At 41.6% G+C, this 144,179-nt stretch overlaps 5 protein-coding genes across 12 annotated transcripts in view; 3 read left to right on the forward strand and 2 right to left on the reverse strand.

Annotated features, from left to right (window-relative positions):
• DRGX (dorsal root ganglia homeobox) overlaps nucleotides 1-10,033 on the forward strand; it is a 16,339-nt gene extending 6,306 nt beyond the window's left edge. Inside the window, exons 5-6 of the mRNA XM_066190610.1 lie at nucleotides 1-101; nucleotides 9,768-10,033. The exon at nucleotides 1-101 is cut by the window's left edge and continues 12 nt beyond it. Coding sequence (XP_066046707.1) covers nucleotides 1-101; nucleotides 9,768-10,033 — 367 coding nt within the window. The remainder of the gene's footprint in view (nucleotides 102-9,767) is intronic.
• Nucleotides 10,034-22,154: 12,121 nt separating this feature from the next.
• Nucleotides 22,155-67,123, reverse strand: CUNH10orf71 (chromosome unknown C10orf71 homolog). Of its 7 annotated transcripts, none has more exons than XM_066191260.1 (4): nucleotides 66,995-67,018; nucleotides 37,749-37,944; nucleotides 33,026-33,197; nucleotides 22,155-31,300 (listed from the first exon to the last, which is right to left on the reverse strand). In XM_066191260.1, exon 4 carries the CDS (start codon nucleotides 31,122-31,124, stop codon nucleotides 26,508-26,510), a length of 4,617 nt encoding a protein of 1,538 aa, XP_066047357.1. In that variant the 5' UTR covers nucleotides 31,125-31,300; nucleotides 33,026-33,197; nucleotides 37,749-37,944; nucleotides 66,995-67,018; the 3' UTR covers nucleotides 22,155-26,507. The 7 variants fall into 7 exon arrangements, with proteins under 7 accessions (XP_066047357.1, XP_066047356.1, XP_066047360.1 ...); XM_066191259.1 differs by lacking the exon at nucleotides 66,995-67,018 and adding an exon at nucleotides 43,552-43,809; XM_066191263.1 differs by lacking the exons at nucleotides 37,749-37,944; nucleotides 66,995-67,018 and adding an exon at nucleotides 67,023-67,123.
• On the forward strand, nucleotides 65,261-83,207 carry TMEM273 (transmembrane protein 273). Its single transcript, XM_066191267.1, has 6 exons — nucleotides 65,261-65,363; nucleotides 69,764-69,814; nucleotides 70,542-70,652; nucleotides 71,167-71,191; nucleotides 80,076-80,102; nucleotides 80,874-83,207. Exons 1-6 carry the CDS (start codon nucleotides 65,270-65,272, stop codon nucleotides 80,875-80,877), a joined length of 312 nt encoding a protein of 103 aa, XP_066047364.1. The 5' UTR covers nucleotides 65,261-65,269; the 3' UTR covers nucleotides 80,878-83,207.
• A 17,599-nt stretch (nucleotides 83,208-100,806) lies between these two features.
• On the forward strand, nucleotides 100,807-132,800 carry VSTM4 (V-set and transmembrane domain containing 4). 2 transcript variants are annotated; one of them, XM_066191268.1, is made up of 8 exons: nucleotides 100,807-100,886; nucleotides 106,025-106,423; nucleotides 110,038-110,106; nucleotides 110,905-111,012; nucleotides 113,352-113,385; nucleotides 118,373-118,485; nucleotides 119,316-119,377; nucleotides 130,211-132,800. In XM_066191268.1, the coding sequence occupies exons 1-8, from the start codon at nucleotides 100,832-100,834 to the stop codon at nucleotides 130,334-130,336; spliced, it is 966 nt and encodes a 321-aa protein (XP_066047365.1). In that variant the 5' UTR covers nucleotides 100,807-100,831; the 3' UTR covers nucleotides 130,337-132,800. The 2 variants fall into 2 exon arrangements, with proteins under 2 accessions (XP_066047365.1, XP_066047366.1); XM_066191269.1 differs by lacking the exon at nucleotides 106,025-106,423 and having other exon boundaries at nucleotides 100,811-100,886.
• Nucleotides 132,801-140,624: 7,824 nt separating this feature from the next.
• The window catches only part of WDFY4 (WDFY family member 4), a 113,438-nt gene continuing 109,883 nt past the window's right edge, over nucleotides 140,625-144,179 (reverse strand). Inside the window, exons 60-61 of the mRNA XM_066191271.1 lie at nucleotides 142,032-142,143; nucleotides 140,625-141,041 (exon numbers count right to left, since the gene is read on the reverse strand). Coding sequence (XP_066047368.1) covers nucleotides 140,975-141,041; nucleotides 142,032-142,143 — 179 coding nt within the window. The 3' untranslated portion in view covers nucleotides 140,625-140,974. The remainder of the gene's footprint in view (nucleotides 141,042-142,031; nucleotides 142,144-144,179) is intronic.

Genomic DNA, 144,179 nt, shown 5'->3' on the forward strand with positions numbered 1-144,179 from the left:
AGTGGGTCCTACAGGACCTTTCTTCCCTTCCTGCCTGCCGGGGACTCTTCTCAACACAGCCACCTATGCACAAGCTTTATCCCATGTCGCCTCTCTAAAAGGTAAATTACTTTACTTAACTTGGAGGTAAGGTCAAAGAGCATCCCTTTCCAGTTAAGTGACATGGTCCCACTGCCCTCTGTGGGGGAAGCCTTTGGGAAATGGTAGATCCCTCTTTCTATTTAGATTGGCAGTAATTGCACTGACCAATGCTGCATGTACCAAAGTGAGTCTCCTGTTGTATTTCATGGCAAAACTCCTTCATTTTACTCTGACAGCTACTTTTTGTGAGGTCAGGTTTTCTCTCAAGGAGTAAGACATTGTAGGGTTTGCTCCTTTAGAGTTTTTGTTGCATATGCTTTTTTTAAGAGTTAAATTTATTCTAATAAATTAGTTATATACATCCTTTTGCATTATGTAGTACCTGGCACCATTACTGATGCCTCATCCGCTCTTTGCATGTGGTTTCCTTTGCAGTGCATCTCTGCACAATCCAGACCTTTCTCTTCTTGGACAGTAGGTCCCCTCTGAGAACTTGAATAAAGCATGTTCCTGGGGACAGGGGAGGATACAAAGTAGTTCCTCATTACCTGAGACCTAGGCTTCAGGAAGGGTACATCTCGTGTCTATATACTTTCAGTTTCCAAAAAGCAGCAGTATGCATCTTTTAAAAATAAATCACTAACTCATCCATTAGCTGTTCTTAGTCTAACAATTTATAAGACTAAGGGTGTAAGCAGGATGAATTCAATTTATAGATTTATAGGATGCAAAGCCTCATAGCACTGCCAAGCACAAAGAGGCACATACATTTACTCCGTGTCCCGATGTGCTGTAATAACTTGTGAGGAAAATTTCTCAGTTAAAGACCTCCCACTATAAAGAAAAATGTCCTCTAATACAGCTCACTGTATTCTCTGGCATATCTCATGCTCCTTGTATTTCCAGTTAAATCAGTGCTGCCAAGGTATATTCCTGCAGCAAATGTTTGGAACCCCTGAGCTGTGTGTGAAGTCCAGTGTGCTGCCCCCTGTACCCTCTCCCCTCTGGTCCTTTGAGAAAAGCTCAAGCCAGACACACCACACGGTTCCTGCTCTTTTGGTAGGTGTGGAACCTGGAATTCTGAACCAAGAAAGGACACAGAGGTGTGACCTGAACCCTAAAACTGAAAGGTTTATTGTTGCCTGTAAGTGGGCAGCAGCTGTTTGGAGTTTCTGAGTCTTCTTGATCTCCACCCTGTGTAGTCTTGGGGTCATGAATTTCCATTAGGCAGGAACAGCCTTTCTGGAGTAGATGCAGCAGAAATCTTTCAGGAAAAAAAAAAAAATTGTTCATTGATAAATGTAGTCCCAGACAGGTTGAAAAGCGTGGGAAAAGGGTTGTGTTCAGTGAATAATTTAGATGAAAGTAAAGGGTTTATTTTCTTAAAGTTTAGGTTTGAACATTTTCAAAATTAAATGCATCAATATGTGTTTTCACTTGTTTCATGTTTACATGTAGCTAAATTTTAAGAAAAAATTACCCAAATAAACAAAGCCAAGCAAAATGAAATAAAAAAGATTAAAAAATTGTTGTGAGGGGTTGGTATTTTTAGCTGATAGGGTTTTTTGTTTGTTTGGGGTTGGACATTTGTTATTGCCATTGTTTTTGTTTGTTTGTTTTGAGTTTTATTTATTTGGAAAACTTCCTGATACTCTTTTCTTTGTTTTTAAACTTATCCACTAAAGTGAGAAACTAATAATTTGGTCTTTTTTTCTTGATTGAAGTTTTACAATGTAGGGGCAGAAAAAGTTTTATTCCTGAATCTTTGGTATATATTAAATAGTCAGTTGCACAGACTAAGAGAGAGTGTCCTTGAAAATCTGGTCCCAAATGTAAATAGAGATTTTTTATTTATGCAATTTGTAAAGGAAAGGTCAGTTTTCCGATGCCTGCATATTGTCTTGGTGAATGTTGTCAGTTATACATGCAGTTCATTCCTGAAATGTCTGTTTTATGTTTCCTGCCTGGCACTAGAAATCTCCAGGTGCATGCAAGGGGACTGGGATAAAGTAGTATATTTTGATTTTATGAGATCCAGATTTGTGCATATGTGTATCCACCTACCAGGAGCTGCCTGTGCCTGTCAGTGTATTGTTATCCTTGCAAGGAGCTGGTAGTCTGAGCTGCTGCTTTGAGGGAACCTATTTTTTTTTCTGCTGCCAGCTCTGCTGCTAAGTCTGAGTAATGTCAAATTCTGACTTTGGGGTGAAGGGGGAAGAACTTACTGTTATCTGAGGGACCAAATCTGATATATACAAGGAGAGAATAATTGTAACATCTTTCTTGTGGTATTAATAAATGGAGTATTGTGTCTTCCTTCCTTGGCTCATCTCCACAAGTTCCTCTTTCCCCACTTCTCCAAGAGTAATTCATTTGGGCTTGGGTAGGGATATGCACAGCAATCACTGAGCTCTTGTCCTTTTAACTGGTGACCAGGACAATCTCTAGAGCTTTTGAGTGGACCAAAGATATCACAGGCTTAATGCACAGTTTGTTTTCCCTCGGTATGGAAACTCCAGGTGAATGATGGTTCATTTAAACCAGTGTATTTGAGAGCACAACCAAGCTCATGTGTCAGTCTGGAGGAAACGATAATGGTTGTGGGAAGGAAGGAAAGGATAGAGACACAGTGTTCACAAAACCTTAATATGACTGTCTTTGTCATAAGGGAAAATCCAGCAAGTAGAAAGGTTTCCATAATTTTGCAAGTTTTATTGAAGAGTGAAATGATTGAGAAGTCTTCTCAGAATTTGTCTTGTGCCAGCCATGCTTTGAAACTACCAGGAATTCTCTGTGCTTTTGAAAGCAAAATAGTTGCTCCAGAATCAAAGCATTATTTCACTGTGAAAGGATGCATGACCCTGCTTTCTTCTATGCAAGTGTCAAACCAAATGCAGCTCCTCTATGAGGATCTTGTAAATAGATATGTATTTCCATCATTGGGAGAATGATCCTGGCCAGAAAAAGGAATCATATTCTTCAGTACAGCCACAAGACCTGCCTGCAAAAAAAATGAGCACTCTCAGCACACCAGGTTCTACTAGGAAGGGTAGGTTGTTTTCTTATTCTTTTGAGGAGACAAGATGTGCTTTGTTGGACTTGTGAGCCAACACTTCGCTGGTGTTGGTGAATAATACTTGACTGATGCTTTAAAAGGAGACAAAATCAATACAGTGAATAACAACTGATGATGGTGATGTAAGCAATTAATAATTATTTTATGCTCTCAGGGACCATTTTTATTCCATCATCTGAGAGTTCTCCATCTTTAGTAAAAAACCTAATACCTCTTTTTCTCTTTCTCTGACTTTGCTTGGCTCCAGACCCAGGTCTCCAAAGCTACATAAATTGCTTAGGTCACATGGTTCTGGGATCTAATTTGTAGTATAAGGATGTAGTAGTTGAGGGTGAAGTTGGTCTACGAGAGGCAGGAAATCTCAAGACAGCCTAGTCTGGGGCAGGGACTAAGCCTGCATCTTTGCTTTTGGAAAGTCTGTGAAGTGCTCGTTAGGCTTGCCTCGTGGCTCTGGACTCCGCATGTGCCACTTCTAGGATATGGGGATATTATTGGAGTGTGAGACCAGGTCTGCTCTGATGAATGAGAAGAAAGCTATTTTCCCTAAGCACTATGCCCCATGAACTCTGCTGTCTCTAAAACTGAGATTTTTCTTTTCCATCACGACACTACAGGATGTTCTGTTAATAAGATGGGCTGGCTATACTATGCAAAGAAAACTGTTATTCAGAATACAGACTTTTCAGGAGAAGAGTATTATCACTGGACAGTTTTTCTCTATTTTTATCAAATATTCTCTGTTCAGTAATATAACAGCCCTTTTCCTGTCTCCTCTCTGAAGTTTAGCACATTGGAGTCTGTACTCAGTAGCGAGCATCTGTTAACTACTGTATCATCTCCCTGAGTACTATTCTGTGAGGAAATACAATTCCTCATTTGAAAAATTAGCAAGGTCATAATTTCTGGGGTATACAATGTTTCCTACTTCAGGGGTTTAGTACTTCACCACTGGCCATACTTAGGAAAAAGGTTGACTCACAGAGATGAAATTTCTGTGAGATTTTTCTCTGAAATTGCCCTGATTTGACAACTATGCTACTTCATTGTGGTAACTTCAACAGTTCCATGATCCTCCAAGATGAAACACTTACTGTAAGCCAGGCATCTGCAGTCCATTTAGTAGATTTAATTGCAGACCTCAAAGATGAAGGGAAAATACTTGTTTTATTTATGGGCTGTAAAACTATAGAGTCATCTGGAGAAGCTAGTGTTCTGTGCAGAGAGAGACCTCAAAGTACCTTCTTAATGGATGACAGCATGAATGCAATTCATTAATGCAGAAGATGTTATTAATGGGTGTAAACAAGAATCTCCGTTTTTGAGCGGATGTGTTCTACCATTCTGGTGGCTGAGGCCAAGAGTGTGTCTGTTACGTTCCGCTGAAATTTCCCCAGACCCCATGATGAGTGAAGTGTATGAGGAGAGAAATAATTACACTTGCCAGGGAATTACTTTCATAATTCACCCACAGCTCTGCTCTGTACAAGTTATAGCTCAGTTGGTTTTCACGGCACCTCCACGCCACTGATAGAGAAGCACGACTGCATTATGCACATCCAAATGGGCATTGCAGGGCACTGTTGATTAGGGTCTTTTATGGTTTGCTGCTGCTGTGGTTGCTGTTCATATTAGGGAGGCTTAATTGCAGTATCCAAGAAAAAACCTTAGAACATAACTAGAACTGCCCATCCATTACATTTCAATTTCTATTATGGAAAGATGAAGGGAATTTTCCCAATTCCATTGGGCAATTCCCGTTGCCAGCACTATGAAAGAAGTGTTCAAGGACCTAACTCACCCTTGAACTGGTGTTTACTGAATTGAAGCTCCAGTGTTTACTGTAAGACTGGGGAATGGGAATAAAACTCTCAGGGTTCTTTATTTTCAGTGTCACTCTTGATTATGGAGTTACTGACTTTTCTCATGTAGCATAGTCAATATATTAAGTGGGTTTGTTTGGCATTTTTCCACTCTGACTTCAGAGAATCTAAAACATTTCTTTAGCTTGTTGCAGATGCACACACCTTGGGAAAATTATTTCGATTCCCATCACAGGTCCCCAGCTCTAGCACTGCCTTACTTCACAGCTAGAGAATTTTGGTCTTTTTCACAAATACTAGGAAATAGACAGGTACTTGGAGCCCTAAGAGTCATGGGTAGGAAATGAATGCTGTCTTTATTGTTCCTCCAGGACAAATCTTGGTTAGGTTAGTGGACCTTGGCTGGGCAGGGGTTCCTGTTGATGAGGTTGCTGAGCTGACAGTATTCAAAGCACTGGTTCTGTTCTCCCAGCTTTTTTGTGGGCTGTGCTGCCAGCTTTCCTGCCCTAACAGGCAAGTCCTGGCTCCTGATTTTGGTTTTTTTTTCTTTGGAGAGTACTATTGACACAAATAAAGGAGGATGAAATCCTCCAGTTCCAGTGTTGAGTTATTTAGACAAAAAGGGACCTGATGATAGAGCAACTGAGCCAGATCATCAGCTCTTTGTTGTTTCCACTAGACATATAGGGGTCACAGCAAAGAGATGAAATTATAACATTTGGACTCTGCTGTCACCTCTGAAGTGCTCTTCCAGCCTCTGGGCAGCACAGAGTATCTTCCACATTTAACCAGTTTCTCAGTAGATGAAGAAACCCTCTAGTGTAATTCCAGCAGCCTTGAGGCTAACCCAAATTAAACTGGGACCATCTGATGCTTCTCCATTTCAGGACTGAGTTCATGCCTTTCTTGTTCTGAACTTCCTGATTCAGAGCTCAAGAAGATTTGGATAAAGCCACTTTTGTGTTTCCTGCTTTCAACTCAGACTTTAATAGACAGTGTTGGTGTCGTCTGTGAAGTGCAAGAGGGAGCTCCCTTTGAATCAGCTCCCACTGGTAATCAACACTATGAACTTGAGGTTGTTGTTGACCTTCCAGTCCTCATGAAAGGGATTAGAGCTGAAGAAAACCAACATGATGACTGTGAGAAGATAACAACAATTAGATCAAACATGATATTTTATCTGAAAACTAAACAGCATGCATTGATATATGAGGATGTTAAATGGGATTTTTTCTCACCTTCCCTCCATGTCAGGTTGTCATTCAGCTGTCCATATCAAATGCTGATATGCACAAATAATGAAAGAGAAAATGAATGTGGGGTTATCCTTTTGAAAAGACTACCTATTAAGTTCTTTAAGCACTTGACTTGAAACACAAAATACATATTTAAAAAATTATATTGATATTTATGTATCAGCATGTGTCCCACTCCTATCCCTCTCTTCCCACCTGAAACTGAAGAACTTCCCACCTGATACGATGGAACTGCACAAAAGAGTCCACAATGAAAAATGTAGATCAAATATTGTTACAATTTAAATGTGATGTTGGCAGAGACAAGACAAAACTAATTTAATTTTTCCTGTCAGTCTCTGTAGTAGATCAATTAAACTGCCAAGTGGATCAAATATTTCAGACTGTATTTATTACATTAAGTATTTATGTTCAGGCTGGGCATTTAAAGTATGATCTCATATAGGAATAGAAGGAGGTTCAGATCAATCCAGCAGAATTTGCTGTAAGTTAATGGAAACCTAATTGTGTATTTTAATTTTGTGTACAGGAGGCAGTAAGTTCCTGAAAGAAAGCAAACAATACCCTGTCTGTATTGCAGCAACTTGATACAAATCCTTTTAAACTAATCTCAGATTATCACAGATGTTGGTGGGAGCTGGACCAAGACCTAGGGCTGACGGCTGAACCCTCACTGATTTTGATGGGAGCTGGATGCCTGAAGTCCTCTGAAAATTCAAAATAAGTAGGAAAATTCCTTCCTTTCCCACTGTGGGCTTAGGGCTACTGCAATAAGATGTTAAAAACCACTGCTACCTGCTATTTATGAGTGTCTCTTTCTTGGTCAGTGTCACTTTGCTGGAGATTGTGGGCTGACTGACAGGCAGGTGGAGACCTTGGACTCCTGAGTGTCCCATTGTTGGTCTTGACTTTGTGCTGGCAAAGTCCAGTATATTTCACTGGACTTATTATCTGCAGATTCAGGTGATTGTAAGGTAGAGTCAACCTTCTTTACAACATACATTAAAAAGGAACAGGGCTAAATCTTATTCTCCTCTATTCTAGCTAGACCCTGGACAAAATGATGCTTTTTACTTTACTTTTTTTCTCACGTGTGAGCTGTTTGCCAGTATGTTAACCTCAGTGAAAATGAAAGGAATGGTTTATGGGTGAATTATTGCTAGAGATAGCTTAGTTTCCACCACAGGTAACTGCACCCTCCGTGCAGAGCCACTAGGTAATATCAGGGCTAATTATTAAGCAAAGAGCTTAGGCTGGTACTGAATACTGATAAATATTTTATTCCTCTAACAGCAGAATGAAAATTGTTCTTAGGGGATGGGACTGATTCCTGCTTTTTTGAAAAGGGGAAGACTGCTTTCCACTTCTCCCCACCTCTCACTAAGCAATGTCTGTGCCCAGCCCTGCATTAGGCACCACAGGCCAGCCCTCCCCTCAGCCTGGGAGCTGAGGAGCTGTGCTAGAAAGCCTCATTTAGTTTGTGTTAGAAAGCAGCAGTGTAAAGGCAGTTGATGCTCCTGCAGGCCTCCCGGCTCCCCCATCTCTGAGCAGAACCTGAAGATAGTGGGACTTGGTGCAAAAGACCTGCTGCAAACTGCAGAGACTCTGAAGGGCCTCTCCTCCCTCCTGTTAAAACAGCGGCTGTGATTCAACAGGGCAAAAAATTACTTTATGAGCATGGCTGGTGGTGGCAAAAACTGTAAGTTGTGCAACTGAGTAGATTTTATTATAAACCCTCCTTCTGACCTGATCAAAACAGCCACAGAATTCAAGATTGAGCTTCCTAGAGCTAAAAGCAAAAGAAGCAGATGATTTTAGTCAAGTGCTGTAACTTGCTTGTGCTTAAATGCCTGGACCCATGGAAATGTTGGTCTGCTGATCATATGCTTTATCAGAGAAGTATTACAAGAGAAAAGGGATCTTTCAATTTATAATAATAAGCTGACCTTTGTAGATGCTGTTTTTTGAAATACAAAGAATACTTTTTCCTGAATGTTACTGGCAACCACAAATCTCTGACAATTGCTGTGGCAAAGTCTTGCCAGCATCTTAAAAACAAACAACTGGCTGCTTTTATTCCTAGCAGATGGGTGCTGACCCGTTGCTACCAAGAACAGAAGTGTAAAACTCTGTAGGTTATTAGTTCCATCACTTAGTCATGAGCCATTTAACTCAAATATTAACTGCAGAAATTAAAGCAAGTCCTTGGCTTGGAAAGATCAGGGGAAGATACTGCATCGTGTCAGGATGTGTGTGGTTGGGCTGTTTCTTGTTGAAAGATAGTATATCAGCAAAAGACAGGCTTTTGCCGGGGGTGCATATGAGGATGTTGAGTTGGTGTGGCCTCTAAGACTCCTGGAAAAATGGTGACTAATGGTGTTTGTTTTTCTAACCAGAGAGTAAATTCAAGTAGTAGCTCAGCCATCCCACCCTGTGTCCCCATCCAACTCCTCTGACACATTCTCCATCATTCAACTGAAGCCTGTAAGCTGGGTACCAGTGTGGCTTTTTGGATGGACTGCATATACTGCCCAGTGATCAACCTACACTTTCAGGTGTGCTTGTTTGGGAACTGGCCCAAGCTCCAGCATTATCAGAGAGAAACCAGAGGAAGAGCCTGCAGGGTTGCATCTCAGGAAGGCAGCTGGTGGAGTGAGGACTGCCTCTGTCAGTGGGTTGCAGGGAAGATTTTGGCTTCAAGAGAGAGGAATCACTTCATCCACTCTCCACTGTTTCCTTGCCTGCTTGGACCAGCCATGTGTCCCAAATGGCAGGATATAGAGATGCTCTGGCCCATCTCTCCTCAAGGGACTCTTAAGCTGTATCACAGCAGCAACTTTAGGTAGCCTTGGCTCACTTCTGAGGCTGTTCTCTTCGAGCTGTCACCCTTAAGCAGCACAGATATTGAATGGATAAAGGTAGAACAGACTCTTGCAGGTAGACATGGTGCCAGTAGTTGACAGGTGCCTGGCCAAGGAAAAGTATCTCATTTTACAGTGAGGTAGGAGAAGGTCATCATAACAAGTAGAATATTTTCAGCTTTCTCTCTGCTCTAATCTTACAGGCAAAGATAAGTGACAGAACCCCTACACTCACTCACCAAATGCTGCTGCCCACATTGATCAAGCACGGTGTGCAGGTGGAGGGCAGGGGACATCTCCAGCATGGGGCTGATGGCAGCCACAGAACAGCAGCTTGATATGAGAGGAGGGAATGAGCTGAGCCTTGCTTATGAGGAAATCTCATGTGTGAGCTGAGCTTCACTGCTCCCTTCTGTCTGTATTTCCCTTTTGCACTCTGTTTGTCACCCTGGATGACTCACAGTGTAAGATCCTTCTTACAGAAGGATCAGCAGGACAGGATATGGGTTTTCTAGTCCTAGTGATCCAGAGGACACCTGAGTACTCACTAAAGGTCAATGTACCCACTAAAGGTGAACCCCATCTCTGTCCTCTTCAGACTGACCATGGAGGGAAGAGATGGTCTCCATGCTCTTCCCCAGCAGTCACGGTGCCTTCTCTCCTTCCTCCCCAGGGAGCCCGCTGTGCTCATGCTGCGTTCCCGACCCCATGGGCCTCTCCTTCCTGCCCACCTATGGCTGCCAAAGCAACCGCACCGCCAGCGTGGCCGCGCTGCGCATGAAGGCGCGCGAACACTCGGAGGCTGTGCTCCAGTCTGCCAACCTCCTGCCTGCTGCCAGCAGCAGCCCCACTCCTCCTGCCAAACCCGGCCCCGAGGGCAGCCAGGACAAGCAGCCCTCTCCAGCCAAGGAGCACATGGAAGGGGAGAAGAGTGTATGAGACCAGAGCGGTGCTGGCCCCGCGTCTCAGGGCAGTGACGTGCCACCAGCGCTCTGCCATGGGGTGAACTGCAGTGGGGCCATGCCCAGTGGGACATCACGGGGCCACTGGGACCTCACACAGCTGAGTGGCCTCTTTGGCTGCCTTTCCTGCACCCTTGCTTTTCTTGTGTCGCTGTAGGTTCATTTCCCTATTTTATCAGCACTATCTGTGTTTGGAAATGTTCGTGAAGCTGTTTTTATTCCCCCCCTGCCCCATACATCCCAGGGACACTGAAAGGCCCAAGATCCTGGCTTCCTCCTGCACGTCTTGACTTCCCATCCTGCCTGAAATGGATGGCTGGAAGCAGCACATCACTTCCAGATGTGAGTTCTGGGGCAAGAGATGCACCCAGGCACCAGTTACTCCCCTGCATACAACAGAGGGGAAGGATTATCCAGGTATATCCCAGTTTGGCCTGCTGTTTTCTGAAGGCATTTGACTTCAACCAAACCTATCCCAGGCAATCCAGGTGTAAGAGAAGCAGAAAATAGAACAAAAACTCTTCATATTTTTTTCTTTTTTTTTTTCTTTTCTCTGAAAGTGAAACTTCCTATGAAGTAGATTATTGGGAAATTGCTGAGATCAGTTTACTTGTGACTATAATCCTCTCACTAGCCTCTCTGTGAACATTAGTGTATTACTCTTGCCATTCCCTGGGCTAGACATGAAAGACACATGACTTCAGAGTGGCATTCACAGCTTCAAACAGTAATGCTGGTATTTAATGGAGAGTGAATTGTCTCTAGATCTGCACAAAGCTGGGGGTATTTTGACATCACTGTCTTGGAAAAAGAGACCGAAAGACAAAAATAATCCTTCATTGCAGGACTGCAAATATGTTTTTCCATGTTTTATGTTTAACAAAGAGGAAATAAAGCTTGGAAAGATATTCCTTTATGCCATCCAAATTCAGACTATTCCATTTACTGAAAGCTTGTTGTAATGAATCTAGACATGAAAATATATTAATTATTATAGATTGGGAACAGTGTAAAGGAGAAATTGATTCCTTAGTAAATTTAGTCTTATCTCTCACCCAAACCTCCCCAAAGCAAAGCAGACTGATCTGAAGAGCAGTCATTTTAATCTGGGGTGCCTCATTTTTTATCATGGGAACTACACATGTGAATTTAAATTTAGTGACAAGGACTTGAATTTTCCAGGTGCCATTTGCAGATTCCTTAGGTGTGTCCACTGGTGTCCCTGGAGAACAGGCTGAAACCACTTATCTGAGATTTTGATCAAGTAACATGGAGGCTAGTGGAAGGATTCCTGTCACCTCTGGTCCTGCACATTGTGCTGCAGACATCCGGACATGTGCTGACTACATGCCTTTACACAGGGTTTTGTTGAGCTGTTCACAGGATCCAGGTTTGGGGATGTGCTTGAAAAGGCAGTCCTGAGTAAGGTTGGCAGCAAAAAATTTGTCTTCTCCATGTAAGTGATTTCAGTCCATGAATTTCACAGATCCTGGGACTTCTGTGGGGCCCACGGGGCCCTTTTATACCCCTTGGTGCACAGCTTCCTTTCCATGAGGTATGGTTTGATGGCGGCACACACTCAAAGGGGGGTAGTCCTGGTGTTTGTGGGGTCACTTGGCAGCACCCAGCACCATCACTGTGGAGAAGCCAAGGGCACCAGGCACCCCCAGAGTGGAGTTTGTGTCTTTTGGGCACAAGCCAGCAGAGAGGGCGTTGCCAGGTCTGTCCTTTGGTCAGAGTACAAAGAAAAGTCAGACAGGACCCACAGTAATCAAATTGAGTAATTTTGCTTTACTTCTGCCACACAGTGTGTTTCTTTTGGGGATCCTTAACTGTCCTAATGCAGGGAGGGAGACATACAGCAGTCTGTGATCTATTTTTGTGCAGCAGCTTCAGGAGTTGCTCTGCTGAACTGTGGGTGGAGGTGACTTTCTGGCTGCAGGTTATGGCTTAGTTTAACAACAACAACAACCCTTTTCTTCCACCAAAATAAAAGAGATCGTCATGTGCTTTGTTGTGGGGAGTGGCTGGAGGAGAGAGAATCACTGTTTTCTCAGTGATATTCCCAATCATAATATTTTTTCTTCCTCCTAAAAAAAGACTAAAAAAAAAATTCCAGTCCAAAGAAGCAGGCCCAACTTTATTTCAACATAATTACCTTGCATTCAGTTGAACTTCAGCCCTTCTGTACACTAACTCTTCAATCTAATTGTTTGATTAAACTCGTATTTCCTCCAGAAAGGTACATAAATAAGTGAATTGTTGAGCAAATTAAGAATACTTAACAGCATTGCATCTGAAAAGTAGTTACGCTGATTAAATTTTCTGTCCTTGAGGATTTTCAGGAAATTACTTTTGATCGTCAATAACACAATTAAGTAAACTACACGCACATTAGCATGAATAATTGATAAGAAATTATGTATTACCACGAAGCACTGATTTAATAATTCATGATGCGACACTCTAGTGACTGTGCAAAACTGGATAACATCGACAAGTCTGCCTGATGTTGCTGGAAATGCTGCAAATACAAACAAGTCCACAGTTTTGTTGTACAATAAAGGAAAGTATCTGATGCATGCTGTAGTTTCTGTTTGTTTAATACTTGAATAAATTTAGAAAGAAGACCCTGAAAAGCTCCTGTACTGTTTTCATTGGGATCAATTCCTCTGTGCTTTCACGTTGATGACTGCCCAGTTCTGCTTGGACCACAGCAATGTTGCAGAGTGAGGGAGGCTCTTCCATGCACAGCTGGAACCTGCTGAGTGTCTCAGAACTTGCAAAATTAGGGGACTCAAAGCTTTACAAAACCTCCTGGAAAGAAGCAAAGCAGAATTAATCCCCCTTAAGCCTGAGCTCTTCAGTGTCTGATGTGTCTGTGATTATAATTATTCAGTAAGATTTTCTGGGTGATTGCTCCAAGTCAGCCAAAAATGAGGCTGATTTGTGTGGTTTGAGTGTACACAATGCCATGTTAAACCTTAGGCCAATTCTCTTACAATTCTTGCAGTTTGCTGAGGGGAGGCAGATAAATATTCATGTTCTTGTCAGCATATTGGAGCAACCAGGGTGAGCCACCTCTTGCTCTAAGCCTTTGATCTGAGACCTGGCTGCTCAGGGCAGTGCATCCCAAGAGAGCTTGCTTGAAGTCACTCAGCAGTAGCACAAGGGCAAGAGGAAAACTCCAGAGATCTGTGTCTCAGTCATGCTTGTTTCTAGCCACCAGACCCTGCTCCCTTCCAGATGGACTGCCCACTGCAGATGAGCCACCTGCCTACTTTCTGTGCTGTCATATATCAGGGCTATGCCACTTAAACCACTCTAATGGCCATTTCAGTAGCTCTGATTAAGTCTGGCATTTAAAAGTTTATAACTCAGCTATAAAAAGTCACTCAGGCTGAACCCCAGCTTGAGAGGCCCAAGCCCAAGGGGATGATTTACATGAGATCTATTCCAAAATTAGCCTGAACGGTATTTTTTTGGTTATGTGAAGGAAAACTGGAAGCCCAAGGTTTAAGGGATGGATGTAAGACAAACACATTTTGTTTGACAGCTCACTGCATTGTCACTGGATCCTGTGGAGTAATATTCTCTGAATTTCTCTACTGGCATAAGCCATGTATAGAAGAGACAGTCACTGTGCGAATGTTGCTTGCTTAGGTTTGGCAAAGTGTCTCCAGTCCTGTGCTCCTTTCTCAAGAAATCACAGACACCCACGATGCCCAGGCTCTCCCTCATCCCCCACCTTCCCTGCACCCTTATTCATGGCTCTCTGGGAAGCCCATGGTCCTGCCTCCAGCCCTGGTGCTGAGGCACCACCGTGCTGCAGTTCCTGCTGCCCCCTGGCCTTGGGGAGGCTCCTGCACGGCCATCCAGGAGCCTGTGCCTCAAACATGTGTGGGGTGACACAGCGAGTGGGGCTGGATTTGTTAATGGGGGTTGCTGCAAAGTGCCACGCCGTGGGCCTTCTTTATAAGGTTGTGTGCCGTTCTCTCAGCTCTCAGTGCTTGTTACATCTCACACATCTGTTTAAGTCTCCTTATGCCTACGCACATTATAACAGGAAATGTGGAGCTGTGTTTTCACTTTTGCTCAGTTATGCTTCAGGCTAGTCCTTCCTACACTGCATGCTGGATTGTAATGAGATTGTTGGTCTAATTGGCTCTTTATTAGGAGTATTATTTACAACAATGCTGAAGGCCATGTGCATGCAGATCTTGGTTTACCATTAAACTCTTCCCTCTTATAGTCAGTTCCCTCCCCTCTGTTCCCCACAGATTTTTGCCCTTGGCGAATTTGGGATGACCTCTCCACTTCCCAGAGGAGTCCCCCATCCCAGGTCATGGCCAGGGCTAAAAGCCTGCTGGCAGGGCTGTGTCTCTGGGAAGCCTGCACTTCTGCTGTGCACTCAAGCTTCCTGCTTCCCTGCAGCTGAAAGAAGCCAGCACAGTGTGGGAGGAAGTCATTTGCTGCCGGGTGGACCACAAGGGACCAGGGGATGGAGATGAAATGCTTGTGGTGTGCTGCTGTGGCACATTCTCCCTCTAAAAGAGCTCTGCTTAATAAAGATGCTGTTGTGCTTGGCTGGCGGTGCGGTGGGAGCAGCGTGTGAAGCAGGGGAAGTGAGATGCCCTGAACTGATACCCGAGCCCAGAGTACATAATTCAGACCTCTCCACTGAAGAGTCTGACACCCCTCTCTGAGATCACAGTGCGGCCTGAGGGCGGGGGGGTTGCACCACCACAATGCCATAAATAAAAGAGTAATAGAGTACAATAAACAACACTTTATTCTTTCCAGTTAAAAACTTCCTTTGCAGTGTAGTAAAATATTGACTTTAGGTGGCCATATTACCACAAAATAAGATCTTTTCCTGATAACTACCAAAGAAGTGTTTATACAGACCTGGCTTGTGAAAATGTGAATTTCATTGGTCTATAGCACATCCAGCCTTAGTTAAAAGTGAGGTGTTGACAATATTTTAATAATCCAATCACAATGTCCTTGTTGTCTGCCCTAAGATGTCTGCCACAGGCAGGTGCTGGTCTGCTGTTCCAGATGTCTGAGCATCACATTTTGGGGTTGTGACACATTTCTTCTGGTAAACCAGTAATAGTTAAATCTCACCGGGATTCAAAATATTGGCTTGTCTAACTGTTCTAGTATTTAATTTCAATGGCTTCTTCTGTAGTCAGTGTTTTTTCAATATAACATCCATAATATGAAAGAGAGAAGGCAAAAAACACCACCACTTGTGTCATTTTACCAAGAAGAGTTTTCACATGCAGAGCAACAAAAAGCAGCTTCCAGGACACTGTTCTGATGGGCCTGGAAGTCACTGAAGTTGCTTCTGGTCTCAGACAGTGCAGCTAAATCACTCCACAGTGTCCTGGAGCCTCTGAGATTGCGACAGCTATTTGTACAGAGAAAATACTCACTCCTCTGGGCTGGTCTAATGGCAGGGTGGCTGTTAGTAAACTGCTTTTCAAGGCCCAGCACAAGCCAGAGTACTGTTACATTAATGCTGTACACACGTGGACACCTGGAATATGTCATCCTTCATGACTTACTTACCATCTTCTGCCCTAACAATGGCCTGAGAAGTGCCTTCAGCCCAGTCTGGGAGAGCTCTGATAGTGTGCTAGGAAAATGAACCCTGAGAGCAGCCATCAGGCCAGACACAGCCAGCCTGAGATACCTCTCCTTGGGACTGGTCAAGGCCAGGAGAAAACTTTTCATTTTTAATTAAACTATGTTTGCTTTGTCAGCCAAACTGGTTTACCTTTCAGTTCTTCTGTTTCAGAATTCTTTTTTATTAAACTCCAGCATTCACTGTTGACCCTAGAGACTAACACTTGCTATAGTGGCAAATTTATTAGGGCTCCCCTAGGTACAAATAGGGCAAGTTTTTTATTATGTGCACACAGCTTCTTTACACCCACACTGTACATGAGGCAATGTGTTAAATAAGATCCAAAGCCCATTAAATGAAGAAGCCCATCTCTGCAAAGAAGACTCCCCAGGAACCTAAACTCTGCCTGTTTTATCACAGCTGGCTCACCCTCACTCCGTCGTGCTGGCTGAAGCCATCAGGTTTTGGCAGATGCTTGAGAACCAAGATGCTGATGTGATCACCAGCCTTGGCACAGCAAGGGATAGAAGCATCCCTGGGAGTTGTTACTTTTTATTAGAAATATTTCTGTAGCAGTGCACAAGAAATTGGCTGCTGGCAGGGAAGGAAGATGTACAGGAGAAAAGAGCTGATCCTATTTCTCCTCTGAACCATTACTTTAGAGATAAACTCAGCTGGGACTGAGCCAGAGCTTCTCTGGGGAGGATTTGACAATCACCATCCAACAAGGGTCAGAAAGGAAGTTTCAAAATCACTCTCAGAAAGCCAAATACTTGAATACTTCTCCTGTGGGTCTGAACCTGGGAGCAATCCAGATTGATGCTGCTGCTTGTTCAGATAAATAACACAGACAACAAGCAGCCAGACACTGTGTGTGTGTGTGTGTGTGTGTGTGTGTGTGTGTGTGAGCATGCACATTTAAACCACAGCTTCCTCTCTCTTCTGGTGGAGTTCCCCTCCACCGGGCTCAGGAGCAGAATTTAGAAGAGTCAGTTTCATGCACCCCACAGAGCCCTTTCTCTGTTTGTGAAGCCCAGGACTCACTGCACAAGGAGGACAAAACCTCCTCACACTATGAGGCTGTGGGTGGAGCTCACAACCTGGGTCCAAGCTGGAAGGAAGGAGGAGAGTTTCTTGCTCAGTAGTTTTTTACTAGGGATCCCTTTGCACCGTGACAAGCCAACCTGAGCCCTATGTTACTCTGGTTTTTTCAGTGCAGACATTCTGAAGGGAGATATTTCTTGCTAAGGGGTCCACTCTTTTAGTATTTGAATGAGTCTCCATAGCCTGAGACTTGTCTTTTCACTGACAGCCCAGAAGACATCTGGGACCCCTCAGAGTCACCCTGCTTCTCAATGCCACACTGATTGTCTGCATCACGTCATCACAGAGATGAGTAGCAGTACAGCTGAAGATACAAGTGGTACTATTTGTCCCACACAAAGGGGTCACTAGATCTTGGCTGAAATTCTCTTTTGAAGTAGCTGGTTGGTTGGATTAAATTATTTATTTATTTATTTATTTATTTATTTATTTATTTATTTTAAAATAATATTTGTCTGCTGCTCTGTACAAATATCAAGTGTCTACAGAGCTGTTGAGGCGGGGAAGCCTCTTGTCTACAGGAAACTCTGAAAATCTTCAAATTCCTTGCCAGTTCAGATGTAATTAAACTTTTAAGAAAATAATCCACTGAGTTAAGAGCTATGCTTTTTCACCAGCTTGGTGAGTCACATACATATTAAAATTTAGTGACACTGGTACTCTTCTGTTCTTGAATACACAGTTTGCCAGACACTGTGAAAGCAGGAGAGAACGGAATAAATGACAGTCTTTTTTATTAATTAGGTTTAAGAACTACATTAATGAGCCAGAAAAGTAGGAGCCAAGGTAGTGAAAACACCTTAATCCTGCTGCCACTCCATGGGAAGGCAATTTAACCTTGATAACATACTTTCTGTCTCTGGGACTTACATTTGCCCAACTAAAATAGCTCCTGCCTGTAAAGGTGGTTATATCTAGCCCACAATTTAACAAAGCCCTCAGCACCTGCCACAAGGGAGAACTGCATTGACCAAGTGCTACTTTTGTAAATGGTGACACCTTTTAAGCACATTGTTTTCATTTCATCCTTTCCCCCCTGCCCTCTGTCAGGGACCCTCTCTCTTCCTGAGTTCAGCTCCTCACATTTCTATCAGCAGGAGGGAATATTTTGGGCTTGCTACAGGCAGATTGGGAAATACTTGTGCTGGCAGAGTTGGCAATAAGCAGCAAGGAGCAAAAAGTCTTCTAAACAGCCCAGCGTGTTATGGAGGATGATGTCTGCTGTGTGCTCTGTTAGCTAACAGCATGTACACAGCAAAGTGAGCATTAATTTGGGGGAATTAGGAATGAATGAGGGTTTAGTTTGTTTCAGGTTTGATTTAGGATTAGCCATAATAAAAACCACACAAACTGGAATCATGTGGTTTTATCCGTGGCCTCTGAGCATCACACTCTTCCTTCTGCTCAGCCCAATTGGCTGTATGCAATCATGGCTGACAATGCTGTTCCAGCAAATGCCCACAGCACAGATGCAGTCACACGTATAAAACCTTTGTTTTACCCCCAGCTCAGCTTTATTTAAAGGATGAAGGGTATTTACCTGCTGAAGGAGAGCTTCAACTGCAGCGTGGATGTACAATTGCCCTTATATTAGTGCCGCTCTCACAGCCACTGGAAGCTTTCCAAGGACCAGGCTGTTGTTTGGGCTTTTCAGACGAGAAGCGTAAAAATTGGCAAGTGTAAACCACGTGGTTGGTGTCCTGCTGAGCCTGATCAGATAAGCTCTCAGAATACCCCAGGGAGGCAGATATTGCACACCATTAAACATGTCTCGGATGCCCAGAAGGATATAAATCTACAACCAGGTTCCTCTACCACTGGAAAACACAGTCAGGCAGCAGCGGGAACAGCCCCCCTGCAGAGTTAATAGAGGATTGCCAGCGTGGGGCTGGTCACATGGCAGCTGCATCCAGAGCCACGGACAGTCCAGCACAAGAGGGAGCTCCACTGTGGCGCATCCTGACAGCCGCTGCTGGGAGCACTTGTCTGTGACTGCATCAGAAACTGTTCCCCTCGCACAGCAGATTTGGTGACGGCAACATCTCTTCTTCATTCCAAAATAGACAAAAAACCCCTAAGCCACCACCACCAACAGCAAAACAAACCCCCCTAACACCGGGGAAAAAAAAGTCAAAACAATATTCAGCTCAACAAACTACAAAGAGATAAACAAAAAACTCTTGGAGATATTTGAAACCCATTTCTTTATCTTCAAATTCACATACAGGTTTTTAAATTAATGATTTCTTTAAAAGGTACCTTCAGTCCAAAAGAAAAGGTCCAGGACTGTTTACTTAGACATCCATGTAGGCAAATGAGGACTTCTCAATAATTTTTGAGAAAATTTCCCATCAGAGAAGACAGCAGATGAAAAAAAAATTAATGCTCCAAATATGTAGGTTTTTTTTACCAGCAATTTCAGTGTTGTCAAAGCAGTGTCTTTTTCAGCAAAGAAGCTGTTTTATTGGAAAATTCCTTCTGAGGTGCAGTCATGTGACTTGGCTGTGTCAGTAGGTTTTTGGTCCAGTACCCCAGCTGGTATTTGATCCTGCTTGGTTTATGTTAGGGCTCATCTGGTTGCTAAGGAAAGGAGTTTATGACAGCAGGATCAGTGCTAGGGCCAGTTCTGCTGCTGGGTTGAATTGTTGGGGTTGATCCCGTTGCCAGGAGGAGTGTTTGTGTCTCGGGCTGATAATGCAGGGAGTTCAGGAAGGGGACATGGGAAACAAAACGGCATCTCCATCCCCCTTTCCAGTTCCACCTGGCCCTGGACTCACCAACTGCACCACCTTTAGCAAGAGGGGACAATGTGAGGGTGATCACCCCTCCAGCAGAGAGATGGAGGTGCGGGGGCATCCCAGGTACAGCCCTAGTCCTGGAAAGAATGTGGAAAGAAGCAAACATTCATCTCCCTGGGGTAGTGGAACATGGGAATCCCAGGGGGAAATGGAGCTCCCCTGTGGGAGCTACAAGTAATAGGGCATGTGCACAGACAAGTGGGAGCTGGAAAGGACATTGAGGGCACTGTTTAGACCATGTCCAGACACTTCAGAAGAACATGAACTAAGTTTATATAGACATGTAGGCATACCTAGATACATCTCTACACAGGTATGGGTGCACTATGGACAATAACATTGTCTTAGTATGAAGTGATAGGAGATCCTGTTTTCATTCTTTTTCTAACTTTTCTTTCTAGAAATTTCAAATAGCACAGGTGGTTTTGGCATGGAATAATGCTTGCATGTTTTCACCCACATTCCTTGGGAAGGGACGCAGTCTCAGGGCACCTGTTCCATGCAGTCAGTACTCACCAGCAGAAACTGATTCTGCCAACAGACTTTCAGGAATCTCAGGGCAATCAAAGAGAGTTTCTCTTGGACCTGACCCAGTTCTCATCCCCTGCAGCTTATCAGTGCTAGGAATAGAAAGAAGGATCAATGTTTATCTTGGAGTCTGTCATCTCTGCCCTGTTGATGTAAGTATGGTGCTGAAGAAGGCCACCTTAGCGCAACTGAAATGCTTTATGTTGGTGACAACACTGACAATGCTGGCACAGCAATAATTCTATTTTGGTGTGCTCTGAATGCTGCCATTCCCTGTGCCAGCTTTAAGCAAGCAAAAGGACAGTTGTGGTAAGATGAGGCTCTGAATGCCAGTGGGCAGGAGGGTGAACACACGAGGAAGCTCCATGACAAGGGAGTCCAAGTCAGCACAGGGAAGAGTCAGCCTGTCAGGCAGCTTGCCTTTGACAAGCCCTGGCTTTTCGAAGTGCAGCTCCAGCTTTGAACATTTTTTACTTTTTGCTGGAGTCCCACTTTTTTCCATTGCTAGAAGGATATCAAAGATTGTCCCTGCTTCTCACAGAGTCTTCCCTCTCTCCTTCTTTAAAAGTACCCCAGGCCTCAATTTATTCAATATGGACTTGGACACAGGAAATTGCTTATCTTTTACCACTGCAAGCTGCTTCCCCCAAGGCTTGAGTTAAATCTGCTTTAATAAAAGCACAGAGCTTTAGTCAATTGGGACATAAATGATTTCTCTTCTGCACTACTGGAATACGGCTTTCTAAGTATGTCCAATAGCATATTAGAAGCAAGTCTCTAATTGGCCATATAGTACCAAAGATCTGACTATCTAATGTGAGAAATCAACATCATGAAAACTTTGAGAATATCAAAAAGAAGCAAGGGAAGACCACAGGTCATTTCCAGCCATTCCCTTCCCATTCAACCCCCGTAATTACAATATTATATTTAGTATCTGGGGACAGTGTTAAATGTGAGATCATCGTAAAACTAGAATAATCATCCTAAAGACAAAATAAATTAATCATTGACCTCTGTTGTTATAATGAGGATTTCACAAAAAAAACCCCAAACACACTGAAGTTCAATTTACTCAAGTGTTCCATGTTCTTTATCTCCTATAAGACTCTGAAGCAGGGTTTCTTTAATAAAAATGACTGATGTACACCAGTTGCTCCAAATTACACATTTATATGTATTCACTAGAGCCCATGTAACCCATCATGTGCCATATCACCAGCTTCTGATGCTGTTTTTCAGTGAGAGAGGGGATCAAACTTAGAGTTTTTTATTTACTCAGAAATGAAACAGAGTATATCCTCCAAATTCAGATACACAAACCTGTCAATGTATTTCTGGTTAAAAACATAACCAGCCAACTATTCTCTTTATGGCCTGTTATATTCATATTACAGTAGCACTTTCACTGTCAGCAAGGACTTCTTGGCTACTCAGTGATCAAAACAGAGCAAACCTAAATAAAATAGTCAGTCTGGACAAGGATTGAGCCAAAATCACTCTGAGAAGAGTCTCCACTGTGTTTCATAACACAACATACAATAAGATCAATGAGGAGAAATGTGGAAAAAGACAAGTTACACACCTGGTAACTTCCCCCAGGTGAATGGGACACAGGGAATACAAAAGGCCTGATGTCCTCTGGGTGGTGGCAAGAGGGTGATCATCTCCCAGTGCTTTTGGACTGGGTGCTGGCATGGTCCTCTGGCCAAAGAGACCACTGCCCTTGCATAACAGGGAGGGGTGGAAATGATCACAGGAGTCGTGGGCCAAAGGTGTTTCTGCCCAGTCTCCTGTTCCCTCTCCTTAGGAAAGGGAGGAAGGGGGATGAAGTCCTGCATCCAGTCATCTCCTAGATCTTTTAACTGTATATCACATACATACATACACACACACACACACACACACACACGCACATACACCACACAATTCCTTGTTCTCAACTTTCTCTGCCAGCATAACTGGAGATGAAATTACAATGACACATAATTACAATGAAAAAGCTGGCTAGCAGTCATTCCAGTATTATAAAACAAGTCCCATTTATTTTGTTTATTAATAATAAATAATTACTTATTTGCAAACACAGTTGAATTGATGGAACGTGCTGATGACATATATCTTCTTGGACAGATGACTTAGGAAGGCACTGAACACACAAAGAGGAGTTGACAAAAATCCATGCATGTAGGCCATTTCAATTAAACTAAACTCTCTAAAACAAATCCAACATTTTCCACAAGGAAATTCAAGCCCTTGGGACAGAGCCATGGCTGTGGGATGGCTGCCCAAGTCTGCCATGTGACAGCTGGACTGTTGGCATTGCAGTCACCCCACAAGGAGGAGATTCAGAGGGAGGCAGTTCTGGCCCTAGAACCAAAGGCTAGCTAAGTCAGGTTTGGCCTCAGTCACACCTGTCAAGGAAGAATCACCACTCAGGATCCTCAGAGCCCCAAGAAACGCATCATGCACAAAGGCCATGTGCAGGAGAAGGGAACAGTGAAAACAATGGCCACCGTTCCTTCAGCCTGCTGTATTTCTGTGCATGCTAAGAACCTGCTGTGTTCTTTAGCCCTAACCACAGCCTGCTGGCAAGGCAGGATTTGGCTTAGTTTGCAACAACACCTCTTCAACCTATAACTTAATGTCACTGTCACAAAACAGTGCTTTCCTACAACTGCTTTCATGACTATTGCACGTTTCCCATAGCACCCCTCCTCCAAAGAAAAGGGTCAATTTACAGCTCTCATTCTGCCTAGTACTGACCTCTTCTAGCCCTGTTTCCCACAGCAGCAATGGAAAACATCCCCCCAACAAACACGAACAGAATAGGACAAGGAACTAAAAATATTTGTTATTTGGAAAGGTGTCATTTGTCCTTTTAACACACAATCATTTTGTGTTCACCATCACAGGCATTACTGCTTTCTTATACTGATATGCAAACAGCAGTTTTACAGGTATATTACACATATATATAGGGTTGTTTATGTGGATGCACATGTGTGTATGTACACACACACACTCCCACAGCCTAGCAAGAATTTGGCCAGCAGCATGGTCTAGGCCAGGAACAGGTTTGCTCAATACCAGGCTGGGGCCTGAAGCAATACTTTTCTAACATCGTTCATGCCTTGTGGCAAAGTGAGGAAAGCTTTGGATACAAGACAAGAACCACTTTCTTATCTATTCTCAAAACTGCCCAATTTGTTTAATTGCACAGAATCACAGAATCATTTATGTTGGAAAAGACCTCAAAAATTGCGACCAACTGTTGACTTAGCACCAAGTGTTCTCCACACCTTTGGATTCCACTACTTCCCCAGGCAGCTTATTCCAATGACTGAGTACCCTTACAGTGAAGAAATGTTTCCTACTGTCTAAACCTCCATGGAGCAACTTCAGGTCATTTCCTCAGATGTTGTCAGTAGTTACCTTGGAGAAGACCCTCAACTTGCTACAATTTAGCTACAAATTCTCCAGGTCAAAACCTCCTATGGGATCTGTTCAGGGATACAGTCCAATGTGAATGCAGCTCCCTGAAGCTAGCAGAAAGGGTTGATGAAAATGAAGAAGCCCTGCTTGAAATGTATTTGGTACACAAGTTAGGACTGCCTCCTCTTTGGATGTCCATGTTTCAGTTCACCTTAACAGCAGAGGGAAAAAGACACCCTGTTTTCCTCACATTCTTGGAAGCAGTATAATGGAGCATCCTATTATTTTCCACAATAAGAGTTTTAGGAGACCCTTGATAAAAGGGTGCAGAAGTGTGCACTTCTGCAAAACAAATGACAGTTAAAGAAGTAAAAGGGACCTTTTAAAATACACATATACATTTTTGTCATCAAATTACTATTCATTTTTTAATGTGTGCACAGATACTTCATATCCATAGTCTTCCCTTGGTAAGGAAGCTTTTATCCTGTCCTCTGAGAGCCTACTTCTTGACTTGTGGCCGTCAAGGCCATTAAGATGTGTAATACCACACACACATACATACACAAAAAGAAATAAAAAAGGCTTGTGCACTCTGATAGGCTTTAAAATTTCATAGGTTTTGTCTAAATGCACCATGGAAAACTCTACTGGATATATTTATCTATATTTTAACACACGGATGAGATGCTGCGCTATACTGGATAGATGTTATGCTGTATAGAGTGACAGCAACAGAAAAGTGTAACATGAATAGCACCATCAGTTTACAAAATATTTGTGACTAAAAAGAGTATTTATAGTAAGAGCCACTTCCCTTAATTTAACAACTTCAAAATGATGTCTTGTTCCTGAATAACTCTTGATTTTCAGTAAAAAAGAAAAAATTTTTCAAAACGAGCTCTTTCTCAGGGGAAACTGCATTTGCTGAGTTCCAAGTCAAAGTTAATTTAAAATTTAATGTTTTCAGAACAGGATCACAGGATAATTCAGGCCGCAAAAGATCTCAGGAGAACTCTGGGTCAACGTCCTGCTCAAGGAAGGTCAGCTCTGAGGACAGCCCAAGTTGTCTAGGGCTTTATTCAGTCAGGTGTTGAAAACCTTCCAGGGTGGAAAACTGAACAATAAATGTTTATTCAAATACGGGCATTCGGCTGAATGTTTAAAAACCAAACCATACCAGTACAAGCTTCTTCATTTCCAACCCACACCTCTGCTGCAATCAAACCTACCAAATCACAAAATGCCTAACAGGTGAAATGAACCTTAGAAAATCATTAAAGGCTAAATCCAAACCCCACTGTAACCAACGAAGTGATGGCCTTAGTGTTTGTCTAAGAGAAATGTTTCAGTAAGTGGCACTGAAGAAAGGAACTGTCTGGTGGGACCAGGACAGGTTGTGAACACATGGCTCTTGTCAGGGATGGAGAAAGGCTGAGAGCTGAATTCAGGTTAAGGAAGAAGAAAAACCAGAAAGTGGGTCTATGTCCCAAGAGCGACTTCACTCCTGGGAAATTTACTGAAGAAAAACTCTGTTATAAATATTACCACTGGGAGAGTGGAACAGTGCCTGTGTCCTGTCTCCACATTTTATTCATTAACAAAAGGCCTGATTCATCCCTTTCTTTGCAGGGAGTCAAGAGCTGCTTCACTGAAAAAAATCCTGTAAAAATTGCCTGTGTGTCACTGGCATAATTCTTTCTTAGAGTTTCTGCATCTCAGTTGTAACTGGGGAAGACAGTGTGAAAATGAAAATAAGCCAATACTCCAAATATAGATATTTACAAGCAGGCACAATACATTCAATTTTTCCATCTTTTCACCTAGGTCTCCTCATTAACGATGATGATAAAAAAGAGCTTATGCAAGGAAAAGTGATGTTTTCATACAAATCTTTCAAAGAAAAGTGATAATTCAAAGAAGTGCTTTTCTAGAAATTAATACTTTAGACATTCTGAATATTTTGTTTGCTTGTTTGTTTGTATTAAATCACAGAATTCACAAGATCAAAATTAGGTACATTTTTCAGGTTTTAAAAGTTAGTTCCATGTTTCAGTGGGAGCCTGAAAACAAAACAAAACACATTTCAATTACAATAGCAAAGAATGTCTTGTCCTGACAAACAATTACTATTGTGAGATTTCATTCAACCTGCTCCTCACCAAAATATTTCAGGACAAGGATCAAGATAACCTGAAGTGTTAAGTTGCATTATAAATAAACCCTGACTCTGGGGGAACCTATTTGGATCTTACCAAGAAATGAAAAGAAATCAGCAGCATGTTAGTGGGCACTGCAAAAGTCTATGAGAAGTCTAGAGCAGCTGCAACTGTATTCTGGTTGTTTAAAAGGGTTTTTTTTTTTGACATGGCTGTTGTATCATGCATCCAGCACATAATCTTCTTGTCAATGACATCAGGGCAATCAACGTGTGCAAAAAACTGATCTGGCATATATGGCATATTTGTAGCCACATACTTTCTACCTGTCTATATAGTTCAAAGGCAGTGAGTGAGGAAAGTTCAGCAGATGCAGCATCAGTTCTAGGTCTCATAGGATGCATAGGATGGTCTCTTAAGTTTTATTTTGTGTCATGTATCATGCAACACATCTGGGCAATAGGACACTTGCTTTGGCTATCCCAGCCTTCTTAATGACAAAGCAGCAGCAGCAGCAAGCAGTGGCTTCACATTGTCAAATGTATATGTCTAGCTGGCATTGCCCCTTCATCTCACTGATAATTTGGTGCTTCCTGAATTTCTCTTTTCTTCAGAGTGGTCATTACCCTGCATCTTTCAACACGAACAGCTTTCATTTCCTTTCCACCCAAACCACAGTGAGATTCAGATGAAGTGTTGTACAAATATCAAATCTGCATGTGCTTTTGTGTGCATGTGTCTGTCCAAACAGTTCTTAAAAACACTAGCTGGCATGTTTTGTTACTTCAGTATTCAAGATACTCCTTCAGCAGCAAAATCATCTAAATTGGTGAGGCTGACAATGCCAGTATGTTGAGTTGGGCTCGCATCCTTTCCTAAGTGAACTTCAGTTTCTCCAGCATCTTGATGGTAGGAGTAGGAGGCTGCTTCAGTGTAGGGCTGAGTATCCACAGACTCAATGTATCTGTAGTCCTGCTGGCTATCTTCAGGTAGTTCAGCTGGTTCTGGTCCTGCAGGCACTGACCAGGCCGGTTCAGAGAGTTGAGAAGGTGATTTCAGCACTGCTACAGATGAAGCTGGTAAAGGCAGCACTCTAGGGTAGGAGGCATAGGGAGAATTCTTAATTTCTGAAGAGGTGGACTCTTGTAAATTCTGTTCCAAGGAAGGGACTGAGACTTGAATATATTTGCCAGTTTCTGGGTCATAAAATGTCTTTAAATTGACTTCGGCTGGTAAATCAACTACATAGTATTGACCAGAGTCAGGGTCTTGGAGGAGTTTCCGCTGGGTTGAAGAGGGTGAAGAGTTTGCTGCTGGTGCAAGTCTGGATTTCCCAGTAGTGGTTTCTGTGGGAGTAAAAGTTGGGTGAAGGGGAGAATGAAGGGGAGAATATCCTAAGGGTGAAGCAGATACTGTTGTCTCTCCAGAATGAGTAGGCTTTCTCCCTACAGCATCTGTATGCTCAGTCTGATGGTTTTTCTGCTGCTCTTGCACTTTTTTCCTCTTGTCTGCCAGCTTTTTAGCCCGACGCAGAGCCTTTTCCGTTTTTGGTGGCACAGTGGGTGGCTTGCCTGCTGGTCTCCCACCAAGTCCCCTGGGGTCCAGTCTCCCGTCTTCCCCTGCAACCTCAGAAAGTAGATTCCTCTGTGCAAAATTGATTATCTCTTCTGCAGGCATATAAGCTTGCCTCTCTAGTGCCATGCTCAACAAGGCAGGATTTGCAACATCTTCTGTCTCTCTAAGGCCAGAAATAGTTGATTTATTTGACAATGAACTGGCAGCAAGAGAGTGCATCATGCCTCCTGACCTGGGGGTTGTAACAGCAGAGCATGAAAGATCGTCTAACAAAACAGGTGCACCTTCTGTGTGCAGGATGTCCTCTAATGTGTCCTTAGATACAGAGGAACACGTGTGGTCCTCCAATATGGAGCCAGTCACAGGGGAAATTGTCTCCCTAGTGATTATTTTTTTTGCACAAGAGCCCCCTTTGCGGTTAGATAAATAATGATTCTTAAAGTAATTTGTCTTTCTTTCTTCAGGATAGCTGGAGTTTTGTGCTTGGTCATTTTCCAGACCTACAATTGGCTGTGTTAAGCTGTGTCTTGCCTTTGTAGGCTTCTTTTTACTTCTACAGACACTTTCCTCATTCATTTTCCCAAAATTATTTAACAACTCACAAGTCCTTTCATCTTCTTCTGTCAGTTTTCCAAATGAAAAGCTCTCTGTATCTTCCAGAAGACTGGGATCCAGTGTTACTGAAGTAGATTCAGGCTCACTGGCTTCTTTTTCTCTGTCAGTTGTTCCATCTCTCACATTCTGCTGCCCTCTGTGTCTTGATGCCCACCAGCCAACCTCCTGGGCATGCAACATATTTCGGTGCTGCTTGTTGTAAACTGCTGGGGACATAAACTTACGTTCCATTTCCTTATAACTGCTGCTCACTGTGTCATCCAGGGAAAATGACCGGAGCAGGGGCAGCTTGACAGCCCTTATTACCTGAGGCGACCTGAATTTGTTATCTTTAATCATAAACAGACTGGGTTTGGTTGAGCTTGAAGATGATGGTGTTTGTGGCTCCTCAGACCTGGGGATGGACATGTCTCTTATACCGTCGGATGCAGGGTTTGTGCTGTTGGCCTCTTCCCTTTTCTCTCTCCCTAGTTTCTCTTTCATCAAGCTCCTCTGTTCCTTCCCAGTAACACTACCCTCCCTCTGCTCTGCTGCACCAGAACCAGGGCTGATGCAAGCACAATATTGCAGTTCATCTTCCCCAACCTCTTTCCCTCTCTCCTTGTGTCTTTTCTTACTTCCTGAACCCATTTCACTGTCAGTCCTATGGCTTTCTTGGAGGCACGTCTGCTCCATCAGGGGCATGGGCAGAAATGGCTCTTCCTGCAGTGGCTGCTCCACTGTGGAGACAAAGGACTGCTCTGAGGAACTAGTGCTTCTTTTGCCTCGTGCTTCATGGCCAGGTACCACAATGTTGGTTTGGGTGCCACTGTAAGGTTCATTTTCTTCTGGTGAGAGTTGATGTAAGAGTGTTTTGAAGGCAAAATTTTCATTCTGAGTAGCAGCTTGTCTTTCATTTTCCTCCCCCTGCACACTGTGGTTTTGCGTGGGCTGCCCAGCTTTTGTATCTACATTGTCTCTACTGAATGGTCTTGGTGCTGAATACTGCTGAGGTTTTCTTAAATCAGGTTCATTTGATTCATGACTGAATGAGGGGAAATTTTCATTATCCCCTGTGTTTTTAACCAGATTTTGGTGTTTTGAATTGTCTTGCTGCATGCTGTCTTCAGTTTGGTAAAATGGAAGGTCTTCTGTTGTCTGGGGTGAACTCAAAGTCAGGTGGTTACCTGTGAAGTGTCCAGTTAAATCAGTTTTATTGTCCTTTTCGTGAACATTGCTGGACAATACATAAGCTATATCACTCAATTCATCTTTCTCTGTAATATTTTTCTCACTTTTGTCATGCAAAGTTGAGAATGAGGCATTCATTTTTGTACTCTCCTGCATATTTTCCCTTGTTTTATTTTTCTCCTCCAAGGCCCTCAACAGGGGAGAAGGGGTATAAATACTTTTAACACGTTTGCGCACATCCTTTAAGTTAAATAACAGACTCGATGCTGTCAGCCTGTAATTATCCCAAGACCTGGAATCATCTAAGGTGCTCTCCTCATGATCTCCTGAGGCCATGCTCTCTATGGGAGGAGGTGTCAGTGGAATCAGCTCACTTTCAACAGTGTCCACCTCCTGTTTTGGTGGTATGACAGGCGTGAGGAGTTCGGTGATGTTGAAAGAGGGACTGATGGATCCAGGGGAGTTTGCCTGTTTAGCCAGAGGGGACACATGCTGACCAGGGTCAGCACTGATCGCCTTTTCAGACAATGAGGTCTTGTGCCTGTCTGTGACCTTGTCCTTTGCAGCCTGTCTCTTCCCTGCTGCCCTTTCTGCAGCCCTCTGTCTCCTCCAGGGTGGACAGGTATTGCCTGGCTGGGGGCTGAAGGGTTCCTCTTCTGCTAAGGTGGCCTGGGGTTTTGGTGGAGGTGGACTGGGTGTCTCAAACCTGAGTGAGGGTGAAACCATCCTATAGGACACAGACTGGGGTGACACAGAGGCTTGGGACAAGGCAGTGGGGGAAAGTCGAGCTGGCACTGGGGGTGGTGGCACAGGAGGAGCTTCAGGGGTAGGGGGTGTTGAGGGAGGGCCGGGCTGGGAGGGGGGTGGAAGAGGAAGTGCTGGTGGGGAGGGGGGTGCCCGAGGGGGACCCTGGTGTATGTGGTTCCTAGGGGGAGGTGTGGGAGGGAAAGCAGCAGGTAATTTGGTTTCTGAAGGGAGAAGACCCTGAGGTACAACTCGGAGAGAGAAAGAGGCTTCTTGTACAGTTGGCTTCATCTGAAAATCTTTCTTCTTAGCAACAATGGTCATGACAGGTGACAATTTATGTTCACATGTGTGAGGTCCTTTAACAAATGGTGATTCTTCCAGGTATGTAAGACCCTCCTTTTTCATTTTTATGTCAACAAATTCCTCCTTTTCTGTCAATTTTTTATTATGAACGTTCCATGATTCAAAAGCACTATTCTCACTGTGAAGAAAACTACCCTTTCTTGCTGGCTCACTAACTTTCAAGTTTCTGTTTTTTAAAGCCTTCTTAGAAGAATGGGAAAAATTTGACTTGGCTACTTTTGACATCTCAATCAGCACAGGATAATAACCATCAGAGTCCCCATAACTCAGGTCTATTTTATTAGGTCTTCTCTGTGGCTCATGTTTGCCACTGGGACAGCGGCTACCTTGACTATCCTCAGAAAATTCAGAAAGTTCCTTGTGGATGCATAAAATGTCTGTATCATCCCAGGAAGCAATATCACTGCCATGATTTATTTTATATTTTTGAAAGCTATTCTTAATGGGCTGTTTATTTGCTATCAGAGAACTTCCTGACCCTTGGTCTGCAGTCTTATCAAATGTCTTAATCAAAGAGGACACTTTTGAAACATGCTTATTGTTCCTCGGACCAGGGACTGGCAAATTCAATCTCCTTTCAATGGCAAAGGTGTTGTTTTTAGCAATTCTCTTCTCCTCTGAAGCACATTTTGGTAACTGCTGGAATGTGGAAGCCCATATTGTATGTTCATTGTTTCTTGCTGTTAGTTTGTCATAGACATTGCTTTTCTTGATGTCATGGTTTAACGACCCTGAGTGAATTTTAGCAGACAACTGGAGGGCAAAATCAGGTGAAATGGAAAGTTCTGGTTCATTGTAAGGGTCTTCAAGTTCTGCTACACACAAACTTTTGAAAGCCCGATCTGTGAGGCTGCTCACCTCTCTGTCTGTGTCATCCAGGAGACTCCCAATACTTGAGGAATCACTATGTCCTTCTGTATGTTTCTTATTTCCCTGCATTGTTCATGAGAGTCATGGGTGAAGTATCCAAAGGATTAGTTTCAGGTGTTGAACAGGCAGGTGACTTTGAGAGGCGGATCCAGCTGTTTGCAATTCACAAGCACAAAGCCATTCTTCCTGATGATGCTGCTACACATTGACTCATCTGACAAAACAGCTGAAGGAAACTTTCTTCTCTGCAAAGCCAAGAATTATAAATTATCATTTTTCTATTATTAACACTATTAGAGAGCATTTTCCAGATATATCAGTCAGTGACTAATTTTGTGATGCTAGCAACACAATGAACAACATGAAGAACCACTGTTATTTTGGTCAATTCAAGTAGCTCATGTTAGATAGTTTAATTTCTGGAAAGAGCCATTTAAAAAAAGTGTTTTCACCTCATATTCTTTACTTGGGCTCTTAAACAAGGACATGCAAAACAAATTTCAAGTACTTCCTTTTCCATACCTCCAACCATAAACACTTCTAAGTGCTGTGCATCCATTTAGAAAAGAAGCTTAGCCATTTTTGGCCAGGAAGAATTAGTAACAAAAATCAGTTTTAAAAAATGTCACTGAGTACATCATTGCACACCAAGTCCAAAATGAAAGAAAAGTCGATAAAACTTAGTAGTTACAGCTTTGTCATGATAACTGCCATGAACATAGCCCTTGTCTGAAAAAACAGACCTTTTACCTTTTACTAAAGGTAAAAGGATTACTGTGCATGTTCTAGACAAATAGTGCTGGGGCACAATCTAGCCATCCATAGCAGGATACAGTTGGGTTGTGTTGGTCTGTTGGAGCTGAAGAGGCTGCTAACATCAGCTTAGCCAGCAGAAGGCAGGAGTGCCTCGGGGACTGTAGCAGACCCACTAAAGTAGCACAGGGAACATTTGGTTTCAGTTCCAGAGCTGCTGAGAGCTAAAGGTAACACATTCAACACAATAATAACATACCACAGAGTGATTATGATACACAGTCAGGGCCCACAGTACTGAGTTTTTTGTGTATCTCCTGTCTTAACACAGGATGGGGGAATCTTTAATTGAACAAGTAAAAGAAAAACAGACCCTTCAGTTGTACTTGAAATCTCTACACTAAAACTCTTCACAGTTTCTCTGTAAACTCTTTAGATGATTATTCTCACATTCGAGGACTTGAGCAGAGTTTTGACTAAACTGCAGGGAGACCCAGTTTAAGAACTCCAGAACTAGCTAAAACCATTTAATCATAGTCTGGTCTGTATCTCCATTTCCTCCTTAAAATAGCATTACGAACTTGTGATGAGCTGAAACACCACAGTTCACATCTACATCAACTTCTATATGAGTGGAAGATATCTACATCTCAAGCATAGATCCACTGATTCAGCTTGTAAAACTGAGCAATGAAATTCAAATCTAGATTACAGCCTCTCCAGGTGTCCAAATCCCTGGTTCCACCTTGGTCCATCTCAGTGAAACTCTTGGAAAGGACCTATTTTTCTCTGTGATGACCCAGTGCTGGTCAAAATATGAGAAGTAAAAGGAACTGAACTTAATCATCTGAATTACTCCAGCTCAGTTGTTTCTTCATATGAAAACACTCCTCATCTTCCTTTTCTATTTAAAAGAATCTCAGCCAACCTATTTTTAGACTCCAAGTATCATAGTGAATTTAGATCCTATCCTTCCAGCCATGCAATTCCAGTGACTTATGTGTAACTACAATAGATTTATACCAGAAATAAAATGAGCCTAACAGAGCTTCTCCATCTTACTTTGTACAAAAATTTTTCAAATGTGAGTTTCACACCCCTCACAGACATACGTCTGTGTATAATGCAGCAAGAAAAAAGAGAAGATGAATGAAAGGCCATCCTGCTCCTTGTTTTGATTCTTAACTGTTATATAAATGAGAAATACAAGTACGTACCTGCCTTATAATTTTGCTTCTTGTTTTTAGAACTCACTCTCATACTTGTATTTGGCTTCTTTTCTGACCATCTTTAGTGAGGAGATAGAAATAGTCCAGTTATGTAGATTTGACAGAAGCAGTGTCCCAGGATGTTTCTGACCTTCAGCATTTTTTTGATCCTAAGTGAACTCTGCAATTTGAAAACAAAGATATTTGTTTGCTTGATCTGAGGATTGTTTTGACAATTTGTTCACTCCCATTTTACAACCATTTAAGGGCTGATTTTCAGGATTTCTTACAAAAAGAGACAGCTGTCCATCCCAGAGTGACAATAACCAAATACCTGTTGGGTTTGATAACTTGTGGAGTGCAGTCAGGTTCCTAGCAAACAACTGTCACAATCTTCAGCACACTCTGGTAGCCCCAGCAGGGACTGGCAGCTGAGTGAGCAATGGTTTCCTGGCACTCTGCCCTTTGCAAAGACTGGGTGATGACTCCAGGCTAAAAAGAAGAATTCTTCCCTGCTGTGCTACTCTTTCGGAGGAACTCAGAGGAAAATATGTGCCTCCACTCCACCTGTATATGGCTTTCTACTGTCAACAAATACAGACATCAATCTGGACGACTTGGAACTAACACAGCTGGGGTTTGAAAGTCCATGGTTTTCCTGTTCCTGTGGCAAAGGAGATGAAAGGTAGACAGCTGACATGGTAAGAGGCAGTAAACAAAACATTTTTTGCATCCATGTATGAACCAGAGGCAGGAGATGCTAAAGGAAAGCTCTGCCATGGTGAACGTGAATTGCTGCCATTCTTCTGCTGTGGAAACTCGCAAGGTTCAGGCCAGTTTGCTTAATCTTTGCAAGGATATATCAATTTCCTACAAGGAGAACTGTCTGGCCCTGAGGTAATGCAGATAGCACAGTCTTCTCTAAGGAAACTTTTGAGTCAGCTCGTGATATTCAAAACCTACTGGCAAAAGTGGCAACAAAGGCTCACCCACTGTGATTATGTCCTGCACTTCACCTGAGGAATGGCAATTATCAGTGTGGTTAGGGATAAGCCTGTACCAATGACAGTTTTTTGTTGTCTAAGATGTGTGGGTTAAAAAAAAAAAGTAAAACTAAAGAAAAATCCAACAAACAACAAACAGTGCTATATCTGATTGCAGCCAGATGTAAAAGGGTATCCTCACTCCAGAGATGTACAGTCAGTTCTCTCTTTGCTCAGAGGTTAAATTACAATTTTAATGCTTCTGTGGTACTCTTAACTGTGCAGAGCCAACACAGACATGAGACATGGTGATTAAGTTCTGTCTCACTCATTAACGGGGCTGCTGACTACTTTCCAGTAGCACAATGTTTGTCAGTACGTAGTGGTGGTGGTGCCTGAACTAGGAGGAATCTTGGCTTTCAGATCTCATGGATGGAGGTCTGGAGAAATATATTGTCCCTTGTAAACTGAGAACTTTTGCTGAAAAGTGAGTAGAGTAACTATAAACATGGATATCATGATGTAATCTCGGCAATTATTTTTCCTAGATGGAGTAACGGTTACAAAAACAACTCGGCACCACTGATTCAGGAAAGAATAGTGGCTGCCACTGTCTCTGAAACCCTTGTGACAATCCTCATCTTGCCTGGACATAATACAAGTGCTTGTGAAGTGTAATGTTTCAAGCTGGAAAAGCTGTACCCGCACCAAGTGTTCAAGGTGCAGACCATTACAGGGACTGGATGGAAACAGCAGCACTGTACTGATGTAGCTATTCCTTGTATAAATATGATAACAACTTCTTAGGCAAAGAAGCTGTTCCTGACCGGTTTAATATCCTGGTAAAGTCCCATTTCTTAACCTTTTTGGACAAACATGGCAGCTAACAAGCAAGGTGCAGAATTGGAACTTAGGTCAGGATTCAGCTAGTTCAAACATTTAAGGGTGACTGAATTTAGTCTATGTTACAGAAAGAGGAAAGCAATGCTGGGTATCTGAAACCACTTGGAATTGTTGAGAAATGTGTGAGGTGTTAGTGGTAGGCATCATCTGACACAAGTTACTGAAAAAGCTTATGTGAACACAGATTTCAAGCAATTTAATCAGAAACCAACCTCCCCCCTCTTTTAAATAGGAGGCTTTTTTCAGTCTCTCCCTTAAGTGCCTAGCTAGTTGTGATGAGGAGGTTAAATTACAGGTACTATTCCTGGTCTGGCACAGACTGAATGTCAGCCCTTTTTTTTTCACTAGACAGGAGCTGGGTAAACCCGCAGACTTGGCTGGAGTGTATGACATCACTGCTGCTGCAATATATAAAGGGCCAGTTGGTTCCCCCACCCCCTTGGGCTGGTATTTGGCTGAAGGGTTATGCCATGAGACAGCACAGTGGCATTTTGGCAGCGCCCTTGGGAGTTGCATAGCAGTCTGAAGTCAGCAGCACTGCATTACCCATGAGAATGAGAAGGAAAGATTTTTTATATTTTTTTTTAAATCTTTGTGAGCTGTTTTCTTCTTGTGGCACTCTGTGGCATCCATCCATGGCTCCAGCCCAAAACTCATAGCCCTGTGGTGAGTGCTGGCTGACGTTTATTCAGGAGCATGCTCTACTTCCACAAATGCTGCTTCTTTAAGTTTCCAGGGACTCAGAATGACAAAGAGTAGTTAATGCTCCTTACCATGGGAAATAGGAGAATCCCTAATGAATTGATGACTTTTTTGCGTAGGTTCATATTTATTCATGGCACACACAGGATTTCATAATCAGATCAGAGCTCTGGATGGAAAAAGGTCTCTTCAGCTTTGTGTCATCAAGCTGAGACAACACTCACAGCCGATGGCAGCGCGTCCCTAGCCCAAGTGGGGCTGGCTCAGTGAGGCCCCTCGGACATTGCCAGAAAGTCCTGCATGGCAGCAGTGATCAGCACATGAATGACTATAGAGCGTGCTGCTGCTGGTCAGTGATCACAGCCCTGATGTCTTCATTGCACATTTAAGAAAACAAACAAAAAGGTGTCAGGGAGTTTACGTGTGGTCCCGGGGGAGGATCACAACATCCTCGACAAGCAGGGGAGCTGCCTTCAAGAGAGGCAGTAGTGCTCAAGCCACATTTTCCTGAACTGACAAGAAAGGCAGTTTCTAGTTTGAGGTGCCCATAAAATTTAATCTATTAGCACACAACAAGATCACTTTCACTTTTTTGTAGTCATAAAGGGAAACTAAAATCAATTCTTCTGCTTGAGGAAAGGGGAACCACTTTACCCAAATACAAATACCGGCCACAGCACATGGAGGATGGAGGAGTGGATCTCTCCAGCTTAGGGTGAAAATCCCAAACACTGGCAGAAATTACTAGCATAGAACAAGGTGACTTCAGTTATTCCAGCATCAGATCTTTGATCATTGCTCTGGAAAGCAAGGAAAAGAAACCATGTGTCTGAAGCAAACCAGTGTAGGGAACTGGGTCCATTTCCCTTGAGGGTTTGGCCTGGCAATTATGTCTCGAATGGCTTGTTCTGGACCAGAGAAGAGGAGAGATTGTTCTTGACTTTGGGCCAGCTTCTGTTCTCAGTTACATTGGTATAAATCTAGAGTAATTTTACAGACGTCAGTAGAATAACTGAGAACAGAATTGGTGACTGAATACATCTATTTCCTCAGCCAACATTGGTGCACTGTCCAGAAGCTACATATGCAACTGTAACCACAGTAAAGTGAAATTCAACGTCTGCGAAGAGGCAAACCTCACCCCCATGAGATAGAGATTTAGACCAACATGCAAAGGAAAAGCGGTGGAACCAAAACTGCATTTCTATGCCACCAAATTATGCCCCCGGGACAATTCTGATTTTCTAACCTGCATTTCTCATCACTGAAAATAGCGGTACATTTGGGATAAAGCAATTCTGTTCTTTTCTGCAATATTCACTAGAATACATAGACCTAAGAGTGGTGGGGTAGGCATGGTGTAGTTTCAGACTACACCAGCAGAGCTGGCCGCCAAACTGAATTGCCATCATGTGGACAATGTCAACTTTTGAAAATATGTCTGTGTATGTGTTAGGAGAGGTTGTTCTCATGTAGACAGCTTTTAAAATTTCACATGGAATAAAGATTCTGAAGAGAAATTAAACTGGAAATTTCAAAATTTCATTTAAACTTAAAAAAACTTTTTTTAAATTTTAGATTATTTCACCATTTTTAGTGAAAAAAGACTGTGAGAAATAACATGTATATATACTACAATAGTTATAATAGTATGTTATTACTGTCTTAAATCAAAGAGGGTGTATGCTATTTAACATTAACTGAAACCTTTCATTTTATTTTCTATGTCAAACAATACTCTGATGGTTCTGTAACAGAGAGTGTGATCTTGTTTTGAAATTTCCCTAAGTAAATATTTCAAATTATAAAGCCCATAAATTTCCAATTATCTTTCTAGGGGAAATGTCATTAAAATGAATATGATTGTGATTTTATTTGTTTAATCAAACCTCTACTTATTTTTTTTTCCTGAAAAAAAAAGAACTGAAGTCCTTTTCTTCCAGTGAGCTCTACTGAAGCTACTTCATTTGTTCCAGTGGGAGCTGGAACCAGGGATCCATCAGTTCCAGGAAGGTCAGTGTAGGCTGGTGGAAGTGTGAACACAAGGAAGAAATGTACTTAGCTAATGACTGTGTGTTCTGTATCCTGCTGTGTCCTTTCCTCAAAGGAGGTGAACCTCTTGCAGCCCCAGCTGAAACGCTTACCTTTCCAGCTCAGACCACAAAGCTTCAAACACTGGAAGATGAAGACCTCACATGAAGAAAAATGGGAGGAAAAGAGACTGCAAGTGTCTCTACCTTTCCCTTTCTGGTTCAGTGGCAAAGACCCAACAGTTATTTCCAGCCGGTCTCCGGATTGCCTTCCCCAATGTCCTCCAAATGCCCCATCCTGCCAACAGGCCTGTTAAGTTTGGAAGAAGGAGATGTCTCTCAGAAAGGGTTGTATCTGGACTGAGGCTTTCTTGCAACTCCTGTTCATCCTTTCCATCTCCTGATTCACTGCCTTTGAAGAGCCAGTAGCATGCAGACATGACAGGGGAACTCAAAGGCACAGAGCACACGACTGACACAGGCCAAGGGCAGGTGCAGCACTTGACAAACAACACAAGTCTATGACAATCACAAGGCAAAAGGGATGGTGCTCCTCCTATGACCTGAAGTCAGCACAGACAAGTGACATTTAAGCAACTGAACCCAAACAGTGCGTTTCTTGGCATTAAATATCTGCCTGGAAAAGGCCACTGTCTGTAACTAGGTCAGTCACTATACACCAAGATATTTATACAGCTCCCCAGCCATATGGTACATGAACACCTCGTGGCTATTTATCTTTGCAAACTCTCCCACTGCAAGCAAGATCTGTGTCTCAGATCAGCAGTTAAGGCCCAGCTTCAGCTGGCTGATTTGCCCAAGTTCAAAGAGGGCATTTGTGGCAGGGCAGGGAATCAAATCTGTGTTTTATGAATGCACAAGAAGAGCTTAACTTTTCTCAGGTAGGGCAAAAATATACCTTCCCACTGCCCTCCATAACTCATGGTACTTTAATCTCTGTAAGCCCACCCCTCCACCCCCCTTTCAACTGAGTATGGTGCTGTAGCTTGGCATTACATTGCACAGTGAAGTCCAACCAGATTTGGAGGTGAGTGACTGCAAAGATCTCTGCTTCATCTCTGGTGCTTGATACCTAAATCTTGCTCAGATTGTTAAAATGAAGCCTTCCTCACTAGCTGATGGTGACAGCTGACAATACAATGGTACAGAGCCCTCACTGAGCACTGGAAGGATTTTGGCTGATGAGACAGGTATTCATCTCCTTCCATTCAGCCTCAGGCGAGACTTAGATGATGAAAGCTTCTGAGTTTTCACTTCCTGAATGGGAGAAAGGAGATTATCCCAAAGCAGAGGGAAACCTGTGGAGTATCACAACATTGCAATGGCTAGAAGTGGGAGATGACAAAGGGGGAAGGGAAATAAAATATATGGTCAAGAAAACAAATATACTGGTTTGGATGCCTTGTAATCAGAAGCACGCCAGACAGTCCCAGTCCTTGTCATGGGAAAACTGTAATGAAATCAGCAAGTATGTTAGACACAAATGGGAGGCAGGTGTGTTCTCCTCTGTGACCTACACAAGGAAATCTGCAGCTAGCAACAAGGCATACCTCACTTCTCTTTCCAGGCTGGGGAATCTGAAACCATCCCCCACTTACACTGCCCTCTGCTCATCAGCCCTAGCACGCTGATACCATCAGCATTGTCAAGTTTACACTTAAACCATTTAAGCTTCTTGACAAGGAGAGTCTGACCCACACCCACTACAAAGGATACAGTCTCAGGAAACAACAGGGTTATTTTTGCAGGAAAAAAAAGGATTATTCCTTTAGTGGTAGTCTCATCTGCTCTTTTTTGTTATAACTTCTGAATATTTTCAAGATTTGGACAAAGACTTTGCTGAACCTGTTTTCTTTTAAGAAAAGGATTCAAAATGCTTGTATGTGCTAAGTTCAAAATTGTTCCAGCTTCTAAGCAGTTTTCTCACCCCTGAATTCCACAGGACTTAGGGACAGGCAACATATCGAAATACCTGTCTTATGTTACCGAAGACCAAAAGGTGTAGGTATCAGAGGTGGGGGAGAAGGTGGAGGCTCTGGTTTTCAAAATATTCTGGCTCAGGTTGCAGGAACAGAGCTATTTCTTACTTACACCTTGCTATAGCTTTCAAATGCAGCCCAAAGAGCTCTGCTCCTGAGCACGTAGTGTGGCAGGCAGGGTAACACTCAATGCATGCCAAAGCACATGACTCAAGCACATAACCATCCTTTCACATAACATCTCTTCTCCGATGACAAACTGCCACTCAACCATTTGTGATTACAACAGAGCCATTCCAGTTGAAGGACAAAAGATGTGGCTTGCCTGCTGCCTGCTATCTGGAGCATGGCCATGGGACAGCTACACACCTATGGGAGGGCAGGGAGAGCCCACTCGCCCTTGCCCCAGGTATCTCTGGAGGCCATACTACTTTCCTCCTTTTGAGGAGCAAAAGCCAGGAGAAAAATCTCACCCTGAACAAGACGACAGTTCCTTCCAGCTCCCTCCTTCGGCACTGTGCACAGAAGTTTTGGTTTTGCCCTGGGAAATGCAGGCTCCCTATTCAGAGATTGATTAATTGTTATGATTGAATGGTGTATCCCCAAGCCAATTCCTCATTCTTTCACAGTTAATGCACTTGCTACGGTGTTTCTTGTGATTATTCTGTAAAGAATATATGCAAAAGGCAGAAAAGGAAACATCAAGAGTTTTAAGCAGAATCCACACTTGTCACCCAAGAGATAGACTCTGATGACTCCGGTAGAGTCAATCCCTCAGCAGCTTCAACGATGCTGTCAGCATGGGGCTTCCCTAGACTCTCTGAAGAAGCCTGTAGACAAACAATGGCATCACCATCAGCCTAGTGCTGTCACCAGCTACTTCTCTTTTCCCATCTCTTCTCCTCTATTCTCCCACACACCACAGAGGTGGAAATTCTAGCTGCTTGTCTGTGCCTTCATTCAATTCACAAACCTGGTCAAAGACTAATTTTTCAGTTTTGCGGAGAGAGACCAAGTCCTACTATCACTACTACAAAGCAGATCAGTCAAAACAAAGAGTCTCCATGAACAATATCATGATAAGGATTTCTGCCCCGTGGCCCCAGCACAAACCCTGACACAGCTTGCAGGGGTCAGTTCCCTCTGAGTATGATGTTGTTTCTGCACCAGCATCCTGAGCAGTCCTGGGCACTCATCTGCAATTTCTGCACAACGAAGCCCTGTGCTCTGAAGTATGCAAAGGATAGAGACAGGGACACATGAAGTACACCTCAACAGAACAAAAGCCATCAGAAGAGTGCAAAATTGCACATGGGTCTATAATGAAGCAGACAGGCAAGCCAAGCTGGCCTCAAGGTAGGACAGCTTATGTCTGATCCAGGTAAAGCCGATAGACAGAAGTACACCTGAGACTGAGGATCTGCAGTAGCTGCAAACTGCCAGAGACTGCTGCTTGCTGACTTTGCATGTTAAGGCACAGCCAAATGTCAACTACACACATCTTTTTGAGAGGTTCTTCCAAAAAATTGCAGGGATTTTCATATCTATCTTTTGCAAGTGGAAAGTAAGAATTAGGGGGCCTTTGTGTACCTGACTGTCATAGCCTTATCACAGTCCCCAAAACAGCCTTTGACACAGTGTGTAGGCTACATCCTTGAAACTAATGGGATGTGGTTATGTGAGAGGCTTAAAATAAAGATGCATTCCTGTTTGACCTTCTTGACTCATAAAAAGATGGGTCTGACTGTTACCAGATGATTTAGATTAATCATTACTAGCTACTGCCTTCTTGTATATCATTATTTGCAAGCACAGGTGATGGAAAGAAACCTAGAACTATAATTAAATATCTACTTTCTATTCCTGTCCAAAGAGGACTGGCAGGGAAACCCAAGGAAGTCCTTACTTCTAGGTAAGGGTTGTCCCCCTACAGCTTCAATGGTGCCTTAATTTCTCTGAGACTGCTAAAGGATAGGGGTCTTGGTGGCAGTCTCTTCCACCACATACACTTGAAAGACATAAAAACCTGGCAAGCAGCAAGAGTCATAACACACCAAGCTCAACACACACACACAAATATACATATATAATATATACATAATACGCATATATACACACACAACTTCAGATATGTGTAAGTAATCACTGATCCATCCAAAAGCATATGCAGGCTTGATTGAAGAGGAACAACCTTATCTCAAGTGTAAAGTTCCCCTCTGAGTTAACACATGCAGCTCCCACTGTGGTCCTTTCCCCACACATCTGTCAGCTGGCTCACAGCTGATCCCAAAATGCGACCCAACCTCAAGCAATGCACAGTTACCTCTAAAAGCAATAACTCACCCTCTTGCTCAGAGTAGCCAAAGCTCTGTGTGACCTGGCATCCCAGCTGCAGGCAAGCCTGCAGCTAAAAAGCACTTGCAGAATTTGCCTCTGCCAGCAACTTTCTGTGTGTAACTCAGCTGGACTAAAGAAAGACTGATACAGATGAGTGGAATTTTCCCCCAACATGGCTCATAGGGTTAGCTGACTTTGTTTCTGGTCTTGGAGGGATTAACAGTTTTCTGGACCTTTTCCACAGGTCTGGTAATGCATGTACAAGTGAGACAAGAATTTCAGAGAAGCAGGTAGGAATAAGAGGCTACAGAGCAAAATTTCTGTGTGCTTTTGGCTTGCAGTGCAGGGATGTAATTACACCTGCAAACTTCCATCCAGCTGCGGCCTTCAAGTTACAACTCTTTTGGTAACTAAGCTGAGAATGCCTACATAAATACCTTCATAATGACAAGCATGGAAGGATGGAGAAATGTAGCTGGGGCTCCAGTGTACTGGGAATCTTTTACATCTAGTATTTGTCACAGACCTCATCCTTCAAGCATTTAACTGAGGACATTTGCTTTTTAAGTGGTCCGTTCCTTGAAGAAGTGAGGGAAGAGAGCCACAGACTTTGATCCTGTCCAGAAAGCTTATTTGCCCTTCTTATCTCTTCTCTCTTTTCCTTCTCCCCTGCCTCCCTCCCAGAAGTGGCAGAGGACTAGAGAGAAACCCTCTAGCTGGTACTGTACATATTCAGTGTGAACCAGTCACTCTGGTCTGCTGCTGTAAAACTTTTTCCTATTCAGATTTAATCAGATTGCCAGTTCAGAAGCCATTTAAAAAAGCATAAGCAGTTTGGCTTCTCAAGCTCAATTTTAATTATTGGGATAGCAGACTAAGAAGTTCTGCAACAACTAGAGTAAGAAAAGCCTATGGCATTTAAGAAATCTTCCGACAATTAAAATTGGATACAAGTCATAGTCACAGTCATTTATTGTGGCCTCTTAGCCCTGCATATGTATTTGAACTATCTTACTTTTTCAGGCTCTGTAGCATAATAATTACTTTTTATAAAATATTTAAATTATTCTATTCCTATTTGTTCCAAAAAAAGAAACATTCAACAGCCTTCCAAATCCTATACAAATCACTAAAATTTTAAAGAGTAGCTTATCTGTAGGCAGTAATCACCTGGAAAGTAAAACCAAAAGTACAACCAATGTATATTTCCTTAAAGTTGTTTACAGCACAATGTGCTTCATATCAATTTAGTGCTCTTTTAAAAAGATCATGCCTCTTTACAAAATAATTACAAGTCATAAACAGTATTCACTGCAAACAGATCTATGTGTATGTCTCTTTCCACACACAGACTTTCAGAGACAATCCTGCATTTCTCTGAGAAAAAAAAAAAAAAAAAGCTGGACAAAATGAAAGGACATTCCACCTCTAATCACTGAAGAAAAGATTTAAATGCTGTTTGATTTCTCCTGTCTGATCAATCACATTACTCATCCATGATTGCACACACATTCACACACTCAGAAACCACCATTCTCCACAATTCCCGTTTTAAAAACACCCATATGCTTCCCTCTTACCTTCTGTGCTGCAGCTTCCTGATAGGGACAATGCAGGACTCTGCTTTTCACCCTTAAGTCAAAGCCCCAGCACATTTTAGAGCAGCCTGCTTACTATTAGCAGTTCCCATTATTTGTGTGTCGGACTCTTCCTCTGAACATGATTATTTTAATAAAAACAATGACTGAAAAATAAATAAAAACAATAAAAGTGGAGGAGCTAACCCTTGAGCCCTCACAGACCTGCCCAGCCAGGTGAAGTGAAATGAGCAAGGAATCCGAAGTTAGTAAAACGTATTTAAATAGTTATAAGGCAAGGGGAAACCAAACAGAGATCATGGTGGGCAAGAGGCAAACATACGTATTGGAATAACCATGCGGTGTCGAGTAACAGACAGATGAAACAAGCAGTCATCAGCTATTTTTACATTCAGATTGGCCATTGGTAATTCTTCAGAGATAACTAATACAGACAGCAATGCTGTGCCATGGGCTCACTGCTGCCAGTGAATCAAACCTTAGAACACTGTAGTTTTGTGCCTACAGGTGGGAGGCAAAGTGTTTATTAGGGTCACCACTAAAAATACTGTGTACATATGCACACGAGTAACACATTGCTGTCCTATGGGTGCTTTTTCATAAATAGCTCATTTCATCATCAAGGCTGGACACATGTAGCCAGTGTTCTTGGAGTTCTTGGAGTAAGGATCTCTTCCACTGTCCTTCCAAAGCAAACAAGATCATGGAAGGCACATGCCAGCATTAGGTTTCATTTGGCGCACTGCAATAGGATGTTGGATATTGGGGAAACATGCCGTGAAGTCACCAAGCTATGTTTTTGTACTGCAGATCTGAACAATGGATGGCACCCTGTGCCATGCTGAGTGCACACCGCATCTTACTGGAGTTCAGCATCATGTTGGACTTGAACCACAGCCTACAGCGAGATGAAGAGCAGGATCTCCTGTGATTACAGCCCAGCTCCTGCTTCCATGGCAGAGCAGGACTCCATATGAGCCCAGTGGTCATTTGCATGTTAAAAAGAGCTGCTAATTACATTGCTACAGCATGAGCAAGTTTCTGCTGCCTGAGAATCTCCAAGCACTTGAGATGAACTAATTGTCCCTGAGATCCAAGAGCAGCCCAGGCTTACTCCTCCTTGGAGGGACAATGACCTCCCTTCTCCAAAGCAACCTCCAGCTTTGAATTCCCAACCTGAGGAAGGTGTATTTTTCACCTTAGATTCCAGCAGGAAGATTTTGCAAAGATGAGTCTTCTGAAGTCCTGGTCTGGGCTTTTGGTACTCAAGTATTTCTCCTAACTCATCCCAAACTGAATGGTGGTCTTGCCAAACATCAGGACACTTCTAAGTGCTAAGTTCTGGCCTGAAACTACAGAGTTCCAACAGCTTCCCATGCTCTGCACCTGTAAGAGAACTTATGCACAAAGCTCTGGTGTATCATAAGTCATGACACCTATGGACTCAGACATAGGAGAGAACAGGTGCACATTGAAAAAAATGTTTGGGATTACAAGACAGTGGAAAAAGTAGTTTTCAGGCACCCACTGCCACAATTGTAGGCAAAATTGTCTGTATGTGTGTTTGTCTCTCCCACAGATTTCTAAAGAGGGGAGGAATGTATTTCTGGAATACTTGTGCTAAAAATAAACCCATCTCTGCTGTCTATGAAGAGAGACAGGTATAGCCCTGCTTTCTGTAAGCCCTGAACTTGTGAACTGCTGAGAGGCTGAATCACAACTAGAAAGATCCCTATGGAAATGGTAACTGCTAATGCAGGAAGGTTGGCTGATTGCTTGGAAAATCCAAAACAGGCCTCTCACATGAAAGCAACTGGAGTTAATGTTATTTATCATGGTTAATGTGGTTCACAGACTCCAGCTTTGAAAGGACTCAAATCTTGGGATAGGCACTAAACTTGTTCAAATACTGTGATAATAAATATTTGCTAATTCAGTGCTCAGATGAGACTCTGGGATCAGATGGCCTGTCATTAAAATAAAACTGCTTCTGGGAAAAATTACTGAACAACACACAGGATACACAACCCAGCAGCACTTAGATGTTGTTATCCCATTCCCAGGAAATTTAAAAAACAAAAATTCCTGCTGCTTTCTTTCAGTGAGTGTCGAGGAATAACAGACCAAACTGAACTTTTTTAGACAGCAATTTGGACTGAGATTTTAAACTTGTATGAAAACATTATGCAATTTGCACAAATATATCAATGGAAAATGTATGTATGTTTGTATGCTAATGAACTCCATCTTTCACTCACACACTTGAAACTTTGTATGCTTAGCAATGCTGAGAATTCTGACAAAGAGAGCCTAATGCAAGAGCAGTAGCTTTCAGCCTTTTCTGATCTGTATCCCATCCTAACACTTTCTCCAGGGAAATAAATGGAGTTCTGCCCTACTGACAGAGACAGTTTTTTTCCTTTGTTACCTTAGCTGCAAATCCCAGAGAAGCCGTATGCAGACCCCAAGGGGTCAATGCACCAATCACACGCAAAAAGTCCCTGGTACATGGAAACCAAAAAGTGGAACTGATTATAAACAGAAATGAAAACATCACCCTGGACTAGGAAAACACAAGCATCAAACTGTTTTGGTTGCAGAAATTAAATGGTTTATGATTCTCAAGGCATAAACAAGCAAGGGGTCTATTCAGGAACCCATGAGAGCAATAGGACTATATTGAGTTTTCAGTTGTTTGCTTACAGCACTTTTTGTCCAGCAGAGCAACACAGGTTCAGTTCTTACCTGGCAGCCACAGATTGAATGATTTGTTGGCTATTATCACAGAGAGTGGAATAACTTGATCTCTGGGCACTGGACAAAGAGTGTAGGTGAGTGTAGAACATTGGCTGGACAGAGAAGCCTCTGGGTCCTATCAGCTGGACAAAAGCAGTGAAGCCGGGAATTGTCGATACAGGTATTTTCTCTCCCAAAGGGGAACAAGATCAAGGGTGCATTTTCTGCTCAGCACCCCCTCCTAACCAACACAGGCTGTGCTGCATGTGGTATCAGGGGAAATGACAGGTCATACTCCTCCTCTCTGTCTGGGTCCAGCCCCTTACAGATCCTGGTTTGATTCTGTCCTGACAAATCCAGCTGAGAAGATGTATGTGAGGACAGAAAGGTCCCCAGTACCTGGGAACCATTAGCAGTCCTATGGCCTCTTTCCTTGGGGACGTTTCTCCACCTTTCTAGAAGAGCTGCTTATCCACCCTTCATGCAGAGTTTGTGCAATGAGACGGATGCAGGACTCATCCACAGCCTCTCTCCAGGTCTACTCCTTAGTGCTCAAACCTTGCCAGAAGATGCAGTTCATTGGTCTCAACTCTAGAGACTCCTAGAATTCTGACAAGGAGAGGATTTTTTTTAAGCCATTGCATTTTTTCCCTATTTGTCCTTACTGAAGCTTTGAATGAAGCCTAGCAAAGTAAAAAGTCTCTGCAAAAGGAAGCACTGGAAGAAATCTGAGAAGGGTTCAAGAAAAAGAAATATTTCCTTAATTTCATCTTTCATAATTTTATAATATGAAGTTTAATATAATAAAAATATCAAAATTATTTTCATCCTGCCCTCTGAAAGAAAGTAGTAAAAGATATTATTTCCTAAAAAAAAGGTTATGTTTCTTCTCTGAAATCAGATTTCTCATGGAACCAACAAACTTCGCTACATTTTGGTTTTGACTACATTTATGATCTCTGTCAGACATTGGTTCCACCATCTTTTTGTCCATCTGTGAATAAGACCTTAAATGCAATTTTAAAAAAATTTCTGATCTCCTCTCCCTGCTGCTGTGCCATCAATAGCACCCAGACTCAGCTGACTCAAACAACTTGTCTGGATTCCAGCCTGGAACACTCATCCTAAAACTCTGTGAACTGCCCAACTGTGGCACCAGTCTGGGGCTCAGCATCTCTCTTTTGGCTTTTGGGGACAGAATGTAGACTAGGACTCTAAAAACACAGCCTCAGGGATACTTTTGGCAAGGATGTCAGTCACAACCTCATCCTGCATATTTCTCCCAAATTGAACTGGTGTTTCAGTCAGGAGCAGTCATGTTTTACCAGTAACACAGCCACCTTGTGGACAGTGATCACACCTGAAGAACCCCAGAAAGATGCTTTTGCATAACTGCTTCACTATTAAACACTCTGCCAAGAGTGGAAGACAGATGTGGCAATAAAGAAACTAACTATAGAGAACATTAAACAGCAGTAGAGGGCTAAATTAATCTACAAGTAAAGATTAAACCTGTAAAGCACTCTTCTACCTGGACCCATTTTTCATAGAGCAGGGTTTGCACTACCTAAAATAACCAAAAACCTTGCTAAATACCTATCTGCCTTCTGGGCATTGATTTTCCTTGGAAATCTTTCCCTTCTCATCACAATATGTCAGCAAAACCATTTTGCAATTGGCAGGAGAGGTTAAGCCTGTGCCAGGTCATGGAATAAACCAGTCTTTCAACTAAAGTTTAAGAAATGAGCACATTTGTGACATATCAGATGTGGGAAAAAATACCTGTAAATAGTCTGAGTCACCTAAAATTAGTTCTCATTAAAAACTTTATGTAGAAGCCAGTGATATTTAGAGATACTAGGCCAAATGCATTAGGTAATTTATAAACATAGCTATAATCTCTCTAATTTAAGAAAAGGTTGGAAGAACGTGGGGTTACTGGCCTAGTGTATATATTTCCCATTTAAAAATTTCAAAGCAAAAGCTGAAGACCACAAGCTAATTAAAATAGCTGGACAAACAATGATGGGAACCATAAGGGGCTATTTTTAGGGGATTGTATGAGAGCTCAGGCATCTAGGAGTCTAGTCAGTCCAGAGTTGTCACATGGCTGCTCTCAGTCCTTTGCACTCTCTCACCCCACCACAGACAAGGTGAAGCAGACAGTACGAGATTTATTTTAGCCCCACACACCTCCATCCAGATTTCATGCAGTGTTTTGCATTTTACACAACACATTGGATTAATTGCTGTGGAAGTTTCCACAGAATCACTGTCCCTATCCTGTCACAGATCCCTTAACAGGTGAGGTGGGGTTTGGGCAGTGTGAGCGGGGTTGACTCCCCAGAGGTGCTGGGAAATAACAAGAGGAAGTTGTGGTACATTGCACTGCAAGAAAAAGTTGTGTTATGCTGTTCAGCTGGTACTGCAGAGGTACTGTGGTAGAAATGTGTTTATCTCTGGGGGAAGAGAAGTGAAGAGAGAAAAGATAAAAGATTAAAAGATTTTTTAAAACATTAAAACTTGTTATAGTCTAATGAGTTGTCTGAATTACATGGGTTTTCATTTTCTGGTTTGTAGAAGACACTTTTTGTGGGCCAAGAAGAAGAAAGAGTGAAGCACAGCAGAAGAAAATAATTTTATAATACAATTTTGTTCCTCAGAAATCAATGAAGTATCAAAACATGTCTGCATTATCTCAAAAACTCGAGTCCTGAAAAAGGTGTTCAGAAGATATTGGGATGCAAAATACCTCCCTGCATGGTTTTGTACTGGAGCACCAGTGGACAGTGAAGGGGAGGCCAGCTGGTTTAGGAGACAGTTTTCAGCCCAGATGTGAATCAGACTGGGAAGGAATTAAAATTTGCACTTCTTCCATCTCAAACCAACTTTCTTCCTAGTTCAGAATCCTTCTCAGGAAATGATTATTAGAAACCACAAAGGTTTTGAAAAATACTTAATTTTTGCGTGTCTTGGCAGAAAAACAGGTACCAGGAGTATGCAAGGCACAGAAAACACACTTGCTAACCTGCTTCCAGTCCACCAGCAGATCAGAGCACATCCCTTAACTGCAAGAAGCAACACAGCTGTTTGCATTTCTCATTCCAGTAATCCGAGTAATTATAATACTCTCTCTCCAAAATGACTTTAAGTCACGTTTAAGAAAAGTAAGCAATCTAAAATCAGCATTCAGTAAACCAGAAAGCATGAGAGAGAGAATGAGAAGTTCATGTCCATCCTTTCAGAAACAGCCAATGTTCAATTGTTCAAGGTTTTGCTGAATGTAAGGAACGAAAGATTAGCAAACAGTGAGACTATCCGTGTTAGCAGGAGGAATTCATGCAAACACAGCAAGGCCAAGAACAGCTAAAAACCTGGCCTGAAAGATAACAAATGTGCTTCTCTGCAGAACAGTGCTAAATAATGACTGAGAAGAAAGGAGCCAAATGAGGAACAGAAAAGCAACCACTGCAGAAAAGCAAGGAAAGAGAATTCAGGGCATTCAGAGACAGGAGCCTGCAGTGCTGCTGTGCTGCAGGAACCATCCCCAGCTCCTCTGTGTGCAGCACACCTGGCTGGTTGACACAGCCCAGGACCCACCCAAAAGGTCCATGGCAAAATCTGCCCAGGGAACTGGGTGAACTGGGCAGCCAGGGATGGATTTTCATACTTTCCCTGTAGCCGAACTTGGAAAATGGAGTCAGTGATATATGTGGAGTAGATAGGAAGATGCCATCAGAGAACACCCTAAGAATTCCCCCAGGCCTAAAAACTATGTCACAACCCCTTAATAATGATTAATTAGATGAGTCCCAGGTAATCAAAGACTATTCCTAGCAGTAAAGTGATTCCTGGGACTGAAAGTCACTTTACAAAATGTACTGAAGTGTCTGGTATCAATAAACTGACAAATGCAAACAAAATAATCCTTTAATATCATTCCATTAAGGAAAAGACATGTGGTTTGAATTATGATCATATAAACCACTGCCTTCAGGCATTTTCTGAATGTTTCTAGTGTGCTAAACTCATTAGAAAATTCATGCTGTCAAATATTTGAATAAAAATAAAATGAGAATAAAGAGATAAATACTGTCTTTTCAAAAAAGTCACAACTGGTTTCCTCTAAACTTTACAAAAGAGTTTTAGATAAATTAAGATAAACATAAAATAAAAATGAAATTATTACTGGTGAAAATTCTAATGTGGTTTACAGGTACATGATTTATTATCTTCCTTCAGAGATTAGGGACAAAACTAAACATGTTCACAAAATCAAGGCTTTTAGCTGATCCATAATGACACTCATACAGATATTGTCCTTGATTTCAGAAGAGTTTACACTCAATAGAGAGCACAGACTGAAGCATTTAAGCACTGCAAGCTCACACTGCATTTTCATTGCAGTCTTTTAGTGAGTGACAGAAAGTATTGCTGTTTCAAAACACAGCAGCAATTCCCTCATCCAGTGTGTGTCAGAAATCCATTAAGGAAATGACTGCATATGCAGGCAGGCCTGAACAAAGAGGCAAGGTTTGATGTCTCCACTGGCAACACTTTCAACAGTGCCCATGTCATTTGGGATGGCAAGGCCCTCTGATTTCAATATTCCAGTCCTATTGAAGGACAGCAGCATCTCACATTTCAAAGTGGCACACAAAAGCTGGATATTTTGGAAATTGATGTTTACTGCAGAAGCAGCCTGGCATATGCAGCTGAGCCAGCCCTAATCAACAGAAACCATTCCACAGACATGAGTGGGAGCTGGAACATGCTCTGCTTGCTTTTTGCTTCAGACAGAGTTTGTGCTGTCCTCACAGGAGGGATGCTAATGAGACCTTGGACTAGTCTTTTTCCAGCTTAGTTGAGCATGACAAGCATGAAACATCTCCATTGAAAAAAAGCATCTCTACCCTTTCTCAAAGGCTACAGATTTTTAGGAAAACAACTGAAGAGGAAATACAAAACCTCCATGCTAGTAATTCAAGATAAGAAAATATGAAGAAAGCAAGGAATGGGTGCTGTGTATCAAAATGAATAAAAATGAAACACTCTTTAAAGAGAATATTTTTATATTGTTCAGCATTAGATGAACGGTTAATTCAGTGTGCTATTCACATTTTCCTTCGCACCTTTCACAGCTTTACCATTTATTTGGGCATCAATGTAAAAAAATTATAGTCATGAAATTTCATAGTTCCTTCAAAAAAATTTGCAGACTCACTGCTCCTACAAAATACTTTCAGTATAATCACACTGTCCTTCTATTTACTAGTTGAGCTATATTAGTTTGTGAAGTCCATGAAATTTTAAAAATACTTATGCAGTATATCAGTGGTTTCCACTGTGGCCAGTACAAGAGCAAGCAAACATCTACCCTTGCAATTAAAGATGATCTGTAAATCCAGGCTTATGTACACACTGTCCTGTTGTTTAAGACAAAAAATTCCAACCACTGTCAATTTGAATAAAATTACCCTGCAAAATACATAGAGATTCATATCAAATACTTGCATTGGAATTCTTTCCAGATCTCATCTTTAAACACCTACAACATGCTCTGTAGACGTGCTGTTAGCTTCAGAGCAACTAAACTATATGCTGAAGTTTACACTGGGAACTTATGAAAAAGCCATCTTTCTCCTCTTCTGGCATTATGGACTATTCAAGAGTTTGTGCTGAGTCCTGGATGGAAAAACCTCCAAGGGAGGATTTTTACTAGAACATTCTGCCTTCTGCAAATTACTGTAATATGATTGTAATACCTTTGTGCTTTTTTCTAACTGCTGGTAGTATTTTAAAAGTGCCTATTGCTCTTGAGTCTAGAGCTGCATAAACAACAACAACAATAATAATTAATAACTTTTGCAATTATCTTCTGCCAAAAGAAATCTCAGCTTCAGCTTCAACTGGATACATTCATATGTCTTAAGTTGTTGTCTAGGGTTGCTATGCACTAACTGTTGGTATGCTCCATCCCTAAGGTGGCTCTTCGGGAAACTTTGAAGCTCTATAAATAGAAGATATTATTTATTATTATTGGGAAGGCACAGGAATGCAACAATTCGCCCTCAGGGGACAGAGACACTTAAGAACACTTGTTTCAGTATTGGATGCACGAATAGTTCACAATGTGAGGCAGAGAAAACCTCTAGTGCCAAATATCCTGTATGAACAAGAAGATGAGATCCAGTGGACAAAAACCATCACACCCACTGCTCGCCTTTTACAAGTTTAAACTGATCTTGGCTCCTTTCCTCATCCCTGGAGGTTAGCAGACACCTCTGGGATGTCTGAAATGCCCTTCTTCCTGTAAGGAAGAATCACAGTCTCAGGACACCTGGCAGACAAGAGAGGAAGCCTTTTTGGGTGGCTTAGCCCAGGCACCAAGTGCTGAGACAGCTGAAGAGAGGTGGCAGGACTTTGGCCCTAGAAAGGGGATGGAAACCCAGCCGTGACTGAGATCCCCTGAACAAGGAAATGCAAATGAAATACACACCAGAGGAGATTTAAAGGGAGTAGGGATAATGAGAAAATCCTAAAAATTTAAGAAAAGAATAAAGGGAAAACTAGGAGCAGCAGTACCAGCAAAGTCATTGTTTTTCCTCTAAAATTTGCAGGTCTGGTCCTATATCTCTGTATTCATTGTGAATTTGCCAGCAGGAAATATGAACAGATTAAGATTGCATAGGATGAAATCAAAGGCACCTAAACAAATTAAGTATTCTCCTCCAAGTGACTTTCTTCCAACCTTCCAAATCAAACCATGCTGAGCTGTCACCCTGCTGGAGAAGCCCTGTGAACAGTTGGGGGAAGGAGGGCTGAGGGACCTCAGCCTGGCACCTGGCACCATGACTGGGCACTGGAAGATATCCCAAGCACTCCAGTGCCTGCAGGGGGAATCGTGCTGTGTCTCAGGGTCACAGCAGCTCAGGTGAGGTGTTCACAGGTGTCTGCACTACAGAGACACAACACTGACAGCTGGAGTCCCACAGGCTTGATAGACCTAAGCCTACACACATATCGTGGCAAGACACCTGGGAAAACCTGCTAGAAGTTCTTGTGTATCTGTCATGTTGTTAATCATTTTATCCCGAGCATGGTCCCTTTACCTTGAAGTCAGAAATGCCTTCCATTGTGGAGTTAATTCACAATCTTAACAACACTAGAAGGCAGGTTTTTGTGGTCAAATATATTGCCACATTAATAACTTCAGAATATTACATGAAGCACAAAAAGAAAAGAAGTGAATAAATAACAGAAGAAGCCTGCATGGCTCACTAGAGAATTAAAGTGGCATTTTATTACACACACCTCAGAGTTAAAGTTTTAATTTTCTTTTAAAAGATCGCAATATATAATTTTCATCCTCCATGTTCAAAAATACTTAGAGAGGATGATTTGTTATTTTGTTGTAATCCACGGGACAAATAAAGCTATAGTCAAGTGATGCTGACCAAATTCCTGCAATTTCCCAGTGATAACAGAATTGTTATTATTTTTTGTATTCATTATTGCTCTAATAAGGAACTTTTCTCCAAGGATCCTGATGTTCTTTAAATACAAATGAATGAGCCTTTCCCAATCCCTTGTGAACTGTTCTGCAGTCTTGTTTTACAAACAGATTAAAAAGGAGGACACTGAGGCAGAGAAGTGTTACCGGCCTTATTTCTACAGGAGCTAACTTTGAAACAGTTCCTAGTTAGTGGTTTGGCTCAGGACAAAGCTCTAGTTCTAAGTTGGAGGCAGCTCCAAGAATTATTCCCAGTCCCCTGCCTGGGACAAACCTCCTTGTCCAGATGTATAGCTGCACACATTCATACAGTACAGGCACAGTAAGCACTGCCACTTGTGGGTTTCACTTGCTCTGCTGAGCCGGCACTGAGGAGCTTTTAAAAGTGGAAAGGCATTCAGAGGCATCTTTTTCTTTTACAAGCTGCAGACATTTGCCTCTTAGTGAAGAAGGTCATCAACCAGGCACAGAGATCTCTGTGAATATCACTGCAGCAGTTTCCAAATGGCTCCTCGATGCAGCAGCTCTCCCCACTGCCTTATATTGCAGACCAGCAGAGTTATATTTGGAGACAGATATCGGGATTATGTTCCCAAGAGCCTCTGATGGAGTAAGTTCAGAGTGTGTTGTCATGATGGACGTGCACACATGTGCCCTAGCAGAGTAGAGGTCAGCCATCATTCATGAATATGTGGAGACCACTTACAGTCCAGTAACAGCAGATGCTAGTAACACGTGTTGCCCACACACCTTGTTTTCTCCTCGGTAAGCTGCTATATTTTTAATGTCTCCATTAGCTTTTGGAACAACTGACAGCTTTCAGCTTTTCTCTGCAATGAGCTCCAATGTGGAAACATCGTGCAGCTTTCAATCACAACCCAAATGGCTAAAGATTTTAAGAGGACATTCCAGTTCCAGAATAGGAAGCCTGCTCAGTCAACCCTACACCTTTAATATAATTACTATTTATTCATTACCAACCATAAATGCACCTAGTTCCTGCAGTACTATTTGTCTTCAGAAATGCCCTTGCTGAAATTGCAGGTGAGTATGATTCCCTTTCAGTGTGCCTGTACCTAAGGCAAGGTTGCTGGCCCTTGTGCTTCTATGGGGAGACAAAAGATTCAGCACTTAATGTGGCAACACCAGCTTATGCCAGAAACATATCATATTTTACATTTGTTTCAGCACAAAGAAGAAGAAATGGTTCTTTCAGTTAAAGGGAGAAAAGTACCATTAAAGGGTTTCCACATAAGGCTGTCAGACCTCAGTCCCCCCAAAACCATGAGTTACCTTCACAGCTGCTGAAGAAAAATCTGAAGCTGGCTGGTGTAGCAAAGATTCAAAGTGCCAAGCAAATAGAAAACTATAAAGCATCTGCTCTCCTGAAGTTTTGTGTCTTCAAGAGATGCTGTCAGCCCCACCAGCCAGCAGTGAAGGACAGGCTCGGGTATGAGATAAAATGATGTTTCTCTAAGTGCCATGCGATTTAGTCTGGGAGCAGTGAATTAACCAAGGCTCTTAATTTAACCATCACTGAAAAATATACGTTTTGCTATCAAAAGTTGGCTCAGTTTTACTGGAAATGCCCAGATATGAAGAGGCATGACGCTGTCCTCTCTCAGGTGGTTCAGTTTTGCAGGGGCTCCAGGGGAGGCACTTCCAGCTCTCCACTGCATGGGTCATGGGGATGATGCTTTGCAGTCAAGTCACTTGTTGCCCCCTGAACTTAGACCCTGCAGGCAATGACAAAGCAAGCAATCACACAGCACTTTTTTATCTTCATGGGCACACTCCAAAGTCCTATTTTCAAAAACAATGTGAGCACTTATGAGAGTAAGTCCTAATCAAAATTACTTTTTGCAATTGTTACTAAGTCTCTTTTGCACTTTCACCGTTATATCTTGAGGTCTCTTGTACAGGGTAGCTGGCAAATCCTTTTATCCACCTGCTGACAGCCTCTCTGCAGAGCACAATTCTTCAGGCTCCTAGAAAACATCAATTTCTAAACAGGACAAAGACAAAACTGACCACACCTGGTGAGCAACAGAACCAACTCCGAGGGGGAATTTAAGCAAGAAACTCTGGAGCTTTCTTGCTACCAACTTTTCCCTTATTTCTATGGTTTAGAAAGAAGAAGGTGCTGCCAAGATTCCAAGTCAGTCCTTCAGAGAATCTTGTCTTCTCTAGCATCCTTCAAAAGGAAGATACCCAGATTATCTACAATCCAATTTATTTCAGCCTCCACAAGTCACAGTGAGTCCAGGAGGTGAAACACACCAGAGGGTAAAAAAAGGACGCTCCTCTAAATCTTCACTGTTGGGGATTTCAGAGGGGAATGTGATATGCACCTAGTCCATTGTGGCAGAAGACTTCAAGGTGTGCAGTCTTCAGACCTACACTGGGAAGGGCAGGGCATACCCTTCTCCTGAGGGGAAAATAAAGAGAGAAACCAAGCATTTTTGCTGAAGATTGATAGATTAGACATTTCTGCTCTAATACTATGAAGTTCAAGAGAGATTTTATGTATGCTTAGAGGAATGAACAAATCTTTGTAAACGCTGATAGACTGTAAATAAATAAATGAAGTATTAATCATCACTTCCATCAAACACTAGGAGAAATCTATCTTTGTATTATTTGGATAAGGCCCTGTCATTTGTTCAGCCTTGCCATTTTTAGAAATTATTAGAGCTTTATAGCAGGTCTGAAATTCTATGCCAGTGAGACTGTGATTTTAATGCATATTAATGGCAGAAATGGAGGAGAGGAAAGGAAGTTGGTGTGATTCCCTTATAGAGTACAATACTAAATAAGAAGATTCCAGCTGTGCAACAGGAAAGTTATAATGGTTTGTTTGGATCATTAATATTGCAATGAAAACTAATTAAACCTAGAGCTACAAAGAGGAGCTCATTTGAGATTTGAATACAGGCAGCGCAACACTCAGCAGCCTCCAGTGTTAGCAGTTCCTTTTATCACACCAAGTGGGGTAGGAAGGGTTCACTGAAGAGACTGGGATAGTCTGAAGAGCCAAGGGGATAAGGACACCCAGTCCATGGGATGCAATTGCAAGAGGTACTGATTGCTACAGAGCTTCTTTGGGAAATGCTGCAGGAGCTTTGCAGCTCTGTAGAATGAGCCAAGCCCTTTTACTGCCTCTCTCCTCAGGCTAACATTGCCGCTATGCCAAACCTCTGTCCCCTTGTCTGACCTGACATTTGAAACTTCATCTAAAATTTCCTTAGCCTAAGAGCCCTCAAATATGCTTTATAAAATACAGCTACTCATTTAGCATCAGTCCCTACATGCCCACCCCAGACATGGCACTTAGTCTATAGTTCAAGTGTGACCCGCAGTTTTGCATTTCCTTTCTCCTTTAACATGCCATGCCACTTTTTCTGTAGCCAAAGGTGTCCCTGTCCCTCTTCTGTGGGCCACCAGCATCCTCCTACAGCTATTTAAGTCTTCTCACTTCCAATACTGTCATTGCCTCCCTCCCCCATGGCCTCCCTACATCCCTACTCCCCTGAAACCTTGCTCCCAGCTTCACACAGAAGTCGGGGACTATGCTAGCCTCTTCCATGGACATTTGTCTCAGAAGTGAATAATGATCACACTTGGCTTCCTTAAGTCTTGCATCCTTGCAACTTCAAGTAAATATTGAAGTCCCAACTAAGCTGTTAATTATCCATGGTAAGTGCTGGTAAGAGTGCTTTTATTTCACTCCAATAGGGGCTGCCAAAGTGAAGAAATGACCACTTAATGCTGATCACAAAGGATTTCATGGGGGAGAGTCCTGAAAGATGAAAGATACCTTGTAATTTTACTAATGTCTAAATGTTGCTGGATTGGGGTCCTACTGGTGACTTGAGAAATCTAGAAATCCTTCAGTCATAGAGAAAACAGAGTAAGATACTAAAGCAGTGACACACTAAACTGTACACATGTAACTCAGACTAGAATTTTTCCTACATGATGTAGACAATTGAATGCCAAAGGAGCATAGTAGGTGAGGCACTGGAACTGGTGAGGCACTGGAAGAAGTTGCCCAGAGAAGCTGGGGATAACCCATCCCTGCAAGTGTTCAAGGTCAGGCTGGATGGGGCTCTGAGGAACATGAAAGGTGCCCCTGCCCATGACAGAGAGGCTGAAACTAGATGATCTCTAAAGTTCTTTTCAAACCATTCTATGATGCTACCAAATGAACCCTTGCCTCCCTTAATCACAGTGTCAGACCATGTGAACATGTGGATCATTGAAAAATCTTCCATTTTCAAGTCACAAACTTTCCACCAATATAGCATGTGCTGACTCAGATTTTTATTAGTTTTGTCCATCTTTGGGCATCAAGGAAATAAATTTTGAACAAAACCTTCTGCTGCATCTACATTCAGTGATAGTACAGCCAAAGGACTGGACTGCAAAAGGCAAAAACTCAAAATAAGAGAAAAGAGACAATTAATACTGAGGATACCAAGAGACGAGAATGGATCCAAGCAAGTCAAGAGGACATCAGTTCCAGCCCAGCCTGCATTTCCAGGCAGGTGTTGTCAAGGCATGACTTCCTTAGAAATCCAAGGAGAAGAAAAACATGGAAAAATGCTGTAAAAGTAAAAATGAACCACTGGACATGAAAAATGTCCAGAGGCATTGGACATGTTTTGACACTGGAAATGTCTAGGCAGAACCTAGAGCTATGAGTTATAGGCAGAAAAAGCCCCGCAGCTGCAGGAGTGGCACCTCTGCAAAGACCACTCTCCCTGGCATCCCAGTAGCAGATGGTGGGATTTGAGGATACTCATCACCAAAAGGGGACAGTTTTGATTTTTGCACCAAAACATGGTCACGCAGATGCAATCATCTCTTCTTCACTCACCCTGCAAACCCTTGCTTTGCCAAACCCATGAAGAGACTTGGAGTACATGGGGCAGGCTCAGGTGCCAGCAAGCACACAGAGAGAATAAGAGCCCAAGAGAGGCTGAAGTGCACTTCAGATTTCCCTTGAACACAGGTGTCCCAACCTAAGCTTATATCCATGTACACTGAACAGATTTATACAAACCCTGCAAAATTCACAGCAACAGATCAAGTCTGTGTGCTGTTTCCACCTTCTGGGGGAGAAATAGATGAGTTCGTCATGATGTCACTTGTGCCTCTTAATAGCAATCCTGAGAACCTACATTCCACTTTCTATTTTACCCTCCCTGATGTTCCCTCTCAGCCAAAGCCCTCAACAGCATAGTTTTGGAATGACAAATATCTTCACAGGCTTGAGTGACTGTGGTAACCTCACATTCCCTTTCCTGGTGCAGCTTGCATATCACAAATTCACATAGTTCAAAGTCAGCCTTTGAATACTTCACATGCTGGTTCTACTGCTTCCCCCTATGGCATCAACAACTTCATGCAACCCCATGCTGCCCCTGAGCTGGTTCATCTGATATGCTTTATACTGATAAACAAGGACAGTGACGAACAAAGGGGAAGGAAATCAACAAACACCTTATGGCCGAGGTCTTGATTTCTACAGAGCAGTGAAGACCAAATTTACATAAGCTGCCATCAACGACCACCTCACATTTGTTGTCCACCTCACATTTGTTGTCCACCACATAAAGTTTTTAAGGATATCTTCAAATTAATATAAACCACTAAGTGCTCTGTGTGAGGGGAAGCAGGGTTGTAGGAGTCTGCAAGCTCAATAGAGATGGACAATGCAGGGGAACGGCATCTACCAGAACTTGTGGTGCTGCAAGGATTGAGTGAGAAAGGCAGTCTTGTTTCAGATCCCTCCCATAAGATTAATTTGGGCTGTGATGTAGGCAGGCGTTAGTGCACAGTAAAAGCTGAATGCCTTGGCTGTCACTTGATCAGGCATAGTGATGATTTTACTAGCAAAGTGTCTCTGCACTGAGATGCTGTTTCTGCTAATTGCCTATCATTAACACTGCCTCCATAGGAAAGACTTCAGGCCTCATCCATCAGAAAGACAGCATAAGTTAGATCCTATAAGATTCTAACTACCTTAAACCATAATGCAGGTACTTAAATTCCTGCTGAAGGCGTTAAGGCAGGTTTTTACATCCCTATATCTATATATAAGGGCTTAAAGAAAGCAAGGAGGTAACATATTTAACTCTCTTACTTCAGCTATCTAAATTTGAATTTTAGTGCCCTTCTTCCTTTGTTCATAAACATCTTTCCACTCACTTTGGCAGGCACAGCCCTACCATTCAGAGATGAAATTTTTGAAAGCCTCTGTCAGAGGCTGAAAGCTTTCAGCTTTCCACAGCACTGTGCACATGAGCAAAAGAACTGTTTTCACAGGCAAATAATGTAATGTATTTGGGAGGAATCTGCACGGAAATGAATGCTGAATGGTTGCTTTATTTTAACTTGGTGTTTATGAAGATATCTAATGACTTTTAGCGCTTTTTTGGTGTTAGATATAAAAGAAGAAAAAACACACAATTCTAATCCCAAAGAAGGGAATCAGCTTGTTTATGACTATCACATTCCATTAAAGATGCAATGTTTGCTTTATCTCAAGAGAAGTCCCAGCTTCTTTAATGTCTTGTGCAAGTGCAAATATTAGTTAGCACCAAAATGGGATGCAGTAGGTCTAATACCATGCCACCAGTATTGCTCATATTATAAAGAAAGTGGCAATTACTTTGAATAGGAACTGCATGGTTTGTTCAAGTAACTCTGCTCTATGTACATCCAAAACTGGCTTCTGACAACAGGATTTCAAAAGTAGAGTGCAACATGTTTGTACATGCAAGGAATGATACAAATATTCTGTAGGAGCCTGGCTGTCCAATATTCACTAGTCACAGATGCCCTTGACTAGCAGTCTGACAGCAAAAGCTTCCTTATCACTAAAACAAACACACACACCCACACCCAAAACCACAAGCTGAACATTTCTACCCAGAAACTTACCAGGCTTTCTTGTGAAAGTTACATATCTCACATTTCATGCCCCCTCTTTTGATGGTTAAATTGACTAGCAAAAGAAAAAAAAAAAATCCCTGAATGCATCAAATTTTTGCTGTGCCAGTGCAACAGATCATTCTGTCCTCTGGTTACAGCACATCATGAGAATGCAATTCAGTGGGTGATCCAGCCAAGAGGGGATAACAGGGGCATGAACTACCTGAATTGCCACTCTTACGGAGCACTGAATCTACATTCTCAAAAATGAACAACTGGTGTTTTTCAGGAGTTCATTCCTCGTAAAAATGCTCAACCTTTCCACATTTACAACATTATTTCTTGGAAGATTTATTCTGCTGAAAATCTTATTTTACACCTGGAATAGGAGAGACAAAAAAAAAAGTTTTTGTTTTTTAGTAGATAATTTGGAGGAAACACACCATGGTCTCCCTTAATTAAGTCCAACATGCTTATACAGAATACAGATGGACAGAAGATGCAAGAATATTGGATGGAAATTGGATATACTTTACCTTTTTTCTCTTGCTCTGAAATTTCCCAGGCACTGCATTTTGCTCCTCTACCACACACACCACCTTCAGAGAGTAAGCACCCAGCCACTTTCAGAGGTTGCACAGGAACTTTCTAAGTTATCATCATACATGTCAAAGGTATTTTAAGACACAGTTGAGTGTATCAGAATATGCAACAATGACAAAGCCAGGCTGCCTGGCATGTTTTGTTCATGCCATATGAAAACCTACATTGGAAAAATTCCAGCAGTGCTGCCTCAGTAAAGGAACTTTATCAACAAACACCCCTCCCGAGACTGAGATAACCAGAGGACCAGACAGTATCATCCAGTGAATACTGGAGCCCTTCATTTAGGGTCACCCAGTCCAAAACTCACTGCTCAGAGCCAAACTCTCCCACAATGACTTCTCTCATGACCTTTGTGGGACTGTTTCTTCCTCCTGTACCATCCCAGTTCCTCTGGCACTTTTACAAATGCTACAGTATCTCCACTGGGATTTACAGTGCTTCAGAGAATAAGCAACATATGGAAGAATCCTCTCCTCCAACTTCTCACTCAGATTTCAGCAATGAGACAAATAATGTAGAGACTACTTCAGCACTGTCTTTCCTGATGTACACAAGAGACTTGAGTACATGTCCCAAGGCCTTTTTATTTGCCTCCTTGTACCTCTCAGAGCTGGGAACAGGGCCAAGCTATAGTGTCCCTCAAATAAAATCCAGAAAACTTGTTTTAAAAATGTATCAGCATCTCTGTAACATAACACATTCCTTTACACGGAAAAGGAAAGAGAGACGGAGAAGAATAAAAAAGGAGCAAGACTCAAATGCTGAATGGTTTCCCACAGTATTCCTTAACGCCAAGGGAGGAAAGCATTAAATAACTGGTGCAGGCGTGTTTCCCTTTGTTAACACACCCGACATCTGTGATTCTGCTGCTTGCTGAGATGTGGAATCCCTTCCAGTTGTCCCAGCAGCTCAGAGTCCTGACAGAGGGGGTGATGGAGAAAATAGCAAAGGAAGAGCAGCTGTGAGTTTTCAAGCATAGTTTCCATTTGCTCCGGATGCCCATAGCAAAAGCACCTTGATTTTTTGGCAGTAGCCAGCCTGAACATGTTTTCTTCAATTTTTTCCATGATGTGACATGACATGGTAATGGAAGGCAGCACACCCACACACACCAGGCTGCCTGAGGCTGTCTAGTCACCCTTGGTATCCATCAAGCAAAGTGCACAAAGCCTTTCAATCTTTTTCCAAGAATCTTTTTTAATTGGACTCAAGATTTACTTGACCACAATTCAAAAGCATATATTTGAGCCTGAGGACTGGATTTGTGTGATGATGAGCTCTCATCAAGAGCTGTTAATGAAAAAAAGGAAATGACCCCTTGGACCAGATGAAGGAACAGTTTCACTCTCCGTCTAGCTGAAGTGGCCAACACAGAGGATGCTGGAAATATGTAAACAGGATGTTGACATGAGTCAGCCAGCAATGCTTGCATGGGTCAGTCTGTAACAGAATATTCTTCTCACCTGGGGTGTTTCTTTTTGATTTTTCTCTTTGGGACTGACAGGCATCCAACTGCATTGGACTTACTACTTTCTTTTCAAATAGGTTGCCTTGCCATTATTGAGAAAGTTTTTTTATATTTGTCTGTCTGATTTGTCCTGCTGAAATTCTTCATTTCACAACATTTGGTTTTTTTTTATTTTTTAAGAGAATCTTCTTTTTGAACCCACAACTAATCTGGCAGCTTGTGCTATCATAAGCTGCTGCACTGGTCTTTGCTTCATGCTGTTCAGTGCCATCTGAGTCCCTTTTTCACCCACAGAATGAATTCCACAGAGAATCAAAGTTGGCCAGAACAGATTTCTTTTGAACCTCAGACGGAATAGAAGGAACAGCATTTTAGTGTGTCTCTAATTACAGCCACCATGACAGTTCATATGTGTAGCAATAAAAATAACTATAAACCTACCTAATCATTAAAGTAAAGCAAACAACTCCTCTCTGTATCATCATACACAGGTACTGGTGTTGCTAATAAACCAGGAAGAGCACTGAGGCACTGGAGTAGCATCTTTCCTATCTCCACAGTTTCTTAAACAACTTTAGAGGCATATTTTTATTAAGTATATGAAAGGCAGATGATCTTAAACCTCAAAAAGAGTCTGTATAATAATTGTGTGCTCTTCTAATGCTCTCCAAAGACCTATTCAGAGTCCATTCTGAAAGACAATAATATATCAAGAACTTCTGCAAACTTCCTCCTAATGAACACATGCCAATTTGAGACCAAGAATTCTGGCCTCGGAGGACAAAATAACCACTGCACTTAGTCTCTGGGTGTTTTGCTACTTTATTTCAGAGTGATTCAAAATCTAATTAAATTTCTAAACTCTAATGAAATTACAGAAGAAAAATCATTTAGGATTATATTATATACAATTACTCACAGCTGAAAATTACAGTTAGCCTCTTTCACCAAGATAGGGTCTCCTGAGAAATCCTTGTTACTCACATAACGTATAAATCTGACATTACTCCCACTATTTACAGGTCGAAGGTAAAAGCAGAATTAATTAAACATATATATCCTGCCCAGTGGCTGGATGGTGAAGAATAGAGGGAAGGCTGATAATGATGACGATGCTTGAAACCACATTTCCCAATTTGGTCAAGAAATAGAATAAACCTATTACAAAGCAGGATTATATTAAGTCTGTCTCATTCTGGTCAGTGCTTTTCTGCACTGGAGGTATGCTGTGAACAAGAACCGTGGAGCTTATGCAGTCGGCTCTGTGCAGTCCCCTAGCCAAGCTGTTTGAAGCATTCATGGAAAAGTAGCAATGGAATAAAGCAAATAGCTTCAGAGATTTCATCCAAATACTCTGATGTTTAGTTCCTTTTCTGAAATACTGAAACTACTTGAGACTGCTGATTTGGGCCAGCAGAAGCAACAAAAACCAACTAAAGCAAAATAAAACAAAACCACCCCCAAATCAAAAAATCCAACCACCAAACCCTAAAACAAAACAAGAGAGCTGACATTCCTGTAATTACTTCTAAAACAGGTTTTCAGGAACCTTGAAGCATGGGATCATTTGCAGATGATACAAGAGGTACAAAAATACTGGAGGTTTCTTAAAAGGATCCTGATCTTTCCCATTAAGCTGGTGAGGAGATTTTTGTTTGCTCGGTTTTGGTGTTTCCAACTCTGATCCCATAGAGAACCAGGAGCAGAAAAAGAGCAAAAATGAACTGCACACACCCCCACACCCACACTCACACACACACACCCACACACACACACACCCACGTGTGTGTGTGTGTGGACACCAACACTACAGGTCAAACAGTAACAAATACTTTCTATGACATCTGCCACACTCAGACAGTTGTTCCAATGCCTCACACAGCAAAATAGGCCAGGGGCATCAAGACATTCTTCTTAGGTAGAAGTTACTGCCTGGGAACTGGCTTGCAGTGGTTTAGCAGCCATAGTGAGCTGCTTCTCTACTCCTGAAAAAGCTGATTATGAAAGGGAAATAGTCAAATACGTGCTCTGCTGCAAACATTATGACAGCATTCAAGCTGAGTTAATAAGAAAGCTAGCGACACTGAAAGAGAATGCCTCAGAAAGTTCTTATAAGACAGAAAATCCATTTGCTTATACACTGATTTAGAAGATGTCAGTAGAAACAAATTCACTGTGGTAGGATGTTTTCGAAATGTAAAAAATAACTATTAGTGTTTAAAGATCCCTTAGAGAGCAGAACAGCTGAACCAGACTGTGACTGTGGGCTGTCTACCTTCTCCACAAAACATTTTCAAGTCTGTTTATATCCTGAACTTAAACCCAAAAAAGGGAACTTCTGTTTGCAAATGTAACTACTCAGGATGTGACTGCAGTTTCTCAATAATCATGTGACCTAGTTTAGCTTTTTTTTCAAACACTGCAGAAGAGCAAAATTCATGAACACTCGGGTGAAATCATTCTGTTGTCACAACTTCATAATGACCTTACTAACAAGCTGGATATCAGCCCCAACAGCACTTCTCCTCTTACGTAAGTGATCTAACTTACTTGTTTGTCCATTCTTTTCGAGAGCTTTTATTTCTGAGCTTGGTGGGCTTTTTATTCCCCAGCTTAATTGTATGTATCTTGTGTAAAACTTTGTTTCTTGGAGAAAAAACAATTGTTGAGCCAGAGGGGTATTTTGCTGAGTTTTCTAGCTCACATTTCCTATCCTAGGTGCAGAGGATTCAAGAAGACACCGTGAAGTTAAATGCCTGCAGCTTTGCAGGTGAGATGTGAGCCTGCTGAGCACCTCGTTTAGCACTTTATTTCCTTCTCCCTGTACAGGAAACAGTACTTCACTATAGTTTGAGGGAAAATTGACCTGTGTGCATGCTGACTGCAAGCTGCTTTTGGACTCTGCGACTCTCCTTTACTGGACTGTGAGTGTCCTGACTAACGCTGCTTCTAATGCTCCCTGCTGGCCCAAATCAGGGCTTTTTCGCAACCTGTTTCTTACTTCATCCTTACTCATCGCCACTTTGTGCAGGGAAGAAGTGGGGCTCAGGGCGAGGAGGCCTCAGCAGGGGTCATATGAACACTGGCACAGTGAGGTCTAACGGGGAGGGGAGCTGGCCGCAGTTCCTTGGGTTACTGCCGTCCAGGGACGCTCGGTAAGGGGGCAAGCACCACCCTCTGGTGGCAAAAGCCTCGGCTTTTACCTAATAATGAGCTCCTTCCATACTCCCCTGCTTGGTGCAGACATTCATAGAAAATCACCATCTACACTTGGGGAATCTCACAGGGGCAGTTTGCCCCACCTGAGACGTGCAGACCAGTTATTCCAGTTCGCATCCACTGGATATCCGCTACTGCCTCGCCATCTGCAAAGATGTCCGTAGATCTGCAGCAGTGCTCTACCCTGCCCCCGGGCTTCCCAGATACTTGCTCCCTTTCCGATTTGCTGCCTCAATTATAAATGGCACTGAGCTCCTGGCTGCTGCAATGCCACAGGACCAGACATTATCTGTTGCAGTGAGGAGAAATATGAGTTTTTGTAGGAAGGGGGGAAAAGTCACGTGGAAGCAGGAGGTAGTAAGCAAAGGGACCAAGGCAAGTGCTGTGTAATTAGAAAGACGAGGCACAAATTGCTGTTTATCACTGCAGGTTATGGCTGGGAATGGTTTTCAATACCTAATCCGGTGGGGAAATTGAGCTCTTCCTGCTGCCTGATTTTATGCCCAAATTGCATTCTGCACCATTTTCCTGGCTGAGCTGACCTCTGGGGAAGCCACCGCGTGAGCAGAGCTCTGTGGCTGTGTCGCAGAGAGCACAGGCACCAGAGTGTGACACAGAAGCTGCTCTCTGCTCGGCTCAGCTCTGCGTGCAGCAGCTCTGGGCAGGGCTGGCTCTGCCCAGAGTTACACCGAGATCACAGACTAGCGGCTCTCAGCCCTGTGTGTATATATCTGCGGGCCCATCGCTCGCTCAGGAGCTGTACCTTGCAGCGGGTGACCGCAGCGGGCTGGGCTGTGTTTGCAGCAGGAGTTTCCCCTCTGGGAGCCTGGCTCCGGCACAGCTCACCCCGCGCCGCTCCCCGCAGGCTCCCACTGCGGATTCTCCGCCCCTCCTTCTGCACTGCCCCACCTGTACGGCAGCACCCATCCAGCCTGCAGCCTCACCTGCAAGCTCTGCCAACAACACACTCACCACGATGTCCCCCAGAATGGCAGGCCGGTGTCTCAGCAGGCTCCCGGGGCTGCCAGAGCCCGGGACACATCCCCATCCCCGTGCCGGCCGCACGCCGTGCCCGAGACGGGCACACAGCACAGGGAACAGCACCGCCACCTGCTTCGAGCCGCTCTGAAAAATGATCCGCAAGTCACTCAAGCGTGGGTATCAAATTCATTGGCTAGGCTCTTCCACACAGGAGCAAATACTCTGCGAGTCCAGAGGGTTTATTCAAGATGTGAGTGTTGGTCTGAACTCTGTACAGAGAGAGTCAGAAATCCAGCACTGGGACTAGAGCACCGCAGAGCTTAAGGCATCGTTTCTAACCCCCCCACATGGGTGGTTTTTGTACATCCTCAATAGGTCTAAATTGCAGATAAGATCAAGATCAAACAGAAAAACACGTATTTGAATTAGTTAATCCACCTATTTCCACCCTAGAAAAAACTGAAACAAATAGAATCCACCTAACTCTGTCTTTGAAAGCAAACGGTATTTAAGCAGCATCCAGTAAATGATATTAAACCTTAATTAAAAGCATATTGAAAATATGAATTGAAAATATTCTCTTTAGTCTTGTGGGTTTTTAGGAATTTCCCTTCCTTTTAAAAAAGAAACTAATAATTTAATTTCAATATATTAAACTGACCTACATAAAATATTCCATGTAAAATATTATTTCTGCCATAAAACACATAATCTGTCACTGGTTTAATTCCATTAGAAAGCATACATTAAGGTCTATGTATTATGATCATTAGGATAATAAAAGTAATACAATATCACTTTTATTACGCTTGAATTTAAAACATTCTTCATACGAGCACAAAGAATAATTAAGGGGATGGAAGAAAGTTTTTTTTTTTTTAATTTATAATGAAATAAAATCACAGGCAAGAGCAAAGAGACTGGTATTTAATATGGAAAAACAGAAGCTATGCTTTTAATGCCCATTGTGTAGCCTTAGAGCTTTCTGTTCTCTTTAAATTTCTTTATCTTTATAACTTTGATTTTGGTCATTTAGTATAACCAGTATAAGCATAGATTCTCTGCTCCTAACAACTCCTCTTCTGAGTGTCATGGAGGTTTTGGAGAGAAAACATTTCTACTTGTACAAAATAAGTTTCCAGATATTTTCATTATGAAGAAAAGTTTGGCAAATAAAAAAGAACTTTCAGCTCTGTCTTATAGTTCTCAAAATATATTTGCTTTAAAACTCAAGATTTTTTTAAGCTCTTCTCCAGATTTTTGAAGTTTGGTTTGTAATTTATTAAAATTTGGGAATAGAAAATTAAGACCAGGAAATAAAAACAGATCTGTTGTAAGCCACCCAATATATCAGATTTTATTGACATAACCCTGGAAGCCCCAGGGCCCACACTCAGCTCAAGAGTTTTAGCAGTCTGAAAAACAGACAAAAGATTATTTCTATAAAGATACCAAAATGCCTTGTTTTGGAATGTAAGGACTATGCTTCAAGTTTAAAAGCAGTCATGTTTCTAGAATTTATTTTACTGGACAACAAATGAAAGTCCAGACCCCAAAACCTCAAGAAAATAAAATTATTTCTCCACAAAAAGTGGAGGAGAGGGGCTGGGACTTATGATGCTGGACGCCTTAGCAGTAGGAAAACTGAGTGCATTTAAGACATTGAAATTCTTCTTGGGTTTCAGCCAGACAATACTCACTCCCAATTCCCTGCTATGGTGGGGAATGCCAGTGAAAAGAAAATGTTGTGTGCAAAGCAGCTATGTTCCCAGCAGGTGCCACATGTACTGTCACCCTGGCCAAAGAGCAGTGACTTTCTGTTCTGCCTGAAGCATGTGCAGGAGACAGGAGTTTAGCAGCACACAGGTTGTTAATGCAGGAGTCACACCTGCCTGTAAAGCCTCCTCATGGTCCAGCACCTCATGCAGTTACACATCAGTTACATCATTTGGAGCTACTTGAAAAGGCTTTGGTGGAAATATCCTTGAAAAACATCTGTGTGTACATTTTTAACAATTTCCTATAATAAGCAACATTAAAACTGAACGTGACATCTCCCTTTTCTCATTTTTTAAAATTGTTGATTCTGTTTTCTTCCTAAAGCATGTGGGAATGAATTGTTTTCTTCAGAGCCACTCCATTTTAAGGCCTGCACACTCTGAGCATCAGGCACCATGGCTCAGTGGCTTTATGCAGAAGGGAAGAGCCAGGAGGTGTCCTTTTCATGAACAGGGAACTTGGTGTAGAATTCTCTGGAAAGGTTTGCTTCCAGCTCACACAATTTGCTTGCAAGAGGCAAAGACTCTTCTCTGCCAGCAATAAATCACATTCTGAAAACTGGAACTAAAGGCAGGATTGGGATTTGTGTTTTCTTGAAAGGGGTGTTGGGCTATGCCATATCCTCACTTATTAGCATGCTTTATTAGCTTTAGTGAATCTGTAATCTTTTCCTTGATTTATAGCAGCTTCTCTTGTGTAGAGCTCTCTTGCAGAGACCAAACCATGGAAACAGTGCTAAGGCAATATAAAATTTTGGAACTGTATTTTCTCTTCTGGTCAAAAACTGGCACAGTGTGGCCACATTTCTAGGATGCCCTCATTAACTTGACTGGTAACATTTCACTACTGAAGGAAGCCTCGGATTCTCTCTTAAGATTTATTCGAATCAACTTAGAAAACCAGAAATGGCATTCTGCTCAATGTCCTAACAGGCTCAAATATTTCCATTCCAGATCTTTGGAGAGCAAAGGTGCATGCTTCTGAAAACGCAGAGGAGGAAATAGGTGAGTCCATGGTGGGATTTTCACTTCCAGACAGTAAGTTAGAGGCAAAATAACAAAACTGAATGTCCTTAGAACACTTTGTTCACTTTTTATGTGTAGAAGATAAGCACTGTGAGTTTGTAGTTGCCTAGTGCTGCAGAGTCCTGTCATGTGACTGACACTTTAAATTATGTGTATGAGAACAGAGCATGGGACTCAGATCTTGAACACAGGCGCCCTCCTGCCTTATGTACACACAGTGATGCCAAATCACAAGACATAGTTTAAAATCCTCCTTCCTCCCAGCAAAGACTTACAGAAGCAGAACAGCTGGGCAAGGCAGGAGGCGAGGGACTGGGAGGTGGAAATGTGAGTGTGCATATCTGGAAGCAGCAATAACAGTTTGGAAGGATGCAGATTGGCAAAGGGGTGTGGATGGGGGATTTTGCTTTTGGGGCAAAAGTAAAACCCTGGCTCTAAAACTCAGCTGAGACCTGCACAGACCAAAAGGTGAAGTTGTTAATTATCATAAAACACCCTTGAGCCCCTTAGCCACAGGTTCACAGGGATTCATAGCATGCAGGGGTTTGAAAGAATAGACTTAGACTCCTCTCAGCCATCTACTCTGGCTCAACTTTTTTTTTTTTTTTTTTTAGGTATGCATTTAAACTTTGTTACATCTGAAATTCAAATAGTGTATTTATTTTTTAATGGTGTATACTCACTGAGTTGTTTTCAATATTTGCAGATTACACATATGTTATTATAGGAGTTACTCTGGGAGCAGTTCTAGCAATCAGTTTTGTAGCAGTAATAATCTGCATGATCAGAGCCAAAGTGATTGACAGTGTCTTTGGAGGTAAGAAAACAATACTCCTGATCCCTTTTCCATAGATCTAGCTCTCCTCATCTTCTGCTACAGCAGATCTGATCTTCAGTGTTAGCAATTGTGTATGTACTACAGCTCTGGTTTTCCTGTGAAGAACTAATTTAAAAGTGTCTGAATTGCTGGACTGCCTAGAACTGCAGATTCACATTTCACTATAACCAAGTCTACCCTTTAGCCCCAAAGTTGTTTCTCATGATACCCTGAGGATATGCTACAACCAAACTCAAACCAGGCAAAGTATTAGCTAAGATACAGCTCTGAGAAAATTGTCATGAGATATTCCAACTGGAATAATCAAAAAGGGCTTTAGGAAGGTTGCACGACACAACTAATACCAAAGACTTTTGCCTCAGAAAGGATGGCTGGATCTTAACCATCTGTAACTATGTACTCCTTGTTGCCTTCTCACAAATTCTGTGGAGACCTATCACCACTCTGTTCCTTGTTTCTCAACTAACCACACTTTTTTCTTCTCACTTTATAGAGTCAGAGAGCAAAATGGATAGAAGGTAAGAGTCATTGTGTTTTCTGTTATGCACAACTTTTAATTTCTCTCTCTTGTTATGCATGATGCTTCCCACGTTTGAATGATTGTACATAACACACATGGTAAGCCTCCAGAGGACTGGGATATCTAGTGAATCTGCATGGAAAAAGACATTTTCTTCTAACAGCATTTTAACATTTCAGAAATACACAAGAGAACCCAGAAGACTGAGATCCTTTTAAAAATGAAAATCCTTCAAACACTTGCAATGAAGCTTGGGTTTGGTTTTTTTTTTTTTTGTTTGTGCTACGTATAATAACAGCAATCTCTGGGTAAAATGGCTTCATCTAAGGTGTTGGCATCTCAGTTCTGAAAACTCTCTTCACTCTGAGCTCTTACAAGTCAGAGTCACCTGCTTGAAGAGATGCCTCCTTGCCTCCTTGCCCTTCACCCTCCTCCCCCTTACCCAGAAACAGTAAGACCATTTTAGGGTTTGAGGACCTGACCAGTTCACCAGCAGGAGAGCAGTGCCAACCTTCTTAGGCAATACTCTGACCACTCTGCATCTCTCCCAGGGACAGGCAATGGGGAAGGGATGTACAGGAGCAGAGACACTGGACTGTTGGCTCGAGTTGTCTGTTGGCTCATGGTAACCTACAGATGTGGACACTTTTTTGTGTCCCTTTGAGACATTTTATAAGTGACTAAAAAACTGAAAAACCCCAAACACTAATTAACAAGCATTCTCATCAAGTGAAGACAACAGCTGTACTCTATGATCTCAAAAATGGCTTTTGGCCTCTCTCAGAGAGCTGGATAGAAGAATGTCCCCACCACAGCCATTCCTCATAAAGTGAGCACAGCACTGAATTAAAAACCAAATCAAGGACACCCTTTGCAACAGCAGCTTCAATGTTTTGTGTGCCTGACAGAGAAGGGCCCCAGTCCTGAAGCATGTGTTATTTTCCCAGGGAGACACTCCTTCAGTGGCAACTGGCAAAATCTGTTTCCTTTCTAATAACACACCATTGTCTGACAAGACTGGCAATTTCTGGGCATTAACCTAAAATGGATTAGAACTATTATAAGGTGAGAAGAACAAACATGGACTACTTGGTAAATTTATGGTGCTTTCAGGACAGTATAGACAGAACAATGAACGAGAAAGAGCTAAGCTAGAACAGAAAAGCCAGAGCCCAGAGTCAAAAAGAAAAGAGAACAAAGTGATGAGAGGGACAAAGACAAGAAAAAACACAGAAGATAATGGTAGATTTACTGCCTGGGTAAAATGCAGACAGGATGATCTATGAACTGTTCCACACTGGACTTCTCTAGCTCTCTTTGCTGTTTATTATGTGTCGTATTTTCCTTCAGAGACAGTCTGAACATTTATTACATCATCCTCTGATCTTTCTAGGGGAAGTGATTGACTTTGTGGTGGCAGCAAAATTTAATGTCTTTAATGGTTACCTTACATTGACCTCTGATGTTTCCTTGTCCCAGTCTACAAGCATTTGCTAAAAGGTAGAGGGAAATTTCTAGTTTCATGACAAAATTCTGGTCTTAAGGCTGGAAGTGTGACACAACACGCAAACGTTTTGCCTTAGACTCACTGACACTGACCAGTGAAAGAAACTCTAATTCCACAATGTTTTGAGGCAAAACTATTTATGTTAAAGATGAAACCTTTATGGCTAAGTAGGAAAAAAACTAGAAATCCACTGTCACTTCCTTATCAGTGTATTTTTCAACTCTTCTGTGGTAGTCAGTAATTTACTAGCAAATCTTTGTTCTCATTCACTTCAGGGCATCTATATATTACTCTCTGGTAGAGGTCAATAAGGGATTCTATAATGCTGGTAATAATCTGTGGAAACAGAATAGCCTTCTACTGGTTTTGAGGAAACCTCTGGCAGTAAAAACACTACCAGAGCCACAGAAACATTTAAAAGTGCCCCTAATAAACTAATCCTCAGCAGGATTTATTCAGGTCACCAGAGAGACATATGATAATTAGGCCTAAGTTGATTTTACCTACTTGCTTCAGTTCCCTAGGGAATTCTAATTCATGGGCTTTTTAGACCAGTGGCTAGTCCTAGAAAACCCTCTGATAAGGTGAAGTCTATTATCTGAAATCACTTGATTTATTCCAACCAACCATAGAGCCATCCTGAATCCCTCAGGGAAAGGCAACTTGAAATCTTCAGTGTTAAGAGACACCATCCCTTTAGGATTGGAGAGAAGAACTGGCAAATCTGCAAACAGCTTCAATTTTTCGCTTGACCAGGGATGATTACTAATGCTTGTTCAGGTAAAATATACTTAATCCAACTGATAAAATACTCAACCAAATTCACCTTCAGCCAAATTTTATTTTAAATTCTACATCATTATTCCAACAAATGCCACTAGCCACTCAGTATTTCCCTAGTTGGGAAATACTCTGAGTGGGCATCACCCAGCACTGTGTTTTCATAGTTCCTGGAGTTGCTCAGCCTCGTACACCATCAAGGTGTTCATGCAGATAATCATCCTCTGTGTCAGAACCCCAATTAGCTGGTACTGAACCTAACTGACCCCTTTCAAGAACAGATTTTCACTAAAATCAGGAAATATTCAGATGCATTCCCCTTGATAATTTCCAAAATACTTAAAACACAAGGGTTTTGATACCCACATGACACTGACATCTCATTGTGAAATAATTAACAGAATTTACCACTTTATTTAGTCAGGTACATAACACTGAGACTTAAACAATCAATTCACAATGGGTTGCCCTTAAACTCAATGGGATATTTACTAACACTTGAGAAGAAAAAGGCTTGAGGCAAGATTCTGTCAGCCAACAAAACAGCAATTTATATGTCAACTGACAATTATTTAACTTCCTCTTTTTTAATTAATAGCTCATGTCAGTATCAAATGCCATTTTGGTGTAAGCTTGGTAAATTATAATGCCTAAAAATTTCATGCAAGTTTAATGTATTCATAAAAATGTCTGGGCACATTTAATGCTGGCAATATTTTGAATTAACTACAGTGCATGTCAGCCAGATTTATTTTGACAGGAGACAAAGAAAGAGACACAGAGACAAGGATAAGGGTGGAGAGACAGAGAATGTTTACTAAAAAGGAAAAGGTACATATTTGAAACCTGCCACAAATGAATGTGTTGTCAACACATCCTGGGCAACAGCAGACACAAAATACCCCGTGCCACTCAATGGGTTCTACAGGATCCCATGTAAATCATTCAGGACTCCATGTAAATCATTCAGTAGAAAATCAGGTTTTAAATGCACTACACAAGTTCCTCTGATGTTTTATGGAAGAGAGGAGGAGCTTAGGAGGTGCTTGCCAAGAGTATTGGTGATTTTCTTTTCCTACCCAAAGCCTCATCTAAATATTCTCTTATATGTTCCTTCCAGACTTCTAAGGGACAAACTTCTCTCTCCTTTGCTAGATTGTGCTTGAGAAACACAAGATACTTTTGAGAATTGTAGCATTCTTTAGGTGAATGGAAGAGTTCTTAGAATGTAACTGCACCTTGAAAGCCTCAAATAGCTTCTAAAAATCTCTAAAAACAGTGCCACGCATAGCGTAGGAGGTGAAATCATCCCCTTTGAAAATATAAACATCATAGATGGATGGCATGGAAAAGACTAGGTTTGGGCAATCGTATGCAGGTTTTAGTGTTGAGCTGCAATTTCTTCTAACTCTCAGAACTGTGGCAGCCTAAACATCTGAACCAAGAGTCTTTTTCCTAGCATTTCGTCATGTTCAGATCTGTAGCCTGATAGGCAGGGACAGTGAACAAGATCTGATCTAAAAATACCACATCCTTCAAACAGGTTTAAAGTCAGGTAGAAAGACAAACATCTTGTTTTGGAGATGAGTTCTTTCTGATCCAGATAGTCCAACTTGGTCTATAACACTGTGAATTGCAGAATGCATCATTTAACTAACAGGAAGCCAAAAACATCGACATGGGTCCCATCACCTGCAAATGAGAGACAATCTGTCAGTCACCTGAGTCTGAGCCTACAAATAAACTGGAGATCTAGTTTTGATGCTGGAGTGGGTACTTGAGAAAGCCACATGTGAGAGTCCTTTGGAAAATGGTCCCAAAATTTACAAACCAAAATTCATAAGTAAATACAAATTGAAAAAAAGGAGACTTTGGCCTTGTCTGAGAGTGTCATTGGAAGAGTGGTGCACAAGGGAAAAGGGTCAATATGGAGAGCACGGGTTTCCCAGGATGCTGGGCACTGAAACGCATTGCAGCTTCTCAAATATTGTGCCAGCTATTCACAGGTAACACTGTAAATTCAGCCCACACCCTGGCAGCAAGTTGCCTCCATCTATCTTTACTCTCCTAAAACAACTCTGTTTTTTCTTTTTCTCTCCCAGGAATATTCCTTTTAAACTATGCAGTCGGTTTCATCTTGGATTTGTAGCAGACCAGTCATGTAGATTCAGCAGAATCTTTGACACCTCTGTGTGAATGGACTCTCATGATAACATTCAGTGATATCCTAAGCTGTTCTATCACTTGCCACTCTTAGTTTCCTAAGCAGACCCTCACAAGGTCTTTAATTCTGGCAAGTAGGATATTCTACATACAATTCAGTCATCATGTCAACAAAGTTTTCAGAAGTTGTTAGTGGTTTACATATAAGGAAAAAGAGACTGAGCAACAACACTTAACCTCTTCAATGATCCAAATAAGCCTTGCAAAATCAGTCACAAATTATTCCTGTGAAGTCTGTTTTGACTACAGAGCCTCTCTTCTCATTGCCACCATGGCCTAAAACCACTAGTGAAGGACTGTCAGGAGAATGAGAGTGGAAGATAAACTTGGAAGGCTCCAGTCCTCTCAGGCAGAAGTGCATTTGCACTTCACTGAGTAGATACCACCTGCACAAGACAAATCTGGCCCTGTTGATACAGCAGAATAGGGCCAATTCCTCTCTCAGCACTGTAGGGATTAGTGGGTGGTCGATAGGCTAAAGGCTGTATTCATTCACTCCTTTAGGTTTCCTCAGCATGCATCTTGAGAACGGATTTAAAGGAAAACGTTTAAAACTTCACAAATGCCTTAATAATGCATACTATTGCAAATAAATTAAAGTACGAGTAGAGATGATCTAAACAACTCCATGTGTGCGCAAATATTAAAAAAAATGGGCAAATAATCTCAGCAGAAATAGCTGTCTCACCTCCTAGTGCATATACATTTGCATAAACAAAATGTCAATACCCATCTGTGTCGATGCAATAGTCACCAGCCACTAGAGAAATAAAGTGGTTTTTCTTCCTACTTCTGTCACTGCCCTGTCTAGCTGAACTTGCTCTTCTGAACAACCTTGGACAAGTCAGTGGCTCAGGTTACCCCTTCCATAAAATGAAATTAATCTTTTTATCACACACTTCAAAATCAAGGACATTAAGCTTTGCACTATGCTGGGGACAGCAGGCTTTAAAAAGCAGCAGTAAGACACTCTGTAGGCTCTCAGCTCCCTTAGCACGATTCCTGGATTGAGGGAATACAGACACACAGAGCCCCTGAAAGACAGTTATATATATACATATATGTACTACACACATAGGTATGGCACAAACTGCAGGGGTGAGATTAATTCATTAAACCCGTTTCCAGGATACAGCAACCTCACTGATGCCAACTACCAGCCTGATGGGCAGAGCCACACTTCTGGCTACTTTTTGCTCCTCTCTGGCCACCCTCCACATTCCCTGGGAGGGTACCTCGCCCAGGGCGCCTGTTCTCCCCTTGGATCTGGGGACTGCCTTTGTGGTTGACCTTTTCACAGCTGCCAAACAGGGAAGAATCCTTACTCCTTCCTACCCCTCTGCACACCTGTTTGGGGCTAGTCTTGAATAGCTCTAAATAATTTGATTGTAAGAGTTAGTGCCAAACCTGCTGAGTCAGGAGAATGCTTTCCTGGTAATATTCAGACACCTGTCAGAGGCAATTCCTTCCACAGCCATCCTGGTCACTGCTGGCAAACTTGCTGGTGCAAATGATTCCAGCACTAAACAAGTAATTCTACCCTTCCCTAGAGCTGCTGCAAGTCTGGATACAACAACAACAACAACAACAAAGGAAGATAAATGTTTCTGGAAGAGTACCCTCTTTGCCCCTGTCAACAGGCACCCAGGATAACTCAAATATTAGATGCCACTGAGCAAAGAGCCTCCTGCTCCCTGGCAGCACCAGTCTGCCAAACAAACTGAGTGGCTTTGTGTTGCCTAGGGCTTGTCAGAGAAGTGACAACATGGGATTAGCTAGGAATGAAAGCTGCTATGATAGCTAAAGGACAGCTTAAAACCAACACAAATCAGGGCCTCTTGATGCAAGAGACTCAAGAGTACCACAGACAAGAACAGCTTCAAATTAGAACTCCTGCATATTCCAACTCATGGGTTTTTGTGTATCATATTTAATTTCTGCACACAAGTTCACACGAAACTTACGAAGAAGGAATCACTGATTTCAGATCCTAGGAGTTTTTGTCAGAAAATACAATTATTTACAGATCCTTTTTTAAGACCATGTGTACAGTCTATCGCATCATTTTATTTCAGTTCTCTGATTTTTTACTGTCCAAGAGTTGAACAAGCTGTACTAAGTATCAGCCCTGCTGTTTGTTCTTCTCCAGTTTGCTGCTTATAATCATCCACCCTCCATATTCCATGTGTACTTTGAACCCTAGAGTCAGAGAACAAATAGAAAGCTGAAAGAAATCAATGAGTACCACAAAGTGATGCTGACTTCTGCTTCTCAGCTGCAAATTCTTGGGGATCTGTGGTGTATTTCTCAGCAGTTCACAGAAGTTTATAGGCTTAAAGGCTTTCCATACAGATTTAAATGGGGTTTAAAGACACTTTGCAGAGGATCACAGAGTCAATGGAAAATTTGTATAGTCTTCTAAAGGAAAACCCCAGAAAACCACTGCCTGAAAAGTAATTAGGTTTTTGTATGTGTTTCTGTGTGTGCATTAAAAGAACACCTGGCCCACTCCCATGTTTTATTTACCACACAGACATTGAAATGCTTGTGCTGGTACAGGAGAGGGGGAGCTGGGGATAAGAAGAATAACTAATCCTGTAGGCAGAAATGGACTTTTTTTAAGTGTTTGTGAATGAGCTTCCATGACTCCCTGGAGGAGAGCAAAGCATGGGAGCAAAGGACATCCCATCTCTAGAGAAAGGCCTACTTCACTTCCACCCCTTCCTAGCATAGCTGTATGTTCTGCTCAGGCAGTCACCTTTCTCTATTGCCTCAGGGGCCTGGCCCTGCCAAAAATCAATGTGGTAGAACATAAAAATAATTTTCAGAGGTATCAGGTTGTTCAAGGACATCTGGCTCAAGGGAAGTGGTAAAATATTACAATTGAGGTACCAGGGAAGGCTGGGCTGTCCTGTCTTGCAGAAACTGGCACTGTCAACAGTGAGAAGATTGCCTGAGAGCATCAGCAAGACAGCCATTGTCTGGGGGTGACTTACTGATTGCACTGGACTACATGGAGAAGAGCACTGGCCTCCCATCCAGTCTCTTCTTTTCTCTTTTTATATGCAGAGAATTGAGTTACTTAGGATTAGGCCACTTAGGCAATCACTTAGGAACTGCCCTTCTTAGCTGTTCCCTGCCAGCTTCTTCTTCTGTGACACAGGCAGGAGAGCATCCCTGAACCTAATCCATTGCTGATTCAGTTAACTCATATCACTTTGCACTGGCCTGTTCTAATCTGTTGTTAGAAGTGGGAAAAATACTGTATTTTTTTAAACTGGCTACAGATACAGGCAGAAATTTGTGTAGCACTTCACAGGCTAAAGTCTGTTACTTTGTGTGAAAAAATTTTTGAAAAGTTCATAAGCACAGCCTATATCTGGTCTGTGGTTATGTTTTGAAATGCCTCTCCTTTCTGGGAAAGAGTTGCCACAAATTGGAACAAGTTGAAAAATATTACTGCATAACTGTTACCTCTTGGGTAATGTCAGAGCTGTGTCGCTAAAAGGAATCCCTTGTGTCCACAAAGGGCCAGAGCAGCATGGGCAAAGGAGGGCTGAGACAAGCCCCTGGTACCTCCAGGGTGGTCACCAGTCTGCAGGCAGTCAGGCAGGTACAGGTGAGCCTTTGTCCCTGCATTCCCGCAGACACCTTCCCTGGCTGCCCTGGAAGCTCCCAAGGGCTGGGCAAAGCAGGCAGAACAGGAACTCAGCTGTGACTGTGCTGCAGGACAGTGCAGGCACTGCTGCCTTACAGAGCTGTGCCGACTCACCCCAGCCCAAACCAGAGAAAGAAATAAGGGAGGAAAAGGAGCAGAACAGAAACAATGCCTCTGATTCCAGCCTATCTATATCTCACCATATGGTCTCCCATGGACTGTCTGCCCAGGTCAGCCTGCAAAGATGAGAATCAGAATCTTACAGACACTAACAAGGCAGTGAATTTCAGTGAATAGGAAATTTTGGCAGAGCATTCTAAAGGACACAAGTGACAAAATTTCTCTCAGAGAAGGAAAAAAAGGCTGAGGCGAATTATGTGAAGCATTGTCCCTGCCCACCAAATCTCCTGTGACATCTTTCTTTAGCAAAGACACCAGAAAATGCTTAAGTAGTATTGTAGGAATGGGACTGTGATGAAGTTCATTTCCACGTGGAGTTGTGAGATTTAATATAAACAAGTCGAGGGCTGCATGACAAGATCGTGTTCCCAAGCACTGACACTAGATGGAGCAAAACTGAGCAAACGATTTAGAGAAGTAAAGATTAAAAAGTTCCTACATTTTCACAACTCTAATGTGTTACTCATTTGAATTCTCATCTTTTATTACAGCTCTGAAAGTCACAATTAATAGCTCATTCTCTACACTTTGCAGGTCAAACTCGGGATCAAGCCAAAAGAGGTATTTTCTGGGGGAAGGGGGAGGCACAGGGAGGTGGAGTGACAGTAATGGGCAGACCCAAAGTTGTAGAGGCACATCCACCTAGGGAAGGGTCACACAGCAATAAAGGCTGTGGGGTTACCCTGAGCTCCTGCTGACAGCCCAGATCTGCTGGGCAGTCTGCATGGGCTAAGGCAGGAAATTAAACTGTGCTGTCCCACAGCTTCCCAGTGGTTTACCTGGAATACCCTAGCATAAGGCCCAGGCACACTGCACAGCTGCCCTGTGCAGCTGCCCCACAGCAGCAGGCACTCGAAGTAATAAACTCCTGGGAAGATGCATCCACAAGAGGGATCCAGGAGCTGCTCCCCACTCTGTGGCAAGGCAGTACTGGGAAGTACCCCAGATGACAACAGTCCAGTGTCTGCAATACAGGGAGCACTGGGATGCTACCTAAAAATGCATGGCTTGCCGCTAGTGGATTCCTACCCAGCAGTGACAAGGGCATCTGGAAGTCACTACAACAGCCACTAGCATGCATTTGTTCCGTTAATTCACTTAGAAAAAACAGATTCCTACAAAGGTACAAAGAAACATCTAGTAAAAGAAAAGTGAAAGGAACTTCAGGAATGTAACTTCAGCATCTCCATTAATAATTTTCTAGAATTCCTGTGATTTTTATCTGAGTATCTCCCAGCTCAGCTTTTACAATGATGTTTTACCTGGGATAATCCAGGTAAAACCAAGGCCAGAGAGTTATTGTTAACCTATGATTTTTCTTTCTTTTCACAGATGACAGCAAAGCAATAAGAAACCAAAGTACAAGAGATCAATAACCCTTTTTCAATCAACAGTTACCTGGTCTGAGGATCAATAGAAGTCTCTTGTGCACGGGCAGGGATCTTACCAATCCTTTTCTTTGTTCTTTAGTTGAAAGGCTGATTGACTGTTTACAGGAAGACCTTATAGTGCAGCTAACTTCAATCACCTACACCCAAAAGGACCCTCAGCATGTATATGAAGGAACTGTATGAGGAAAATAAAAATAGATTAGCTCTGTTCACTAATAGATCCTCTTTATTCTGTGATAATTATATGATTGATTTCTAAAGTCAGTTAAATACCAGGTAATCAGAAAGGTGGCAATATAATTCAGCAGCAGAATTCATGGTCACACCCATATTTCAAGTAAATAAATAATGATTTCAGCAACTTGGAAAATCATTCATTTGAGGTTAAAACAAAACAAAGCTTCTCATTTATTTCAGGAAATACATATTTTGTGTTAGTAAGAAAACATTTCATTAATTTAAAGTTTTATCTTTTTAAGATCCAGAACTAATATCTTTTGTAGGTGGTAATGAAGATTTCAACCATTTAAAATTAATTACGGCCATTTAAGATTAAAATTTCCATTTAGAAATTATGTTTTTCATGTTCTATTGACACTTCATGTCGACATGGTAGAAACAAGCTAATTTCTTATTTCCAGAATATCCATATCCCTATTTTTTTTTACTATAAAACTAAGTTCAATCAGAATTTGTGAATAATTTCATTTTCCCAGCATGTTCACTCTTATTCTAGCCTTATATGTTCTGGTGGACTTGATTGCATCAAAATTGCTTTGCCTGGCTCCAATTATAAGCTTCTTACAATGAGAATGATGAGAAGAAAAATTGGAGCTTTGTTTCAGAACATTTAGAGTAGTTTAAATAATTTAAAATAATTGAAACCCAAGTTATTCTGTAAACATTTTCCAACTTTTACCAAAACTTTGAGTCAGTGGCTTTGGTCTCAGAAAATAATGCTGTAGATTCTATTCTGTTTAATCCTCTTCTTTTAAGAATGCTGTATATAACATATTGTCATCACAAGGTGCAAGAAAACGGGAAGATTTTTGTATTTCAAGCCAGGCTTTTCTTTCACCTTGTGCAGACAGAGCAGCCAGTATCAGCTGTGGGAGCTTTGGGAACTCCTGGCCAGCATCCTCTGCTATTCCTAGAGCTTCTCTCAGGAAACCCAGCAGAACTTCAAGGCTTGGGGGCCTCAGGTAGAAGGCATGTCCAACTTAATTAATATCCCAGCATTTCACAGGCAGAGCTTTATGTTGTAGCAATGCAGGATGACTCCAGTCTGTTACACTATTTTATTGTAACTTACCATCATCCAGATCCAAAGTCCACAACCTGTAAATAAATATGATCTTCATAACCTTTTAGCTCAAGCTCAAGACATATGGGGCTCTTAAATCTCTCACCTTACATACATTCTTAAAGTTCACTTTTATACCTGTTTCTGCTCTCAGTGTGGCAGATCATGACAAATAAAGTTCTTTCCAGCTTTCCACTAATATAAGAGATTTAATCCAACTTAAACAAACAAACAAACAGCCCTCCCCCCCCCCCCCCCAAACCCAAAACCTAAAAAAACCCCAAACAATAGTACGACTGAATTCCAACCTAGAAACTGAGTGTTAATAAAAAATACCACTCAGAAAAATCATGGAGACCAGGGCTTCCTATCCAGTAACCAACTTTCAGATCAGGCAGAACTGATGTTCTGGGCCAGGGACTTAGAAGAAACATGCTATTAGAGCATAAGAGCAGATGTATCAGAATTTTGTTTTTATAAAGAATAAGCTACTGTACTACTTGTAACTGTAACTAAAGGGATTTCAATATGGGCATTTTTTGACTTTCACAAAGCAGGTCATTTGTCAAATGTGCAAAGGAAACTGGATAGCAATTTCCCCACACATTTTGAACAACAAAATGTAAAATTTATTTTGAGCGAAGAATGATATCTTGGAATACTTTCCCTGGTTTCCTAGGTGTCTGTTACCCATTTCAGTAACACTGCAGTTCATTAGCAGCATTTGCTAACAGATAAACTAAAGCAGTAACTTTATACTTGTAAGTAATTGTGTGTACATGTGTAAATGAATGAAGCATCTTGTAAGGTATCTGTTAATTGATTTGCTTCCTGTAGTATCATTTTAATTAAGACTTGGAACAGAAGTGAGAGCATGTGGTCAGGGAGGGAAGCTATCACCTTCTCTTATTTGTGTGAACAAATGTTTCACTACACATCATTTCAGTACACTATGGGAAATAAAGATGAAAATAAACAAGAAATGCTAAGTTACAAGCAGTAGAGGAGAAAGGCCTGGAGAATTGAGGTTGGTAATCTCAATCAGGCAAATGTGCTGGGGTGGTGAATAGATTACGATTTCTCAAAACCTTTTGGTGCATGCCTTGGCTCCCTGGGAATGGGGGTGGTGAGCAATACTGAGACAAGACAGCTGGACACAAGGGACCCTCAGAGCTACTGCTTCTGCTGTCACTGAGAGGTTTGGGCACATTTACATTGGGCTGCAGTCTTTTGCCACCTCAGGGAGTTGCCGTTTTGCCCACTCTTACAACCAGCTTTAACAGCACCACTTGGAGCATGAGGAACTCCTAAATTCAGGCCAAGATACACAGCAGTGCTTGGAAATAATCAGTGAAGGAAAACTAGATGAAAGAGGAACATTTGGGAGGCATTCAGTCAAAAAACTGAACAAAAGACACTGTTAGCTTCACGAGTTCTTGATCATGGATTCAGCCCAGGCAGTCAACATCCAGCACAACAGGCACCAGTCTACACTTGCCTGTTTGCCTGTCCAGCACAGGTTATGCCTATCCATGTTAAGCACCCCATGCTCTCCCTGAGCTCATGGGCATTCTCTTGAATGGATAACAGTGGGAAGCTCTTTGGAGTCAGGGTTTGGACACATGCCCCAGCATGTCATGTTGGACTTCAGTCCCTTCACAGCAGATGCCCAACAACATGATGGTGCTCGTGAATAGAGTTATTCAGAAGAGCAGACAGTTGTAGGCACAAGAAATGAGCTAAGAGGTGCAGGCACAGCATGCATTTCTAAAGAGATAACGACACAGCTTTGGCTTTAATTACAATGCAAGTGCCACAGCAACAGTGAGATCATTCAAGTCAATTCCTTCTGTCAGCTGCATCAGTGCAAATCAAAACTAACTGCAGGAGTCACACAGCTTGGTGCAGCCCTTGTTCACATGATAATAAATCAGGCAAAAATCCACTGGACTCAGTACAGCTGCATGGGTAATTAAAAAGTGCCTGTGGGTGGAGTCCTGGAAATCAGACCCCAGTGATATAAATCCACTCTGAGCAGTATGAGGAAGAGCAGAGTCTGATTCAGCTCCTCCCAAACAGAAAGGATGGCAAATGTCAATAGTCAAAATATTTGCAATATGAATTTTCCTTGGCTTCTCTCATGCCTGTAAATAAAAACTCAGATCATTTTATTCAGGCATATTTTTTCTGTTTCTCACAACTGCACTTAATCAAATCAAAAAGATTATTAAAATTCTTTGACTCACCAAGCAAATATGGGAAAACACAAGCAAAGAAAGTACCTAGCTAGCAGACCTGATAAAGAAAGGATGTTTATACTATACAAATGGAAACTATAGAGGCTCCAAACTTCTGAAAATTGCTCTCATTACACACAGGGAATATTACAATATTCAGTCTTGGTCTGTCAGAGGTCCATTTTCTCCAATAGCCTCTTTGCCACCGCAAAGATCTAGATGAAGCCTAAGAACATTGCAAGCATGTGCCAGTGCTCTCCTAAAAGATCCTACTACCCTACAGCAAACTTCTGCTTAGTGTCACTAAGCCAAAAGTATTGAATTTATTGCTTTCTGGTATAGTTTTCTTCCGTTGTCAGAAGTGGTTACTTCCATAGATACTGTATAGTTACACATAAAAATATCACAAAGGCCTTTGCCCTGCCTATCACTAAATCAGTGAACTTGTACAAATTTTCATGCTAATACATCATGAAAACAACTCACATAGTCCTAAGAAGGCATGTTCACTCTGAACCCAGAGGGGAAGTGAGACACGGAGCAGCCTGAGTGCTGCAGCGAAGGCCAGTGAAGGATCAACAGAACAAAGAATACAGACGAAGTTTTCCAAGCTCAACATGGGTGAGCTACCTAGTAGACCATCATTCTTCTCTACTACTGCCTCCAACAAAAATGCTGCTTTTGGAATGGTTAGATGTTAAGTATTTCACCTTCTTGAATATATATGGTTTCAATTCTAGTCTTTCTGGCTTTAATTCCTAGACAAACCTCAGCTTTCACTGACAGCTGCACCAAAGGGAGCCTCAGCAAAGTCAGTGATGTTGCACTGGGCTTGAACACTGTGATCTAATAACAAGCCCAAATGCATCATAAGCAAAGTGGCACAGTGCACACATTCTGTCTCCTGCATTCACACAAAAAGTATGTCTCATTTTTCCTGCCCCATGCCCCCTCCATGCCATAATCCGCAGGCTGCTTGCAGGATGCAAAGTGGGTTCATTAGCACCCCTCACACCACTGCTGATGGGGATCTGTCCTGATGCAGACAGTGCACAAGGCCTTTTCTTTACAGATCAGATCCTATCCAGCACTATCAGAAATCTTCCTCAGTCAGCGAGCAATTAAAATAATTACCTTTAATCACATTCTTCAATTACTCCACAGTACTGAGGCAGGACTTGGAGGGCTGGGACCAGATGCAAACATATTCTGTTGTGATTAAAACTGACTGAAATGCTCCAATGAATATAAACCACTGACTATTCACCTGTTTTGGGAAAAACCCTTGTATGTTTGAAGCTGCTTCATATTTAAACTCATTAGAGTGACACCAGGGAAGCAACAGAAAGCTGTGCTGAGTGCCCAAGAGCTCCTGAAGGGACCCCCTTCAAAGGGGCTGCTACCTTGGAATGCATGAAAACTCAAAATAGCTACGCAGAAGAAAAGGTCTCTGTGTGCTCTTTCCTGCCAAAGGGATGCAGTGCCCAAAGTAGAGCTAGAATGACTCTCAGGTACCTCAGGGGTGCTGGTGTGAGGAGATAACTGGATATGTGTGGTGTGGGACTGTGGACAGTAGTAGGTTCACAAGGACTTGGCTGGGGATGCCTGGGAATTTGCTTTTTCTTGCAAGCAAACCGATGATATAAAGAACTAAAGATAAGAGAGAATTAACTGATGTTGGGAAGGGGTAAAAAGTGATTGCAGAAGAAAAGGCAGAATATGTGAACTTATACTTGCGTCAAATCCCTGTTTTAGCAGTCAGAACAACAGAAAAAGCAGAGTAGTGCCAACAGTCATTATTTAATTTGGGAGTTTTGCACAAGCTGATACTCTACTTGAGACACTAAGTCTTCAAGTCATATAGCTGTGGCAACACCCACTATAATTTTAAAAATACCTTGCTTTTCAGCACATTAATAAATAATGCAGGTCTAATTCATAACATTTTTCAAATAATGTTAATGAGACAATAACTCAAATCTAGTTCCTATTACAGCATGATCTACACATACAAGATGGTGCAAATGGAAAATTATTCTCAAACCCACGTGATGTAATATCAGCATAACCAATACACTTTTGATTCAGATCCAACAGCTGTCAGGCTTTTCAAACCAGATGATGAAGCTGTGACTGGACCTTTTGTATGAGTCATAAATGCCTTCTTACTATGACTAAAGGAAAATTAAAAATGCATGTCATGTTGTTGATTATTCAGTAGAAACTATTCATTGACCTAAAAGCACATGTTTTTTCAGGCATCCTTCTTGGGGAGGTGATGTTATTGATCAGAATTGGGCTGAGGCTCTGAGCATGTCAGGGAAAGGAGCAAAGGGCAGCTGTGAGGGCAGAAAGGCTCATCTCCAGCAGCAGCAGCAGCAAAGAGAAATACCAGGATCAGGGGGAACCCAGAAGTGGCACCTAGCCCCAAACCAAATAAGAGCTGCTAGTTGTCTGCTCCCAAGCCTTCCTACTATTATCTATTATCTTCTCCTGCATAATTTGTCATAATCTCTGACTCGTCAGGCCAATTAATCATGCTTCAGAAAAAATGAGATTTCTCGCAAGGAGATTATCTGTCTCTGACAAACAAGGGATAATTCAATTAGCTTCCTTTTCTAAACATTTAGTAACTGGTTTTGGTAAATTAGTCCTTTTTGTAATTTAGCTATAATTTAGGAAGATTTAATATGTCATTAGGCACACTGAATTCTGTGTTAATATAACATTATGGCTGAGATTTTAATTGCGCCAGAGTCAGGAACTGTATACATAAATGGCTTGATTCCCACATGGAAGCAGCTGATAGGAAATACATAGAGCTCCACAGAAATTCTCCTTCAAATCCCTTCTTTTAGTTAAGCACATTCTTAAGGACTCTGGAGAATAGGAGGCTTTTTCTGACTTGAGTAGGAGCTCCAGGAATTCAGTGTAAAAGACAAATATTCACATATTTATTTGCAGAATTTCCAAACACTACACAAATGTATGGATTTAACTTGGGTTTAACTCTCTTTACAGTTCTTGAAGTTCCTGTTTCCCATCCTGCAATTTCCTGGGAAAATCCCAGTATCTAACAGTGGTACCTGACTGTGGCCTGTCTAATGAGAATTTCTTCTGTTTCATTCTGGAAACAGGCCTTTTAGTCCTTTTGGACATTGCCAATTGATACTAATGTAATGGCATTAAATAAGTCGATGCAACTACACACTGAGAGTAAAAATCAGCATCTTTCGTGCTGGGGGAAAATCAAGAGAAAATCAAAGCAATTGAGTTGTTAAAACTCAAGATCCTCAACACTTATGTCCTTTAACACCCAAAGCAATTGGATGTTAAAAGGCATAAGTGGAGAAGCAGATTTTAAAGTAATGTTAATTGCTTTACCACAGCAGGGTCAGCCAGACTTTTCCTGAGCTGCAAGTGAAGAATCAGCCAAAGAGAGTGATCCCCACACACTGCTGGCTGCAGCCTGGCCAGTCAGGATCCAGAGCTTCCTGACTGGTCTCTGCAACAACAGAGCTCAGGGTATTTCCCAGTGCACTGAGTAGTAACCTGCCCATGGCAGATCCTTTCAGAGATTGTGTATGACTGTATGGATCCACCAAAAAATGCTTTGTTTTGCAGAATCTCTTCTTTCAGAGAATTTTGGAGCTTAGGCCAAGGCAGCCTCCTCCCACCATTTGAACAGATTTGCCAATTTCTATTAGAACTTGATAAAAGAGCAGAAGCCTCCAAGACATTTACATTCCAGCATGCTTCATGAAGGCAAGCAACTAGAAAAAAAGACACAAAACCCCATTTCAAGCTTTTTCCCAGACTGGGGCCTTCTCTAGATCTGTCCTTGCAGGTTACCTGATGCCTACTAAGATCCATGGCCTTCTTTAGCAAACATCAACCAAGCACACAACCAAATCTGTTGAGAAGCCAACTTCATGAGTTCTGTTTCTTTCTCTCATAAGACAAATCTGTTTTCACTGGAAACACACATCTCTCAGCAGAAGTAGTAGGAAAATGGCCACAGCCTACACCAAGGCAGTTCAGCCCATCAGACTGGCACATGCCAACTCTGTGGTAAACCAGACTGATGAAAACACTAAGGTGGTTATCACAGACCTTTTTATCACAGCCTTTCTGATTCTCAGCTGGAATGACTGGTACCCATTTACAGCCAAGTCGATCAAGAAAAGCCTCAAAGCAGCACAATCTGATTCTCTCCCTCTCTTGAAAACACTCATCCCTGTCATGACAAGGGAGCTTATACCTCTGTCAAAATGCCAAATGTTGTAACCATTCTGCCACCACACTTTCATTTAGAGAAAAACAAGAATTTTCCTCCACTTCATTTAAGGGTTAAGATACTGCAGGACTCATTAGATGTCATGCTGTTCACTAGTTTAAAGTCCTAAATTCATATTTGAAACAAATTGTATAAAACTGAGGCTTTTTCATGAATTATTTCATGTGGTAATAGGAGACAGGATTCTGGACTCAGCTGCACACCAGAAAAGACTGGGAGTAACTTGATGGAATTAATTCAGGAAAGAGCAGTACAGACAGGAGGAGACTTCAGCCCATGTATTTTTTAATTTAAAATATTTCTATATTTAACTACAGTTCCAAACTCAATGCTTATTACTATTAAGGGATTTATTAGGCAAGGATTGGTCTGGACAAAGTCCAGCTGACCCCAGTGGGAATTTTGCCCAAGTAAACTTCCCATTGGAGTAGGCAATACTATTTGTATGCTCACAATCATAAGCATTAGCAGAGACCAGACCCACATCTGAAAACTGTTTCATTAGCTCTCAAAGGTACCATTACCAACAGAGGTGAAACTTTAAAAACTATTGGGACAGATTCTCTCTGTGCCTTTTTGGCCTGCATAGTGTCCATTAACATTTGCAAGCAGCTGAGATGAATTCACAGCCCTGGACTGCAGGGTGCATTAAGCTCTTTTAATTTTCCTCCTCCACAATGCCATTGTGGGGTGTAAAAGTGAGGGTTGGAAAGGTAAATATCCTGGGGAACATGTGTTCATAGCATGTGTGCAGCTGTGCCTTTAAAAACTGCTGGTCTGAGCCGTGTAGAAGGAAATGCTCAGTTGGATGGTGTTCCCTGCAGAACAATGCTGACACATTCAGATATCATGTTTACAGGCTGTCAGACTCACAGATTTGGCATTAGCTCAGGACAAAGTACGGTATTGGCGAGAATCAAACTATTCTGCAGGAATGGCTAATGGAGTGGGTGAACTTCCTACTAGTGAAAAAAACCCTCAGAGAAGACCTGCACAGTTTCTACAGCTATAGTGAATACTATCAGAAGGATACTGGGCAGAAAGCCATTTTATTTCTGATAAAAGTTGGTTCTCAGTCGCTTGAAGTTTTTATTAGTTTTCAATTAAGACAGCCAAAAGGCTCACAATGAAAATGGATTGCAGAACCTTAAGGAGGACTGCATTCTGTGCAAAAATGGAACAGGATCGATTTAATGCAGGGGGAATGGAGAATATTAAAGGAGTTTATAGCAGATCTAAGACTTGGAAGATGAACTTTTTTTTCTGAAGTGGGGAGAAAGGGGGTTGGGGGAGCATGGTAGTTGACTAACCCTGATAAGAGCAGAGTTCATCACTGGCGTGAAGAAACACATGCACAGGGAAGCCAGAGAGAGGACCATGAAAGACCCAGAAATAAACTCTGGCAAAACATCTGGAATCTGACAAGCAAAGGAAGTCACCCAGACTTAACTGAAGCTTACAGGGTGCTGGTTGCTCTGATATTGTGGCCTGGTAGCATGCAAACACACCATAAGTAAAGAAATAAAGACAGGACCTGCTCACGGCATTTAGAGTACAAAACAACAGTATGTGACTCGGCACACAAGCCAAAACCATGCCCAGGGCTTAAAAATATTATTAAAATCATAATTCTTGAGGAGATGGCAAAGAAGACCTGGCAAGTTCAATGATGACAACACCGACACTGCTGCTTCTGGAGATGTCTGGACAGCATGGCTACAAAACGTGATTTGGCTGCAGCTGTGGGCTGCTCAGTAATAGTGTTTTCTAGGATTTAGTGAAGAAGGAAAATCTTATCGTTGATCTTAACATTCTAAGTCTGGTCAAGACAGTACACTTGTCAGAGAAGGAGTGACCAAGACAAGTAAAAAAGGCTTTAGTGACACTTTTGGAAAATTGGGATGCTCTCAAAGAGGTCTGAACAGTGCTGAAAGGACACAACTGCTCTAACACACAAGCTACAAGAGTAGCTCCCAGGAAAGCTACTCTTGTAAAGAGAGGGCAAGCTTAGACGCATTATTCTGGGACAGTAGGGAAGAAATATCAGTCCAGTTGTTGAACATTTGTTTTGGTTGCTGAAAGGGGCAAAACAGACAGTTCATGGAAAGCCAGGATGTCCCTGAGGACAAATGCTGATATGAGCAAAATCAAAGTAGAACTCAGGGTATTATAATTTTTAAATTTAAACTTCAAATCTGCTTTTACACATCATATTAATCCAGAGATTGTACAGCATTTAAAAATGGAAATATTGTCAGTAGAAAGAACTGCAGATGTTAACAATTATTGACACATTACTCACATTTCATTGTAAAACGGATGTGTGCATTAATCTAATTATATTAACTAATATAACATAGGCCTTTGACATATTTATCAGCATAATTTTTTCTGTGAGTCAATGCGTTAAATATGGTTTTGATTTTGTTTACTTTCCTAAGTTCAGTGTCAGAGAAGGAAAGTATATTTGTTACAGGCTGAGAGATCAAAGGAAGCAGAGAAAGTCTCTGGGTATTATCGGAAACCTGTGTTTTGACAGTAGGCATTTTCAATGGGTGAGTGGAATGTTATGATCTCCAGCTTCACTCAAATTACTTCTTTTTGATGATAGTACTTCCTTATTCTGAGGCTATACCACAAACAATTATGGAACATTTTGGAGCCTGCATTGTGTGCTATTACTTTTAAAAGATAGTATCCTGCTTCCTTTTTTCCCCTGTAATCTTTTTTTTTTTTTTCCTTCACAGCAATGTTCAAATACACTCCTTTTTGGCAAATCACTTGCCTATGCCGTAGCTCATATTATGGTCATTTAGCACTGTGGTCATTCACTTTCTGGCTAGCTTTTCTTTTCAGTCAGTGTTGACTGCCTTTGCACTGAGGAGCTTGAATAACAAAATAAATGAATACATCAGCCTTCAAGAGCAGAATCACCAGCAGACATTTAACAAGATACTGCAAGGTACAACATACGTTATGTGCCAGTCAAGCAGAATTTAGATGCTCTCACTCACCCATCTGATTTAACTTCAGAGGTTTCCTAGATTCAAATACAGACTTCCTTTAAAGATCAGCATGATGTCTATTGTGAGTCCCAGAGAAGGAGGTGAGTTCTCCTCATTTGTGTCTCTTCACAGCCACTCAGGCACACACAAACCTTGTAGCCTGGTGAAGTCAGTCTCAGGTGTGGGAAACCCTTCAGCAGTAACTTCCTGGATAGAAGCTTTTGCTCAATGTCTGCTGTGGACAACATACATTTTTATAAAATTGCAGCTCCAAGAAACTGCACTGTTTTTCTATATATAATTCCACAAACCCATGAAAAGCAACTCAGCCACTGCTTATTGGCACTCCTCATCAACAATCCCCATCAGAAACTTCCACTGCTATTATTAATAACTTTTAACAGACTATAACCATCAGAATAGAAAGTCTAGCATTGCTTCTTCATGAAGAGATGGTTTGTGTTTTTTAAACTGTGCAAATATTAGTATTCTCTTTAAAACAAACCAACCAACCAACCAACCAACCAACCAACCAACCAACCAACCTACCACTGGTGCTTTGCCAAAATCTGACTTAACATCAACACAGTACACTTTTAATACCTTCATGGGTGACAAAAATAATTTTTCATTTTTCCAGGGTACAATCCCGAGTTCAAAGCTCCCTATCCCAAGCCAAGGTTTTCTGCATTTAGAAAGTGCAGAGGAAAAGCCCTCTTAGTGTTCTACAGAGGAATTTGAAGGATGCTCACTTGTAATTCTGCCCACGTCCCAGCTGCCCTGCACAGACTATTGTTCTATGTATCCATGGAGCCAGAAAATCATACCAGACACAGTCAAAAGGATCTGGCTGCTACTTCACCACATCAAAATCACTAATTTTTAATGGGTCAGGACCTCTCCTCTTCCATCAAACAAAACAAATAATTTGGTTCCTTTTGAAGGCCTGCTGTTGAAGCAGCTATCTTCTTTCTGGTTTGGGAGACAAACTTTGTCCATTGCCTTCTCATGTAAGGAGAGGAATGCAGGAAAAAAAAAATCTGATTCTTTTTTTTAACAGGTAGGACATATTTGAGAGCTTCTCCAAAGCAACTATTCAGACAGAAGAAATACAAGCTGATTTGGTGATATGGTATCCCTACATCTTTTCCATGTGGCCACAACAATGATAAGAAAAATATCTATTTTTGGTTAAGGGATGCATCCAAGCTTATGTTATGTGCAGTATGTGAGACACAGCTTCTTTCTCTGCAAAGAATCATTTAAAAAATGGCTCTTGAACTTCTGTACTTTGAAAAACAACAGACAATGTATTTCTTTTGCTCCTTATTTTTACCTTTAAAGGAAAGAAGATGAAGAACACAATATTCAGTACCTGACAGCCACATGAAAGAGATGCCCTTAATGTGCTACAGCATCTGCCCGTTTTTCACTTAGATGCAATATTGAGGAACATATGTCCTCATCTACAACATGAAAGGCAATCTATTCTAAAATACCTACTTTCTGAAGGACATTAAGCAAATATTTTGTTTATCCAAAGCTGGGTCTAAAATTCTTCCAAGAGATCATCTTAGAAACACAAGTGAGGTAACTTCTTAAGTAGTTCACAGATCTACTGGATATTTGGATAAACATTTTTCATTATTTCGCTGCTCAGCAGGAAACATAACCACTTGTCTCATCCATAACTCCTCCTGAAGCTCAGAGGTCAAAGTTCAGCCACTACTCAAACCTATATAGCATACAAAATTTGAATGAAGTTCCCTGATTAAACTGTCTCTGATAAAGATATTTACTGGAAGAATTCCTTAAAAAAGAGTAGGATTTTACTTCTGTTTTTAAGTTTAAAGAATCTGTTTTAAAATTAGCAGCTTCCAAAGTGTAATGACACCATTCCTGACAACAGAGCAAAAGTGCAGTACATCTTCCAGGGACATTCCTGAGGTTAGGGAAGGATTCTCTGCTTCTTTGACAACAAACTCTGCACTGTGAGTATGTGCGTGGGTATTTTGTTTTCAGCTTGCAATGTTTTAAAAAACTCAAAACTCAGAGTCACAGCATTTATTATCCAAATAAGAAATCTGATCAAGGAGTTATTATCCTTAAGAAAAGCAGAAATAGAAGAAACTCTTGGTGGACATGGTAAAAAATGGAGATCCAAGGGCAAGATTCAATCTACGTTCAAGAGGGACAAAGTAGGTCAGAGAAAAAATGTTGTTGTTCCTTGGGATGTGAAGGCCTTAAATGTTTTGTTGTATTGGTTTTTTTTTTTCCTGTGGTGTGTTCAAGGATCTAGTATTTCTACTAAAGAAGACAATATACAGAAAGCAGAAAGCAGTCTCAAAAATAAACAAGGCTAGAAGAGCTCTTTAGGTCTCATTTAGTCCAACATTCTTCCCTTTAATTCACCTTCACCCAAACCTTGCATTCCACAACCATTCAATTCCCTGCTTGGACACTACTTCAATCTTTCTCAATCCTAGTGACTGGGTGAGGGCAGATCAGAAATATCAGGAAGGGGAAGGGGTACTTTTCTTGTAATATTTCTGGTTTCTGGACAGAAGCAGGTAGGTCAAAAGAATTGCTGTGGAAGCATTTATTTTTAAGATACATCAAGGCTAAATGTGCTACTTTGGAAAATTTGAAGAGATGTTTGAAAACTTACGACAATAAATCCAAGCATAGCCCTACAAATCTGAGACAAGTACACCTTCTGACCTTAGTTCACTGCTTTTGTAGTGCGACTTTCCAAGAGCCGTGTAGCAGCTGTTCACCTATCCCTGTGTGGGTGCAGCAATTGTTTCATGATCAGCTTCACCATAAAATGTTCTCCCTCCCATCAAGCCTTATGCTATCAGAAACCACATCTGGCACCATGGCAGCCACACTGCCACCCTGTCCACAGAGGAGGGATGCACTGGAAAACTTCTGTCTCCTCAGCCCAGAGCTAAGTGGCAAAGGAGTACATTGAGTAGTTGGGTCTGATCAGTGAGTCTCTGAGACACATCTTGCTGAGACAGCACATGCTGCAAACCATATGAAGCTGGAAGAGTCTCCTGGGAACACAGTACTGTGTGTTTCCCCTGCCCTTAAGTACTTGTTTATTCCAGCTACAGTCAGAAAAAGGGCACTGAACCAGAAGGATCATTGCTTTGTCTCAGTAGAGTCATCCTTATATCAGTCAGTCCCTTAGAAGGAAGGTCCAGAGACAAATTATGGACACAAAGTCCATATAAAATATGCTGCCAGCACAGATTGTGTGGAAAGCACAGACTGAATTCCATGAAACATGAGACTTCACAAATAAACCATATCCTGCAGTGTTTCAGAGAGACTTGTCCTTCCCCAAACCTGTCTGCAATACTTATTTGGGGAGGAAGGCAAGCCAGAACAGGTGATAGCCCAGTGCATTGTCAGGACAGCTCTCACTGACTCTGTGGTTCTGGAGTCTGTGCCCTCTGAGCTGAGCAGAGTGGGATCAGCAGGCTCAAGGGGGTAGCTTGAAGTCCTGTCAGTAATGTTTTAACTGGGACAGGTGCCTAATGAGAATACATAGCCAGAACACACCAATGCACTGAAAAGCTTTTGAAATCCATTTTAGCATGACCTTTGCTCACCTGCTGCCAGAAATAAGGCCAGCAAAAAGTGACATTGTAACATTTTTGGAGGACAGAACTGGAGCAGCAATGGACTTTTTAATGGTTCCCAAATGACACTGCCACCTACCATTCTACGAAGCTGACACTGCTACATACAGCTATATGAAGCTGGAATTGTGTCTTTGTACACGACAATCACAGTAAGATTCTTCATCTAATGAACACACCTAACAATGCAGGAAGGACACATGACAGAGTCTCTAAACACTCTTGCAAAACACCTACAGGTCTCATTTTTTCTCAGGATTAGTAGTGCCCTGAAAACTGCAATGATCAAATGTAAAACAAAAGCTAAGAAAAACATACATAATCCCCTGTGCTTTTGTGCAGTCCCAAACATAATCATAAAAGTAACAACAAAAGCAAGTTTCATGCACCAAAACAAAATGTACTCTTATTTGAAGAAAGAGAAAATGAAAAATACATTACAGCATCAATAGTAAGCATTTCACTTCTCCATGAAAGTATGGCTGCACAACAACCACAAAACCTCAGACCCTACCCAGAAACATCAGAATCCTTCATTCATAACCCTGAAAGAAAAAAAAGAAAAGGGAATGGAAGAAGGACACTTTACACAGGGGGAAAGGAAATCTGCAGTTAACCACATCACCCTATCTATCTAGGTATTTTCCAATCAGTCGGAAATAAATAGCCACAAGAAAATTATGATCTAAGCCCCAAACACTGTGTAAATATTGCATGATGTTCAGAGACCTAAAAAGCATGATGCTTACAATTTGGTAGCTCTGTTTTTCCTGTTGACAAGGAGCTGGGTTCACAAAACAGTATTTTCCACATGCTGATCCACCAAATAGCCATAGAAAAATACCAGAAGGAGAACCACGTTGTTCAGGAGTTCTGGATTGCTATAGTTCAAAGGCAACTTGGCCATTTATAGGAATAGGAAAGTTTGGGAACAGATCCAAATACTCTCCATGCTTGGCAACATGGAACCAGTCTGGATTTTATCCTCTCTAATCACTGAACATTCATTTGTAATTGGGATTCCTTGGGCCATGGGAGCTACCAGCTGCTGGATTCTGGAAAAGACCTGGCCATAACATAGGTCTCCGATGGTAGGTTCCAGGTAGGCAGAAAACATCTTTGCACGCTGCCTACATGAGGTGTGGAAGAGTGATAAGCTGTAGTTGTCCTGAAAGATGATGCCCAGATGGAAGTTAAGAGCAGAAAGTTCAGAAACAGTTTATTGCTGCAGGTGGGGAGCAAATTCCATACATCACTGAGAACAAGCATAGCTCTCCTTAACAGCATATCAGGTATGAAAGCAGGCAGCCCACCCCAGCCCATCAACACATGGTGAGAGCTGCAGCCTTGAGAAAACCTTTTTTCCATGCTAGAGCCCAGCCAAAGCAGCCCAGTGTGAGTTGCAGTGGATGCCACTGTGTCCCTCTGCCACACTGCAACCCTACTGTAAGGGCAATCTACAACCCTGCTCACAGGAATCCTGCAGCACATTCTGGAGATAGATTTGGGAATGCAAGTAAGACTTTTCAAAGAAAGAAGGCAGATTAAGGACAGCCAGAGAGGGAGGACAGGACAGCAAAAGCCAAGAGGTTGTGGTTACCTCTCCTGACAGATGTGACTTTGCAGAGAGGCAAAGAGGATTTGCGTAGCAGGTCTTGCCCTGAGCAACCAAAGCTGATGATTACAATAACAGTGCCCCAGGGAGAGAGTGGCTCCAGGCTCTGCAAACAGTCAGTCTGCGCTGTGTCAGCTGCACCGGAGTGCTGATTAGGCACTTTTCTCCTCAGAGCAAACCCATTCAGCAGGAAACGAGGCCACACACGTGCAGCCAGAGCAGAGAAAGCCATATCCTGAGGGTCAGATGCTCCACTGGCGTGTGTCAGGACACTTCCAGAGCAGCAAAGGGATGGTGCACTGCCTTACAGAGAGAGCTGTGCACCCAGCCTGGGGGAGAAAAAGGGAATTGCACTGCATGTTCATTTTGGCCTTTGGGATCTTTGGTGCATGGGTAAACTGTGGTGGTATCAGGTAAGAGACACCAAAAATCTTGAAAAAACTTCTTACAAAGGCAGAAACATCTTAGCAGCAACAAGTGGGTGGAAGGGACGTAAGATATTGAGCGTGAAGAAAGGCAAATCATTCGTTTGCCACCTTTCATGCTGGTTGCCCCAGTTCTAATAGCAAAGCCTTCCAACAGAGGGCCAAAGAAAGGTTGCATTTCACCCACCTGCAGTCCAGAGGCGAGAACCAATTTGTAAAAAGTCATCCAAAAAATCAGCATCAAACCTGGGTAGATGGGAGGTGAGAAGTTTATGTTTGTCCACAGCTCATTAGCCTGACTAGTGAGTCAGGTCCATGACTACTGGGTCCATGATTATTGAGATTTCCAGAGGAAACAAAACTCACCTGCCCAGGTTCCTGATGTAAGTTTGTCAGAGGCCTTTGGCCCTCCAAGGGCAGCTAGGCTTCCAGCTTGTGGCTGCTTGCATCTGGGAGAAATCCTTATCCATTCGAGATTCTAGGTGGCAGAAGCCCTATACCAGGCACAGGTTTAGGGTTAGGGTTAGGGTCAGGGTTACGGTTAGGGTTAGTGTTGGAGGGGCTTCAGGCCAGCAAGGTAGGTTTCGAGGGCCTCCGGGCCAGCTGTCTACGTTTCGAGGGGCATGTTCATTTGGCATTCCGGATTTTTGGTGCATGGGTAAACTGTGGGTTATGGTTAGGGGTTAGCTAGGGTTTGAGGGGCTTTGTGCCAGGCGGCTACGTTTCGAGGGGCATGTTCATTTGGCCTTTGGGATTTTTGGTGCACGGTTGAACTGTGGGTTAAGGTTAGGGTTAGTGGCTAGGCTAGGGTTCGAGGGGCTCCGGGCCAGGCGGCTAGTGTTCCAGGTCATCCGGGCCAGGTGGCTAGCGTTTGCTGGGCTCTGTTTGGCACAATGTAGATACAGTGTGCTCGGCGCTGCGTTACTTGATGAGTGCTGCTGGCAGTGTAATTTAGAGAGAGTGAGACATGTACATAGATCTACAGGTCCTGTTCTAGCTGTGCAAATAAAAGCTCTCCTTTAGAAAAAACCTAAACGGGCAGCATCATCTGAGCACATTTATACAACGACAAGTAAAAAAGATTTTCAGCCTAGACAGTTTATAAAAGTACCTTTGGAACTTTAGAATAAATATCCCTTGAAGAATAAGCATCACTTTTTTTTTTTTTTATGTTGTTGAAGAACTTTCAAGACAGAGCAGTAAAAGTGATTCTACACACAAGACAGAACCCACAGCACAGAGGGAACTCTCAAAACTACAGAGATCACATGCACAAAACAGAAAGAGCATGTTTTCAGTAAACTGTCAGACACGAGAGATTTCAGAAGTCCAAATGTGTCTTTGACTTTTTTCTTTCTTTTATCATAGACAAATACCTTATATAAAGCCTTCTCCCCAGTTAAATGATCTAGTTCTGCCCCAAAGCTTTTTAGGGTTCTTGATGCAATTAAAGGAACTGTTGGTGCAAACAGGAATTGTTGACAAACAACAAACATTGATGCTGATTCTCGCAGTGCATCTTTCAGCTCTGTAGGGTCCAAGCACTCATGTGGGATCTTAGGCACTTCTTATTGATGTCTTTACACCAGTATTTTGTACATACCATTAAAAGATTAGTAGGCTAAAAGAATTTATGAGAGACATGGAGTGAGACATGAATGAGCCCAGCATAATTAAATGAGAAGGTTTAAGATGTCCATCCAGCCTATCTTCTCTCAAGCAACAGCAAGGAGTAGATACTTTGGAAGCGTGTGCAAAATCAGCCATCCCTGGTTTCCTCTCTATTAGCAGTCCAAGGATTCCCTGAAATGGAGTTTCCATCAGAACTATCAAACTACATAATTGCTGGTAGAATGTTTTTGGTGAATCTGTCTGTTTGTTTTTGAAATAGTTTATCTTTTTGATAGGATTTCCCTTTGCTGTGTTAAAGGAGTAGATTTGAATCTACAGATTTTAGTTACCTCCCCGCTCAGTAAAAATTTTAAAAACTGCTTCTACTTCCTCAAGTCTGCTGATCGTTCTGTGCATAATCCAGACCTGTCACACTCTTGTGAGAAGTTATTGGACTGTATGGACACAAAAGTCTCACCCTGGAGGAAACAAATGACAAGATTTTAAAGGCAGTTTTCAGTCTCATAAAGATCAGATTTAGCACACATTAAATTTTCTGTGATGCTTAAAAGCAGACATGTATTATCCTGTCTAACTGATTACTAGGAGAGGGGTGGAGTAGCTAAATCTGTACTACTCGCCCTATCCAGGGAAGCAAGAATGCCAATGTGTTTGTATCATCTATGCTTCATGCAACCTGAATATATAACCCACCATACCTGCAGGCAGAAATATTTAATCCATGTCTGGGGAGATTTGAAGGCTTTCAAGTGATAAACACTTCAAAAGGAGCACAGGGGAAAGGCAGGAACAAACTGCAAAGTGCCAACTTCCCTTGTCCATTCTGGCCTAGCAATGTAGTACCCTTTGTGAAGACAAGGATGGTAACCTTGGGGTGATGCACCTTAAGCTACTGTAGCAATTAATTCAGGATGGTTTTAGAGAGGCCAGTAGGTGCTGTCACAGCAGAAGGCAAACACCAGAGCACAGTATGCAATGTCCTGGCACAGGTATCCTAAATGCCTGCGGCATTCATCCCCATGCCTGCGGATGGGCTACTCCTGCCTGCCAGACCTCTTTGCCCTCAGGCTGCCACCATCTGAACCCACGGAATGGGAGATAATGTTAACTAGAACTGCCAGGGAATGGTGGTCCTGTTCCAGTTATGGAATGGGATGAGTGGAATGGGCATGTAGGAGTGCAAAATTGCCAACACATCCAGGAAACCTGAGAGGATGCCTAACACAGCCTTCCCCGTCCCAGCAATCTACCCCACAGCCTCCGGGCTGCCTCACCTGCTCATATAGAGGTTTTCTGTACTCAGGGTGAGAGGGAGTTTCTCATTTCCCATCGACACAGATCCGTGTCCTTTGGGCAAGGGGGGTATGTGTGTGTGTGCAGAGAGGATCGCGGGGGCTAGAGATGGAGCATCCCTGTCTAGCCCTAATGCCACCCTTACAGGTGTGGTGTCGCCGGAAACGACAGGGAAGGAGAGTGAGAAAAAGCGGGGAATTGAAGGGGGGCAGGACGCTGGGAAGCGCAAAGGAGTAGGGAGGGAAGGGAAGAAAGCAGGGGGAAAAAAAAAAAAAAAAAGAAAAGAAAAAAAGAAAAAAAAAAAAAGGAGGAGAAAGGGGAGGAGATGAAAAGCAATGGGAGAAGGGAGGACCGGGCGGGGAGGAGGGAAGAGGCCGGGGAGGAGAGGAGGGAGGCAGCTCGGCACAGGGGGACGGGACGGGACCCGGCGCCCGGCGGGCCAATGCGCCTCCTGGCTACGGCGCTGGCCGCCCTGCTGGCCACGGCCTCGGCCCCAGGTAAGCGGCACGGCGGGGTCCGCGCCCGGCGGGACCAGAGCCCGCCCGAGCCCTCCCCCGGCCCCGGCAGCCCCTGGGTCCCCGCGGCGGGCGGGGTGCGGCAGCGCCGGGACGGGCGGCGGGACGGAGCCGGGGCTCGGAGCCACCCGGGAGCCCCTCCGACAGCCCGGCCCCTGCTCCGCTCCGCCGCCGCTTCCCCCGGCTCCCGGCAGCCGCGCTTCTTCACAGCTATCGGATCCTTTTCAGAAAAGAAAACCCTTCCCATGCAAGTTCATGGAAATGGGTACTTAGCCGACTTCTATGCCAGGCAAAGCCGAAGCAAAGGGAGATTTGGCGTTGCTTTTTTCCACGGGTGCCCTGATCCCGTTGGCATCAGGTGGAAATGGAGCCTGTAGGTCGCTTGTAAAAAGCGTCCTCTCTTTAAGAGCTTTACGCGTCCCTTTAAGACCTTTATGCCTCCAAAAACAAAGGTATATTGGACAGCGTTGTGTGACCTGAAGCTGCAGAACAGACGCAGAGTCTGGGTCGGAACTCCAGGTGCAGTGAGCTTAGAGGGGCGAAGAAGCCTTGTTCATTCAAGGCTAATGAAAGAGTTGAATTTGAGCTCCATTGCAGAAGGGCGGGAGGTGGTGGAGGCAGAGGTTTGGTTCAAGTGCATCTTTAGTCAGTGCAGAAGCTTTCTCTGAGGGGAAGCCTCTGACTTATGGAACTTGCAGACAGATCTGTTCAACTGAAAACAGCTGGGGTTTTTTTGGTGCTCTTGCTAGCCAACTGCTAATTATTTTCATTTAAACAAAGAGCTTTGCTTCTTCCTGGCTCATCTGCTCTTTATAATTGTAAGGAAATCAAACCAAAGCAGGCTTTGACAGTGGCATAGCTTCACTAAACAAACTACAACACAGGTAAAAGCTATCCCATATGCTTCTGGTAATGCAAAACTGAGACCAGAAGGTAACCACCCTGGCTGCATGCCTCTCTGGTCCCCAGCTATCCCAGTCCCCCAGCTATCAGTCCTTGCAGCACTAAACCTGGACTGTGAGCAGTTATGCACAGGAACAACTCCACTCCTATCTCAGCTGAAGTGGGTTCTCCCACAAAACCACAGCCATACTGAAATTGCTCACCACATGTAAGTACCCAGTGGCCACTGTAAGTCCTCTGGCACTTTTTCAGCACAGGCAGAGGGGAAAGGCCCTGGCATAAACAAGTTTCTGGGCGCTAGAAGTACAGTTTGGTACTCCTGACAGTGCTGTTAAAAGTGTTCTGCTGTGTAGACAGACAGCAAAGTCCAAATCTAGCTAATTCTTGGACTTGAAATGGTGTAAACAGACGACTGTTTTCAAAGTGGGATTTTTAAAAACAGAGTCAGAAAGGCAGCAGTCACCTTTCCTGACTCCCTACAGGCTACTGAGACATTCTGGTAGAACATACCAGAGAAGCAAACAGCAAGAATGTTGGGGTGGGAGCAACTAAGCAAGCTCATTGTAAAAAGGAGAGTATTTTAATGGTTAAGCACACTGCAAAGACATCACCAAGTCTCTGACTCTCTCTCCTCCCCCTTTCTATAAATAATTTCCCTTTCCAAGCAGAAACGAGACTGAAACTCGTGTGGTGCTCCACCTGAATGGGTACATCGTTCTGTACTGGGAAGGCAGAAGAAGATAAACAGTGATTCCTCACTTGAGACAGCAATCTGAAGTCTAGAAACTCAGTGCAATGTTGGCACACAAGCCTGCTCTTAAATTGTGAAGTCTCCTGCTCTTGGCAAGGAGCCCATTACAAGGGCAAATCTCATGTTGGGGTTGACCAGTGCCTGCTAAAGACAGGAGGAACATGTCCACTAGTGTCTGAGACTTGAATGAGGGTTTTCCTTTCCACATAGGAGGTAAATGAACTCTTTCCTTCAAAATCCACTGTTTCTCCTCCAGTGGATAAAATCAAATGGATACTGTTTTTTTGCTTTATATAAAACATCACCTGACCCTGTTCAACTTGCGCTGATACCATGATAAAAGCAGCATGAGATTTCCAGAATTCTCCCCATTGCTGTACTTGTGCAGCTGTACCAATGGGAGCCATGGAGGATAAGGAGATAGGTTCCCACTGCTCAGAAACATGAAGGATGCAAAATTTGAAATGTCCCTCTAAAAAAGCCATGTTCCCAGAGGAAAAGTAGAAGCCTTAGGTATAGAATACCAATGTTTGTATGAGTGTAAACAGCTAGAAAGGAATCAGAGTCTCCATGTACAATGCTGCTTTATCTTCTCACAGAGGCTTCCATCTTCACCATATCTGACTTCCTCTGTATTTTCTCTTGGGAACTTCTTGGAATTATGTTCTGCCTAGTTTGGAATTAAGCAGTGAGTTTCTTGCCTTTTATTTTGGGACTCTGTTTCACAATTATTCCTAGCCAGATTTTTCAAAAAAGAAATTCACATGTCAGGAAAATGACATAATTGTTTTTCTTTAAAGTTTTCACGACATATTCATAATTTCAGTAGAAAAAAGGTCTTTGTTTTTCATTTACTCAAACCACAACTTTATAAATGATTTATTAAACATTTATTGCCTAAGTACATTTGAGGACCCCTAAAAATGTTGAAAATCTCAAAGTAATTCCTTATTTACTAAGCAGCACAACCTTGAAAACTTAATCTCGTTTTGATGGCAGAGACAGCCATTTACTGGCTTCCTTTCTGCTGGTAAAGCACCAAGGCCAGTAAGTCCTAAGAGTAATAACTGAAATGACTTTCCATTTGCTGGGCTTCAGCCTTAATTTTAAATTTCAACATCTTGCTCTACTTATATTCTTTCTGCAATCCAAAATAGACTCTTTCTTTGTCATTTACATGAATTGCAGACACAAAAATGATGCGCAAATAATTTTATCAATAACCTCATCCATGCTTAGCTGAAGTTTCTTCAAGATTTTTTTTTAAAGCCAAACTGTTTTTTATACAAATTGTATTCTCTTTCAAGACAAAAAAAATAATGTCTACTTGGAATAAACATGCCCTTCAGTAGATATTTTGACTGAAGTGGCACACAATAATTATCATACTATTAATTTTCAGAATTCTACTCAAACAGTTGCAATACAACTTCTTTAATTTAGTGGATTTACTGTCAGTAAGGTGATCTAATTCACTGCTTCATTTCACTGCTTCACTGGGACCATAAAATCAGTGTCTCTGTCTCCAGAACTCCTTCAGAAATAGAATGGAAATACTTTACTTGCTTATTTTGAAGATAAATATGTTTGTGTTTCAGCAGTTGATGTCAGACAATAGTCTCTGCCAAAATGCTCATCCCCTTCGTTAAAGTGTTCCTTGCTGATGTGCTAGAAAAGCATTCAGGAATGAAAAAATCATTCTCCCAGAGTTGAAATTCTCATTAGTATTTGAGTACAGTACAGTATTCACATAACAGGAAGTTCAGAGTTTAGAGGACATTTCATGCTTTGCAGAGTGCATTGCTGGGAGTGCTTGCTCACCGCTGGAATATGGTTCTCTCTCTAGTGGATGCTCACAGACTGGTAGGTTACACATCACAAGTCATGTAGGGAATACATTGCCACAATGCACCATTGGTCAAAAATAGATCACTCTCTGATATGATTAATCAGGATATTCTTTATGTGCATTAGGAAGGAAATAAAATGAGTGTTGGTTCCCATGCCTCAGAAAAATCAGTTCACTATAAATCAGGTCAGGAAAGGGAAATCTTCCTCTAATGAACAGCTATGGACACTTTTTTCAGCCTTTGTGTATACTGGCTATTATTAGAAGTAAAGCAGAGAGACAAAGAACTGATCTAAACGATGGTTTAGGATAAAAAATGTTAAAGACAAGAATCAGAAATTAATGGAAAAATTGAATAATCATTTGTCCCAATATGATCTCATGTTATTTTTTGTCATGCAAATACTATCAGATTAACTTGAATTTGTAGTCAGAAAAATGAGTCTGATGGATTTAACCCGGGTTTGAGATGACCATTTGATTATGACAAGGAGAATATTACTTAAAACAGAGGACAGGGGAACTGTAGGATATAGAGAATTCAGTGGTTTTCCAGTGATAATCTGGGGAACAGTATGATGTAAGGTCTGCACAAACGATGTCTAAAAGATGCAGACAGAAGCACACACATTGAAATTGTGACCTTAGTAAATCAGCAAGGCAAGGACAGCACATAGGAAAAACTGAGGATGGGGTAACAAAAGTAGAGGATAAGTTAGTACAGCAAAGTCACGTACTTGGGGATTAGTAAGAATTTCTTTGATGCACTGGTAGCTGAACTGCAAATGACAAAGAAGGGAAAACACCCAAGCATGCTATTTACTTATATCCTGGCATATAATCACATATGAAAGTATCATGAAAAAGGACAAGTTAATTCTGGGATATACCAGGCAATGTATATCCCAGTCAAATCTAAGAAGTATTCCACAGGACAGTGGAGAACTTCTTTCCAGACACTGCCTGTAACTGCAGTCAATTACATTTAAAAAAAACCCCAATACAATCAAACTCAAAATTTAAACTGTAGCCAATGCAGAGAAGGGCTGTTAGGGTGAATAGGGAAGATACTACTTTACTAGCGGAGACTAACAGAGCTTGTCTTCTTTAGCTCAACAAAACAAAGGCTGAGGCCAGATAATTGCTTTGTATATTGAGTCAGGAAGTAAGCTCTGGAGAAGAAAACGCTATTTTAAGCTTAAAGCTGGCACAGGAACAAATGAGCATAAACTGGCTATTGAAACCATTTTGGCTGGAAGTCCTAAGAAGGATGCAAGCTGTTGCAAGAGCAACAGTCATGAAACAGGTTTCCAAAACTGTCAGACTGATAAAAGATTACTTGAAGTTGGTCGTGTGACAGTAGTAAGGTCTCCATGTCAGCTCTAAGTTATTGATTAGTGACAGAAAAAATGCTAGAGCAGACTCACTGAAGGAGGGCCTCATGCCATCCTTAACATTCACAGAGAGGCAGACGATGTCAGCTTCTACAAGGTCTACAACTGCTGCACACTACACGGGTACCATCAGTTTACCTGCTGTGAGGTTGCATGCTGGGACAGATTATGGTGCTCTTGTGCCAGTATGGAGGGTCCTCACCATCTTTTCTTTCCTGTGCAGATGTTTGTGAGGCTTTAAATGTGACGGTCTCTCCTGGACCAACAGTGCAATACTCTGAGGGGGATAATGCTACCCTTTACTGCCACATTTCTCAAAAGAGAAAGACAGACAATTTGCTGGCTGTGCGGTGGGTCTTCGCTGCATCACCTACCCAGGAGCATCTGATGATCAAAATGACAAAGTTTGGGTCTGTTCAGTATTATGGAAATTATACTCATCGTTTTCACAAGCAAAGACTTCATCTTCTTAAAGAGAAACATGGAACTATGTACAAATTTCTTATTTTAAGCCTCCAGCAAACAGATCAAGGACATTATATATGCAAAGTACAGGAAATTGGCAAGCACAGAAATAAGTGGACAGCATGGTCAAATGGTACAGCAGCTACTGAAATAAGAGGTGAGAGACTACTGATTCCAAGTATGTAATTTCTTCTTGTCCTTTGATCCCTTCTTTTTTCTTGTAAGATCATCTATAAAACATTTGAACTTAGATTATTTTTGAGTATAATCTGTGGATAGGAGAAGAAAACCTAATACTGACTTTACGTTTTGCGTCTCTCTTGGTGTTTCCCTTGCTCTCAGTTCTAGTCTAGGAGTAGTTGGTAAGTAGCACTTTTACTATCACTTCAGTACTATTGTTTGTACCACTTGCAGCTAGAAAACAGAGCTAGAAAAGCAATGGCCAGCCTGCTGGTATTGAACTTTGGATAAAATGACCAGCAACTAGTGGCAGACGTGAACCAAGCTGAGAACATGCCATCTCTTTGGGATGGATTGGCTCAAATCTTATTCCACCACACCCACACTTTCAGAGATGGATGAAGTTGGATTTTGAGAACAGACTCCTTTGGAGAGGTAGTTTTGCTTAGCAGCTGTGCCATCAGTGCTACCTGGCAAACTACCCCTCTGCTTGTTCTTTTTAAACAGAAAAGTTGATTTTGCACCGGGGCAACTCTAATGATAATGCTGGAAAGCAGTGTAGAGTGTTTTCTCATTGATGTAAGTTCCTAAATGCCTGCAGTGAAACATACGGATTTTTCTGGAGTTCTTGGAGAGGGAATGGTGTGTTCCAACTAAGTGGCAACAGTGGAAAAAGCAATATAAAGTATTGTCATGCCACCTCCTCACAAAGAGACACTCCACATTTTTCATAGCTTCTCAGGCTATTGCTAATTATAACACTGAAACCTCTCATTACTTTTCATAGCTAAACTATGGAGTAGAGATCAGTGAAGTTATTGAAAAGAAGGAAATCCATAATTTTTCAGTCCAGTCCTTAAATAATATTTCCCCCCAGATTTCTAGCATGAATATATAATCAGAATAGGGATTTGAGACCTTATGACTTCATCATTTTCACACTGTGCTCAGCTGTATTGCTGCTCTCCACTTGAAATGACCCAAAGCAGAGCAGGAAACCTGAGACAAGGCTGGCCAGCCTGTAAAGAGGTGTAGACACCCTGTGGGGATCTGAGGCAAACACCACTACCACCCTGGCCCCTTAAAAGCATATTTATTCCAACTCTAAATCCAGATTAAATATAACAAAAGATATCTGAAATACTGCATGTCTTTAAATGTCATAGCAACTGTTTTACCACTTAAAGCCTCTTGACTGGAAAGAAAGGACCACCTTTGCTAGCATTTGGCTAATGCACCCGGGGTTGTAATGGTACTTGCTGCACTTGAGAGGGAAGGTAACTCTTTTCCAAGTACTGATATTTTCCAGTTTTCCCAATAGTAACACTTGGGCTTTCCAAGGAAGTTTTATTCCAAACACATTTTGTATTTTATATTATGATCAGTTACACTTTTATTGCAAAGGGATTTATTTATATTGCAGTTAGACCCAGGATGCAACAAAAGAAGCAATACAAATTGCCTGAAGAATTCGGATACTTAAGTTGCACTGCTTGTGCTTTATCAAATAAGGTAGCAGTGTTCCACCACATCACAGTTGCTATGTTGCCTAACATTTTATTCCTGTAGAGTGTCTGCAGTTACGCCCAAATTTAAACTAGTATCATTATGCTAAAGCATCAGGCAAATATTTCTTAAAACTTTGCACATCAAGCAGAGGCAGAAGTAAAACAGTCTTTTTTTTTTCTTTTTTTTTTTTTTTTCTTTTTTTTTTTTTTTGAATTTACTGGAAGAGGAGATTACTGTGCAATACACAGATTTCCAGGGAGAAAAGAAAAAGTATAGTTGTGCTTCTTTAAAATGCAACTTGCTCTTGAAGCAAGTTGACAGCTGGATCTGTAGTATCTACTGTTATTATATTCAGATTTTGTTATTTGCTAGCAAGTTTGCTTATGTAAATTTGCATAGGCCATTAAGAAGTTGCAAATACATTTTGTTGCAATGCATAAATTTGTACAAATACACATACTGGACTTAGAGAAAAACAATTGAGTTACAGGCTACAGTTCCTTACTGTGTAATGACAGTTAAATTTTAGCTGCATATATGGCTTTTACTTTAGGGGCAAAATACATTTCTTTGGAAAGGAAGCCTTGTTGTGGAGATGGAGCCCTTACAGTTTTTTGTTTGTGCACTCATGTGGACTACAGCAACTCTGTAGTGTTTTCAGAAGGTCCACCTGAAATTTGAACTGTTGCAGTTTGCCTCTTTCAGTGTTGTGAATACAAGTCATCAGATAGCATTTATAAGAAGGCTCTGTTAAATATTTTTGGTAAAACCAAGAAAAATCCATGTGCCAGTGTTGCCAAGAAGTGTCTCCTAACCCAGCCACATAATGTTTTCTGTCTAAGATAAGGTCAATCTTTTCCCCTTCCCTCGTATTCTCATTAAAGGCATCTCCTCCTTTCCTGGGCTTGTGTCATCAATGTCAGCCTAAAACCAAGTTAATTATAGTAGAGAATACACCAGAAAACCTAGTTTATCAGAGGGAAAAAAAATCAGAAAAATGGTTCTTCTACTCCCTTCATATCAGAAAACTCAAAATAGTCAGTATTCTTCTCAGAACAGTATTCAGCACCCCAGAAATGTAATTTACAATCAGGCAAGCCCTCACAAAAACTGCACATCTCAGGAAGAGCAATACATGTTCCAAATGGTTCACAATCCAAGGGAAGAGACTACTTGTAGGAGGACAAACATAGAAAATTAGGCAGTCCAGCTATAATCCTACTTGAATGGACAACAAAAACAAGTAGATGATCATAACAATCTGTCTTGTTGGGAAGCTTATTTATCACAATTTCCCATAGAAGAAAGTCTGAGTTCTTTAATATTAGTTACATGTGGCATTTTCTAACAGTAAAAATGTTGCAACATACAGGAATGCAAGATTATTTTTTTTTCCCCAAAATGAACAAAAGCCCTTTTCTCAGGGAAGTTACCCTGAAATACTTGCCAAAGATCTACACATGTGATGCTTTCATCCAACAAATGAGTAATTAAAATATTCAGGGTGAGCTTCCCATCACAACTCAAGAGAAGATTTCATTAGTTCTGAAAGTTGTATATCCACTGATCTAGCCGCACACTTCACATCCCTGCAGGGCACCCCTTAATGGATTCCCTTGCTAGTAAGATACTTGTTCTCTAATGATTTGCCACATGAAGCTCTCTTGGAGGTTCAGGCCTCACTGGTAATCTGGAGGACATTACCAGACTCCCATTCCATTGCAGTGGTTGCTAGAAGAAAAATTATGGAGTTGGCATAAGTGACATCATTTAATCTGATGTCATAAAAAATATCATCATGCATAAACAATGTGGCTGAGGAGAGTAGGGAGGGTTTTGAACGATGTTTCAGCATTTGGATTCTGGTTCTAGGCTGTACTGCTGTTACATTGACAGTCATCCATCCTCCTGAAGCACAGAGGACAATTCTGTGCAGCTGAACTGTTTTAATGAAAGGCAATTAGATGAAGCAAGATCTTGGGACACTGAAGTCTAAGGCAGAATACATTTACTTCAAGAGGTTCAAATTTTTTTGCCACACATTTCTCAATTTTTGTCATGTCTTCTTTGTTTTTTTTTCAGTGATTTCATCAAAATCTTTTGATCATCCTACTTTTAAGAAAAACCATGAAACTTGGAAGTTCTTTGAAGGTAAAGATACACCTAACTGCCACTGTTTTTATACATGATGTTAGTTTAGTCCAATGAACAGGACAACTAAAGTGCCCCAAATCAGGACAAATTCTGCTGGTTCCTGTGCAAACCCAGCCTTGCCTGAGAAACCATCCCACAAAGTACAAGGGGTTGGACAAAAGAGAATGGAAGAGTCCAGCTTCAGTTTCTCATATATCTGTTATGGCCAAAAGGAAAATAACCACTGGATATGAATAAAAGCCATGAAGGGAGATTAAGGCTGTAGTTTGAAAAAGAAAAAAAAAAAAATCATACAAAAATTTCAAGCCAGTGCTGCCAGCAGAAGAAGCAATTGCAGACTTTCTTCCTTCTTCCCCGGCCACTCAACACTGCCCCACTGCCACTTTTCTTGTTTCATTGTTTGTGTGTTTGCTTTTTTGCTTTTGTTACCAAAAAACCCCCCCAAAAGTACAGGTGTTTGAGCTGGGAAATAACCCAAGTGAAGTCCTTTTGGGTTTTGAGTTGCTGCTCAAAAAAATCCCCAAAACCCAAACCCGTCCTTAGTTTGCTCCTGAAAGTCACAGCTCGTAAGTGCAGTTACGCCTATTTGCATTTATGCAGACTTCAACCAAATTTTAAACTGAGCAGGATACTATAGCACAGTTCAAGAGGGTTAAACTACTTCTTAACAGTTACCCTAAATCTTTTGGGCCAGAGTCTGTTTACTGTTTAGATCTTGTGGATGTAACTTTTTCCTGTCCTATCATCATAAAGCATCAGCTGCAACACTGACCATCACCTGTGCCTATGTTTCAGATCTGTACGTGTACGCAGTGTTCGTGTGCTCCATAGGAATCATCAGTGTCCTCCTTTTTACAGTTGTCCTTCTCTGTCAGTCACTTCTGAGCAAGAGGAGATCCACAGGTGAGCCAAATGCCATTCCTGATAACTGTAAAGCCCTTGCCAAAAAGGGGGCAGAGGGAGGGGAGAAGAGAATGCAGAGAAAGCAGGAAAAATAAAGATCTCCTTGCCTTAATTATATTTTTAAATATAATTGGTAGGATGAAAAAAATTCTGCCAGCCAAATTCAAACCAAGACATTTTCTTCCATTTAAATAGGGAGGAAATAAAACTTTAAATTTGCTTTAGACTTTTCAAAAATCTTTTGCCTTTGCACAAACGTAAGTTGAAGGTAGTTGGAACTTCTTTCAGAGGAGACCAAGTGCTGAAGCATTAAGGTGCATTCTGACCAGAAGCTAAAATTTTGCATGAGTGACATTTCTCCAAATGTGTAGAGGGGTTTCAAAACAATATTAATTTTGTTCTATTTTATTCTCCTTTCTTGAGTAGCTCTCAATATTCTTGGGAATTTGGGGGGTTCTGAGATCTGTGGAATAACCAGTGCGGGCTCTACTTTCATTTCAGTTTAAAAGTGGTTTATTTTGAGACACAAGCTGCAAGGATGAGATACCAGCACACTTAGCAGCCACCATGTCAGAGGAGAGTGTAAGGACCACCTCTGAATTGAAGCTTTCAGAAGGACTTTGGTTAGTGACTTGCTTTTTAACAGGAGAGAATCACGACTTTGCTGCCTCTGCAGCCTACACGGATCCCATGAAGGAATGAGTGACTCAGATACACAAGTGAGAAGACATGTAAGCCAGAAATAGATGTATAGAGAAGCCCTTGCCTGACCACAAACACATTTCAGGCTGTGGCTCCATCTTCCTGGTAGTGCACTTAGCAGAGTAAGTTTGATTCTAACCGAACCCAACAACTCCGCTTGCCAAGAGGAAGGAGCAAGATCGATGTTATTCTTCCTACCCTGTTAAGTGATGACAAAGGTTTTGTGCCTAGGGAGTACCCACACTTAAGTATGTTGGTCATGGTGAGTCACCCTGAAGCCACAAGCACTAGACTGATGTATTCCAGTTTTTCTTGAGCAGACATTGGGTTAGAATTTGTTTGGTTTTGTCAATTTTCTGCTGTGAGCAGACAAGCAGCTTAAAGGAAAGGTCTATTTACATTGAACCAACACCAGCTAAATATTGAAATAATATACAATATAGAATAGGGATGTACAAAAGAGAAAAGGTAGGTTCTTCTGAGCTGCTAAAACTTTTCTTTGCTACCCAAATATCTGAATATTTGTGTGCTCAAAAATGTGTCAGCAGTGTAAATGAGCATTCCCTTACCCCCTGAGGATCGGGCCTACTGTTCTCCTATATATTGGAAAAAAGCCTGACAGGTAGATAGAAGCACTGCCTTTACTGGCTTAAACATTGTCCCTGTGTTAGTCCCAGCTCCTGGTGCTCTCAGCATTTCCGTAGGACCAAAATGCACCTCCTGGGAGCTCTACAGCTCCCTTAGAATGGAAGAATTTAGCTAAGTCCCGATATGAAAACTTTCCTGTAGAGAGGGGCATAGTCATGTGAGCACCCTGTTGTCTGGTTTTCATGGTCCTTTAAAGAACAGGGAATGAAAGGGAGGGGCATGTCTGTGTTGTGTTCATCTTCACACCATGACCCAGGGATGCACTCCCTCATCCTTCTGAGATTTAAATGGGTAGTAGGTTGACCGGAAGAGCCAGAGTCTGTCCTTTAAGAGAGGCATGGAAGCCACAAAGCCACAAAAGAGCATCTAACAACTCTGGCTCCTAAAAGGCTGCAGTGGGGGCAGCTACCCTTGCTCAGGACTACTGACTCAAAGGAATGTGAAGTGGAAGGATTTACTCAGCTCACACACACAGCTGTCAGAGACAGGATGGTGGCTGGACTGGACCTCTGATCTGATCCCAGAAGGGATCCCTTTATGCCCATGGCCACAATCTGACTTACATTAGGAACAGCCGTGGCTCCTGTGGGTGAGTGGGTTATTTCAGGCTTCTGGAAAGAAATACAGGCACCACAAGGGAAATAAAAGTCTTCAAAGTAAAATTACTGGCCTGCTGTGCTTTTCCTTAGCAAGCTGTCTTTTGGCTGGGCTGACCACTGGAATGTGTGTTGCCCAGCATTTCCACAGCAGATTTTTGGTGTTGTTTAACACATTCCCGTCTCCCAAGACTAGCTATGTTTTCCAGTCAGACTGGATTTTAAAACACCATACAATGTATGGTGACTATCCTTAGCTCTCCGAGTCTAACAACCTGGCAACTGCACCATCTCAGCAACACAGGTTTGTCTGCAGTGCTCATGTGAAACTTATAAACTATGTTGGTGTGAAGCCACATTTTCTTTCTTTTTTTCTTTCCTTTTCTTTGACAGTGAAGCATTACCTGGTGAAATGCCCCCAGAACAGGTAGGAGATTACACATCTCTTTAACCTAAACCAAGGTAATAGTTTTGGATTTGTGTTGCTATGTATGCTGAAGAATAGAAGTCATGTTTTCAAAATGCTTATGCAAACATGAGGAGTTGCAGATCCCTGTTCATGAATGTGCCTTCTGTGCATGAAAATGGAGATCTGCCTGGGCTAGCTGTGGGTCCTGCAGGTGTTCCAGTGACAAGCCTCTCCTAGATGCTCTGAATCGCTTTCTGAAGAAGCCTACTTTCATCTGTGTGGGTTTCTAGGGTTCCCCAACACTTCATGGGATGGTAATGACCTAAACTGTCCATGCACATAGAACAAATCAAAGTGTTACCCAGGGATTCCCATACCCAGGGAATGGGTTTAGCGCTCAAAAGCAAATTTTTCAAGGCCCACAGTATGTTCCCAGCTGAAGACTCCCAAGTGATGGGAAGAATTCTTCTTCAGCTGCAGTTTTAATCACTGTCCCTTTAAATACCACCTGCTGCCAAAAGTTTTTGATGGTGTGGCTATGAAACTAATTTCCATTTTATAATTCCCCTGATATGTATATTGGACTGGAACTGCAGTAAAAATATATGACAAATATTTTACAAAAAAAAAAGATGAAAGAGAGATGCCTCATAACAACACAGAAGCACAGCTGTTTCCCAGTTTTCAATGACAGAAACCTTGTGTTTCTAGCCTTGCAGTTTAAATCCAATACCTCTTGGTATCACATACTGTTTCTCATAGTTTCTTTAGACACTACAGGATTCAATGCCAAGTATAGCATACCCTAGATCCTCCAACAATGCGATTTTTAGTGCATTTTCAAGGGATTATTCAATCTAACTGGCACTCAGATGGAAGTGAAATCAAAACAAAGCAGCACAGGGTTCAAGAGAGACCTGTACAAACCAAAATGTTCACGTTATTCAGATATTTGTTCTGTGACCTTGACCAGCCATTGCACCACCCAAAAATTTAGAGACAGCTCAGCAGTTTTCATTTTTTTCCTGGATGTTTTCACTTTCCCCCTTCTTTATTAACTTCTGGGACAAAGTAGGAATTACAAAAAACAAACGAACAAAAAAGAATGGGGAGGGGGAGGAAATCAAAGTATATTGGTAGGGAACATAAAAAGAGAAGAAAAATGACAACCAACTGAAAAAATGGAGCATGTCAGTCAGATAAAAATTCATACTACAAACTCTCACTCTGGGAAGAGATGATGTAGCAGTGATACTGCTGCAGACACTGAACTTAGGAGGCTGAATAGCAGGGAGAAAACAAGCCAAGGTGATTTCTTCACCATAAAACAGATTCTCTGGAAGTGAAAGAATGCATGACTATATGGATAAAAACACAGTTTCATGTATTTCAGTGTGACAAGTTATGCTAATGAAATCCTTGATCACACAAATGCATGCCTGAAGTGCATTGACTTCAGGACTTGAAAACGAAATAGCTATGAAAGCATTACCAGCATCATAATTGTTATATTTCACACTTGGTACCATTTATTTTCCACCCTCTGCTAAAAACACAAACCATCACTTCCTTTGAACTCATTGCTCTTCACCTGCAAATTGTCTTGAAACTTAATTCAGCACACTTAGACCCAAAACCTACTGTCTAAATATCCATTAGGCCAAACTGATTAACTAATTTGCATGAGATTCTTGCCATTTAGAATTACTACTGTGCAAAATTTAGCCTTGATGAGAGAGGCTCAACTCCAACTCCCTTAGTGATATTTCAAACACAGAGCAGAATCCAGTTTTGAAATTACATTAATAGTTTGATGTCTAAGAAATGTCTGTATTCCCACTGCAGTAATACCTATGCATCTTAAAATATTTTATATCTTGACATCAGAATGATGTTTTTACTTTTATTTGGAATCTAAAGCACAATGGGATAAGTGATTTGCCCCAGGTCTCACAAAATGGCAATGGTAGAAAAGAAAATTAAATCCAGATTTCCTGAGTATAACAAAGCAAACGTTTAGGTTTTGGTTTGCTACTTGACCAATAACAAATTAAGGAGAGGGAAAAAAAAAAAAAAAAAGAGTTGACCAAAACCCATTTCTTTACCACATTTTAAAAATAACTACCTAAATAAAATAGTACAGTTATTTTTACTTTTCCAAACCACCTAATTCCATTTCCTGGTGTTTTCTTTTCTTTAAATACCCTTCTTCATATTATTTTCCTTGTTATTGGATCATTGTGCCAGTTTTCTGATCCAGAAATCCCCAGGAGGTGAAGCTTTGAAAACAGGAACATTATTTTCTGTCTTTTATATTTGTGTTGGCCTGAAATCTCCAGTCCTTCAGTGAGTGTTCTTGTGCAGATAAGTAATTGGATGTAAATAAAGTGTTTGCCTCAGAAATCTGTCCATCTCAACACCTTGGTTCCACTGGGCCAATCTCACATTGCAGGAGAAAATTCTGCCACATAGAACGAGAAACAAGAATCCAGCTATCCCTGGCACCTTTTCACACAGCTCTTCTCTCTGGAAAATATCCAAGTAACTCCCAGTTCACTCAAGTGAATTTTTTGTCACCCCCCTGCAGACCTTTGACAAGAGAAAATAGCTGACTTAGATGACAACAGGAAAAGTTCCACATCCTAGACTCTAATAAGGATAGCAAAGCCAAAATTCTAGTAGTTTCCCAGGTCCTGCAGCAGCCATGACCTCTAGGGAAACTGCTGCCCCGGTTCCATGATTATTACACACCTTCCCCACCTTCCACAGGTTACTTCCCCAAACCCATGTATTTTTCTTGCTCTTGAAAAACTCATTAGTGCCTTCAAGAAATGCGCAACGTGACACCGTTGAAATAGAAGCCAGGCGGCTGAAGAAGGAGCTGGAGATAAAAAACTAACTTTCCTTTTAGACAAAGAACAAGAAGAGGTCACAAAGAGGCAGTGTCTCAGAGCCAAGGAGTCTTTTCTGAGCCTCCTTGTTTGGTTTGAGGAGCTCAGTTCTAAGACAGCAAGTATAGTTATTGTATCTCCCAGAATTAGTTAACCCTGTGTGGCCCTGGCATTGAGAAGAAACCTGCAAGTCTCAAATACATTTCTTTGTAGCTTCACTTTTCCCAGCAAAGCAGGAATAGTAACTGATGCGATGAATTGACACTAAGCCTTTTCATATACTGTGCTTAAAGAAGTTGTATTGGCACAACAGCATCTTTAAGTTACACATCTGCCTTGATGACCTTGGATTATTAAACCCAAAAACATTTTTAAAAATCATTCCCATCTCCTTTTTGGCAGTCTTTCTTCTTGGTAGTTTGCTGTTTGTACAAAGAAGCCAGGCAGAACAGTTTCATTTTCTGCTGGTTTTAAACCATTTCATCTTGATTTTAGTATAGAAACAAATGGTTGTTGTGGGATAGGTTTATAGTAGAGAAGGAAGACTTAGAAATTGTTTCAATCCAACTCTCAGTTTACATAAGATGTGATTCATTTGTAAACCGCAAACATACTTTATTTTTTAAATGCTTTTTAGAAAGTTTGGTGGCAAACTTATATTTTGACTGAATACATGAAACAGAACTCAGGAAAATCAGCAAACCAGGGTCTTTCTGTAATCCACACAAGTGTAAATCTAGGGTGATTTTACCAATGGTAGTGACATTCATTTGGATTTACAACTGTGTAAAATGGTAATGTCTGTAATTTTGTTGTTCTTGTGTGGGAAATAGCTGAGACATCCTAACTTTCATTAAGTCTTTGGCCCAGTCTGAATATTTTATTCTAACAATATAAAGATAGTGTTTCATTATGCAAAAGAATCTGGAGAGGAACAGGAACTTGGGACAAACGATTTAAAATTCAGTGAAGTAAGTGTTGTCAGACTGTGGAGACCCTGGTTGTGTTCCATGGTGTGACGGAGTTCACAGTGCAGAAGATAAAGGTCCCCACAGCCTCACTGCCCCAACCTTTCCTAGGGTGAGCCCAGGGGCAGATGCAGCTGAGCAACAGCTGCTTACCAAGTCACCCCCATCACCATAGCCATCCTAACTAGATGGTTATCCATCACTCTCCCCCCACCACAGCTGTAAGTAAAGATTCCTCTCATTACCACTTAAGCTGGTACAATTTTATTCCCCTTTAGCTTCAAACAGGGAGCTCCAGTGACCCGCGGTGACAATCGCTGCCACCTGACTGCACATCCGAGCCCTGAACATTCAAAGCAGGATTTTTGATCTCAGCCTTTGGGAGGTGATAAGGGTAAAACATCCAGACTTACAGGACATTATACTCCAATAGTCCAAACACAGAAACTCTCTTGGATAGGTGTCTCTTTACAGTATAACCTGTGTTTTTCCCTTATAGCTAAGAGCACCTTTTCAGCACAGATGTACAGGAGAATGCCTGAGTTGGAGAGTGGAACACAGCTTCTTGTTTTATATTCCCTGGGCACACTGGCCCCCTTGAAGAAGCCAGATTTTGCAGATGTGGGTTTGTGAGCTGGCTGAAGACAGGCTGCATGCTCTCCTAGTCCCTCAGCCAGTCTTATCCCAGAATCTGCATTGAAGATTTTGCTTTTCCGTACACTTCCCATGGGAGCTTATGCAATTATTGTAATCTTTCTGAGCCTCTGACCCTCGAGGGCAGGTGGGCAGAAGTTCACCCTGGGTGCAGCAGGGGGGTCATACATGCTTTTAAGGAATAGGTGCTATGAAATGGGCCTTGTTTAAACCTGACAGTTTGCATTTTCTATGCCAGGATGAGTGAGACTCTTTGAGATTCTCAGTCATACTATATGGCTGAAAAAATGCAAAACCCTGAGCATTTCCAACCCCTGTAAGACATTTTTCATTATATACCCTAACCCATTATATACCCAGATCACAATCCAGGTTGTTTGGCTCGGACTCCCACGAGTGGAAGGTGATGTGTTTGCATGAACTCACAGAGACAAACTTTCTTTCCCTCCATTGCCTTCATTTTCCTCTCACTTTTGGGCCTGTGCTTTGCAGCTCTGGGGAGACAGTTACCAGTGTGACCAGCATGTCTCCTCTACAGCCTAAAAAGGTAAAGAAAAAGAAAGAGAAAGAGAAACTGGAGCAGCCACCAGCCATCCCAGCAAAAGGTATGAAAACAGAGTATTTCAAATCCTGGGCACAACCATGGAGGGACAGCAGAGCGTGGGACTTCAGGAATCCTGCACTTTCCCACTGTCTCTGCCTGTGAGGTGGCCTGTTCTTGCTCCCATCTGTGGGGGAAGAAATGCCCTGTACCTGCTGCAGGGACAGGCTGTCACCTCCCTGCAGATGTAGCCATTCTGAGATGCTACACTATGAGTCCAAGCAGGAGGTCTCAGCTCCCACCTACTAGAGGAGAAAGAGGAACCTCTGCAGGAATATTCACCCTGCTCAAAGAGAAGATTAAAGTTAGGCAAGTTGAAATTACATGTTTTGGGTGTTCTGAGGGAAGCCAGAACACTGCACTCTTTAAAATTGCTGGTGCACATGGGAAGTCAAGCAAACTGAGCAGGTAAAGACCAGCCTCTTTGGGACTTCATTTTCCAAGAGGATTAGCAACTCCAGGGTTAGTCTCACAAACTCTTGGGTGTACTTTCTGAGCAACACTGCCAGTGCCAAGCCAGTGGGAGAGGGGAGGGAAAGGACCTGAAGACTTACTGTGGGTTAGGTCACAAATGATCAGTTCTCAGGGGGTATGCTTGCTCTAGCATTTGCGTACAAACAGCATGCCTTCTTTAATCTTATAATTTTTTCTAATTTAAAACGTTCATTGTGTTTCCTTGTAGAACACCTGAAATATGGTTAAACTCATATATAAGTACATGCATTTGCTTCTAATTTGCTAGCAATATATAATTTATAAATTGCTAATGCATATACTAAAAATGACAGTGAATGGTAATAATATGAAACGATCCCATAATATTTATTTTTGTAGCTCCAATTGCCAATAATTTCCCAAAGCCCAAGCTCTTGAAACCTCAAAGGAAATTGATCCTGGTGAGTAATTTTCTATGACATAATTTTCTGCATATTCTCCTTTCTCAATGCTGTAATTACAAATGCTGTAATGTTGCCGGAACTCTAGGTTCAGATATTATAAATGGCCCTAAAAATCATACAGGTCCTTTCTTTTTTTTCAGTAATAATTTTTCAAGTGATGAATTATCTTGTTTCTTTTAATTTTAAGTATTATGTTTTCCAGCTTTCTAACTGTTGTCATGTCTTCAAACTTGGCCTCTCCCTAAATGAAACCTGCTGTTCATTCTCATGTGCTGATGGCAGCTGGTATTTTGGAAAAAAATACCAGTTACTGACAGAATCTTAACTGCACTGTTCACACTTCTTTTGAGACTTTTCAAGTGAGAAATGGGGAGCCTTATTCTGCACTTCACTAGTGTAAGTTAGAAATGCCTTGAATTGCAGGAATAAGATGGATATATGTATAGCTCATACTAAGGAAAAAAAAAACCCCTTCATATAACAAACAGTTTCTTTTGGGTATGAGTTTCCGATTGAAAAATACCCTTGCGGATACTTGCCAGACAAATCAGATGGATGGTGAGATGTTTCTCTGCTTTTGTAACAAAGCAGTGCCTGGACAAGACATCCCATGGTAATCGAGTGACACAGTTTTATACCGACTCACTTGGGGTGCCTATACCTGCAGTGGTCTGCTATGCTGCCTGTGTAGGAAATAGAAATATGAGCTAGAGTCAGAGCCTGATGCTCCTGGTAATTCAGACCATTTCTCTGAGTTGCCTTTTGGGAATCCTCTCTTCCTCCTCTGGCAATAGAGAGATCCCAGAGAGACCAACTCTCTATATTAGGTGAACGTGGGTGCCTAAAATTATGCCACTGGAATGATTCAAATATCATCTGATGGTTTCACTTTCAGATGAGGCCTAGAACTGGGAACCTTCCCACCAATTGTCAGTAAATAACTCCTACTTTTTACAACCTTGGATGCCTGGGCATAATGCTAGGTAATTTGAGAACAGTTCAGCTAATATCTTAGGCAATTTTACTGCTTGGATATGGAGCTCGTCATTCCTCTGCTGGTCCTGCTGGGATTGCCTCTTGGTCAGACTCTGCTCATACAGGTCAGGCTTTGGTGGAGGAACAGGCAGAGTTTTAAAACTCCATGAAAAAGGCCTTATGTTGACATAGGTTAACTGCTGCAGGCCAAAGCTATGCTAAGAGGACAAAGACACCCATGAGAGCATTTGGCACCAGGGGTGACAGCCAGCCTTTGCCATGCACATGGTGTAAATCCCAGCACCCTGGCACATAGGTAATCAGGCAGCCTTCAGCCCTCTTAGAAAAAGCTCTCACCAGTTAAAGCACTCAGACTCTTCCTGCAGGTCAATAAAGCACATCAACACATGGTGAACTTGAAGGAAATCTGTTTCCAGACACTATTTCTTTCTGGAATAATTCCAAGGATAGCCCTCAAACAGCTGTTGGCTCTTCCCTTCCTGCTATGCGACACCAGTCAAGGTCCAAACACTACGGAGGCAGCCTTTTCAAACAACAAAATCAGCTTTGTCTCCCCTAGCACAACTGAGGATCCACATGCTGCATGCAGACAGCAAACTCAGTTTTAATGCCTTTAATGTTGGACTTCAGTCTGGCAGCTGTTTCCATATGTTGCTCTCTTCCCTTTTGTATTTCACCTCAGAGTGCACCTGAAGCGACGTAGCAGCCCACAAAAAGTACACAGTCTATGGGCATGAGTTAGTTTTAAGCTAAAAAGTGATCCAACAAATATGGACTCACCTAGCAATAAAGTGCATTAACAGACAAAGCAAACTAAACCAAATTCAGTCTTATAAGGCACATTCAGAAGCTGAGCCGGGCAATTCCCAGAGCAGTTTCCCAATTCTATTCCTCTTGCCTCCATTTACAACACAGTTGTCTATGTTTTTGTATTCTCAGGAAAAAATAATCTATACTTTCTGCTTTTAAACTACTTTTATTTTCAGTGAGGAAAATTAAACTAACTGGAGTTAAAGAAGTTTAAAGAAAGATAAAAAATACAGAAAATACAGAGAAAAAGACGTATCAAAAACATCTAAATGAAACTTTCTTATTTTTAGCAAACTTGTCTCCCCATTTTAATTCTCAAAAATTTCTCAGATTTTATATTTTCCATCTGCCTTGGTCAAAAAAATGATCATCATCCTGCCAAATCTCTGCAGGATAAAATAACCTTTTCTTTCCAGCTATAATGATTGCACAGCTGGTGTCTACACTAGGTCTTTTTTCACTGATGGCACACACCACATAATCACTACTGCAAAGACAGACACAAATTGCTGAGTTTCTGGGCTACTTCTGCAGCTTCCCTGTGCAACCCAAGGAAGGGACTATATTGGGGCACCAGGAGAATATTCTAGAAAACCTAAGCTAACAAGCTAGAGTGTAAAGGAACATTACAAAATAATTCCAGTGTTTTGGGAAATTTTTTGTAATAGCCTAAATACCAGCAAAATTATTTCCAGAGGACATATGCTTTTTGGTTTCTTGAAAGATGTTTATAATAAACTAGAGAATTTCTTCTGTTGTTAACATGCTAGAGTGGGTTGCAGTATAATTTTACAAGAACACAATAACCTGGATAAAATACTGACATAATCTCAATGAAAATTAAAAAAAGAGAGAGAGACAGAGAGAGAGAGAAAGCCTAATACCAAGTTCAATTGCAGAGCTTTGAGTAAAGCCTTTTAAATACTCTGCTTAAGTCATATTGCTTTTGCTTTAGCCAGAATAACAATTCTGTGCTCCCCTGTTGCAAAAATATTCCCCATCAGTGTCATTCTCTATTAGCATCAATGAGAAATGTGTACAGATCAAAGGAAATAGAGATGCTGAAATGCAAAAAGGGATGTTTTTTATAGCATGCAAGAAGCACAGAGAGTCATTATGAAGAAGAAAATTCTGGGGGCCCACAAACTCTTCTCTCTAAGGGCTGTTCTGCTCTAGCTTTAAGTACTTAGTCCTTTGAGTTGGTAGGGATAAATCATCTACTTCCTCAACCAAATTTTCTGGTAAGCCTTTCATTGCCTCCTAGAGATTAGCTGTCATAGCCCAAGAGTGTCAGTTACAGAACATCATCTAAATGAAAAGGCTTTAGTGTCTTTTCGTATAGGTTTAAACCATCAATCTTAGGAGCTCCTGCGTGATTCACTATAACCAATGGAAAGGATGTGACTTCAGGTTGGATCAAACCTTCAAATCTTTACTTATGCAACATTTTTGTTGACTTCATCATTTTCACACTAAATTTTAAGTGGAGGTATACCTGCCCAGATAAGACAGGCTAACTGGAATCTTCTTATTCTGCCACTGATGTGCATTCTGCTGCATCATATAAATTTCACACTTTGAAATCAGGTAAGTAACTCCTGTAGTACAAATTATCCCTTTGGGCTTAGTTCTTCAAACACGTCCATGCAAATATCACAGTCCACAAGAGTTGGATTCTGCTGTTCCTACACTGACTAACCTCTCTTGAATAACCTCTCTGTTGAATAGAGTATATCTGGCTTCTCTTGTTCCCCACCACAGAGTACGTGTTGTTCCCGTGTGACTTCTGGAGCAGGGTCCTCTCAGTGACCATAGTGCTGAGCTATTTAAAAGAAGCATCCTTCTGCCTTCAGCTCATACAGCGTAGACAGCATTTTTTATTTCAGCATGGACTGGATCGCCAGTGGCTCAGTGCCACATGATTACTGAGATCTGCTTTTGATGATGGTGATATAAAAGCTCTTGAGAACCAGGAAGGGATTATGGTTATCTAAGGCAGAGGGATTTTTCTGGCAGTCAGGATTTTGCACAACTAGTAGGGTCCTCAGTAGGTACCATTGGCCCTTTCCTTGAGAAAGAAAAAGGAAGTGAAACACATCTGCTCAGTAGTTTGTGAATTCTGTAGCTGGGAGCAATCAGGTCTTCCCTTCCACTGGATGACTTTAAATTAAAAGCTGTGCCACCCTCTGTTAGAAGAGTTGCTTCCTCCACAACATGTAACAATGAGAAATGATTTAAGCTCCCAATTTCTTAAGGCATTATTGATCTCCATAGGCTTCCAGTAAGACCATACCTGTGATATTCAAAGGAGCGATAAACAGTTTTTCTCTTGACTCCCTGATACCCTTTAATATTTCCATTCAGTCCTAATAATTCCTCTCTCTGTAAGATAAATAATCCTTTTTTTTTTCTTTTTTTTTTTTTTTTTCTTTTTTTTTTTTTTGGTTTCTGCATAGGATGTGAGATGTCCATAGGACATGAATATCATTTGCACATTCAGGTTCACACTTGGAACTCAACATACTCAAAGCTACTGAGTTATGCTTGCTTCCCCATTCAGATCGCAGCTGCTATCTTTACTCCCAAGAATGAATAATTTTTATAAATATGTAAAATTTCTTGTTGGATCTGTGTCCAGAATTAGGTATTTACAAAATCCCACAGTAGATGATTTTTGTGTGGTGACACATTTGGAGAAACAAAAGTGTCACCAGTGAAGTGAAAACTTTTAATTACTTCATTAGCTTTTTTTGAATGATAAGAAGAAATCAGTCTGATTTCCAGAAATGTTGGTTTAGAATCTAGGAATAACTGCAACTGTAAAAGCAATAGAGCATTAGCAAATGTGAGGATGCTCCTCTTTCCCCAAAACTCATTCAGTGGGACTTGTCAAATCATCTTCGTCCCTGACTCTGTAATCATAACTTCTGTGGGACTCAATAACAAAATTTAGATGCAATGGTGAAAGAGTCTTCACAAACTGTTGTAGATGTTGTTCTCAGGTAGTATAGGAAACATTTTGTGCTATAGGGAGTTAAAAAATAGTTGTCTTAATGGGAAAAAAACTTCCCTTTTTACCTGATAATTCCACTAAAACACATAATTACTATTCTCCATATTTTCCAATGTCATATTTCTTAGCTTTGGCACTGAATGTCTCTCTTGGTATTTCAGCACTCTTACTGGCCAGTAGATGGATATCTGGAGGATAAGTAATTTTGCAGATCTAGCTTCAGAACTTCTGTAGAACTAATTTTTGAAGCTCCTCTGCTCCAGGGAAATCTCTGGCTTTCTGCTAGCAATCAAGTCACTGACATTGGTAAACACTTGAAGCTCTTAAAAAAAAAAAATCTGACTTCTGAGTTATGGTACTATCTTAATGAGGAAGTCATCGCACTGAAGTTCACAGGGTTTGAGCATTAAGTGTATCTGTGGCCCTCAGGAACACTACTGATTTCAGCACAAGAAAGGTCACACATTGTAAAGGGAGAGATTTTCCAATGTAGATTTAAAAACAGGACTGTCAAAGGCTAATCCTTTCCTCTCTGAAGCTAGAGTGAACTTTCTCCTGCCTGACCCCACAGCCAGCATGTGCTTTCTCCAGTGTCCCTGGTGGCCCAGACAAGGGAGTTGCAGCCCATCCGCAAACATGCTGGATCTTTGCTTCAGCACATCCTTACCTTCACCTCCATCACTGACCCTTCAGAGATGACCATGCTGGCAGCCATATCCCATCCCCTCCATGGCTCTAAAAAACAGATGCTTTGAAAAAGAGATATGCAGAGGAGATGATGGGCTAGCTCCTTTCCCTTAGGCTGCACTCAGCAGGCAGTTTGCACCCTTCTGGGCATGCATACAGGGAAGCCAACAATCTCTTCCTGTGGTAACACAGCCCAACCAGTTGGCCTGGGGAGTTCTGTCTCCACACTTTCTGATGGAGTGTGCTCAGCAGTGACACTGGATGCTCCTGAGCTATGCCATCTGGACTGTATCTGCATTTTTTCTTTGGAGATTTTACCGACTGTGACTACAAAACAGGATGTTCCTCAAATAATAAAAGAAAAAGGCCAAAGAGTCAAGTTTGGCTTTTGCAAGAGAAAGGGAGAGAAAAAAAATGGTAGTTCCAGAGTGTGCTTGGCTTAGAAGAGCTCCTTCATGGCAGTGGGGCAAGGCTGCCTGCTTGGTGCTGTGGAGTAACCTGGCAAGAAGTGTAATTCCTAGAGTCTGGATCAAACAAGCATTAGCAGCACCTCTTGACTCTGTACCTTTCCCATTTGCACTTCCTGCAGCATCCCTGGGCACCACACATCCACCCAACAGCAGGCATGGCCGGGCCACAGGTGGCAATTTGCCATGTAGTGGCAATCACACCAGCAAACATCTGCAGAGTTGGCAGGGTTTTATCCCTGCTGACCTAATCCATTCATCCATGAGTGCAGGGCATGCCAGTGAGGGTGGAGTTTAATTTTCAAGTGTTACTGCAGGAAACCACAGTTACTAAAAATACTGTGAAACTCTGACTGGAATTTCATAGAATCATAAAATAGCTTTAAAAGGGACCTTAAAGATCATCTAGTTCCAACCCCACTGCCATGTGCACAGTTTGGGAAATATGCTTGTTGAATCCAGAAAACTCAGAGCAAAAAATTCAGTTTCACCTATAGGGTTTTTTTCCCCTATGTAAAAGTCTTTCTGTATCATATCTCAAACAAAAACTACATTACATGGGATTATATAGACACTGAATTCAAAGGGGAATGTCTACAGCAATAGCCTCTAAAATATTTAAGACTGAAATGAGTTGGGAAGTCAGGCCTTTTCTGCTCATTTTTGATAGTAAACTAAAAATTCACATTGGGTTTGTCATCTTCATGACAACATGTGTGGTCATGGAACAGTGAGATTGCAGCAGTCTCTAAGTGCAAGCTGGCATCAGTTGTTTTTCCAGAGAAGTTAAATTTATGAGGTTATTATTTGCTTGTTTTCTTCATACCTAATTACAAATTTGGATAAGAGTAGTCTTAGTTAAAACTTCAAGAACTTTCAAGTCTGACATTGCTCACAGTAAACATCCTTGAGGCTGCCAAAAAACAAACTAGCTAAGCCTGGCAGGAGCAAAATTGACATAAATGGCAATTATGGCATAAACTTCAGAATAATTTTGAATAAAACCCCAACCCTTCCAGATAATTTCCAACACATTTATTTACTAGACAAAACCAGTAAAACCAAAAATATATGCGCATACTTTAATTGCTTTTATGTATTCACATGATAAACCTTGCAGATTGTTTAATAAGAAAAATATTCCTATAAGTGAACTCTTTTGAATTGTTGCCAGTGGGAAGCCCTGTGACTGGAATAAACTAAAATTAAACTGGAAGAAACCAGGAAGAGGAATCATTTTGCATTTACCAGAAAATACACTGGAAAATCATAACTCTTCCTAATTTATGTTTTGGCAAAGTATATGATCCCAAAATAAGAAAACAGACATACAAGATAAATACTTTATCTAGGAATGCGACATTGGAATAGAATCCGACTTGAAGAAATCATTTCAATATCATTTTAGAACAATGATGCAATTTAAAAAAAAGATGTTGTAGCCCTAGAAATCCCAATGACCTCCTAGAGGAAGAGCCAGGACAGAAGGAGAGGGGTGAATGGCCAGTCATTCATTGTCTCTTCCTCTTCTGCCCCACCCTCCATCCCACCTATAACACCAGTTATTAAAGTCATGCAATTGTTCCAGAAAGGAGGTGGTGGCAGAGTTCCAGGTTATCACTGCCAAGACAATATGCAATCCTAATGAGAGATGAAATCGTAGAATTAGAGGGGTTTTTTTTCCTCCTGTCTGTTCAAAAGAGTTGGTTTTGGACAGACAAACCAGCAAAATTAAATTAAGCATGTGGTTGATAAATGAAGTGCAGAAGAGTGTATGGAATAAAACCCTGGCTACCACAGGTACTTAAAGTACTGTTGGCTCCCATGCACTGTTATTACACATCTTTTGCTGAAAACTGTATACCTTTCACAATTTTGAACCTCCTGTGTGTTTCCTCATATTTTCAATCAAATTATTACATACTAGAAATATGCATAAGGGAAATTATTCTACACATTTTATGGTGTGCTGTTGCTTGTAGCAGTAATTGAAGTACCTTTTCCACTTATGAAAGTACTAATTTTATTTGGTTTTATTGCTTTTCTAGATGCAATTATTTATTTAGTGTGTTTTGGCTTTATTAAATTATGTTTACTATAGGAACATCATAAAAATGTATGAAAGCAACACATCAGCCACTACTGCCCAATGACTTGTTTTGGGGAATCTAGTGTTATTTTTCATATCCAAACATAATAGAATAAGGTAAGAATAAAGAGATAATCTACACTGAAAAACAATGCAATTTTGAGATAATATAATAAAACACCTGGACAATATGATTTCATAAATCTTACTTCTAAAATTTACATGAGCTGGGCATTAGGGTGGCTATTTTAGGACATGAGGCATTTTCTAAATGGAAACATAACAAGAAATATGATTAAACAATAAAGGGGAAACCATACACAGATTTAGCTTTTCCTGAACAACTGGTTTCTACAGAACAATGAAAATATTTCTACCTCAACAAATGTTCTACATCAGACTTAGGAAATGTAGAGTTTTACTCTGGCAGTGACCAACAGCTTTGTTTCAAAAGTTGTATCAGATTCCTTTTGAGGAGGCTTTTCACATGCAGTGTATAATTATTCATTGAAGGTCTGATGTGACACTAAAGTGGGCAGCAAAATTCCCCATACCTTCAAACAGAGACTCAATATACTGTCATGCACTCAAAATAAAATCTTAAGCATTTGTTGGTGTTATTGTGATGTCCATCCTCAATGTAACTCCTGTATTTAGCTTCTGTACTACATAACTGAATAAACAGGCACATACCATTTGAAATCTCAAAAGGTATCTTTAACTTAATATAATGGCAAGAAACAACTGAAGTGCCTAGAAACTGAGGCTAATACCTTCAGGATAGAAAGAAAAGGGCAATATAATTTTTTTTCAGGCATCATAGCAGTTGACCAAGAGATTTTCTAAGTCTTTAAGCTTAGGCCAGGATAGGAGAGATGTCTTTCTAAACACTGTGGTTTAGTTCAGTCTCAGTATATTAACAAAGAAAATACGTTTGATTTTTCTTACAGTCACGGTATGTGAGGATCCACAGGAATTCCTTTTGACATTACACCAGAGAATTCAGTTAAAGCAGGACATTTTCTGTGTTGTCAGCAGCAGAGCATTTTGTAGTGAATGAGGACCAGAAGCTGAGATCAGATAGAGCAGCACATGGAAGTGGGGGAGGGAGGGAAGACTGTGAGCAGTGAAATGCAAAGGTACCAGTCCTGCAGGCAGTGCCCTGCAAAGGGCTTGTACTCACATTGCACAGAAAGGTTGACTTTATGACACCACTTGCAGCAGCAGCTACACAAATTTTTGAGGATTTGATCTACAGGGAAGAAATAAGATAAAATTAATGCTGGAAAAGTGTAAACTTTTTCACCCTGATGGAAACAACCTGAAATACTGAGTGCGAGCAAGGGTCAAGGCAAAAGGAGAGGATTCCAGAGTAGTGCAAAGGACAGGAAGCAGGGGAGCACAGGGACTGATTTCAGAGGGTATTAAATGCTTGTCTTTTTATGGAGAAGACAATACAATAATTATTCAAACACATTTCAAGGAAACAGGAATCATTTGTGCTAAATCAGAAATAAATAAACAATAAATAAAATGTGAAACTTTTGGCCTTGGCAAATATTTACAATTTCTTCCTAAGATTTAAGTACTGTGCAGAAAATCTTGGCTTATGAACTTTAAGCCAGTTTTAAGTTTACAACTGCCAAAGAATTTCTTAGTCTGAGAGATGCAACCTTTTCATGATTACTTCTTTTAACTGAAAAACTTTGCATGGCTGAAATGTTTTGGTTTTTTAATTCTCTTCTGCACGTCAACTTGAAGACACCAGTTATTCAGGTAGGATACAGTATGCAAGAAGATGAAGAACAAATTCTCCAGTACTTCACTTACATAGGGCTGCAGAACTTCATCCTTTTTCAAGGAACATAGACCTCAGTGTTCTGCAGATGAAATTAAATCCATTTAAAGTATTGAGGGTCTCACACACAATTCCCCAGCAACTCTTTTATTTGTTGCTACATTTTCTAGGTGAATTAGACATGAACAACCCACTCCCAACTGTGAGTAAAACACACACAGTACCACAATACAAGATTTTCCTCCTCTAAGCCACCTGAGTCTGGATGAAGCTGCCAATAGCAGTAGGCAGCTTCTGCCACATACAACAAATTTGTTCAGTAAATTTTTTTGACCATCTCCCTTAGCTAAATTTTATAGTTTTAAGTAAAACTCAATCATTGTAATACAGCAGGCAGTTTTGGCGGTATGGCCTTTGCTCTAAACTCTGAACTCATCTATAGCCTGGCAAAAGTGGTGAAATTCCACTGGAATTTCACTAATTCTGTTCATTTTTTCTGCCTTCTGTGTATTTTTAACATCTTTTGGTTCTGTTAAGAAATCTACTGAGAGGCTTTGTGAGTGGCTCTGATTAGAGATGTAACTGGTCCAAGGTTTACAGCTGGAAAGCAAATCTGGCATATATATTTCAAATTGTGAAATCTGCAATAAATAAAATTGGGAAGTATAGTATTAAGGAGGCTGAACATTTTGCTAACACACATCTTTCAAATCTGTAATATTTGAATTGTCAAAATGTTCTGTGTTTGTGAAATTGGAAGCAAACCTGAAAATCCTACTTAGCCCTGTTTCTTATTTTTAATGTTATTTTTATTTCATCTTCTATGAACTAGCTCTAATGCAGAGTAAACGGATTAACACCATAGTAGAATTAGAACAGGTGGGAGAAGAACTATACTCAATGTTATAAAATATCTACATTCAGTGGTAATGACATATGAACCAATGAATTTGTTGGTTCTATTTTGCAGCCAAAAATCGCAGAGGAGAATTTAACATATGCTGAACTTGAACTGATGAAGCCAATTCAAGAAGCCAAAGGCATTTCCAGTATGACAGTCTACGCACAGATACTCTTTGAGGAGAACAAGCTGTAATAGTTCATGTCTGTATGAATGTCCTTTGTCTGTGTTCTATTTAATTCTTGCTGTGCTGTTTATTTATAAAAATCATACAAATGTCCTTATTTTTTTATTTCCATTCATGGACTTCTGTTTTTCTATGAGACTTTTAAACATGATGTAGTTGAAAGTAATCATAGAAAAAGCAGCTGGTCAACAGGTGACATCTCAGAAATACCCTTGGTAGTGTTCTATACCCCTGTTGGAAATGGACTGAAGTTCAACCTGGGGCATTTTTAACATTAAACATTATTCCTTCTTCAATGTTAATGTGATGAGTCCGGCTGCAAACATCAGTGTCTTAGCAAGCCTCAGGAAGACTAATGGCAGGAACCATGCCCATCAACCTGCCACTGAAGGAAAAGACCACTGACCAGGAAAATGGCCACTTTAATGCATTTTGTCCCATCAAAAAAATATTAGCCCAGTAAAGCTGAGACTTTTTTCTATAGCCAAGGAAAAGGTAAAATTACTTTTTCTCCCTTTCCCCCCCCCTTCTCCAGAAATAGTTAAAAAGATTTGTGCTCTATGTTTTCAAATTCCCTTTCTAAATGACATTGTCTTTAATAACTTATGTTACTTTTAGTATGGTGTTTGAAATAAAATATTTCAAAATAATCTGAAGGAAACATTTGTAATTAAACCCCCATGATTTAAGAAAGAATATTTATAGCTTGAGAACTATATCTCCCAGGATATGATTTTTTAAAATTCTGATTTGGAATAGGAAAAACTTGATAATGAGTAAAACACTGAGAGAACCAGGACACTACTTTTGGTTTAGTATGGTGTTTCCAAACCTGCAAAAGTTTCCTCCTGTGGCCTGCACTAATGAGCTGCTGAACTAGAGGAAAAAATTGCACAGCTTATCCTTCAGTGTGGAACAGACTCTGTAAAGCCCTGCTGACTTTGGAGTTATTTTTTTGGAAAGACCAGGGCTCAGGAGATAGGGAAATGAGCCTAATGTGAGGACACAAAATAACATTCCTCTTTCTTTACCTCTTGATAACTGAGAAGGCCCTCTTCCTCTTCCTTTGATGCACATTCATGGAAAATGAGCTGTGTCATCCCAGGCATTTCAGTCATGAATAACTGGACTGATGTTTTCAAACTCATGGATCTTCAATGTCTAAATTTCCCCAGAGCTCAGGGAGAGTTCCATACCCAACATCTTTCCAGTCTTGGGAAGCTTTAACCCTTGAGTAACTGTGCAGTTCATGGAGATATAAAAGCATGGGCTCTTCAGGTCACCATCAGATCATGGAGAGCCGATACTTGGCACATGCCAGGTCTTCTCCAGGTCTGTGAAGGAGCCCCATGACAGGCTGCTTGTTCAGCAGTATTGTATGTGGATTTTGGAGTAGCACTCCTTGGGTTCTGAAGTGATCATTAAGATGGTCCAAGTTGCTTCTTCCTTTACAGGTCACACCTTTTTAGTGATAGAACAGCTTCTCACCAGGGCTCAGAGCACCGCTGGGAATCACCACAGGAACACTCATGCATGCCCTGGTTCCTGTTACTGCATGGGGGTGCAGGATAGGAGGATGGGGGGACAATCAAGAATGGGGGCATGCATCCAAGGGCAACCATGTGACAGAGCACATCGCTGCCTTTTGGAGAGATTCACCAGAATAAGCAAGTCTGTATAAACTGCTTTTTTAACTCTTTTGAACAGTGGTAGAGATTAGGCAGCACACATAATCTGTTACTGTCTAGCCAGGATCTGTAAATACAAATTGCAGTCATCTTCCTCCACATTGGATAAAAATCTCTTCTAAATAAAGGAATTTAAGAAAAGCTTATCAGGCTGACCATTATGTTCAGTACTAATTCTGATTCTATTCCTTCATCAAAACAGTTCTTTCCAAACTAAGTCCAGCTTTCATCAATAGATTTGCTAGTAATTGTTTGCATTTTTAATATTTGCATTAGCTGTCAAAAAAGATGTTTGTTTCACCTTTGCATTATCCCAGTATTTAATCACCCACCAAAAGGGCATGTTACCGTTCCTTGTTCTCTGATCAGGTGTTGGACTTTCAGTGACAACAGCAATCAACTCATTGACCAAAACCAAATTGGTGCTAATGAGTGATTCAACATTCAGGGATCAATTTTGGAACAGCCAGTTTAACTGACTATTCAGAGAGGACATCTGTGACACACACAGCTGTTCAAAAGGCCTTAGAAAAACATAGAATATATTAGTTGCTACTTTGGAATTTAAAATCCTAACACATTAATGATTTGACCACTTAGCTGTGAAAACTTTCAGGTTTGGTTACAAACATTTATTTTGCATAGAACTGGCCATTGTGCCCATTGTTCAGAAGAATCCTCTTTTGTAATATTTATGCCTAGCATGTTAATGAATACCATTCTTTATGTATTAATATCCTATATATTCTTTTTTATGTTTGATATCTAATTCCCCAAAATAATAGTTAATTGAACTGAATAAATTACCTTTTTTTGTAAGATTTGTTGTCTTACTCTCTGTAGGATTTATTGCTTCCTAGAGAAGGATATTGCTTCCTAGATTGAAGGACATGCGTTTATCTCTTACACAGTATTTAGAAAGTCACAGTATTTGGAATTGAATTCTTCATTCTGCAGAAAATTCCAGGCTTTTCAAATGTTTTCTATTTGGAACTGACCTCAGATGGCAGCAGAATCCTGAAAGGCAACAGACCAGCTGAGTGAAACAAGGCCAGAAATATTACTTGGGAGATCACTCATCTTCCTTAGCAGACATTTCCTGTATCTTTTCTCATGCAATGTCCACCTAGATTTAATAATGTCAGATCACATGACTGGGGAAAGGAAAACATCATTTTGCAATTGATTGCACATCTGTAAGTGCCAAAACAACCTACCAAAAGAGTACAGAGAAGAAAATTTCATTGAGTGTTATACGCTTCAATGTGGGAAATGCAGAATAAATGGATTTAGCTCCTTTCAAGAGGAACTGCAAGGCTAAATTAATCCCTGGCCCAGCTTTCTCTGTCTTAAGCAGAACAGCAACAGAGCTGAAGATGGCCCAGTGTTCTTTTATGACAGGAGTTCCCATGAAGACTCTTAGTACCTCATCAAGCAACAGCTGGAGTCTGCTAAGTCACACTATTTTGGTTACTCCTTCTGTTGTCATTGGTAAAACTTGGCTTTGTGCTGAAATCTTAACAAATACAGCCCTATTAGCTTCACACCAAATTAATATCAGATTGTTAAACGTTAACCTACTGCACCCTATAGCTTTAAATAGAATTAGATATGTTTACAGCTTTGGTTAAATGCACCTTGTTCCTCCACATTAAATTTTATTACTAGAATCCTCCATCAGCAAATAGGAGTAAATCATATTAGTGTCGCAGGCTGTGTGGGGGTTGAATCTTCAGCCCAAGGAAAAGGTATTTTATTACTCTTTATTATAACTTTCTAATTGGTAGGTGTGGTCAGCATATCATTATCTGCAATTGCAAGCAAATTATTTGTTTTAGTATAACTGTAATGTAATTGTGGGTTCTCTTCATTAGGAAGTTCAATAAACTTGTGTCCTTAGCCAGGGTTTGGCCAGGTGCTGCTGGCAAAAAGTACTCAGAGCAGAAAAGATTGCATTTAATGTTCAATTTGTAGGTTTAATTCTGCTTTTAGAGGGCTTCTCCAAAATAGCTCTGGTGAATGACATCCAGGTGCAAAGATCCTTTTTTGGCTTCAGTCTAACCTGCCGGGGTAAGAGATAAAATTCCTAAGTTTTACTGTGTAATAAGTGGTCATCTGAGTTTTCTGCACTGATGTGAAATGTACTCATTCTACGTGCTTTGTTACACCGGCAGGTTTGATTCCATTTTACTACCTTGGTTGGGCAGATCAAAAGACTGCATGTCAAGGGAAGACTCTTGCATAGCAATAGGTATTTCAGGAATCCTCCCTGTCTTGGCACCTTGTTGTGTCTCTTTTGTTCCTACCAGCATTGCTGGGCTGTTTCCAAACCCCACAAAAGGCTTTTCAGTCTTCCACCACTATGGTCAGAAATGTTCTGGCAGCCCTTTGAGAGCCTCCTGCTGAGACCTGCTCAGGTTTTCATTTTAGTACATAACAGGGACAGTAACTGCAGCTGTATTTCCCTGCTGTGAGGATCTGAGACCTGATCTGTGAGGATCTCCCCCCGCATCTCATACCAGGGAAGTAGGAGGTCATGTCCACAGAGGCCCTAGGCAATCTCACTTGGGTTTTGGTCCTGGCTAGGGAAAAACTTAGGGGAAAGAGACTGGTTTGGTCAAACACAAGCTTTACCTCATGGCCTTAATTTGAGTCAAGCTTTGTTAAAATCCTATCTATTTGTCTGTAGCAATATTTTGACATAAGGAAGTGAATGAGAACACAAGAGTGCTTTAGGGCTTTGTACATCGAGCTGTGGCAAGACAAGATCACCTTCAGGGCTTTTGCCTTCCTGTTCCAGGCTGGCATCACCTTGGGCACAATTAACAGCAGTACATAACTACCCACAACCCCAATCTTTCCTTGAGAAATTAGCCATTGATACTTCTGGATTATCCTGAGGAATGAAGAGGCCTGCAGGAACTTCTTGGACTGCTAAGACAAACTCTCTCCTGACACTAAGATGGAGAAGCACAGCAAAGAACAAAGACATCACATAAAATACATGGGGCAAAAACCACATGGGGAGGGGCAACAGCTGTCACCTTCAAACAGTAACTGGATGCATTTTCTCCCCTTACCATTAAAGCAAATAAGAAGTCACTGAATACTTCTCAGTGGTGCTGCACCACTTCCTTCACCTCTGATTCTGCCTGCTGTGCACAGGAACTAGAATGAAAACCGCTCAGAGCTGTCTGTGAAGGGATTTTTCAGGCAACCAGTGAAGCAGCTTTACACATCTCTTTCCCCTGAACTAGTCCTGTGGGGCTGAAGCCAGAGAGTTAGGCCAGGGAGTAATTTAGCCTGCAGTTCCTCTTAAAAGGAGCTAAATCCATTTATTCTGCATGTCTCACACTAAAGCGTATTATACTTGGTTAAATTTTCTTCTCCGTAATCTTTTGGTGGGTTGTTTTGACACTTACAGATGTCCAATCAATTGCAAGATGATGTTTTTCTTTCTCCAGTGATATGATCTGACATTATTAAATCTAGGTGGACATTGCATAAGAAAAGTCAAGAATCATGGCTAAGTACTCAGGTCAGAGAAAGGTCAACAATTTTTCTACTCAGCTGTTATTTTATACATGGCACCTCTTCATCTTAAATGGTCCTGCTTTGCAACTGTACTCTGCTCTCAGAGGAAAATATGCCCTTCAAATTCCTCAAGCAAACATATCTATGCTCACTTCTACCTGTGTTTCCTCCTTGCTTGCTCTCAAAGAGCAACCAGAGGACAGAAGAGGAACTAATGCAAAAGCCAAAATTAGTAAATCACCATGCACATGATTACAGCAAATGGCAAAGGCCACTCCTATGTATCACTATAAAAAATAACACTAATTGGGATGCTTTGCAATTTCCTGTACAACCCATAATTAGGTTAGATAAGAAACTAGCAGTGTCCAAGTGCTATAAATGTCTAAATTAAGTTATTTTGAAAGTGCTTGGCACTTTGACATTTGAGAGTTCAGAGTAATTGGGGTATTGAAATAAAATTGCTTCTGTTATTTAAAAGGTCATTATCTTCTTTGGGTAGATATATAAGGACTATTTTCTACTCTACTGAGCTGGTCTATTTGGTTCAATTAGACCTGCTTCAGTAGATTTCTAGTGGGCCTCCTCCCACTTATCACAGCCCCAGCACCAGCACAGAGAAGGGCCTGTAAATATACAGCCCAGATATGGAGTATATATTCAGCTCATAATCACGCCCTGAAGAGCCCAGAGCTTCCTCCACCCCAGGCTGCTATACAACAAGGTGGCAAATGAGTCCTTACACAACAAAAGCCAACAAATGCTGGCTGAAGCCAGCCTGCCAGGCAGACAAAGGCTTTGGAGCAAATCAGGATTTCACCTTCCCAACCAAATAATCTCATGGTCTGGCAGCAGCTCTGGTTACTGCCATAACTATTGGAATTCCTTGTTCACAACATCCGTGGTCCCACTCACACACAAAATTTTTGCTTGTTTACTAGATCTGGTACTCTGCAACTGTGTCAGTCAAAAATGGGAACTTAAATTACTTCACCTCGACTGCATTTGATTTTGGTCAGTCCAGCAGTGTCAGCAAAGTAAGGAGTATAAAGACATGGACACTGGCTGAGGAGATTTAACTTACCACCACTTCTCCACTGGAGATGCCACAGCCAGGAGACGGTAGAGAATGGCCTGAGCACTGGAGGGGCCAAAGAGCACTCTCACTATTCACTGCTGTGGCTTACTTCATGTGCTCATGTTGAAGAGAAGAGCATCCCACTAAAACTGGAGTAGATAGGGGAACAGAAATTTTGCTGTCCCTCTTGGCCAGAGAACACATGTACAAGGGAGAAACAAAGTCCTGAGAGCCTCATGTCCAAACTGAACAAGGAGACAATTTCTGACCTGAAACAAGGAAAGTTCCCGTGCTGCTGTTGTCCCCATGACTGCACTACACCAACAGCCTCCACAGGCACAGAGTTGCAACACCTGAATATGAAACACACCAAATTGATTGCTGAACAGAGGCACCACTGTCCCCATCAAAAGGCTACATTTGCTCATTACTCATCACAGAAAATATTGTGTTCACTAATACGGCACAGTAATGCTGAAGGCTGCCTGGTTCTGGGTACCACATTCCCATAAGACATTTAAACCTGGTGCAGCGAATAAGAGTGAGCCCTTTCAGATGAGCCCTTTAAAAATTTAATGTGGCAAATTTTCATGAGCCTCCTGACACTTGGGAAGAGCTCTGATGACAAACTGTCCATCAGGAAAAATGTATAGAGAGGGTTGGCATTCCTCCACAGGAATTACACCAGCCTGTACCCTTTCCACACCCCCCACCAGCCTGGCTGACTTCAATGACAATAATTGGCATGCACCCATCTGAACAGTGACACCAATAATGCAACAATGATCCCTGAGTTGAGAAGAGTAGACCATAGTGACAACCACAGGGAAAATTTTCCTGTGGGAATTACAGATTGCCTTGCATAGATTTTTCAAAAACAGTTCAAGTAAGTTCTCTTTTTTTCAGGATGCAAAGGCCTTGCAGTGCACAGGCAAATATTGTTACATGACTGTTAACTAGCCTGCAGAATGCTAGAGATCAGACTCTACTTAATGCTCAGTGTAATACTTACAAGACTTCTGTTGCTGAACAAGCAAACAAGATAGCCTGTGTGGTAACCAAATAAGCCTAATTAAGGCATTTTAGGGTTTATGGTACTCAATTAGATTAAACTGGTGTTTAAAGTCACATAAAGGTTTGGTTGACCCACATTTCTCTTCTTCATTTCCCTACAGGGCAGAGTTAAAACTTATTTCTGCATTTCTTATCCTAATGGCATTTGATTTCTTTAAAGGATAATTCTCACCCTGAGCTACTTACCCCATGCAAAAGTTGGTTCTGTTGATGCTCACACTGTTCCACTTACAGTAACAACGGAGTTGTGCTAAAAGTATTTGCTGTGGAATTGCTATGCTTCATTTTTCAAGCATATTCTAGATCTGCTATCCCTACATCCCAAGCACGTGTCATCAGGATACACATCAGGATACTCACAATTCACACCATTACTGCCCCTGACCTAGCACCAAGTGTTGTCTATGTATCAGTCAAAGCCACCTCCACATCCAGAGTTAATGGAATTTCCTGGACATTTTCATGGATATTCATAATTTACCAAATATGCAGGAGACCAAAACAAATATTAAAAAGGGGTAGTTGCAAGAGGGTTGTTTTCAGGTGATCCTTCAACCACTTATAACAAATACGGAGCAAAACCTTCCTGTCCTGTAGAAAAATGACCTGGTGGCACTCTACCCCTGTCACACACATTGACTGCATCAGAAAATTTGATTACTGCAGCATGCTGACATTTATGCCTTAACTCTGCAGTCTGAGTCATGCTTTTGGTACTCACAATATGTGTTTCTTCCTGTGATTTATGTCATTTGGGAAAAATTCTCTGGAGCTAGAGAAGAACACAAAATTTTCTCAATCAAGCATTGTTGTACAGCAAATCATTCCTGACGAGAACTTTTACCAGTATGGAATTGCAACTGTCTTCTATTCATCTGCCTTTCATATTCTCCCAAATTACAGCTCCTTGAAGATGAGGAGAAGCTGGACTTGGGAAAACATTTAATGTGCTGACTTCCATTCACACATGCACACTCTGGACCTCTTCTCCGTGATTCAAAACAGATGTTGCTGAAGCAACTATTGAAGACTTAAGAGAACTGATATTAGGCACAAGATGAGCCTGCCAAATTCCTGCATGGCCAGACCACAGCTGGCCTCTTCTTATACCAAACAAAGCCAGGTTGATGTCTAGACTGTTGGAGCCATTAGTGCAGCTTCCCAGGCTGCACAGTGAGTGCCACTGCCAGCTCTAGAACAGGGAGCATCTGCTCTTGGCAAAGACAGGCTGCATGAAAAGGCTGAAGGAAGAGTCAATTTGCAAACCATTCATGATGCTTACCAAGTAAATGAAAACAGCTACCGACCTTCTTTCACAGCTCTTAATCACCTTTACCATGATTCAGTAAAGCTGTGTTTGCCGTTGACAGGAATCAGTCAAGATTCTTGCTTGATTCAAGTCTTGCTGTCCATGTATCCAAATCACAGCTTATTTCTAAGGAATGTGCAGGAGGAAGAGGAAAGAAGTAGTACACTTTTGTTGACAATTGACCTTTCCCCCAGTCCTCAGGAAAAATAAAGATAGGCATAGTTCACCTTTGCTCCATATTTTGGTTTGAATGTTAATGTGTATGGGCCTGTTTTCAGTGTATGTTTCCCTGAGCACAGAAAGATTACTATTTGACTCATCAAGTCATGCACTTGGAGGTCAGAAAGGAAGACCAGGGGGGTCAATCTGTGTAGTTGTAATGCAGACTTCCTTGTATGCCTGTATCATGAGTTTACATCTAATTACTGCATTTTCCACAGGCAATTACCTCACTGTGGAGATCAGGCTGAACCTTGGGGAGGATGTGGTGGGGACATGTCTCAGCACCCTGTTGGGAAGGAGGCTGTTTGCTACAGGAATGCTTGCTCATTCATCAATGTAATTCAAAAGAAGAGTCATTAGCTAAGCAGTGTCCCATAGGAAGAAGAAAGTTGATCATGTAATTAAAAGCAGACTGGTAAAAACCTGTGTTCTACTCCAGATTCTTCCTAATGATGCTAGCAAGTCTCTAGCACCAAGATTTTGGCATACAGCAATTCCTCATGTGCAGCACACATGGGGCTTCACTCCTGCAGTGCTATCCAGACCCCATGCAGTGGAAATCAGGGAACTGTCTGCTCAAGGATATGTTTGGTGGTATGAACAAAAGAGCCTTCACACCCATAATGTCCTTCGTGTTTTTCCTGGCACATGTCCAACCCAGTCCGTGCGTTCAGGACACTGCTCTGCCTGTGGCTGCTCAGCCCTGCTGTATGTGAGGTAAGATATTCAATCTCTTCACCAGGTCAAGAAGGAGAAAAAGGGAGAGGGAATTATCAATTTAGCTCCTTTCAATTATGTTAAAATGTTAAAGAGGCTGATTTTTCACAGTTTTTCCATCCCCACTAGGGACACAAATGGCACTTGAATTTATTACACTATAGTCTCAGCCTTCATTTACTACAAATGCTCACTTTTACCATAAAGGGAGATTGTGGAGGTAAATCCTGAAGTATGTCTAATACACTGAACTTCCAGAGTGCATAAGGACAAGGTTAGAAAGAAGACAGAAAAGAAGGAAAAAGAATGAATATGTTGACCAGCCATGTCATATCTTTCTCCTCACCTATTCCATACATTTTGTCTGCCTTGCTATTAAGAAAAGGTCAGAGATAGGAAACACTGCACCATAACACGTTCACAGTGGGGCTGGATAAAGGCACTGGCATCAGGCTGGGAATTCCAAACTTCACTTTGCAAACAAAATAGCTTTTGAAAAAGCATGCATATATTTTTATGAAAATCCAGGGAGGAGGGAAGAGTAAGAATGGAGATATTAATATTCTTGCATGTCAGTGAAGAACAAAAATACTGAACATACTCACTTACCTGTTTGAATCCCAAGTGTTTTTTATCTCATGATAATAAAAATACAGTATATTATTAAGGTGCGCTGCTCTTTGGCATAATCAAGGCAGTTTTATTTGCTAAATAATATTTTTGAAATACAATGCATTATGTCAAATTCAGTATCTAAAATAACATTTTAAATACAAAAGTTTTCCCAAGACAAACCCTACAAAAATCTCATTGTCTATGTGCATATCTGTCAGTTTCTCTCACAACTTTGGGGTCCAGTGTCTAATTTAAATTATGCTTGACTGTAGGGTCAGTCCAAAAACTCCCTTAAGATTCAGTCTCCATCCAGAGGCTTCCAGTTTCTCTGATTCTCTCATGCTCTGAAGGATAAATTTTCTCTCCATCCAAAAGGTTGAAAAAAACAAGAAAACTTGATTGTTTCTTCCTACCCATCCAGAGACCAGCAGCAGAGTCTTCCCCAGTCATCACCAACTAGGAGCTTGGAGGAATTTCTTGAGAAATAAAGAAAAAGACAAAGAAAACCATGTTTAAGAAGAATACACAAATAGGATCAAGGCTTTTTCTGTACATGCAGCAATTAGGAGGATGCAATATTCAGGGGTGTACGTTATCTTTCAAGTTAAAATTGAAGACCCATGTTAGAGAATATTCAGAGTTTGATATTTAAAAAACCTGAGTTTAGAATTGGGTCCGAAATTTCCTGGAGTTCAGTGGGTGAGTTGCAGACCACTTAAGCAGATCAGAAGCTCTTGCCCTTCTCTGAGATTATATGGATGCTAAATAATCTGCTGTCTAGATTCAGAATTCAGACTTGTTAGCATGATGTCCTGGCTTCAGCCAATAAAATCTCTGCTGCATGCAGTGCCACTAACACTAATGAAACTAACCCTCACCCCAAATGTTGCCCCTTTCAATGCACATCAACATCACACTAACTGCGCTAAAGCTGAGCATGCAGAATGCAAGAACATTTTATCAACTGTCAAAATTCCAACACTTTCGGAGAAAGAGACATTAACTGTTTTACAGTACATTGTAACATGCTGGAGTAGGAGATAACAACAAATATTACAGCCAGATGACTGCGGGAGGGGCTTGAATAAACTAAAATACTGCTGGCTATGCAGACTGAGAGGAGTTGAACAACAAAGCTGTCCCTTGGCCAAAAACTTCCTGTTCACATTTTAAGGAGGTAGTATCTCCAGCAACTCCTAAGATAGGAGTTATTTCTGTGTTGCAGAGATGATGCAGCAGCCGCTGAGTTCTACAACTATTTTGGCCAAAACCTGCTATTGCTCCTGGCTTGTCTCCTACCTGTCCAGTGACTCCCCCAATGTCCTTCATTAACGCACCTAGCCAGGCCAGTTCCTTGAGGGGCTGCTTTTGGCTACAAGAGATCTGACTGAGCTCTCCAAACCCCCAAACCACAGGAACAGCAGGAGCCCAGCCCAGCCCCAGGGCCCCCTCCCGGGCAGCCCCACCTGGACACAGCCAGTGCCGTCACTGCTGGGCTCGTCCTGCTCGCCTTGCCAGTCAGGGCAACGCTGGGATTCAGTTCGCGACAGAGAACAAGATGTTTTCCACGCTTGTTACCTGTTGTGTGGTTTAAAAATAAATATTTAGAAAGCGTCTAGGGGGCAGCATGGATGGGATTGTTATTATTTACGGTCAGCAAGTTGTTAAGTTGAGAACGAATATATTTAATCTTGGCCTGTGCTGTTGCAAAATAGGCCCATCCCAATTTAATTTGTGGCTATGATAGTTACATGTGCTGACGTGCGGCTGTATCAATTGTGTGCTAAATTGGATTTGTGTATTATTGCTTTCTAAATTGCATGCCTAGTTCAGCAAAATTGTTCATCAGTTTTCACTGGCTCCGTGCTTAATAAGATGCCCCACAATACTTTGCTGCCAGGATATAATACAGCCCATAATTGCCTAGTAAAAAGAAATTACATAAAGCCCTGGTATTATCAACTTATCTAAATCTGCTCATAACAGAACCAATAATTAAATGCTGTGGACATTTCACATACACACACATACATACACATGCACACCTAACAACATAACTCAATCACAGTTACTCTGGTCTTTTTAATGACTCTGTTTTGTATTAATTTTATTTTCTTTAATGCACAGAATGAGATGTGGGAATATTTGGTCATTTAAAATAATTCTGAAGTCATCTGAATAAGTTAAGGGAGTATGACCCTGCTTTGATTACACCTTTCAACTCTTTATTAAAGAATGTTGTTCCCATATCCATCTGAAAACATACAGCCTTATGTTCATGTGCAAACAGGTGTTGTCTCCACACATCACCAGATACCTGAGATGGGCACAAATTTTTTATGGTCCTCTTGGAAAAAAACACAAACATGAGTGTTCTGCTGTGCTCCCAAGGATGGCTTTTAAATCCTCATTTAGAAAACTGCTTAAGATATACATTTTACAAATAACTAAAATATCGGTCTGTTCAAAAAAATGCGTATGCAATTATGTCTGCAAAGACCTGCCATGGGAAGTTATAGACAAGAACTTCAGAAATTCTTAAATCAAAGGAGACTTTTCTATAGGTAAAGAGAATCCACAAAATTACTACAGAATACCACAGGGATTTTGGAAAGAATGATAAGTCTTTTGCTTTGACTTATTGACAAATCAGTCTTCGATTAGAGATGAGAACAAAAACAAATATGAAGTTGCCACAGCCAGACTATCTCACATGGGGCATCTCAGGTGTTCTTACACCTTTCCTAGAAGCATCTCACCCTGGCTACTCTAAGGCATGACAAAAGTTTTGATAAGCATCTGGTTAGGCCATTAAACATACAGAGGCATATCGGAAATATTTTCACATAGCAATCAAAGTAATGTTGATGCCAAGTTCCATGAACAGCACTTCTGAAGATCTCTGTGGTAATGCCCAATTACTCTATAATATCTTTTTTTTTTTTTTTTTTTGCAGATGTTACATCTATAGCTCTATATTTATGCAAATTGCATGCCTAAAATTGAAGTAATAGAGAATGTTTGTAATGAGGACCAGAGCAAATAAGTAGAGTAAATTATACATAATAACACCACAATTCCTTTCTCTGAGAAAAAGGGTTGGGAAAAGAAGAAAGCTGTGCTATTTAGGATGTGCCTTTAAAGCTTTCTGACAGGTTTCAGCTCCTGTGTTTGTTAGAACAGAGAAGCAAGCTTGAGTTGTTTTTAGTACCAGTCAGCACCATAGTTCCATGATCTTATTAACCTCAGCTCTGTGAGAACTCCGTGGAATCAGCTTCAGCTGCACACAGCCTTGAACAAACAGCACCAAGAACTAGGGCCTGCTGCTGGCCTCCCACCAGTTTGAAAGACCTCTGACTCCTTTTAGGGTGGCAAAGACAATGAACTTCTCTGCTCCATCCCAGAGCAGGATCTAGCACTGCCCACATGATGCCTGGATACTTTAGTACAGGCCATCATTAGAGGTGCCAAGGCAGTGGACTTTCTGGAGCCAGGACTATTTCCAGCCATTGGTTTCATAGCAGAAAGGTGGCCTTCTGAGGTTGACAGAACCCATGGGAGAGCCTGTGAAAAAAGCCTTCAGCTTCATCCAGGTGTGCCCATGCGATGGCTGG

This window comes from Chamaea fasciata, unplaced genomic scaffold (genome assembly GCF_029207755.1).
Source record: "Chamaea fasciata isolate MVZ Bird 193981 ecotype frontalis unplaced genomic scaffold, bChaFas1.0.hap1 SCAF_9, whole genome shotgun sequence".
Taxonomy (NCBI): Eukaryota; Metazoa; Chordata; class Aves; order Passeriformes; family Sylviidae; genus Chamaea; species Chamaea fasciata.

What these genes read in the sequence shown, in the direction of transcription:
- TMEM273 (XM_066191267.1), top strand. Translation starts at nt 65,270, where the DNA reads ATGAACACTCGGGTGAAATCATTCTGTTGTCACAACTTCATAATGACC. An exon ending in AACAGCACTTCTCCTCTTAC is followed by an intron (nt 65,364 to 69,763) that starts GTAAGTGATCTA and finishes TTTCCATTCCAG; the next exon opens with ATCTTTGGAGAGCAAAGGTG. An exon ending in GATTGACAGTGTCTTTGGAG is followed by an intron (nt 70,653 to 71,166) that starts GTAAGAAAACAA and finishes CTCACTTTATAG; the next exon opens with AGTCAGAGAGCAAAATGGAT.
- CUNH10orf71 (XM_066191263.1), bottom strand. Translation starts at nt 31,124, where the DNA reads ATGCAGGGAAATAAGAAACATACAGAAGGACATAGTGATTCCTCAAGT.
- VSTM4 (XM_066191268.1), top strand. Translation starts at nt 100,832, where the DNA reads ATGCGCCTCCTGGCTACGGCGCTGGCCGCCCTGCTGGCCACGGCCTCG. An exon ending in AGCAGCTACTGAAATAAGAG is followed by an intron (nt 106,424 to 110,037) that starts GTGAGAGACTAC and finishes TTTTTTTTTCAG; the next exon opens with TGATTTCATCAAAATCTTTT. An exon ending in AACTTGGAAGTTCTTTGAAG is followed by an intron (nt 110,107 to 110,904) that starts GTAAAGATACAC and finishes CCTATGTTTCAG; the next exon opens with ATCTGTACGTGTACGCAGTG.